This window comes from Ahaetulla prasina, chromosome 15 (genome assembly GCF_028640845.1).
Source record: "Ahaetulla prasina isolate Xishuangbanna chromosome 15, ASM2864084v1, whole genome shotgun sequence".
NCBI lineage: Eukaryota > Metazoa > Chordata > Lepidosauria > Squamata > Colubridae > Ahaetulla > Ahaetulla prasina.
Window position 1 is genome coordinate 2652492 of NC_080553.1, and position 121012 is coordinate 2773503.

The window sequence follows — 121012 nt, forward strand, 5'->3', positions numbered from 1 at the left end:
CGGGCAGCCGGTCCGGAGCTGCGGCTCTTCATCTGGCCCGGTAAGAAGCGGGGAAGGAGGTGTGTGGGGGGGGTCGGCTGGTCCTTGGTGTTTTCTGCAGCCCGCCCGGTGCAATTGCAGCAGCCCTTCGGGGCAGCAGAGCCGGCTGCTGGCATCTGCGGAGGGATCCGGCCGTCGCCCGGCGAGGTTGGGCCAGTGCTGCAGATCCTCCCCGCCCGGGGCTGCATTGCCCCCACCCCACCCCCGGGCTCCATCCTGCCAGCGGCTCTGCCGAAGAGTTGCGGTCTCCGCGAAGCCCTCTTCGGTCTTCTCCCCCCACCTCACACCCCCGGCCCACTCTGCTCTTTCGGTGCGGCTTGGCTGGGGGCCCCGACTGATCAGCGCTGCCCCCCACAGAGGAAGCGACTGCAGGAGGGGGCAAAGTTGCATGCGGGAGGGGCGGGGGTGGTGGTAAAAGTGGTTTTTCAAATGCCCCCCTGCTTGCCCCTCTTGACGATTGGGAGCGCATCGCGCGTCCTGCGGGCAGCCCCAGAATCTGGCGCTTCTTCTGGGAAGGGCCATCGGTGCCCTCCTGGGCTTCCAAGCCCCAGCGTGCGACTGGCAGCCTAGAAGCCCTTCTTGTGCCAGCGCAGGAGAAAAGGGCTCATTAAAATCGGGGTAATGCTTTCCTCGTCTCGCCCCGTTGGAGAAATGAGGGAACCCTTGGGGGGAAAAATTGGGGAAAACGCAGCTCGGGCCCTGAGTTCGAGTTCTACTGCCGCCGCCGCCGCCCCCAGCAGGCACTCAGGAAAGCCTCTTCTGGCCTCCAGCTAACAAAACCGAAATATATTTTGCAGCCCGTTTTCAGATTCTGGGAATTCTGTCGGGTGATCCAAGTGCTTTCTCGAAGGAAAACAGTTTTAAATGTTGAACTGTTTTCTTCTCGAGTCCTCTAAAAGAGCAACGGTGTGTGTGTGTGTGTGTTGTTCCATTTCTTTTCAGCTACTTTACCCGTTGTCAATCAGGTGCGCAAAATTTGCAGGGCCAAGGGCGGAGGGCACGTGCGGCGCTCTCCATCTCCCAAGGTTTCCATTTTGGAAGTAAAAAAATCCCCTGAGGTCTGGTAGCCTCTTTTCAGATTTAAAAGTTTTTCGAACTAAATTCATTTTAAATGTGCTTCCTGTTTTTGGCTACCAGGGACTAAAACAATGTCTACATTTTGGAAGGAGAAAATGGCAAACAACAACGATACTATTAATTGGGCTTATTTTAGTTGGAGCAAGATGTAGATGAAATAAAAATAAATGAAGTGAAGTGAAACCAAAGTCATAATTGCAAACCCCCAAATAAACCCTTCACTACTTTTTCTGTCCTACATCCCACTCCAGATATCTTTGCATGAGGTTGAATGAAACTTTGAACCACTTAGAGGTGGCACTGAAGTTTTGGTACTGGGGAAAGGGGCTACTGCTTTTCTTCTTTTTCGCCTCTTAATATCTTTAACGGCAAAACCTGCCCTTCTTCTCCTGCCCTTCTTCTCCCCAGGTTCAGGCTGAAAATCCCAGGGGGTCCCAGTCAGCCAGCCAAAGACCCTCAGCCCCCCCCCCTCCATGATCCGTAACCTTTGCTAGCGGGTGAGACAGGGGAGGCGAGGAAGAGGACAGCCCAACTGTGGGAAGGCAGGCTCAGAGCAAACCTGCAGAAGAAACGGAAAGAGAACGGAAGAATAGAATACTGGAAAAGTTACTTGACAAGGGAACTCTTCCAACTGCAACAGCCTTTAGCTACTTTCACAGCTTACAACATACTTTCTTTCCAGGAAAACCCTGGAGATCATTCACACAACTCACTGGATTAGGTAAAAATTGTGGTTGAGTGCATTTGTGAGGATCTTAGCATATGGGGTAAAATTGGCAATGCTCTTCCAAGCATTGTAGAGCTTATTGATTGACGCAAGCTCACCCCCCCCACCATAAAAATATCTTTTGCTATTTCAGGTTCAGAGTGGTCATCAGGGCCCGGTGGGGGGGAAAAACCCCTCAGATGGTTTCCCATTCAATTTCTAATTAGGTTAACCAACCTTCCTTAAATTCAGCCAAGGCTGAATGTATTTTTCATCTTTTCTACAGCAGTGGGAAATCGGGCCGCTCAAACGAGGCTCATGCATATTTTGAAGCTGTTTCTTATATAATGTTTGTGCCGCAACACATTTTAGCTCAATAAGTCTCTCTCCCCACCCCCAAAGATACAGAACTCGCAGTTCCAGCTTTCAAAAGTCTTGCAATGTCTCAGCAATTATTTGCTTTGTAAATTCATTTTCATTCAGCGGAGAGGCATTAACATACTGGCTTCCAGACATCCTACTAAGCGGGTTGAAGCTGCACATTTTAAATTGACAGGGTTGTGAGCTGATGTAGAAGAAGCCTGAATCATGGGCATCTGAATACATTGAAATGATGTGGCAGTTTTGTGCCCTGCCAGGGCTGATTGTGCGCTGGCTCAGGGAAGCTCATTTCCCAGAGAGCAGCGGGCAACTTGGCTGTTGCCCCTTCCTAGGGGGGGCTCCTGATCTGCCCTCTTAAAAGCAGCCCACTTCTGGCAATATTGATCTCAGCAGGGAGCAGACTCTCCTGGCCTTGTTTGGGCTCCCCTCTCTCCAGAACTTCATCCCCTCAGAGATTAGACTGGCCCCCCCACTCTAGCACTCTTCCAGAAGGCACTGAAGACCTGGTTCTGCCAGTGAGCCTGGGGAACCCTGAGCGGGATGGAGCCCATTTAATGGCTCGTGTGATCTGCTGTCACTGGGGTGGATGGGTGATTTTATTATATTAATTTATTATGTGACTCTTCTTTTATTATTTTTCTTGTATTTATATGGGGTTTTATGTTCTGTAAGCTGCCTGGAGTCGTCATGTGTGAATAGGAGGCAATATAAATTCCATTAATTAATTAATTCAATAAATAAAATAAAATAATAAATAAATAAAATAATAAACAAATAAATAAAATAAATAAAATAAATAAACAAGCAAGCAAGCTGGGTTGGGTCTGCTAAAGATGGGCTAGGATGGGAGACCAACTCAGGGAAGTGCAGAAAGAAATGCTGGAAGAAAACGGGGCAAATCCTTTTGTGTCCCTAAATCAAGAATACTATCTGGACGTATCTCTGAAGCAGGTCACAGGGGTAGCAAGGGGGTCAGGCTGATGGAAGGAGTGTGAAGTGTTCCCCTTCTTGTTTATGTGTGCGCAATGGCACCCGCACTCTCAAAGGAGCAGAGATGCTGTTTGATGCTCAGATGCTGTTTCCCTCACCCGGAGGGGAGCTTTGCTCTTGACTTGTGGGCAGACTGGTCGTCGGGGAGTCCCCACATATGAACCCCCCCCCACTTCTGTTGGGTGGCTGAGCAGGACGGCCTCTGGATTGTGGAAAAGGCCAGGCTCCCAGGCATCATCTCGGAGGTGGGGGGAACTGCAGTGGGGAGCCTCCCTATGTATTCCCGCGTGCCTCCCCTGGGGAGTCGGCCCTTTGAAGCACACGGAAGAGTCAAGAGCATTGAATTATTGAATTGTTTTTGGCAAAGCAGCTCTTCTCCGGAGGTCGGGGGGGGTTGGAGGGGCTCCTGGGAACAATGGACGCAGATTGGATGGCAAAACACCCTGAGAGACTGTGTGGCAATGATCCGTGGGATGATGTCTAACATTGAAGTGTCTAGGGAGACTCTCAGTCCTCCAGCTCATGGGTGTCCCAAAGGTGCTTTTTTCAGGAGGCAACTGGACTTTCTTGGTTTTTCTTTGAAGATGTTTTGCTTCTCATCCAAGAAGCTTCTTCACCTTCTTCAGAGCTGAAGAAGTTTATTGGATAAGAAGCAAAATGTCTTTCAAGAAAAAACAAGGCAGTCCAGCTGCCTCTTGAAAAAGCACCTTTGGGACAAGATGGAAGTGAAGTGAAGGGCAGGGAGCACCAGACCTTGAGAAGCCTTTGGTTGGCTGCCCTGCGAGGGACCCAGGGATAGCTTCCCATCCATAGGGGCTGCAACTGTAAAGGCTCTGCATTTGGCATGGGGGGAGCAGAGGAACCTCCGGGCAGGAGGTGCTTCCCAACAAGAAGGCAATTTGAGGAGGGGTCCCTGCCAAGGAGAGGAGAGAGGCATCTAAGCAGAGGGAAAGATCTGGATGGAGAGGCCAGAGATGTTTTGCTGCAATTCTGGGGAGGGGATATTCTCAGGGCAGCTAAATGATCTCTGGGTTCCTCCTTGTCTGAGATCAGCTGAGCCATAGAAGCAGTGGTGGGATTCAGCCAGTTCGCACCACTTCGGGAGAACCGGTTGTTAACTTTCTGAGCAGTTTGGCAAACAGGTTGTTGGAAGAAATCATTAGGGCAGAGAACCGGTTGTTAAATTACTTGAATCTCACCACTGCATAGAAGTTTATGAACATTTGTAGGGCCTCTGATTGCTTCCTGCATGCACAGGCATTTGGGCAAGAGGAGCCCTTGGTTTCCCCCCCCCCTCACATGGTCACTGGGGATGATGAGAGTTTGTACCCAACATTATATCTGGAGGGTAATAGCTGTGGAAAGGACAATTTACTTTGTATTGACTGTAGTTAGTGCCTTTGGTAGAAATCTGAATTTTGGTATATGGAGAGAAAAACATTCTCACCTCCATCTTTGCTTTTTATAAGTCTTTTGTCATGGTTTCCTTCCTCCCTTTCTCCTCCTTCCTTCCTTCCTTCCTTCCTCCCTCCCTCCCTCCCTCCCTCCCTCTCCTTCCTTCCTTCTCTTCCTCCCTCCCTCCCTCCCTCCGTTCCTTCTCTTCCTCCCCCTCAGCTGAGAAATTTTCTCAGCCCTTGAGGAATTAATCAGCATTTTATTGATGCACCTTTGAAATCTTCATTGCACCTCTTGCTTAATGATTAATTTGGGACGTCTGTCGGTCTTCCCCTCAGAAAGAGCACATTCAGGAGTTCCCCTGCCAGGCTTCCCGTTCAGCATAATCTGGAGACCAATTTGCTGAAGCAGCAGCCAGGAGCAGCAGGAGCAGCAGCAGTGGCAGCGAGAAGGCAGCCCTGGGCTGGAGGGCAAGGGTTGTTCCCGGGCCCTTCTGGCAGCTGGTCTTGAGTCTGCGGAGGAAGGAAAGCTTAAATTGGTGGCCCTTCCTCCTCTGGGGGTGGGGGGTGGGGGGAAGCGCTTCTCACCTGAAGGGGCAGCTGTGCAGGAGAACTTCTGATGGGCCTGAGCTTGTAACCTACCCTTCCTTACTTCAATCTCCCAACACCCCCCAAAATGTATTTCTAGCTAATTTGACTGAACTTTCCCTCCCCATCTTTGTGGCTTCATCTGATGGCCAGGACACAACTATCTTCTCTTCATTTGTCATGGAGGACCTATTTCCCAGAGCTAGATCTAGTTTTGGGGTGGTCAATGGCCCTCCTCCTGCTCTTGGCTGGGACCACCCCCACTGCTGGCTCTCCCCAGCCTGAGGAGAAACTCTCTCTGAGCTGACCACCAACAGAAACACAAACTCACTTCCGGACAAAACCCACAGATTAGTGGCTTGTCGTATTGCGGGATCTTGGCCTATTGAGTTTAATGCAACCAGTTCTGGCTAAATGAAACAACGTTTTGCCTGATCGACCAACCGAGCTTTGGCCTCTTCCAGCCTGGACTTGGTCTTCCCTGGGTTTGTCAGGAAAAGTCAGGGAGAACTTCACAATTCTATCTGGAAGCCTTTGCAGTGCCTTTCCCTAGCTGGGAAGCCGCCTTAATCCAGGGAATTCCTCTTAGCAACTGGACGAGAGGCACAGTGGTTAGAATCGATGTCCAGCGAGGATTAGAGGTTCATTGGACCTGAGCCCCACTTCATTTTCATGAACCTGGAGCACAAGCGGCCATCCAGAATTCGTGCGGAATCTTTGAAGGGCGAAACTGGATTTTCCTGAGGATCTCCAGGGAAAGGAGCCATGTGCCAACTGTTCTTCAAAGACGAGCTTTTTCCCGAGAAGTGGCAGCTACTCAACTTCCACCTTCCCAGGAGGGTCCCTCTTTGGCGTCTTCCCTGGGATTGAGCAAAAGGGCACAAAGGCTGCCAAGAGAGAGGGAGAACCGGGCACCAAAATGAAGACTCTTCACGTCATGCTTTAGTGCTGTGGTTTCCCAATCTTGTCAACTTGAACATGTGTGGACTTCAGCTCCCAGCATTCTTTGCTGGCTGGGGATTTCTGGGAGTTGAAGTCCAAGATGGTTAGGGGACTGGAGGCTAACACATATGAAGAAGAACGGTTGCAGGAACTGGGCCTGGCTAGTCTAGTGAAGAGAAGGACCAGGGGAGACATGAGAGCTGTCTTCCAATACTTGGAGGGGCTGCCACAGAGAGGAGGAAGGGGGTCAGTCTGTTTTCCAAAGCGCTTGAAGGCCAGATAAGAAAGAATGGATGGAAACTGATCAAGGAGAGATTCAACCTGGAAATAAGGAGGAATTTTCTGACAGTGAGAACAATCAACCCATGGAACAGAAGTTGCCTTTGGAAGTTGTGGGAGCTTCATCCCTGGAGGCTTTCAAGAAGAGACTGGACTGCCATCTGTCAGAAATGGTGTAGGGCCATGATGGTGAACCCATGGCACACGGGCCAGAGGTGGCACGCAGAGCCCTCTCTGTGGGCACGTGCACCATCGCTAGTTGACCTTCTGGTTTCTTCACACATGCCGGAATGCCAGAAACCCAAAGACCAGCAAGCACATGTGCACGCATTCCAGTTTGGGCACTCGGTGCTGAAAAGGTTTACCATCACTGGTGTAGGGTCTCCTGTTTGGGCGGGGGGGTGGGTTGGACTAGATGACCTCCAAGGTCCCTTCCGACTCTGTTGATCTGTAAAACCTTGACCAGGTTGAGAAAGACTTCTAGGGACCTTAGCAGCAAAGTGGATGCCTTGGAGAAAAAGCAGAGAGGCCCAAGCACAGCTGCTTAAAAACATGTTGCTCTAGTCTAGGGTGGGTGTCTTCAACCTTGGCAACTTTAAGCCTGGAGGACTTCACCTCCCAAAATTCCCCAGCCAGCAAAACTCCTAGAATTCTGGGAGTTGAAGTCCTCCAGACTTAAAGTTACCAAGGTTGGAGACCCCGGTCTATGGGAAAGGCAGGTCTACCCATCTCATAAACTGTTTCAACTCCTACCATCAAAACGACACTATAGAGCATTGCACACCAGAACAATTAGACACAAGAACAGTTTTTTCCCGAAGGCCATCACCTTGCTAAACAAATAATTCCCTCAACACTGTCAAACTATTTACTAAATCTACACTACTATTAATCTTCTCATCGTTTTCATCACCAATCTCTTTCCACTTATGACTGTATGACGGTAACTTTTTGTTGCTATCATTAGGTTGAATTGCAAACTATGACCATCATTTGTGTTGTAAATGTTGTATCTTTGATGAAGGTATTTTTTTTTTTGTATGTACAATGAGAGCATATGCACCAAAACAAATTCCTTGTGTGTCCAATCACACTTGGCCAATAAATTCTATTCTATTATTATTCTCATCAAAGGACTGCAGTACACTTTCCCAGACTGTTCCTTTCCTCCAGCTCGGTTGGAGATGGATGCATGTAACCTGACTAGTCAAAACGGGTGTTAGCTTTTGCCCTACGAAGGCTGGGTCAATGACATGGCAAACCTCGCAGCCCTCCCCTCCCCCCTTCCTTTCCTGCTCAAGGTTTATATTACCTTTTCCATTTGCTTCTTGTAAAGATAAGGAAGGAAATGAGGTACATCGGAAGATTGCTGAGGGTGGAATGACCAGGGCTTAGCCAAGCATGTACCAATCGGCCCAAAGGCCTCGGAAGGGCAATTTCGGGGAAGAGTCAGGCCCAGCAGTGCTTCAGGGCTGCTCCTTTTATCTGTTTTAGAATACAATAGAATTCTTTATTGGCCAAGTGTGATTGGATACACAAGGGATTTGTTTTTGGTGCTCTCAGTATATATAAAGAAAAGATACATTCGTTAAGAATCATAAGGTACAACACTTAATGATAGTCATAGGGTACAAATAAGCAATCAGGAAACAATATCAATATAAATCATAAGGATACAAGCAACAAAGTTACAGTCATACAGTCATAAGTGGAAGGAGATTGGTGATGGGAACGATGAGAAGATTAATAGTAGTGCAGACTTAGTAAATAGTTTGACAGTGTTTAGGGAATTATTTCTTTAGCAGAGTGATGGCGTTCGGGAAGAAACTGTTCTTGTGTCTAGTTGTTCTGGTGTGCAGTGCTCTATAGCATCGTTTTGAGGGTAGAAGTTGAAACAGTTTATGTCCAGGGTGCGAGGGGTCTATAAATATTTTCACAGCCCTCTTTTTGACTCATGCAGTATACAGGTCCTCAATGGAAGGCAGGTTGGCAGCTGTTAAGTTCGGGCAATGAAGAGGCAGGAGACCAGTGAGTGACAACAGCTCTTTAGTTTATAGTGAACCCAGCGAAAAACCACAGGCAAAACCCCCTCTTTAAATACTATTTTGGCTGAGGCTTCAACCAATCAGCAACGTGCTAGTTCCCGCCCAAATTTCCCTCCTAAAGTTTAAATACATTACACTCCTTCCCTCCCAGAACGCATTGTACCCATATTTACATAAAATTTGCAAGTTATTTCTCCACGTAGTCACGCAGGTAGACAGGGCGTCTCCTAACTCTTTCTGACCTGCGCAATTCATTCTCTGGGAGTGAGTCGAGCTGGCCAGAGGGACTGTTTGTTCCTCCCAGCTCCTCCTCTGGGCCGTCCGGCCCTGGATTATTGGCAGAGTCGTCCCTGTTGTTTTCAGGAGGAACCGGTTGGCGTCGCTGGACTTCATCGGATTCATCAAACTCGCCTCGGGTTTGAGTCAGCTGTAGATTCAAACATTTGGTAGTCAGGGTCTGGCTGTTTGGTTTCTGTATTATTTGGTATTCGTTTTCTTAATTGGTCTATGTGGCGTCTCCAAACCCTGCCATCCTCCATGTCTACTATGTATGATTTTGGCCCGGTTATGCCTAGAATTGTCCCTTTTAACCATGTTGGGCCTTCGCTATAGTTGTGTGCCCATACTGGGTCACCTGCTGTCATCTCCCTAGTTTTTTCTTGGATACTCTTGTACCCATCTGGGGTGTAGGTTGGGTTTAGTCGGTCTAATGGGCACCTGAGTTTCCTGCCCATCAATAGTTCCGTTGGGCTGCGGCCAGTTGTCACACAGGGGGTTCTATGTTGGACTGCTAGGAAAGTATCGATTTTGGTTTGCCAATCTCCTGGACATCCTAGATAGCGCTTCCTTGGTGCTCCGAACGAAACGTTCTGCAAGTCCGTTCGTCGCCGGGTGGAAAGGCGCCGAGAGGACATGTCTGATGCCCTCTTCCGCTAAGTACCCTTCGAACTGGTTTGCCGTGAATTGCGGGCTGTTGTCGGAGACTAGGGTGTCGGGCAGGCCGTGTGTTACGAATAGATGCCTCAGGACTGTGATTACTGCTTCGGCCGTGGTGGTTTTCATGAGGATGATTTCTAACCATTTTGAGTAGGCATCTACTACAATTAAAAAGGTCTGCCCATGGAATGGCCCAGCAAAATCTATGTGAATCCTGGACCATGGCCCCTGGGGTTTCTCCCACTCTCTAATTGGGGCTGTAGGGGGTAGTGGCCTTGACTCTTGGCAGGATTGGCATTTCCCTACCCTGTCACTAATGTCCTTATCCATTAGGGGCCACCATACATAACTTCTCACCAAACTCTTCATTCTCACAATCCCCGGGTGGCCGCATGCAACAGTTCTAACACATTTCCGCGTAATTTTTCCGGGATAACCACTCTATCCCCCCATAACAGACACCCCCCTTGAACCGACAGTTCCGATCGTTTTTTCGCATAGTCTTTGAAACGCTCGCCCGGCGCAGCGGGCCATCCCCTTTGCACCCAACCGATTACAGTCCTTATTGTAATGTCCCTGTACGATGCCCTAGCCACTTCCTTAGATGTGACTGGGCCTGAGTCCAAAGAGTCAATGAGCAAGACGGGTGTCCCCGGGGTCGGGTCTTCGATAGTCTCTGGTAAAGGGCACCTGCTAAGAGCGTCCGCATGCCCTAAGTCTTTTCCCGGGCGATGGAGCAGTTTGTAAGAGTATGCTGCCAGGAAGATAGTCCATCGGGTCAGCCTGGGTGAAAGTGCAACGGGCGTTGGGCGGTCGCCCGCTAGGAGTCCCAGTAGGGGTCTATGGTCCGTGACAATCTCGAAATCTCGCCCAAATAAGTATTCGTGGAATTTCTTCACCCCGGAGACTATAGCCAATGCCTCCCTATCTAGCTGGCTGTAATTCCTTTCAGCTGAGGACATTGTTCGGGAATAATACGCTATAGGGGCTTCTGTTCCATTCGGTAACCTATGGCTGAGCACAGCCCCCACTCCGTAGGGAGAAGCATCGCAAACTAGTACTAGTGGCAACGTGCCATTGTACTGGATGAGGAGGCTATCGCTGGACAAAAGGTTTTTTACCCCGTCAAATGCCTTAGCCTCCACTCTGCCCCAGGACCAAACAGCTTTCTTTGCTAGTAATTTATGTAGCGGTTCGGCTATTGTTGCCTTATTCCTTAAAAATACCGCATAGAAATTAACAAGCCCTAAGAATGCTTGTAATTCCGTTTTATTTTTGGGAGCTGGAGCCTTCCTGATGGCCCTTACCTTGCTCTCGGTGGGGTGGATCCCTTTCCTGTCTATTCGGTATCCCAGGAACTCTACTGACTCTACCCCAATTTGGCATTTGTTAAGCTTAACCTTAAGTCCAGCAGACCTGAAAATGCCCAATACCTTCCTTAGTTTTACCCCTAGTTCATCTAAGTTTTCTGCCGATACCAATACATTGTCGAAGTATGGTACCACCCCGGGTAGACCCTGTAACAGTCGTTCGGTTTTGGAACAGCCCTGGAGCCACACTAACTCCGAACTGGAGTTGTGTGCATTTGAAAGCACCGCGATGCGTGACAATTGTCTGTGCCTCAGCTGTGCTGCTATCTACAGGTAGTTGCTGGTAGGCTTGAGCCAAATCGAGTTTGGTGAAAACCTGCCCTTGTCCTAACGAGTGCAGCAAGTGTTGCACTACCGGAACGGGGTATGCGCTTTTCTGCAATGCTTTGTTAAGCGTTGCCTTATAGTCAGCACAAATCCGGACCGATCCGTCCGGTTTGACTGGGGAAACTATGGGTGTCTCCCATTTTGCATGGTCGACGGGGACTAGTATTCCCTGGCTTACTAGTTTGTCTAACTCCCGGTCAATCTTGGGCTTTAGGGCGAATGGGACCCTCCTAGCCTTTAACCAGATAGGGGCAACTTGTGGGTCTAAGTTGAAAGAAATAGGGGTCCCCACGTACTTGTCTAGGCAGTCCTTGAAGACGTCCTCGAACTCCTTCAGTAGTTCATCCTTGAGGTTGACGTCGTTTCTGTAGACCCCGGTCACTCCCATGCCCAAAGCTCGGAACCAGTCCAGCCCTAGCAAACTCGGTAGAGTTCCATCTACTACGGTGATTGGCAGGGTCTTCTTGTGCTGTCCATACTTGACTTGGACGGACATGACCCCTTGAACAGGGATCCGATTTCCCTGGTAGTCTTGCACTCTTAGCTTCTAGGTTTGTAGCTGGCGCTTAGCGATGGCTGGCAAGTCTCTCATGATGGTGTCCCAGGACATAATTGTGATTGATGAGCCGGTGTCTACTTCCATTTGGCACGGTTACCCCTTCAATGTAAGTTTTGGTAAAAATCTTCTTTTCTAGTCGTGTCGATGCGTGGCCCACTCTCACAGTGGTCTGATTTAACTTCGCGCCCTTTTTGAATGGACCAATCCCGGGCCGCTTCGCTGCTCCGGCGCTCTGATTGGTCGGTTTGAATTTTTGGCGGGAAGGTAGGGGGGCTCGACAGGCCTGAGCTATGTGTCCTTTCTTTTCGCACCGCCAACAAACCGCGTCTTTGAACCTACAGTTTTGTCGTTGGTGTTGGCCCCCACAACTCACGCACTCATCCCGGTCACCTCTCTCCGGCCTCCCGGTGTGGAAAACCTCTTTCTCTTCCTCACCTTCCGATTCGGCCTGGGCTTCCTCGCTGTGGACCGGTGTTGTTTTCGCTCCGGCACCCTGCGCGTTCGGCTTTTGCAAGGTTTCCGCCGCTTTGGTGGACATCTCGTGAGCCCTGGGCTCGTCCAAGGCTATTGCCAAAGTCAGGTTGCTCTTAGACAGCAGCCGCCTTTGCAGTCGGATGTCCCTGACCCCACAAATGAGTTGTTCGAGTAAGGAGTCCTCCAAATCTCTACTCACAGTGGTTCGCGGCTTTCCTCAACGCGGCCATGTACACGCTTATCGATTCGCCCTCTCGCTGTACCCGTTGCCTCAACTCGAACCGTTGGACGAACTTTGAGGGTACCGGTGCGTAGTGCGCTCGAAGTGTTGTTTGTAGTGTTTGCCACGGTACCGATTGTACCGGCGTTGGCTCTGAAAGTGACTCCGCGGTATCGAAAACCTCTGGACCACAGTGGCTTAGGAAGTACGCTCGCTTCCGATTGTCCGAGACTCCTTGGAGTTCAAGGAAACACTCGAAACGAGCCATGTACGACCCCCATTTCTCCTTGGCTGGATCAAATGGCGCTGGCGGCGTGTAGCTGGACATCGCTAACTATCCGCCCTTGAAACTGGCTGGGTTCGCGAATTCCTTTGTTCCTTCAGCTCTTTTCCCGATCTCACTGCCTCAAAATCCCATCCTCGTCGCCAATGTTAAGTTCGGGCAATGAAGAGGCAGGAGACCAGTGAGTGACAACAGCTGTCTGTCTTGTTGGGTTGCAGAGCCAAACCAGACAGTTATGGAGGTGCAGTTGACGGACTCAGTAATTCCTCTCTAGAACTGTATCAGCAGCTCTTTGGGAAGTTTGAGCTTTCTGAGTTGGCACAAGAAGAACATTCTTTGTTGTGCTTTTTTGATGACTTTTTTGATGTTAGGTGTCCATTTTAGGTGTTGAGATATGATAGAACCTAAAATTTTGAAGGTCTTTACTGTTGATACTGTGTTGTCTAGTATTGTAAGAGGTGGTAGTATGGGAGGGTTTCTCCTAAAGTCTAGCACCATTTCTACGGTTTTGAGTGTGTTTAGTTCAAGATTGTTCTGGTCGCACCACGAGGCTAGATATCTTCATGTTCTTTAGATATCTAGATGACTTCTTGGAAGGTGGGGAGGTTTCCTCCCTCCTTCCCTCTCTGCCTCTTCTTGGTTCTGGTTGCAATAGCAGAGATAGAAACAAACAAGGACTCAGCCCAGTTCAGAAGGACAGGACCAAGCATCAGGCAGCCAAACATGAGTTGCTTAATGGTGAAATGGGCGGCGTATACATGTAATAAGTAAACAAACAATGGTTTGTAAACCACTGGGTTATGTGAAGGTAGCAAAGAAAATAGTTTGCCCTGTTAAATTCAGGGGTTATCTCAGGATACGGTCGAAAATGCCAAGATGACATCCGGAGTTACTCTGGGTGGTAAGATCGGTGGCATGTCAATTAAATAAATAAATAAGTTGAAGCTCTGACCATTTTTGTGTGCATAACAATGCCCTTAAAATGGAAAAAGAATAGAATAGAATAGAATAATAGATTTGGAAGGGACCTCGGAGGTCTTCTAGTCCAACCCCACTTAGGCAGGAAACCCTTCACCACTTCAGACAAATGATTGTCCAATCTCTTCTTAAAAACTTCCAGTGTTGAAGCATTCACAATTCACAATTGTTCCACTGGTTAATTGTTGTCAGGAAATTTCTCCTTAGTTCTGGATTGCTTCCCTCCTTGCTTAGTTTCCATCCATTGCTTCTTGTCCTGCCTTCAAGGGCTTTGGAGAATAGTTTGACTCCCTCTTCTTTGTGGCAGCCCCTGAGATATTGGAAGACTGCTATCATGTCACCCCTAGAAAGTCCTTCTTTTCATCAAACTAGACATACTCAGTTCCTGCAAACCGTTCATCCTGTTTTAGCCCCCAGTTCCCTAAAAGAAAAAGGGGAAAGCTTTCCTTATGCTATGGTGGGTCGCCATCTTGACTTATTGGATCCCGTGGTAACATTCAACTCTGGAGTGGGAGGGAATGAGGTCTAATGATACTTACGTTATTAGCCGTCGGATGGCTTTTTTCTTTGATGTGTGGCATCAACCTCAAAGGAGGGTGAGGGTGTGTCTGTGAGGAGAGTGGGAAGCAGAGCTTAGCCCTCGCCCTGGCTGAGGTTTCTTTCTGGATTGCATTTCCCCATAGAAGTTTGTGGGGAGAAAAGCTCTCCCAGAACCAAGCTCTGAATTGGGATGTGTGTTACATTGATTCCTTCCCTGAGAAGAGATGGAAGTTCAGAATAACAGAGTTAGAAAGGTCCTTGGAGGTCATCTAGTCCAGGGGTCTCCAACCTTGGTCCCTTTAAGACTTGTGGACTTCAACTCCCAGAGTCCCTCAGCCAGCAAAGCTGGCTGAGGGAACTCTGGGAGTTGAAGTCCACAAGTCTTAAAGGGACCAAGGTTGGAGACCCCTGATCTAGTCCAACCTAGGCTGGTCTTCTCCTTGATTAGTTTCCATCCATTGTTTTTTTATCCTGCTTTCAGGTGCTTTGGGGAATAGGTTGACTCCCTCTTCTTTGTGGCAGCCCCTCAGATATTGGAAGACTGCCATCATGTCGCCCCGAATCCTTCTCTTTGTTAGACTAAAAGTACCCAGTTCTTGCAACTCCTCATTATATGGTTTTGCCTCCAGTCTCCAAATCATCTTTGTTGCTTTTCTCTGCACACTTCCTGGTGTCTCGGCGTCTTTTTTGTATTGCGGTGACCAAATTGGGCTGGTTTAGCTCAGGCTGGTAAGGCCTGTTATTAAGAACACAAAGCCTGCAATTACTGCAGGTTCGAGCCCGGCCCAAGGTTGACTCAGCCTTCCATCCTTTATAAGGTAGGTAAAATGAGGACCCAGATTGTTGGGGGGGCAATAAGTTGACTTTGTAAAAATATACAAATAGAATGAGACTATTGCCTTATACACTGTAAGCCGCCCTGAGTCTTCGGAGAAGGGCGGGGTATAAATGTAAACAAAAAATAAATAAAATTACAAGCATGAACTTACCTTACACTGGATGAGTCGATCTCTCTCTCTCTCTCTCTCTTTCTTTTCCCTTTTGCAAGACAGCTATTTTTACCGGAATCTATAAATAAGGCCACGACTGAAAAATAATTGACAATGTCTTGCATTCTTTTCGGGTGGGACTTCCTGAGCTCCCTGCTGGTCTTAGGGAACAAAATGGATATCTGGGGTTTAAATGGCTTAGGGCCAGGGTACTTACGGGACCGCCTGCTGTTACCGAATACCTCCCACCGACCTGTACGCTCGCACAGAGAGGGACTCCTTAGGGTGCCGTCCGCCAAGCAATGTCAGCTGGCAGCCCCCAGGGGGAGGGCCTTCTCTGTGGGGGCTCCCACCCTTTGGAACAAACTTCCCCCTGGACTTCGGCAACTGCCGGACCTTCGGACTTTCCGCCGAGAGCTGAAGACCTATTTGTTTGTTCGCGCAGAACTGGCATAGGATTTTATTAGGATTTTAATTAGTTTTAATGTTTTAACATTCTATAATTCGGGGTTTTATTTTAAATGTTTTCATTCGGCCATTTGTATAATAAGTTTTTTAATTATGGTTTTATGTGTATATTGCTGTTGTTTTTTATTATGGCTGTAAACCGCCCTGAGTCCTTCGGGAGAAGGGCGGTATAAAAATTTAATAAATAGATAAATAAATAAATAAATATCACGGGCATTGTGCAAGCTGTGGCCATCATTTTACCTTTGGTGTCTCCCCCCCCACCCCCACCCCCCATCCACAAACACTCCACGAGCAATATGTTTTCTAATAACTTTCTCCAGCCTGGGTCTTTCTTGATGGTCTCAAAGTCAGAGTCAACCTCTCTTCCCCAAGTGGGGGCATCTTGGAAGTGCCCATCCCTGGCCATGTCTCGAGGGTGACTTCCCAATCTAGCCTCCAGCCCTGATGGTCTCCCGAATCCTAAGGAGGACGGTCCCTATCTTGGGACACGGTTGCCCAGCTGTTGCCCTTGACTGCAGGACAGAGGCACTGCCTTCCCTCTACACTCTGGGAGCCTGGCCAGTGGCTGAGATGGCATTTGGGCAAGGCTGGCAGGTTACGGAGACTGGCATTCGGAGTTTCTGTAGAACTACAGTGTGACAGTTCTTCAGGCCCCAAATCCTGGTTGTGCGAGAAAGGGTCTGTCAGACCTGCCCCAGTCTGATCGCCTCTTGACTCCATTTGGTTGCAGTGAAAATGCACTTTTACTAAGAGATGCTGATCGCAGGAGAATCAGGTGGAATCTGAAGTTCCCATGCATCAATACGCAACTATCCCCTCGGTTCCCCCGAGCCCTCCCCCCACAGTCCCTCTGTGTGCAACCAATCCGGCACTGCCGAGATGTTTTGGAAAACACTGAGGTGTTTAGGTGGGTGACATCCCACGCTCAGGGCAAACGGACTTGAAGATGCCAGCATGAATCAGATTCCAAACCACTCTGATCTTCCTCAACCGATAGAACAGAAGTTGCCTTCGGAAGTTGTGGGAGCTTCATCACTGGAAGCTTTCAAGAAGAGACTGGACTGCCATCGGTCAGAAATGCTGTAGGGTCTCCTGCTTGGATGGGGGGTTGGACTAGACGACCTACAAGGTCCCTTCCAACTCTGTTAATCTGTTTAAAACTGTCAATTCCAATTCCCCATCATAAAGGTATGCAGCTTTATTGGCCATTTGTCCCCCCTACCTTCCCCAGTTGATAGCGGAATGCCAGCAAGGCTCCAAGCCGAAGGTGGTGAATCTGACTGGGTCAAGATTTCAAATTGACCTTATTTGGTGCTTACAACATATTGCATTTTTTTATCCTACGCAGGTCACCCAAGAAGCCACATGACGACCAAAGTAGCAAGAAGAAGCCCAGTTTTGTGGAAAGCCATTCAGCAGCGGCCACCATGGTGACTTTCCCTGGCTCCTGTTGCTCGTTGACTGGCTTGGAGGTCCCCACCGCCCAGAGGCTGGGCTGAAGGTGCTGCTTCCTCCCTCAGTCCTTCCCTGGCCGGACGGCTTCTGTTGCTTGACTCGCCATGGGAGGATGCTTCTCCAAACCCAAACCAGGTGAGCTTCTTCTCAGCAAAACTTTCTGGCTCCATGGCCCAAACGTGGCCTCTTTTGTGCAGAGCTATGATTAAACTAGGTCAGGCATGCCGGAGGCCTTTCTGCCAAGAGAGTCAGTGGAGAATTTCAACGTGGCAGGATTGCTAAAGCAATTGGCTAATCCCTTGGAAACTTCATTTCATGCAAGCATAATTCTTTAATAGAAGATTAAGAACCCTTCCTGGAAGACTGTGGGGGGCAAAGTGGGGGGGGCGTCTTTCTGGAGGAGCAGTCGGAGATCAAGTCTCTTGAGAAAGAGAGGCCAAAGCTGGGGGAAAGTAAAGCCCTTGTAAAGTTGGCACTTGGGCATCAATTAGGGCTGAATGTCAGTGCAGGAAAACCTTTAGACCAAAGCAGGTGGCACTTCCCAAACAAAGACAGTGGGATTAGGCAAAGGAATTCTTCTGCAAATCTGTTGCACGTCGAGTGAACCATAAAATGTGAATTTTAAGAGCCCACTCAACTATTAAAACCAGGCCCTGAGTGATGGTTCTCCAATCTTCCACTTGTCTATGGAGATTCTCGGTCATTCAGGTCACAGTTGTCTCAAAGGGGCTTTTTGAAAAGACAATTGGACTTTCTTGTTTTTCCTTGAAGACATTTCGCTTCTCATCCAAGAAGCTTCTTCTGTTCCACTTGAACTCCTCACTCTTCCCACTATTGGTCCTGCTGACCAACTAATCTAGCCTTCAAACATAAGATACCCTTTTAGCATTCAGCTGGAACATGTTTTCCTGTATCTTAAATAACAGATAACAGATTAACAGAGTTGGAAGGGTCTAGTCCAACCCCTTCCCCAAGCAGGAGACCCTACACCACTTCTGACAGATGGGACTCCAGTCTTTCTTGAAAGCTTCCAGGGATGAAGCTCCCACAACTTCCGAAGGCAACTTCTATTCCATCGGTTGATTGTTCTCAGTGTCAGAAAAGTTCTCCTTATTTCCAGGTTGAATCACTCTTTGTTCAGTTTCCATCCATTATTCCTTGTCTGGCCTTCGGGTGCTTTGCAAAATAGCTTGATCCCCTCCTCTCTGTGGCAGCCCCTCAAATATTAGAAGATGCTATCTTGTCTCCTTCTCTTCACTAGACTAGCCATGCCCAGTTCCTGCAGCAGTTCTTCTTTGTATGTTTTAGTCTCCAGTCCCCTCATCATCCTGGTTGCTCTGTGATTCCTTGTCCTAAACTCTAGAGGGGGAGGGGAGTCATTGGGTGACCCCCTGCCAAGTATTCGAAGAGGACCGCCCAGTCCTTCCTCAGTCTCCTCAGGGCTCCTCAGTCCCAACTCTTGCAGGGCAGCCATTTTGGAGTCCTGACCATCTTTTTTGTCCTTCACTGAATTGTTCCAGGTTCTGCTAAGGTTATTTAGCAGTTAGATATTTGTACGTGTCTTGGATTGTTGTGTAAATTCAGTTAATTTAGTTAATTTTTTTTATCATACTACTTATTTGCTAACACTTATATCTTACCCAATTACAAATGTTCCTGATGGCTAACATCAGTTTTAACATATTAAGTGAAAATAATCATCATAATATAAAAATACCTGTAAATGACAGCATCAAATACGAAATAGCAGAGTATAAGCATTTTACTTATTTTAAGTTTACTTTAGATATTTTAAACGATGGGAGGGATGGAACGTATGAATTTCAAAGGGAAAAAGGATCCACCCTGGTTGGGAAGTGGAGCTCAGAGCATCTCATGAACAGGAAAGGTAGATCACCTTGGCAGGAGATCTTGTCAGTTGCTTGTAGCTAAACCACGTAAGGTTTTACAGGTAATAACTAGCACTTTAAACCCCACCTGGAAACAAATCGGTAACCAATAAAGCTGGGCTTGGCACCCTCCAAATATTCTTCAAGAGCAGTGCCCCAAAGAACATATTGCAAGAGTCCAGCTGTGAAGTAATAAAAGCATAAGTGATTCTTGCTAAGGTCTCCTGTTTTAAAAATGACTGCAGCTTGGGAGTATACTATCCTGAGTTGGACAAGGGCTTAAATCAGCTGGATCCATGCACTTAGGAAGGAGATCCTTGGAGACCAGGCAGAAGGTGTTTAGTCTGGTTGCACTGATAGCATCCCTCTACCCTTTCTCACTCTCCCAAACTCTTCACCCCTATTCTGGCTCCCGGAAGAAGCCAGGTGGAGCAAGCATCTACCGCACACATGCCTGGCTTCACCCTGTGAGGAACCCTGTCTTTTTCACCTGAGTCCACCAGCTTCCAAGAATCTCAGGTCCTTTCTCAAGACCCTCAACACATGGCTTCCAGTTTATTTACACTGCATCATGGGACCGTATAAACTCAGTGCATTTGATTTGAGGCTCTATGTATCATCCCAACCCTGAAAATGGATTTCTTCAGTGACCAGGTTAGGAGAGTTGAACAAAGTTATGTCCTGGGAAATCCAGTTAACTCTTGTTTATGGCCGAGTTATTCAGGCTAGAGTGGGGGAGGACTTAAGAGAAGAGTTAGAACAGGGATCTCCAAACTTGGCAAATTTAAGACCTGTGGCCTTCAACTCCCAGAATTCCTCAACTAGCCATCTCATTCCCAAGCCAAACAACTCATCTCAGGAATTCTAGGAGTTGAAGTCCATAGGGCGTAAACCGTAAAGGACCATCGTTGCCCATTCTTGCTCTATTGCCTACTAATTGACGTGAAGAAGAGCAACTAAGATGATCAAAGGCCTGGAGAGTAAGAACATGTGAAGAACAGCTGCAGGACTTGGGTACGGCCAGTCTAGAGAAAAGAAGGACTAGCGGGGACATGATACTAGTGTTCCAGTATCTGAGGGGCTGCCACAAAGAAGAAGGGGGTCAACATACTCTCCAAAGCACCAGAAAACAAGACAAGAAACAATAGTTGGAAACTAACCAAGGAATTAAGGAGAAACTTCCTAACAGTGAGGACAATTAACCAGTGGAACAGCAGAAATCATGGGTGCTCCATCAATGGAGGTTTTTAAGAAGACACTGGACCTCCACCTGACTGTGATATAGGCTCTCCTGCTTGAGCAGGGGGCTGGACTAGAAGACCTCCATGGTCCTTTCCAGCTTATTCTCTTCTGTTCTGTTCTGTTCTATTCTCTGTTCTATTAATTCTTTTTAATATTTTAATAACTGTATTTGAGCACAGTACAGGTAGTCCTCGACTTACAACAGTTCATTTAGTGACCAAAGTTACAACGGCACTTGGGATCTAAATGCCATCTATAAAACATTTTATAACAATTTTCCCTTAAATTCTGTGCCTGCGTGAATTTAACATTTCTAACCCAAATTTTTTCCCAAGTTTCCAATAATATTGGCTCCTGAAAATTTTGTGCCCACTTTATCATACAGTCTTTTACCAAGTTCCTTTCAGAATCAATTTCAAGTAACACATTATACAATCTCTTTATATGCTCCTGAGACTAATTTCTAATTTGCTTTACCAAATTTTCCTCATTCTGCACTATACCAATTTTCTGATCTTCCTTCCATCTGGCAGGTAGTTGCCCGTATTGAAACCAAGTATAATTTTTCCCTTCTTCTTTTAATACGTGCAAAGATTTTAATTGCAAACTACCTCTTTCATTATATAAAAGATCTTTATATGTAATCATTTCCTGGTCCTGTTCTAAATTTATATTCTCTATTGTATGTCTAGGACTTGCCCACAGAGGAACCTTGTAATTTAATTTATAAAAATATTTCTTCCAGACACGCAACAGGTAGACATACTACAGGTAGTCCTCGACTTACAACAGTTCATTTAGTGACCATTCAAAGTTACAACGGCACTGAAAAAAGTGACTTATGACCGTTTTTCACACTTACAATCCTTGTAGCATCCCCGTGGTCACATGATCAAAATTCAGACGCTTGGCAGCTGGTTCATATTTACGACGGGCGCAGTGTCCAGGGGTCACGTGATCCCCTTTACAATCTTCGGACAAGCAAAGTCTGTGGAGAAGCCAGTTTCACCTGTGTTGCTAACTTCACAACTGCAGCGCCTCCCTTAACCACCGTGGCAAGAGGACTTCCGGTGGCTCCACCTCTTCGCTGAGCCCCTAATTAAAGGGGCTCCGCACTGAACATCGTAAAGCCAGGAAAAGCCGGCTTTAATCTTTTTCCCTGGATGAAAGGGAAAAGATAAGAGTAGCAGGGAAGTGTTGGTAGACCTCCCCAGAGGCTTTGTTTTAATTAAGCAGAGCCCCGAAGGGTCGACGGGTCCCATAAATATTCCTGCCATACTCCGACTTCAGTGCGTGCCTGCAAAAGCAGGAAAAGAAGAAAGTGTCCATCTCTGCTAATTGTCTTATCTTCATGGATTTCTTTAAGCAGACGGAATGAGTGCCAGCGGACAATTACTGGATTGCAAGTATTTTTGATTTCCTGACTTCTACCTTCTAAAAAGAACCACCATGGCAAGAAAGGTCGTAAGATGGGACAAAACTCACTTAAATGTTTCGCTTAGCAACGGAAATTTGGGGCTCAATTGTGGTCATAAGTCGAGGACTCCCTGTAGCTGAAGGAAGGAATTCCAAGAAGGAATTGAGGTTGAGACCCAGATTGGGAAGATGCACCAACATCTGGGTTGGGGGGGAAGCAGCGTGAAACCCTGTTTTGATGTGGTCAGGAAAACAACCTGAGTTTGGTTGGCACACTTTCTGCTTGATGGTTCCTAGTGTACCAGGCTGAGGCTGGCATTGGGCGGCCCTTTGAGGAGGCAAACCGTCCGCCCGGTTTCGCCTCTGTCAGATCCTCCTGGCAGCCAGGCTGAATCTGCTATTTTGAGCCAATGGCTCTGTTCTGGTGCTGCCAGTCTTCAAAGATAAGAAAACGAAGAGTAAGACGAGAGGTCGTAAAGTTGCTTACTTCATGGGACTAATGGAAAAGTTCCCGGAGAGAATTCATGGGAATTGCTTTTCCTACTCCAAAGTTGTCATTTAAATGCTAATCATTACAGCCTTACGGTGCAGTAATCATTCCTGTGGCAAAGGGCCGTGCAGTGTTGTTTAGAAACGATTAGAAAGCCCTCATGTTTATTAAATTCCTTGCGGAGGAAAATCTGCCGACTCAGCGAGACTTCGGGAAGGTATGAAATCTCCCTCCTTTCCCAGCTTTTCGTTCTGCCAACGCAGCTCTTGTGGGTCTTCTGATCTTGACTGGTCTGGGGTGGGCAGGGCTGTTTGGGAGGGAGGGACGGGACAGGAGGAAAACCTGCCAAGAAGGTATCCAAGTCTAATCAGAGGGTGAGGAAATTTGCTCTCTTTGGTCCTGCTGAAAGGGCTAAAGTAGCCCTTCTGAGCCAACTCCAGCTCCACCGGCTGAGCAGTTTCCATTCTTGCCAAGAATGGTGCAAAAGCCAACAGCAATAGCAATAGCACTTAGTGGATAAGGGAAACACTGTGGACATAGTTTACTTAGACTTCAGTAAGGCATTCGACAAAGTAGACCACAGCCCACTTCTTGATAAGATAGAAGAATGTAGGATAGAGGAATCAGATGGATTCACCACTGGCTGACCAACTACACTCAATATGTAGTCCTCAATAGAACTACACCAACCTGGAGGAAAGCATGCAGTGGGGTACCCCACAGTTCTGTCTTAGCCCCAGTACTTTTCAACATCTTCATAAATTATCTAGATGATGGGGTAGAAGAGGTATTCATTACATTTGCAGATGACAACAAGCTGAGTGGGACTTGTCGTGTCCCACTCCTCCGCTGACGGCCGGGTCAGGGAAATCCGAATCAGGCGTGCCTCTGCAGCTCTGCCCAAAGTCCTAGCAAAGTCCTCAGAGCAGGCAGGAGACCAGAAAGTGACTTCAGCAAGATATGTTTAGACTTTGCCTGACTCAGAGAATGCCAGAAAGCAGATCCTTTATATAGGCCATGGGGTGTGGCTCCATGACTCAGCACTTATCCAGGCCTGCCCCTCCCTTCCTTCTGTTGCCTCCGTCTATCAAGTCTTCTGACGCGAGGGTTACTCCAGTCTGCAGCTGTTGGCAATTGACCTCCCTCAGGCTCACATGCTGTGGAGGAGGGGGAGGGGTCTAGTTGCTCCGTTTGCCTGGGCATGGAGCCAGAGCTGGGGGCTGGAGGTATTTCCTCCTCTTCAGCCTGTCTGGGCATGGAACCAGGGCTGGGGCCGGGAGGCATACTAGGACATTCCTGTGTGTTCGGAAGCAGATAAGAAGGCCCCAGCTGTGGTGAGATCGGACGAGACACAACAGGACTGTCAACCCACAAGTTGAAGTTGTGGGTGCTCCATCACCGGAGATTTTCAATACACTGGTGAGCCGTTTGTCTGGGATGGCATAGGTTGTCCTACTCAAGCAGCGGGTTGGACTAGAAGACCTCTGAGGTACCTTCCAGCCCAACAATTCTAAGTTCCTTAAGACAGACTCTTTGCATAGTTGGAAATATTTCTCTCCATCTGGGCTCAGCTGGTATTGTAGGGTAAATTGCCAACTGATCCTCCTTCTGTCTTTATTATTGGGGTCTGCTGTCCCTTCCATTCTTTTCCTGGCCCCCCACCCCATCTCTCCCCACTCCTGTTGGGAAGTCACCTTTGGAACCACATAAATCAGTGGGCCTCAGCTGTGGATGTGGCTAAAAGAAAAGTGCTTTGGTGGTGATACCCTACAGGTATGGTTAGTGAAGCTACTTCAGGAGAAAACGTGGGATGGGGGGACGACACCTGAGGAAGTGCCCTAAATTCTCTCAGAATAGGGTTAGGCAATTTGCATCTCACCTAGCATTGCAGGAACCAGCCTGGTAGGTTTGTGGGCCAGAATGTGGTTTGTTTGAACATAGGAGGAGCTGCGTAATTGTAGTTGTTGGCCTTGGCTTAAGATCTCCAGCCAACCGGTATTTTCCTGTTAACTGAAATGGACTTTCCCCCCCTCCACTTCTCTCTCTTCCTTTCCCTCCCCCCCCTCCTCCCCCACTTCCTCCTTCCCCCCCTCCTTGTCCTCTTAGTCTTATGGTGCATCACACAATCAGCCAGATGTTCAGACTGGATTTGGCCTTTTTATCCACCTATCGGGTCCTTTCCATGGACCTGGGATAGGGAGATCTGGATGTTTGATGCTGTTAAAGATATCTTTGCGGGATGTAAGCTGTTCCAGTAAAGCTGCCTTCTGCAATTGACTGATGGTGAATTTGTCATTGCTGATGGTGTTCAAGTGGTGCTTCAGTTGTTTTGGGATTGTACCCAAGGTGCCTCTTACGATAGGTACCACCTTTGCTTCCTTAACCTTAACCTTAATCCTTACCCTTACCCCTAGCCCTAGTCCTAACATCCTTATCCTTATTCAAAATAAACAGAGCAGAAAAAAGTTGTGGCTACTTGCCAGAAGAGGCACAGGGTGAGTGATGACAAATGTGTTGCAAGTCACAACTGAAACATCACCTCTTCAGTACTTCACTGATTGACACCTGCTATGCAAATACAGGAGGGCAGAGCTGCCATTGGGGGTCAGAACGAGCCTTTGGCCTTTTTGATACCAATGTGGTTCAGAAGAGCCCCCTGGTGGCCGTGTCCAGAAGTGCTGAAGCCTGGAGGGCAGCAAAGTTGCAGGTGGGTTGAATTGACACAGGCTTCAAAAGGCTCATCTCAGCCTTTGGGCTCCCTGCCTGTTCCTGATGGCATCGGGAGCTGCAAACGAAGAACGGTTGCAGGAACCGGGTATGTCTAGTCTGATGAAAAAAAGGACCTTCTAGGGGAGACACGAATAGCAGTCTTCCAATATCTCAGGAGTTGCCACAAAGAAGAGGGAGTCGGGCTGTTCTCCAAAGCACCTGAGGGTAGAACAAGAAGCAATGGGTGGAAACTGATCAAAGAAAGAAGCAACTTAGAACTAAGGAGAAATTTCCTGACAGTTAGAACAATTAATCAGTGGAACAATTTGCCTGCAGAAGTTGTGAATGCTCCAACACTGGAAATTTTAAAGAAAATGTTGGACAACCATCTGTCTGAAATGGTGTAGGGTATCCTGCCTAAGCAGGGGGCTGGACTAGAAGACCTCCAAGGTCTCTTTCAACTCTGTTATTCTATTAAATGATACTTGACACTGATGGAGGCCTGACGGGGGCGGGGGAGGGAGGGAGAGAGACAGCATGAACAGGGCCTCCTATGGCTCTGACCAGGAACACGGGCACAGGAGGGCATCAGAATCAACCAGATGCGACACAGGTAGTCCTCGACTTATGACCACAAACGGGATCAGAAGTCCATTGCTAAGAGCCGGGATAGCTCAGGCAATAGAGAAGCCTGTTATTAGAACACAAAGCCTGCAATTACTGCAGGTTCGAGCCCGGCCCAAAGTTGACTCAGCCTTCCATCCTTTATAAGGTAGGTAAAATGAGGACCCAGATTGTTGGGGGGGCAATAAGTTGACTTTGTAAAAATATACAAATAGAATGAGACTATTGCCTTATACATTGTAAGCCGCCCTGAGTCTTCGGAGAAGGGCGGGGTATAAATGTAAACAAAAAAACAAAAAAAAGCAAGGTGGTTGTTAAACGAGACATACCTTATGACCTTTTTGTGACAGTTTTTAAATAAAACACAATAGCTGTTTAAGCCAGGGTTCTCCAACCTTGGCAACTTTAAGCCTGGGAACTTTAACTCCCAGAATTCCCGAGCCAGCTTTGGTTGGTCGATTGTCAATGAATGATTGCTCTCACAGTCAAAAAATTCCTCCATATTTCCAGGTTGTTGTTTCCATCCCTTGTCTGGCCTTCAGGTGCTTTGGAAAACAGCTTTGATCCCCTTCCTCCTCTCTGTGGTAGCCTCTCAAATATTGGAAGACTGCTATCCTGTCTCCCCTGGTCCTTCTCTTCACTAGACTAGCCAGGCCCAATTCCTGCAACTGTTCATTGTATGTTTTATACTCCAGCCCCCTAATCATCTTGGTTGCTCTTCTCTGCACTCTTTCTAGAGTCTCAGCATCTTTTTTACATCGTGGTGACCAAAACTGGATGCAGGACTCTAGGTGTGGCCTTACTCAGGCTTTATAGAGTGGTGTTAGTACCTCCCTTGGTCTTGATTGTATCCCTCTGTTGATGCAATTTAGGATGGCATTGGCTTGTTTGGCTGCCGTCACACACGGCTGGCTCATATTTAATTGGCTGTCCCCTAATTATTTATTATTTATCCACTAAGACTATTTACTTGGTTGTGCTTGAACCCAGGGTGCCGAAGATACTCCCCTGTCCTTCTCACCTCCCTCCCTTTGCTCTCTTGGCTCCTGCAGTGGAAGTGAAGATCGAGGTGGTGTTGCCAGAGAAGGAGCGCATCAAAGAGGAGACCTCGCCCAACGGGAAGGCCAGCCCCATCGTTTACAAGGCCAATGGCACATCACGGCATTACCAGCTGGAGGAGCACCCTGTCGCCCCCAACCCCTACCGGAACGTGAAGGACGTGGTGGAGGCCTCCGTTTGCCATGTGAAAGACCTGGACAATGGACAGTCAGTGGGGGCCCAGGGCTTTTTCTTGGGTTTTAAAACTGTCTCTCAACTTCAGCTGCTTGAAGATGTGCAGACTTCAGCTCCCAGAATCCCCCAGCCAGCAGAGCTTCTGGGAGTTGAAGTCCACATATCTTCAAGTGGCTGAAACGCTGCTTTAGTCAAAATGAGGGGGGGGGGAGGCCTGCTCTCTGCAAACTCTGCCTGTCTCGCAAAAGATGTCAAAAGGAGCCCAAGGGTCCAAAACTCCAGGCCCCTAAGAGTGGGAGAGCTACACACTGTCCTAATTCCACTTTTCTTCTGGGAAAACCTGCAGGATATTCCCCCTGCCTGCAGCAACCCTGGGAGGTAGGTTTAGCTGGAGACGGTTGAAGCCCAGAAAGGGAACCCTGAGGCTGTGTCAGGAATCAAGCCGAGAGCCCCTTCCTCACATCTCCCTCCTGCACTCAACACACAGATGATACTCGAGCATCACTTCCCCAGAGGGGCAGCGTTCTGAGTTTGGGCATTTTAACACTTTTAACTTTTAAATATGGTTACTAGGTGAGTCGAGTTAATCAGTGGCTTGACAGAGTTCCTGAAATATGCTGACAATTGCAAGAGGGGTGAGGTGGGGTGCAGGTAAAAATATGACCCTTTGAGGAACATGATAAACTGCCCCCTCCTGTATTATTGGGCTGTAAATAGGTAGTGATTTCTTTGTTGCTTGCAAGAGAGCCAGAAGACACATTAAGGCACAGGTCTCCAATCTTGGTCCCTTTAAGACTTGTGGACTTCAACTCCCAGAGTTCCTCAGCCAGCTTTTCTGGCTGAGGGACTCTGGGAGTTGAAGTCCACAAGTCTTAAAGGGACCAAGGTTGGAGACCCCTGCATTAAGGTAACTTCCTTAAGGACATCTTCAGGTCTCCTTGATGCTCTGCGAGTTTGGTTATTTTCTTGCAGATGTTTCGTTCTCAAACTAGGTAACATCATCAATGCTAGAAGGGAGTGGGGTTTGCAGAGAGGAGGAGGAGGGACTGCAAAGTCCTTGGTGCTCTCTGAGCTGCCCTGTTTACTTACAGACATTTCATTATCCAATTAGGTAACATCATCAATGCTAGACAGGCACTGATGATGTTACCTAGTTTGGTAATGAAGCGTCTACAAGAAAACTACTGTTGTGTCTGCGCCCCCCGAGCCGGGCCTCCTGCCAGAAAGTAACTTGGAAAAGTGAGGGGGAAGGGCCGTCAGGACTTACCTCGGGAGCACCGGCTTCCCTGGCTCAGCTCCAGGAGCCAGAGGCAGGCCAGGTGGAGGAGATAACGAGGCCTCCATCCCCTGACTCTTTACCCCCCCAGGCCACGCCTCCAGATCCGGCTGATGGCAATCAGGCCTGGCTGGACCCTAGGTTTCGTAGGCAGGAGAGGCGGGAACAACAGAAGCAGGGGTGGGGCAGGCCTAGGAAGTGTTGAGTCATGGAGCCACACCCCACAGGATATAAAAGCAGCAAGGGCTGCTATACCACTTCGTGGCGAGCAAATCAACTGCTTAGAGGGAGAATTAGAGCTGAAGTCCTGTTTGTTCCTGGTTTCCTGGCTGACTCATCCGCATCAAGAGAGATAACAGAGACACTTGCAGACACTCGCTAGTTTGCTGCCAGAGCTGATAGTTGCCAGCTAATTAAGTCATCACTCGTGTCTCCCGGACTGCGGAGGGGGACAGAACAACTACCAAGCTCAGAGAGCACCAAGGGCCCCACAGTTCAAGCTTAAGTGACAAATATTCTCTTCTATCTGTACATTGATTATTTCTGACCAGTAAACTTGCATAATGTCATTCTGGCTATTAATTTTTACCTCTGCTTTGAAAGACTTGCTGGTCAAAACAGGATCCAGTTTTTGTGATTTCCAGGACACCCGTGTAGCTCATCCAGAGGAAAGTTTGCTGAGAGCTGGCCGGACAGTTCTGGCCTCTCACTCAAGGCCTGTCGTGTCCCACTCCTCCGCTGACGGCCGGGTCAGGGAAATCCGAATCAGGCTTGCCTCTGCAGCTCTGCCCAAAGTCCTAGCAAAGTCCTCAGAGCAGGCAGGAGACCAGAAAGTGACTTCAGCAAGATAAGTTCGACTTTGCCTGACTCAGAGACTGCCAGAAAGCAGATCCTTTATATAGGCCATGGGGTGTGGCTCCATGACTCAGCACTCATTAAGGCCTGCCCCTCCCTTCCTTCTGTTGCCTCCGCCTATCCAATCTTCTGATGCGAGGGTCACTCCAATCAGCAGCTGTTGGAAATAAACTTTCCTCAGGCTCACATGCTGTGGAGGAGGGGGAGGGGTCTAGCTGCTCCGTTTGCCTGGGCATGGAGCCAGGGCTGGGGCCGGGGGGTGCTCCCTCCTCTGCAGCCTGCTTGGGCATGGAGCCAGGGCTGGGACCGGGAGGTGCCCCCTCCTCTTCAGCTTGTCTGGGCATGGAGCCAGGACTGGGACCGGGAGGCATACATTCCTCCGTGTTCGGGAGCAGATAAGCAGACCCCGGCTGCGGTGAGAGCGGACAAGACACAACAAGCCCACTTCCTTCCATGCGGGTCCCATCACGGGCTTTTCTTGTTCTGCCGGGCTTCTGGCAAGCTCAGGTCTGCGTGGAAAAGATGTTTATCAACTAACGATGCTCCTTCTTGTTCTCCCTAGGATGCGAGAAGTTGATCTGGGCTGTGGGAAGGCTCTGCTGGTGAAAGAAAACGGGGAGTTTTACGCCATGGGTCACAAGTGCCCTCACTACGGCGCCCCACTGGTGAAAGGTGTGTTTTATCCCACCTGCCCCAGAGTGTTAGCTAGAAAAGCAGTCACCAACTGGTTGGTCCGCGATAAAATTTTGGTGGTCTGCAGAAAAATTATTTGCATTTTTTATATTGCAATCAATCAGGGGTCCTCAAACTGCGGCCCCTGGGTTGCAGTGAACATGCAATGAACATCTGTGTTGCTGCAGAGAGTCTCCTCCTTCAAGGTCTTTTTGTGCAGTTCGGAGGGGGGCAGAAATTCTGACTTGGGGTCTCCTTGCGGGGCTTTGGGCGAAGGCTGGAGGGAAGTGCTGCTGGTAGTGAAGAGCCAGAGGGCCTCGTTCCAGTGGGACTGCATCATGGCCTGGAACTGGCTGACCATCTCAGCCCGCTGAGCCTCCAGGTGCCAGTACCTGGCCTTGTACTCCCACAGGCCTTCCCTCTGCTTGGAAAGCCTATGCTCCTAGTCCTCAGTGAGGTGCTTCTGCTGAGCTTCCTTCTTGGTCAGATCCAATTTGAACTGAGCTGTTTTGCCAACTCTTTTTTTTTTGTGGTGGCTGCTTAGCTCCAACAACTGCTTCCTGTTGGGGCCTTAAGGAGCCCAGGTGGGCAGGCAAGGAGGAGCTGGGAGGGGAAGGGCGAGTAGAGGCTGGCGAAGCGCCCCTGACATTGAGTTGACCACGCCCACCCAACCTGACCACCTAGCCACACCCATTAGACAGATTATATTAGTGGTCTGCGGGATTTAAAATTATGAATTTAGTGGTCCCTAAGGTCCGAAAGGTTGGTGACCCCTGAGGTAGAAGATCTCTGTGCAAGACCGGCTTGAAAAGGCTGAGGGAAGTTCTGAAAATTGTTTGCCCAAAGAAGGAGCCTGCAAGGCTCTGAAAATAGTAAACTCTTAATGGCAGCTGACACTGACGCCAGAAGATCCTGTCACTCTTGGTTTGATCCCATTTTGGTTTCTCTGCTTCTCAGTCACCCCATGTTTTAAACCTTTCTTGTGGTCACTGCAAAAGGACCGTTTTTTTTCTTCATCAATCCACACCAGAGCCCTGGTTTCTAGGTTTTATTCCTCTCCTTCCCCCTTTCAGATGGGTGAGCAAAACCGCTCTAGATTGTAATTGTTCCTTGGTGGATTCCTGGTGAGAGGTCTACAAGGACCTTGAAAAATTATCTCCCCCACATGAAGGCTGTCCATTTTTATCGTTAGCATATGATAAAGATACAGATTATCTGAAGGGACCTTGTACGTCATCTAGTCCATGGGTCTCCAACCTTAGCAACTTTAAGACTTGTGGACTTCAACTCCCAGAATTCTGGAAGTTGAAGTCCACAAGTCTTAAAGTTGCCAAGGTTGGAGACCCCTGATCTAGCCCAACCCCCCACCCAAGCAGGAGACCCTACACTATTTCTGAAGATGGCAGTCCAGTCTCTTCTTGAAAGCTTCCAGTGATGAAGGGCTGTTCCGTTTTGACACAGATGGCTTCTTTGACCCCTTTTTCAAACCAGTGGTCTTCTGTATCCAAAGTTCACACAGGACTTGAAGAGCCCTCCCTCAACAGAGTGGGGGAGGGATACGACATTATCTATCTCAGCAGTTCCAAGAAGGCTCCACATCCATTTGCACCACTCAAGTGACCCTGATGATAGATAAACCTCCAGGTAGCCTTAGCTAAAAAAATGCAAATGACCAGCTGTCTGCAAGGAGTATAAATCCTTCCATTCCCCACCATCCAGTCAGAGCTGAAGAAGCTTCTTGGAAGAGAAGTGAAATGTCTTCAAGGAAAAACCAGAAAGTGCAGTTATGCCTCTTGAAAAAAGAGTTTAGCGGAGGAGTTGCTTGCGGTCAGCCACTCCAAAAATGAAATTACCGTTTTCTCTTCCGGTGCCTTAAGCATCAATAATAACACTGAACACGTTCCAGCCTTTAAATACCTTGATGTCATTTTTCCAAGCTCCCCAAAACTTTGGCAGCTCCGTCTCTGCCAAAGTTAGCAATCATGCCAAGGTAATTCTGAGTTCACCACATTAAAGAGGATGGCTGCTCACCTGCCACCATCAAAAAATTTTAAGTGTATGTCAGCAGTGCTCAGACAAGGTCCTGGGTGTGATTGAAAGACCTTAGATATTGTTCAAGTGTGTGTTCTACATCCACAAGCACACTTGTTCTGTTCTCCTTCTGCCTCTCAAATAGCTTAATTTGCACAGAAGCCAGAATGATTCCTTTGCAGAACAGAGCTCTGTTTGCTCATCTTTTGGTTCTCCAGTGCAGGGGTCTCCAACCTTGGCAACTTTAAGACTTGTGGACTTCAACTCCCAGAATTAAAATCTTGCAAGTATTGAAGTTGCCAAGATTGGAGACCCCTGCCCTGCTCCAGTGGATCCCACTGTTAAATCAGAAGAGCTGAAATCTTAACCCACCTTTATTTTTGCAGTCTCTCCTTTCTCTACTTCATTTACAGCAGTGTTTGTAAAGTTTGGCAATTTTAAGATATATGGACTTCAACTCCCCGAGTTTGCCAGGAATCCACGCATGCTGGTTGGGGAATTTTGGGAAGTCCTGACATCTGGACAAAGATTAGATTAGATTAGGGTTAGTAAGATTAGATTAGATTGTTGGGGGCAATAAATTGACTTGGTATATAAATATACAAATGGATGAAGACTATTGCTTGACATAGTGTAAGCCGCCCTGAGTCTTTGGAGAAGGGCGGGATATAAATGCAAATAATTTTTTTTAAAAAAAATTTAAATTAGATTAACAGAGTTGGAAGGGACCTTTCGGTCATCTAATCCAACCCTCTGCCCAAGCAGGAGACCCTATACTATTTTTGACAGATGGCAATCCAGTTTCTTCTTGAAAGCCTCCAGGGATGAAGCTCCCACAACTTCCGAAGGCAACTTCTGTTCCATTGGTTGATTGCTCTCACTGTCAGAAAATTTCTCCTTATTTCCAGGTGGAATCTCTCCTTGATCAGTTTCCATCCATTATTCCTTGTCTGGCCTTCGGGTGCCTTGGAAAACAGGTTGACACCCCCCACCCTTTTGTGGCAGCCCCTCAAATATTGGAAGACTGCTATCCTGTCTCCCCTGGTCCTTCTCTTCACTAGACTGGCCAGGCCCAATTCTTAAAGTTGCTAAGGTTGAGAGACACTGCTATAGAATTAACCCAGCTCCTCTCCTGCAGAGTTTAACTCATGGCAAACCTTACTTTCTGTTCAGCCACCTCTTTTTGTTTCAAAGCAGCAGAATTTAAAGGTTTGACTGCTTCCAACCAATTTTGCTGTTGCTTTCTTGGGGCTCTCCTGCAGGCGTCTTGTCCAAAGGCCGGGTCCGCTGCCCCTGGCACGGGGCTTGCTTCAACATCAGCACTGGCGACATCGAAGACTTCCCAGGGCTGGATAGTCTCCCCAAATTCCAGGTGAGAGGTCTGCAGTTTAACAGCAAGCCAGCAGCCGGTCATTCGAGGAAACACCCTGTGATCTCCACCCAGACGGTGCCACTGGGAATCTGCAGCAGTCCACCCTCTTCCCCTTCCCCTCTGCATGACTTCAGACAAATTGCCTCCTTCAGTCTATTGACCTGGCAAACATCCCAGCAAGCCACTCCCTTGAATCCCTAGACCAGTATTTCTCAGCCTTGGCCACTTGAAGATATATGGACTTCAATTCCCAGAATTCCCAAGGCAGCATGAAGACCATACATCTTCAAGCGGCCAAGATAGAGAAACCTTGAAAAGTTTACAGACTGGGACTCTTTGAACTGGGGGCTGTCAAAGACCTTTGGGGGGGGGGTTTCCCCTGACACACCTGGCCAGGTCAACTGAAGTTCCAAGGTGAAGACAGAATGAGCGAGAAGGGCATTTGGGACCCAAACAGTATCTCAATAGCCCAGCTCTGTCCTGTCAGTCCTCCAGGTCATAGAGAGGAATTATAGAGGGGTTGAAAGGAGATGGCAGTCTACACAAAACACACACGCAGACACACACTCCTTGTCAGTGGCCATGGACATAATGGTGCATAAGGAACGCTGTCTGGAATAGCAGCCGATGCTGTCCCACAAATGCCTAACCAATTCTTGGTTCTGAGATCCTTTCTTTGGTCTTACTCATACAATTCTAGGGTTGGAAGGGAGCTTAGAGGTCATGTAGCCAAACCTGGGCAGGATCCCTTGGAGCAGCTCTGACAGGTGATGATCCAGTACCTGTTAAAGATTTCCAAGGGAAGCTGACGTCACCGTGTGTTCAGAGGTGGTATTCAGCCGGTTCTGACCAGTTCTGGCAAACTGGTAGCGGAAATTTTGAGTAGTTCAGAGAACCGGCAAATACCACCTCTGGCTGTACCTGCCCCCATCTATTCGTTGCCTCCCGAGTCCCAGCTGATTGGCTGGGTCTTCTTTTGTTGCCCTGCATAGGAGAACGGAGCTGGAAAGCAGGTTAGTGGGGTGGGGAGGGAATGGAGATTTTGCAGTATCCTTCCCCTGCCACACCCACCAAGCCACACCCAGGAACCAGTAATAAAAATTTTTGAATCCCACCACTACATGTGTTGGGGATGACCTTGGATCCATGGTCTAGGAGTGTTGTGTCTTGTCCGCTTTCCCCGCAGCCGGGGCCTTCTTATCTGCTTCCGAACGCTGAGGAATGTCCTAGTATGCCTCCCGGCCCCAGTCCTGGCTCCATGCCCAGACAAACTGCAGAAGAAGGAGCACCTCCCTGCCCCAGCCCTGACTCCATGCCCAGGCAAACGGAGCAGCTAGACCCCTCCCCCTCCTCCACAGCATGTGAGCCTGAGGAAGGTTTATTTCGAACAGCTGCTGATTGGAGTGACCCTCGCATCAGAAGATTGGATAGGCGGAGGCAACAGAAGGAAGGGAGGGGCAGGCCTGGATAAGTGCTGAGTCATGGAGCCACACCCCATGGCCTATATAAAGGATCTGCTTTCTGGCATTCTCTGAGTCAGGCAAAGTCGAACTTATCTTGCTGAAGTCACTTACTGGTCTCCTGCCTGCCTTGAGAACTTTGCTAGGACTTTGGCAGAGCTGCAGAGGCAAGCCTGATTCGGATTTCCCTGACCCGGCCGTCAGCGGAGGAGTGGGACACGACAAGGAGGACTTTGGAGGTGATCTGAGCCTCTGCTCCGTCAGGCTGGGCTTTCTACTCTACCTAATCTGCTTGATGCCGTTTCCCCCTGAAGACAGCTTGTTTTTCATTGGTGGGGGTGTGCGGGAGCAGCCAGGTTAGGCTTATATAACAAGGCTGAAAGTTGCATTCTTTCCCATTCCAGGTGAAAATTGAGAAGGAAAAAGTGTACATCCGGGCAAGCAAACAGGTGAGTTGTAAGGTCTACCATCCCACCTCACCCCGCTCGAACCCCTGGCCATTGATTCTTCAGGGCAGCTTCCAGGGGTGAAATGCTACCGGTTCGGGCCGGTTCACCTTAACCGGTGGTAAAAAATAAATAAATCTGAAATTCAGCTGAGTGATGCGCGATCATTGGAGCTTTTTTAAAAAAACTTTTAAAAGTATTTTTAACTACCACTTCCAGAGAACTGGTAGTAAAAAAAATGCTTAAAAAGTAAAAAAAAAAGTTCCGACGATTGTGCATCGCTCAGCTGATATTCGGAACTTTTTTTTACTACCGGTTCTCTGGAACCAGTAGTTAAAAATGCTTTAAAAAAGTTTTTTAAAAAGGTTCCGATGGTCGCGCACCACAGCTATGATCGTCAGAACCTTTTTTTTTTTTTTACCTTTTTAAAGCAGTTTTTACTACCGGTTCCGGAGAATTCTGGTTCCTTGGCAACTTTAAGTCTGGAGGACTTCAACACCCAGAATTCCCCAGCCAGCAAAGCTGGGAGTTGAAGTCCTCCAGGCTTAAAGTTGCCAAGGTTGGAGACCCCTGGTTTAGGGTGCTGCAGTGATTAATCTGCATTTTGTTATCCTCCTGTCCTATTGAACTGGCAGGAGGGGCATGCTCCAGGTACCTAAGAGAGCCTATTCTGCCATGGCAACCACCCTTTGAAGCATCATCCCCTCTAAGATTAGACCTGACCCATCCCAGTTGGCTTTTTGCAAGGCCTTGAAAACTTAGCGTTGTGCCTCCAAAGGCATGGGATAGAGCCCATCTCCTGGCTCTTTGAGTGACTGGTTAGTTAATGCCCGGGTGCTATTTAATTTTTACTTTCTTTTTTTTCTGTCATGTATTTTAATTAGTTGATTGTAAGCCACCTACAGTCACATAAAAGGGACATGGGTAGCCATGTAACACTAACTAACTAACTAATTAACTAACGGCAGCCGTGGTGGCACAGTGGTTAGAATGCAGTACTGCAGTCTAACTCACTGCTGACTCCAGGAGTTCGATCTTAACCATCTCAAGGTTGACTCAGCCTTCTGTCCTTCCAAAGTCAATAAAATGAGGACCTAGACTGTTGAGGGCAAGAGGCTGACTCTGTAAACCGAGAGGGCTATAAAGTACTGTGAAGTTGTAAATAAGTCTATTGCTCTTCCTTCCTTCCTTCCTTCCTTCCTTCCTTCCTTCCTTCCTTCCTTCCTTCCTTCCTTCCTTCCTTCCTTCCTTCCTTCCTTCTTCCTTCCTTCCTTCCTTCCTCCCTCCCTTCCTCCCTTCCATGGTGCGCAGTGGTTAGAATGCAGTATTGCAGGCAAACTCTGCCCACTACCAGGAGTTCAATACTGACTGGTTCAAGGTTAACTCAGCCTTCCATCCTTCTGAGGTCCGTAAAATGAGGACCCAGATTATTGGGGGGCAAGATGCTGACACTGTAAACCGCTTAGAGAGGGCTGTAAAGCACTGTGAAGAGGTATATAAGTCTAACTGCTGTTGCTAACTAACTAAACAACTAACTAACTAACTAACTAACTAACTAACTAACTAACTAACTAACTGACTGACTGTGTGTAGAGCAGCCTTTCCCAGCCTGAGTGCCTTCAAATTCCAGATTTCCCCCACTAGCATGAGAATTCTGGGTGTTGAAGTCCACCTCTCTGGTTGGGTCCTGGTTGGAGGAGAATTGGGATTGGGGATGTTGTAGGGATTGAGATGCTCCATGCTTCAGTTCGGGACTGAGTTGACATGACCCCTTCTCGCACCCCAGGCTCTTCAAGCCCAGAAGCGGACGAAGGTGATGGCGAAATGCATCTCGCTGAGCAACTACAGCATCAGTAGCACCAACGTGCTCATCATTGGGGCAGGTACCGACTGATGGAGAGAGGCGGTACCCAAGGGTGGAAGTCTCAGCTTGGGGAGGGATGGTCAGAGCTCTGTTTGGATGGGTGTCCTCCTGGAGAAGCCACTGCGGGGTTCAAGGAGCAGGGATGCCCACCCATCCCTTCAGATGCCCAAAATGAAACTGGTTTTGCCCAGACTGTCAGAGAATTGTGGGGGAAAACTCACAAGGACATCCCATCGTGGAAGCCCCTATTTGGTTATTCAGATCGGCTTTCTCGTTTGTTCTGGAGAGTCCATTTGGTCTGGGGTTTCTGTAGAAGTGTTTTTGGATCAAACCTCCAAATCAAATAGTTGTCCTGCCCAATTGGTACCTCTGTGCTGCACCCTTCCCGCTTCCTGGCAGCCTCGGGTGAATTTGGCAGTTCGAATCTCCCCAGGCTCAAGGTTGACTCAGCCTTCCATCCTTCCGAGGTCGGTAAAATGAGGACCCAGATTGTTGGGGGTCTATAGACTGATTCTGTAAGCTGCTTAGAAAGGGCTATAAAGCAGGGGTCTCCAACCTTGGCAACTTTAAGCCTGGCGGACTTCAACTCCCAGAATCCCTCAGCCAGGCTTAAAGTTGCCAAGGTTGGAGACCCTGCTATAAAGCAGGGTCTCCAACCTTGGCAACTTTAAGCCTGGCGGACTTCAACTCCCAGAATCCCTCAGCCAGGCTTAAAGTTGCCAAGGTTGGAGACCCCTGCTGTAAAGCACTGTGTAGCAGTATATAAGTCTAAGAGGTATTGCTACTCTGGGAGGAAGATGGAGAAGACCTAATCGGGAATTCTCAGCCGCAAAAAGACCAACAGTCACTTCTTCTGGCAGGTCCTGCTGGGCTGGTGTGTGCAGAGACTCTCCGCCAAGAGGGCTTCTCGGACAGGATTGTGATGTGCACAATCGATATACATTTGCCCTACGACAGGCCCAAGCTGAGCAAGGTTGGTGCCTACCCAGGAATTTCTCCAAGACTTCCTTGAGGGTGATGGGTGGGATGGTCCACTTTTCCATCCTATCCCTGAGAGTTGTGATCCTGTCTTTGAAATGAAACATAATTCCTTTTCATGCAATTCATGGGTGTCCGTGTAACTTGCCAATCATGGATTTAAGGGCAGGGTTAATACTGAACCTCCACTCTTTCTCCTAAAAGTGACTCAAATTAATATAGAGGCTACCTCCATCTCTAGTGGTTCTGGCTTAGGCCAAGCAGCCCAGATGGTGCTCCCTCCAGAGCTAAACTGACATAGCTCTGTCTCTCTGCAAGCCTCACTTGGCTCCAGGAAGACTGAAGAAGTCTCTCAGGTTGTCCTCAAGCAATCTTCCCAATGGTAGGATGGGATGTCCTTGGGAGACAGGAAGAAGAGCCGCAGACTAGACAACAATCAGTTAAGAGGCAGCTGAACCCGCAGAAGAAATGAGGGCATGGGAATCATCTCAGAAGGGACCCTCCCAAGTTTCTTGGGCTGTAAAAGTGAGGGGGGAGAGATACACTTTATCAGATTCTGTTAATGCAGCCTTAGAATAAAGTTAGAGCTAATACTTCTGGTTGTGCTTCTTGCCTGGATTACCTCACAAGGCTGAAAACCATTTTACAAGCCTGAAAGCACATCTCAGCCCAGAGATTAGGGGCCCCTGGGAAATGAGACAGTGGGAATTACGTGTTCAGCAGAGTGATGGAGGGAAAAACTACCTTTATGTCTAACTATTTTGGTGTGCAGTGCCCTATAGCTGCACCCTGAGGGAAGAAATAGTAGCTGAAATAGTTTATGTCCAGGATGTGAGGGGTCTGCAGCCCTCTTACCTGATTGTTCCCTACTCTGTGGCTCTTCCACCTGTCTCCAAAGGTCATTCTCATAGACCAGGGGTGTCAATCTTGCGTCATCACAGTATCGTCACTTGACGTATCACAAGTTTTCCCCCTTCGCTAAACTGGGCGTGGCCAGCACGTGACGCATGCAGCCCACGGGCTACGAGTTTGACAGCCCTGTCATAGACCATTACACCTCCTTAGTGAAACCCTCCAGGTATATGTGGGATTACAACTCCTGGCACACCTCTGGAAGGCTTTTAAGGAGTATCTAAGAACAAAATTGACTTCTACTTTCAGTCAATGGATTCCCACGCTGACCAGATCGCTTTGCGTCCGAAAGAATTCTTCCGCACGAACGACATTGAGGTCCTGACTGAAATGCAGGTGAGGGTCTGTCTCTGTGGGGGGTGCGGGGTGCGGGCTTCAAAGAAGGTCTGGCTCTCTTTGTGGGATGTGTGAAGGGAGAGTCCGTGTGGACTGAAAAAAAGGACTTTGTTATTAATCCCGAGGTGGTTTGGTTTAACCTATCCTTTCGAGAGCTGCTGCATCAAACCAGCACCTGTGGAGGGAGGTCACATCACCCGGCCTGGTTTCATCTCCTAAAATGGTGGGAGATGGGTGTGGTTGACTCCCTGAAGCATGTCCCCAGTGTGGACTCTTGTTCTGACCCAGAACACGACAAACCCTCTGAAGTGAACTCAAAGATTCCTTTATTAGGAGCACCAGCAGCCCCGGCAAAAAGTTCCTCTCTCACCACAGGCCAACAAGTCCGCCTGGCAGGGAGATGAATAATTGTCTGCCATATCTATTCATCTCTGCCCCCTGCCTTTTATCCCCAGAGCTAGGGTGGGGCTTTGCTAGCAGCGCTGGCTCTTCCATCCCAAGGACCGGCCCACAGATTTCCACTACTCTCCTCTCCTCTGCCTTCTGCGCATCTGTGCATCAGGCACTGGACCCAGATGTTCCTCCTCTTCCTCATCAGCCACCTCCAGACCTGGGGGATGTTGACTCTCCATCTGAGGGATGATGGATGGCCCAGGCTCCACCTCTCTCTCTCTCTCTCTCTCTCTCTCTCTCTTTGCCAGCTCCATTCTTTCTTCCCCCTCTGAGCTCTCAGGTTGCCTTGATTCTGACCCTGAGTCCCACACCTCCTCTTCCTCCTCCTCTGATTCAGCTGCTGAAGAGGCTGGCAACTGACAGGCCACAACTCTGTAGGTGTGTGTTGCTCTGATGGAAAAAAAAAAGAACAGCTAAGAAATTACTGTTAATGACCTGTCCATACCGTTTCAGGTGGTGGTGGTGGACGTGAAGAACAAGACGGCCATTTTCAAGGATGGGTTTAAGATGGAGTACAATAAGTTGCTGCTGGCAACAGGAAACACGTAAGTGGCCCTAAAAGGTTTTACATCAAGTGTTGAGGTCTTGTTTTCCAGATGGGGGAAGTGTTTTTTTTTTTTGCACCCCAGATGTGTCGGAGAGAGACTGGCTGAGCCAGGGGGAGGAGTCAAGTGGGGAATTAGTCAGGAATCCTCAAGCATGCACAGGATGGCAAGGTCCAACCCCCATTGAACGCCACTGAACCTTCTCTAGTCTGTCCTGGGTGCAAAATCTGAGAAGATTCGTCTGTAATAGGCATGAGCAATAAAGGAGCTAATTGGACTCTTCACAGGTGGATCTGGTTGATTGGGTCCGGCAAATGGACTGAGAATGTAGTGGTATCTTCAAGATGAATCAGTGGGTTGCAGCCTAAGCTTTCATGGCTTAGAAATTGAAATTAGTTTCATGGAATTTGGTGAAATTCCATGAAATGAAGGAGACACTTCCTAACAGTGAGAACAAGAAACCAGTGCAACAGCTGGTCTTCCTCATTCATTTTAGACCAGGGGTCTCCAACCTTGGCAAGTTTGAGCCTGGTGGACATCAACTCCCAGAATTCGCCAGCCAGCTTTGCTGGCTGGGGAATTCTGGGAGTTGAAGTCCACCAGGCTCAAACTTGCCAAGGTTGGAGACCCCTGTTTTAGACCATGTAGGATGAGAGCAGTGTATGCTGGCCAAAACACAGGAGAAGACTGAATAATTTTAGTTATTCTTTTTTGATTTTTTTATCCCACATTTTTATAAATAACTCAAGGCGGCAAACGTATCTAATAATAAAAGGGATGAAAATAAAAGGCAGGAGCTGCGGTTCTCTTTCTCAGATCACCAAAGGATTTGACTCAAATTGGGTAGCCAGGATTCTAGTCTTTTTCTAATCTAACTCGGCCTCCGGCCTTTTGGAAGGCGGGCCAGGAATAAGGAGGCTTCCTCCCTGGTCGTCCCACCTGCCCTTCTTTGACCTTTGGAGGATCCCTCGGCCTGACCTCTCCTATCTCTCCTTCCAGACCCAAAACACTCAGCTGCAAAGGCAAGGAAGTGGAGAACGTCTTCACCATCCGTGCTGTGGAAGATGCCAACCGGGTGGTCAAAGTGGCCACTGGCAAAAACGCCGTCGTGGTGGGAGCCTCTTTCCTGGGTGAGCAAAGGCTGCCTAGACGGCCTCGGAAGCTGAGCTGATCCATAATGTGGTTTCTTTCATCTGAGTTTAGCATGGTTTACGACCGTGTTTCCCCCCAAAAAAAACACACCCTGAAAATAAGCCCTAGCCTGACTTTTTTGGGGTGGGCCTCCCCCAAAATAAGCTCGGTGGGGGATAGGCATGGGCAGCACAAGAGGCGCCAAGCGTATGGGGGCCATCAGTGTCTGGCAGCAGCCGCAGCTCACCGGCCCTTTGTCACAGCGCAGATAAGTCCGAGTGTGGAGGCAGGTGGGGGGAGAGGTTGTGCTGCGTGGCTGCCTGGCTCACGGGAGGCTTGTGGGAGGTTTGCGCAGCGGCACCGGCAGCAGGCAGAGGCACAGGGGAGGGAGGAGGCAGGCCATCCCAACGCACCATGCAGGTGCTTGCTTGGCATGGCTGCAGGCAAGCCGAGAGAGGGTGGGACGGAGCGAGCCGCGTTGTTGGGATCGCCTGCCTCCTCCTGTCCCGACCCTCTGCCTCTGCCTGGCTCCGCCATGCACTTTTCGCCCAGAGGGAGACGAAGCTTCATCTGCTTGCAAATGGGACGCTTTCAAATGGAGCTAATTGCTCCATTTCAAAGTGTCCCATTTGCAAGCAGATGAAGCTTCAAGTCTCCGTCATTTCTCTGTCCAGGTGAAAAGTGTGTCTGCCCTGGGAAGCCCTGGAAGCCGTTGAGGCTGTGGGAAAGTAGATGGTGGGAGGGAGCAGGTGGGCGCTTTCAAATAAGACATTCCCCGAAAATAAGACCTAATAGGACTTTCGGTCCAAAAAAAATAAGACCTGGCCCTATCAAGCCTATCTATGGTTTACAGCTTAGCATGCAAAGCAAATCCTGCTGTTAGTAGTTTATTGTACAAACCGTGATTAAGGAAACTATGGTTTAGTACAGTGTGTGGATACAAGCTAAATATGCCTTGAAAATTAAACTCTGTGTCCAAGTTGGATATTTGGGGGGGGGGGGGCTTCTCCCTCTGTTTTTAGCTGTTGTTTTTTCCTCGTTTCGCAACTTGACCCAACTTGGCTGGAACATCTGCCTTTGCGCTGCACCAACCTGCAGGCTCTCAGCTTGTCCTGGGTCTTTCTTGCGGTGGCTTCCTAACCTCCTGCTCTCTCTGGTTTTGCAGGGATGGAGGTGGCTGCCTACCTTTCGGAGAAGGCTCACTCGGTCTCGGTGGTGGAGCTGGAAGAAGTGCCCTTCAAGAAAGCCTTTGGGGAGAAGCTTGGGCGAGCCATCATGAAGGCAAGGCAGCTCCCCAGAGGGGACATTTGGGGAGGGTCAAACCTTATTTTGACAGGAAAGTTTTTCAACCTTCTCTCTCCCCTTCCTCTCCTCTCCTCTCCTCTTGGACAGATGTTTGAAAACAACCGAGTGAAATTCTACATGCAGACCGAAGTGTCGGAACTGCGGGAACAGGAGGGCAAGGTAGAGTTGGAGGGATGGAATGGATGGAAACCAACCAAGGAGAGATTAAGGAGAAACTTCCCAATAGTGAGGACAATGAATCAGTGGAAGGGAAGTTGTCTCCAGAGGTTGTAGGTGCTTCTTCACTGGAGGTTTTTAAGAAGAGATCGGACAGCCACCTGTCTGCAATGGCATAGGGCAGGGGTCCCCAACCTGTGGGCCGCAGCCTTGGCCTAATCGACACTGGATCGCATCTGCACACATGCCCGGCCCCACTCAGGTGAATGCTTCCACGAGCATCCCGGAGGATCTGGCCCCACTCGCAGGAGCCTTGTTGCTGGTCCTTGTGGCCCCACTTGCACGAGCATCGCTGTGAATATTGCAGGTGCCTGCACGTTCACATACACACATGCACCTGCCCCTCTTATAAAATCATCCCTCTTTCCGTCCTCCCCCTGCTCTGTCTGGGCCGTCAACCCGGAAAGGTTTGGGAACTCTGATATAGGGTCTCCTGCTTGAACAGTGGGTTGGACTAGAAGACCTCCAAGGTCCCTTCTGATTGAATTGAATTGAGTTTAGCGAGGCTTTGGGGCCCCTCAAGCCCCTCCGTTGAGCCTCTGGTTGGAGGAGGCAAGCCGTGGTGGGGGGTGGGCAGTCTCTTTGCAAGCTTTGGAACTAATAGCTGAGTGAAAAAAAAATGTTTATTTTTGCAAGGATGGGAAGCCTGGGGAGAGGCTGGCTGTGTAGACAAGATGCCTGGTTCATCATCTCTGCAGCCTCCTGTTTCTTTGGGAGGGGGCCTGATGGGAGGAACTAGAAAATAAAAATGTGAATGCCAAGAAGGGTCCTTCCTCATCTGTCTCCTAGCACTTGCCCCTTCAGGACATGACTGCCTCCCCCATCAGCCACAGCCCTTGCAGCCAAGATCCGGAAGTCCTCCAGCCCTCCGCTGGACTCATTTTGAGAGTTTAGAATTCTGCCCATGTACAGAGTGAGGAAGTCCACAGTTGTGGAGGCAGTTTGCAAGACAGCTGGTGACTTTCTTGGACCCGGGCAGGCGTGGAAGAGAGGCACAGCCCCTCTGGGGAGGCTGAACAACCATAGAACAATAAAATGAATGAGCTGGAAGGGAACTTGGAGATCTTCTAGTCCAGCTCCTGGCTCAAGCAGGAGAACCTATCATATTTCAGATAAGTGACTGTTTTCAGTTGGCCAGAGCTTGCAAGGTGGCCAGGATATTTCTGTTTGAAACAGCCCGGCCACATCCACCCCCTCAAGGAGAGGTGGGGAGCCTCTCCCACCCAGCAGTGTCTTGCTTTCTGGCTCCACATACGAGCAGGGCTGTGTCAAAGAAATCGATCTGATTTTTTAAAATTGGTTGCATTTTTCCTTTCCCCAAAGCTGAAGGAAGTAGTGCTGAAGAGTGGCAAAGTACTCCGGGCAGACGTCTGCGTGATTGGCATAGGTAAGTCACTGGAGTAATTTTCGGAGCGTTTTCTGGGGGGACTCAAGAGGGTCATGATGGCACCAGGACTGCACAAACTTAGCTCACTCTCTACGTGGGTCACATGCTGTGCTTCCCCACTCATTCACACACACACACACACACACAAGTGTGGTTAATTTTTATTTTATTTATTTATTTATTTTATTAAATTTTTATACCGCCCTTCTCCCGAAGGACTCAGGGCGGTGTACAGCCGAAATAAAATACAGAGTATATACAATTAAAAGAAATTAAAATAAACTATTACTAAATGGCCGATAATTAAAAGATTTAAAAATTTAAAATATTATTAAAACCCCAATTTAAAAACCACTATTTATGCCAGTCCTGCTTGAATGAATAATAATAGAGAGTTTTATTGATGTTCCCCAGTGGTTCCCTTCACCTGGCCTCAGAACTGTCCCAAATCAATCCAGCCACAAGCAGGCCAAGATTAGTCCACCAGGCCATGGCCAATAGTCCATAAAACAGTGGAGAGTTGCTCCAACAAGTAAGTCCATCAAACTAACTTAAATCCACCAGGCAAAACTGAAAGTATATCCACAAGAGCTCATTTGGCAAGAGAAGTTCCCCCCCGGTTTGCGCCAATTATCTGACCTTCGGACCTTTCGCCGGGAATTAAAAACTTATTTATTTATCCAAGTGGGACTGGCTTGATTTTTAAATTTCCAAATTTTAATTTTTTAATTTTATATGGGGTATTTTTAGGTTGGGTCAATTGACGGTTTTAATTTGGCCATTATTGAATATGTATTTTAAATTGATATTTTAATTGTGTATATTTTAATTGTTTTAACTTTGGCTGTACACCGCCCTGAGTCCTTCGGGAGAAGGGCAGTATAAAAATTTAAATAAATAAATAAGTAAATAAATAAAGTTCAGAGTCTCCAAGGCACAAAGTCAAGCAGGAAGCACGAGGAATAAGCACACACAACCATAAACCCAACACATTGTTCCCAGCAACACCTCCCTCTGCCTGCCGTGATAAATAGCTTTCCGGTGCAGCCCATCAAGACGGGCGGGGCCTCCTCCCGAATAATCTGGCAGATCTCTGTGGCTCTTGTCTTTTCTCTGCCCTGAGTGCTTTCGGATCCATTACGGAAGGCGGCTCCTCCTTCTCTTCACTGACCGTCCACCCCTGCAAGCCGTCCACAGCTGAAGCCTCCTGTAAATCTCTTTCGGCCAGCCATTCAGAGTCATTAATTAACTCAGTTGCTGACATGCCAGGGAGGACTTCTGAGGAAGAAGCTGAGGAATCGTCCAAGGGAGACCATCACACGTGCTTTGATCAGTTGCTCTTGGCCATCTTGAGCTTTTGCACAATCACCTGGGGATGTCCCTGAGTGCTCCTGTGTTTTGGGGACCCTTGAGGCAATAGACTAGATGGGGAGACCAGAGATGAAGAGAGAGGCAAAACACCATCTTGATGTCAAGAAAACTACATGGAATACCCACGTTGTTTGAAGAACACTGTAGAAAAAATAAGAAAAAATGAGAAAGCAAAGTTTTATCTATGACAGAGAAATCCTTGCATCATCATCTTTTTTTGACGATCCCATAATCTGTTGTAAGGTGGAGTCTGGGCAACTGAATGGAGCTGAGTGATTACTGTCCGGATGCCCTTCCTGTTGCCAATGCGGAGTTTTGTTCAGCAGATATATTCTCCTTGTGCCCAAAGAGAGAAATATCTGCCTCTACCTAGGATCAAACTCACAGCCCTCTGATTGAGAGGCAAGAGCTCCACCTCTAGGCCACCACACCACTCAGAGAAATCTTTGCATAGCCATAGGATAATTATTTCATACGACAGAACCCGGGCCTTCTAAAACCATGAGAAAGTGTGAGAAGGAAGTGAGGACATGATGGGAGCTCAAAAAGTGTTTGACTTTGGCAGCAAGGCAGCCTCAGCAACAGGGCAGAAAGATGCTATATTTTATCTTTTTTAATTTTAATAATAATAACAGAGTTGGAAGGGACCTTGGAGGTCTTCTAGTCCAACCCCCTGCTCAGGCAGGAAACCCTACACCATTTCAGACAAATGGTTATCCAACATTTTCTTAAAAATTTCCAGTGTTGGAGCATTCAACAAATTTAATTCACTTTCCCCCCCAAAAAAACAGATTATTCTACAGGCCACTAAAGAACAACCACCTCCTAAAGATAATTACAAGCTAAAAAATTGTAGCATGGAAGGAAAATGGGAGAAGGAGGGAAGAGTTTAAAAAACCTGATAACAAAGCACCAGTTGGTAACGGGGACTTAAACTTGTATTATCTCCAGTTTATATGGATGGTCTACTGTATCCTTCTATAATTCATAAAGCAGGTGGAATTGTCAAGAGCAATTAGCATTTGGTAATGGCCTTTTCCACAGTTCAAATAAATGGGGTTGGGGGTCAGGAGTCCCTCTGACTGCTAATGCCCCTCTTCTCTTTGGTGCAGGGGCCACTCCAGCCACTGGCTTTCTGAAGCAGAGCGGGGTCCATCTGGACTCCAAAGGTTACATCGTGGTGAATAAGGTACCGTAGAAGCAGCCAAACAAGCCAGCCAGGGAAGAGGTGGGTTGAGGGGTGTTGGCCAAGCACTGAACCAACCATCCATCCATCCATCCATCCATCCATCCATCCTTCCATTCAGTTCATCCATCCATTCAATTCATCCATCCATCCATCCATCCATCCATCCATCCATCCATCCAATTCATTCATTCATTCATTCATTCATTCATTCATTCATTCATTCATTCATTTAAATTTATATAGCCGCCTACTCGCTCCCAGTGACTCTAGGCACTTTCAACTAGGGAACCTCATCAGTGCAAGGGAGGCTGGGATCCACAGTTCCACCCTGTGGAAGTTTTTTCAGCCAAGATGTGTAGCCATCCCTCCCTCCCTCCCAAATTTTAAAGTAAAATATAGTCCCTGATTATTTCCTGAGTCAAATCTTGAAGTGGTTTTGTTCTGTCTGGATCTCTCTTCTCTTCATTTGAAATTATCTGAGTAGAAGTGTGTGGGTGTGTTTGTGTTTGTGTGTGTGTAGTACTGGTGTCGTGTCCCACTCCTCCGCTGACAGCTGGGTCAGGGAAATCCGAATCAGGCTTGCCTCTGCAGCTCTGCCCAAAGTCCTAGCAAAGTCCTCAGAGCAGGCAGGAGACCAGAAAGTGACTTCAGCAAGATATGTTTAGACTTTGCCTGACTCAGAGACTGCCAGAAAGCAGATCCTTTATATAGGCCATGGGGTGTGGCTCCATGACTCAGCACTCATTAAGGCCTGCCCCTCCCTTCCCTCTGTTGCCTCCGCCTATCCAGTCTTCTGATGCGAGGGTCACTCCAATCAGCAGCTGTTGGAAATAAACCCTCCTCAGGCTCACATACTGTGGAGGAGGGGGAGGGGTCTAGCTGCTCCGTTTGCCTGGGCATGGAGTCAGGGCTGGGGCAGGGAGATGCTCCTTCTTCTGCAGTTTGTGTGGGCATGGAGCCAGGACTTGGGCCGGGAGGCATACATTCCTCAGTGTTCGGGAGCAGGTAAGAAGGCCCCGGCTGCTCTGAGGGCGGGCAAGACACAACAACTGGGAGAAGACTGCACCCTCCAACTCAGCTGGGAGGACTGAAAGGGGGCCCTTCTTCAGAATTCTTGGGGCAGCAGCTGTGTGATCGAAGCCTCAACCTTTTTTAAAAAAAAACAAAAAACACGATCTTATTTGGGGATCTACTAGAGAAGGGATCTCCAGCCTGGCCAACTTTACGACCAGTGGACTTCAACTCCCAGAATTCCCCAGCCAGTGCGTGCTCTGCTTGAAAACTCCAACACAGGATAATTCACCCATCATGTAGCAGCTTCTTCCACTGTAGGACTTGTAGAGCCAGGAAGATCCTCTTGATGTCTAATGGCTGCCCAATCTTTTCTCACTGGACGATTTTGAGAAAAGATTGGACATTTCTCCGGGATGCAATAAGGCCCCCTCCCTTGAGCAGGGGGTTGGACTGGAAGACCTCCAAAGTCCCTTCCAGGCCTAGGATTCTATGATTCTAACCTGGTCACTCATCTATCGGTATGAATGTTATTTCCTAACTCAGCCTTTGACCACTGATAAAACTATATTGTTGTGTGAATATTCACTTCCTGGCCTGTGTATTGTGCAGAAATTAATATCACTAAGCTTCCCAAAGACTCCACTGCCGCTGAGTTTCGGTTTATGCCTGGCTTCAGTTCCACTTCAGAGTTTTTCTAGCTGTGTCCTGGTATCTTAATAGATTAACAAGAGTTGGAAGGGACCTTGTAGGACATCTAGTCCAACCCCCTGCCTAAGTAGGAGATCCTATACCATTTCTGAGAAATGGCAGTCCAGTCTCTTCTTGAAAGCTTCCAGTGATGAAGCTCCCACAACCTCTGAAGGCAACTTCTGTTCCATTGGTTGATTGTTCTCACCGTCAGAAAATTCCTCATTATTTCCAGGCTGAATCTCTCCTTGTTTCTTGCCTGGATGCTACAGAACTTGACCAAGTTGATTGGTACGGGTGGGAATCCTGCCTCTTCTTTACTCTATTTAGCTGCTCCGGTGGTTTGTGACCCAATAACCAGGATTGCCCTCAGTAATTGCTTTTGGAGTGCTTCCATCTCCCCCTGGTATCTTCAGTGAGAATATCTGCTTCTCATCAATCAAATCTTGCAGATCTTCTAGTCCAGCCCTCTGCTCAAGCAGGAGACCCTACAGCATTTCAGACAAGTGGTAGTCCAGACTTCTTAAAAATCTCCAGTAATGGAGTGCCCACAACTTCTGGTGGCAAACTGTTCCACCGATTAATTGTTCTCACTGTCAGGAAGTTTCTCCATAATTCCAAGTTGCTTCTCTCCTTGTTTATCCCAAAGGTGCTTTTTTTCAGGAGGCAAATGAACTTTTTCGTTTTTTTCTTTGAAGACATTTTGCTTCTCATCCAAGAAGCTTCTTCAGCTCTGACTGGATGGTGAGGAATGAAAGGATTTATATTCCTTGCAGACAGAGCTGGACATTTGCATCCTTTTAGAGGGTCGTTGGAGGTTTCTCTGTGTCCTCAGGGTCACCTGAGTGGTGAAAATGGTTCCTGTAGGCTGCAATTTTTCCTCTGGAAATCCGTTCTTACTCCCACACCATTTAAAGGGTCTTCATCCCAAATCGCATAGCTAAAAGTCTGTAGAGATTCTCAGTCCTCCAAGTCATGATTGTCCCAAAGGTGCTTTTTCAGGAGGCAACTGGACTTCCTTGTTTTTTCTTTTGAAGATGTTTCGCTTCTCATCCAAATTTGGTTTCTCCTTGGTTAGGTTGATTCTCCCTTCCTCTTTCCTTCCTTCGTTCCTTCCTTCCTTCCCTCCCTCCTTCCCTCCCTCTTTCCTCATGCAATGGACCATTCCCTGTCCCATCCTTGCAAGGCGCCCCCTCCAACAGAGCTCTCCTCTCCCTTTCAGATGATGCAGACCAACATTCCAGGAGTTTTTGCTGCGGGCGATGCCGTGGCCTTTCCTTTGGCACTGAGGAACCACAAAAAGACCAATGTTCCACACTGGCAGATGGCTCACATGCACGGTGGGTATGGTTGCGGCCTTCTTTCGTGGAAGAGAAGTCTACATTTCCCCCTTGGAAGTCCTTAGCAAACGGTGCAGGTAGCTGCAGCCTTTGTCTTGGTTTTTTAGTTTAGTTAGTTTAGTTTTATTAGATTTTTATACCGCCCTTCTCCCGAAGGACTCAGGGCGGTGTACAGCCGAACTAAAATACAGAGTATATACAATTAAAAGAAATTAAAAGAAACTATTAATAAATGGCAGATAATTTAAAAATTTAAAAAATTTACAAATGTTTAAAATCTCTAAAACCCCAATTTAAAATCACTATTTATGCCAGTCCTGCTTGAATAAATAAATATGTTTTTAGCTCACGACGGAAGGTCCGAAGATCAGGAACTTGACGTAAGCCAGGGGGGAGTTCGTTCCAGAGCGTCGGTGCTCCCACAGAGAAGGCCCTACCCCTGGGAGCCGCCAGCCGACATTGTTTGGCGGGCGGCACCCTGAGAAGGCCCTCTCTGTGAGGCGTCTGGTCGATGGGAGGCATACGGTAACAGCAGGCGGTCTCGTAAGTACCGGGTCCTAAGCCATGGGCGCTTTAAAGGTGGTAACCAGGATCTTGAAGCGCACCGAAGACCACAGGAAGCCAGTGCAAACTACGGAGCAGAGGTGTTACGTGGGAGCCTCGGCGGCTCCCATTACCACTCGCGCAGCTGCATTCTGGACTAACTGCAGCCTCCGGGTGCACCTCAAGGGCAGCCCCATGTAGAGAGCATTGCAATAATCCAGCCGAGACGTAACCAGAGCGTGAGTGACCGTGCATAAGGCATCCCGGTCAAGGAAGGGACGCAACTGGCGAACCAGTTTTCCACGTAGTTTAGGGCAGGCAAGATATCCAGGGGGCAGATGGGGGGGGGGGGCCAGGCAGGGGCCTGAATTCAATGATGCTGATTCTCCCCCCCCCCACCTTCTGAGCAGAAGGAGCAGTGGGGGTATATAGAGAGAGGGGATTTTGCATCTCCTCCATCTCGGTCACCTGCCTGCTCTTGCAGGACCTCTTCTGTGGTCCCTTCCCAGGCCCAGAACCTTCCTAGGCCTAGTTGGGTGTTCAGCTTCGCCTATCCCAATCCTATTTTCCCTATAAATAAACCGCCCTTCTGTTCTTGCTTTAAAGCTTGCTTCGCTCCTCCTTGTTCAGGGCAGATTCATCGCATGCACACACAAAGCCCGACTAGGTGGCTCAGCGGCTAAGACCCTGAGCTTGCCGATCAGAAAGGTCGGCAGTTCGGCGGTTCGAATCCCTAGTACAGGTCTCCTGCGTGAGCAGGGGGTTGGACTAGATGACCTCCAAGGTCCCTACCAACTCTGTTGTTGTTGATGTTGTTGTTATGCCACACACATCCACCTCCAGCAACAGCAGAGCAGGGTGAGGTGTAAAAAAAGAGAAGGCCGCCATTACAACCATCTGTTCAAGTTTTCCTGATCTTGCATCTCTCTTGATGCCCCCTAAGATTGCGTCTCTCTTGTTTGCAGCTGCTCATGTTCAAAATCGGGATCCACTGGGATCCCCAGAGACTTTTCCCATGTCCTGCTGTCCTCTAAAGTTCCTCCCATCCAAGGTACCCATCTTTAGATTTTCCCTGCTGGAGTCTTAAGACTTGGCATTTGTGAAGAAGCGTGCAGCTGGTCTTGGCGATAAGGAAGGTAGGAGAGGAAAGCAGGAAAAAGACCCTCCAAATGGCCACGGTTTTGTATATGGGACAGGGAGAAAGTTGGACAGGCTCCCAAGGTGCTGTTTCTTTACCTTGCAGTGTTCTTGTCTCAGAAGATGGATTTGTTGAATGCAGTGTGTGAGAGCCAATAAACATAAGTCTGCTTTTTGACCTAGGCAACCTCCAAGGGCTTACTTACACCAGTGTTTCTCAACTTTAAGGTGGGTGGACTTCAACTCCCAGAATTCCCTAGCCAGGCTGGGCAATTCTGGGAGTTGAAGTCCACCCATCTTAAAGTTGCTAAAGTTGAGAAACAATGGCTTACACAAATGGTCGGCAACTTTAAATACTCAAAGAGCCGCAAAAGTCCTAACCGGAAGACTACCTTTCAATTCTGGAGCCGACCGGAAGTCCGGTTCCCGCACTATAGAATCTCCTCCTAGCATAGCATCCTTTTTCCTCTACCTGTCCTAACCAAAAGCCCTATCAATTGTGGAGCCGACCAGTGACAGGAGCCGCCAGAGAGGGATGAAAGAGCCACATGCGGCTCCAGAGCTGCGGGTTGCCAACTCCTGGCTTACACCATTCAAATAATGAACAAATGCTCTAATGATGTGCTCTAAGGGTCCTGACTCATATGCCCGATTGACTTCTCTATTACATTCTCTATTACATTGCTTCTCTATTGCATCCCAGGGCGCATAGCAGCACTGAACATGCTGGCCTACGGGACCGAAATCAGCACCGTCCCTTACCTGTGGACTGCCATGTTTGGCAAGAGCATTCGCTATGCAGGTGAGGGAAGAAAAGTTTAGGATTAGAGAGCGTGCTTAGACCTCCTTTCTGGTTTTTGGGAGGTGGAGGGCTGCTTGCTGTTCTCGGGTACTTTGTATTTTAACTCTTGTAACGTTTGTTATTGTTTTTATTTCATTCTATTTGCTGCCCAGAGTCACTCATTAAAGTGGAGGGGCCATATGTATATTGGATAAATAAAATAAAAAAAGAATACATTGCATAAGCAATGTGTAATATATATAATGTATGCAATATATAATGTATGCAATATATAATGCAATATATAATGTATGGGCGTGCATAAGCGCACAAAAGTGCCTACTGTTCCTGTCCTATTGTTTTTCTTTTCTTCTTCCTATATACATATATACCTCCTTATATTTACTCATATATGTGTTTATATATTATATAATCTTTTTGTATGATACCTACATATATTGTTATGAGAAATAAATAAATAAATAAATACACTCAGACAGATTGGCAAAATCCACAGTTATCACGTTTCTTCCTTACAACGCTCGGAAGAAATGTAGAAATCTTATATCTGTGTGCGATTCGTGCTATGGAATTAAGCTCAGATTTGAAAGGCTGGAGAAAGCATCTAATTTAGGGTGCCTTAACATGTCAACTTCTCCACTCTTGACCAAAAGGGAGCTAATTCTGCACCTTGTCGGCTCACCTGCACTTTGCAGCAAAATTCTCCTTGTTTTCTCCACGTTGCAATGCAGTGTTCCATAAAAATGTGGTGAAACACATTTTAAAAATGCATATTTGTTTCAAAATGGGCTAAATGTATTTATGCATGTGTAGTATTAATTAGTTTCTTATAACATATATTTTTATGCTTTTTTAAAGAAACAAAATGGCAGATTAAAATAAGAAAAAGAAATTTAGTGCTTCCTACATATGCATATTGCTTTGCTTTTCTAGGTCATGGAGAAGGATTTGATGATGTGATTATTCGGGGAGACCTAGACGAACTTAAATTTGTAGCCTTTTACACTAAGTAAGTGCCCATGAAAAGCTTTAATTTACAAGCTACCATGATGTGTGTTGCAAAATTATATTGTTTGTTTATAGTAAGCAAATACAGCTGCTCGTGTATTGCTTGTTGATGTCACAGAAGCTGGGTGAATCTGTGCAATCAATTTTAGCTACAAAGAATAGAAACTTTTATTTTATTTTATTTTATTACCTTGGCCATGAAACTCCAGATTTACAGTTTCTCAACTTTGCAACTTTAAGATGGGTGGATTTCAACTCCCAGAATTCTCCAGCCTGCATAGCTGGTTGAGAGATTCTAAGATTGAAGATCCCCCATTTTCAAAGTTGAGAAACACAGTACTAAATAAAACATTTTTGAAGAAGCACACCAAGGCCCATTCTAGGCTTCCAAAGTTCAAAATAATTTTGATCGACTTGAATACTGGGCTGCATCCAGTTCAGTGTCCATGTTCAGTGGTGAGAAATGTCAGGTTTCAAAAGTCTGTAGAGATTCTCAGTCATCCAGGTCATGGAAGTAACTGGACTTTCTGGTTTTTTCTTCATGTGCATCATGTGGAACCATTTGCACTACTCAGGTGATGCTGAGGACACAGATAAACCTCCAAGGGCTTCAACAACCCTCTAAAAGGATGCAAATGACCAGCTGTCTGCAAGGAATCTAAATCCTTCCATTCCCCACCATCCAGTCAGAGCTGAAGAAGCTTCTTGGATGAGAAGCGAAACGTCTTCAAAAGAAAAAACCAGAAAGACCAGTTGCCTCCTGAAAAAGCCCCTTTGAGACAGGTTCCAAAGTTAAATACAAACAAGATAGGCAGTTCCTGGCTTAGTAGTTGTACTGGCAAGAAGAATCTAGGTGTCTTGGTAGACCCAAGACCCAGCAGATTTCAAATAAGCCAACAATGCACAGCAGCTGCACCTAGCTGTTGCTGCCGGACAGCAGCATCTGCAGAAGGGAGTTTGAAAGGCCATCTTCTCTTTTTTTTTTTGACCGTCCCTGAGAGATGCCACCAATGCTAGCTTGTTCTGTGAGCCAATGAAGTGGGGCATGCGGATATAATTAGTTAGCATTTGTGTTCCATTCGTCTCACCCCATTGCTGATCCCTTCAGTTCGTTGGGTCAACTCAGCAGACCTGGGTGCAAAAGAAGCAAAACGCCTGGGGAAAACTCTCTTGGGATCCACCGGAACCTCCTGCCTTGTGTGAAATGCACCCTGGCCCGGTGGCAGCGGCTCTTAACCTCCACCTCTGAGCCTTTGGTCTTTTCTTCCAGGAGCGACGAAGTGCTGGCTGTGGCCAGCATGAACTACGACCCACTGGTCTCCAAGGTGGCCGACGTCATGGGCTCTGGCAGGGCCATCCGCAAGCGAGACGTGGAGTAAGTCACTTTGAGTAGCTGCCGCCTTCCTCCTCCTTCACAGAGAGGTTAACTCTGAGCATATATTCCAGCCCCGCCACTCCCACTCCCGGTGGAGCAAACATGTTGGAGAGACAGCCTCCGGCAAACACGAGTGTGAGCTTCCTGTGGCTCTCCCTCATCTCATCATTTTCTTTTAACGACCCCATAATCCCTTGTGGGGTACAGTCTGGGCAACTGAAGGGAGCTAGCAGAGTGTTTTAACGGCCGGATGCCCTTCCTGTGGCCAATGCACAGTTTTGTTCGGCAGATATATTCTCATTGTGCCCAGAGAGAGAAATATCTGCCTCTACCTAGGATCGAACTCATAGCCTCCTGATTGTGAGGGGAGAACTCCACCTCTAGGCCACTGCACCACTCTTCCTGTGGCTCTCCCTGACCATCTGAAACACATCATTCTTGCAACTTTAAACTGGGCTTTTTAGATTTTTCTGCCTGCCTGACAAAGGACTCTCCACTTGTCTCTTCTGCCCAGAGGGGAGAACCTGTCCCTGCAGGTTGGGAGGAGGGAGATTTGAAAGATTTGGATAGAATAGAGCTGGAAGGGACCTTGGAGGTCTTCTAGTCCAGCCCCCTGCTCAAGCAGGAGAACCTATATAGCATCTCAGACAAGTGACTGTCCAGACCAGTGGTAGTCAACCTGGTCCCTACCGCCCACTAGTGGGCGTTCCAGCTTTCATGGTGGGCAGTAGGGGTTTTGTCCGATACTGAAGCACTTTCCTTTTTTTTATTTAATTGACTTTTTTAAAAAAAATCATAGCATTATTTAAAAACATTTTCATTTAGGTTTTCATAAAATTCCCTGTGACAATTTAAATTTCTGAAAATATACTATTTGTATCACCCGCCCATAAGTTTAGTTCATGTTATGTAAGTGAAACTAAACGGCGCTATAGTGTGATCGCAAACAAAGGAGCCTCGTCCCAGAATAGCTTGCGCATCTCCCCCCGAACTGGTGGGCGGTTAGAAAATTTTACTACTAACAGAGATACAAAAGTGGGTGGTAGGTATAAAAAGATTGACTACCCCTGGTCCAGACTCTTCTTAAAAACGTTCTTTGTTCTGAATTCTGAATTGGGGGTGTTGGGGGAGATCTATGACAATTTGCAGTGGCCAGCTGACTGCAGGACAACTCGCTGCGGAACAAGAGTTACACTAGCATCAAAGAAACGGTGGCACAGAATCGTTAAAGAAAGGACGCAAAAGGAGGGACAGAATGAAATGGGAACGACAAAAATTAAAATAATCTTTTATTCATTTAAAATAATTGCATTGAATTGTTAAATTGTCCCAAGGCGAATTATCCCGCAGCCAGTTGGTCGTGGTGCGTTGGCTGCAGCGAGTTGTCCCATTCCATGTCGGAGGGGAGGGTGGTGGGAGCACCAAGCCAGGAGGGTGGTCGTTCAATTAACCCCATGTGTACAACGAAAGGGGGGAGGGCTTTGGCTGCACAGTCACGGCGGCCATCTTGACTTATTTGACAGCCCTGGGGGATGCCTTGTTCTGAATCTGGGCATAAGCTGTTCTAACGAGCAGAACTGACAAGAGACCAATGAACTCTACTTTTGGGATCTCAGAGAGAGTTCCCCCCCAGTTTAGAAAGTGAATGATCATATTCAGTGTTAGGTTGGAGTGGAATTTAGATTTTTTTCCCCCAGCACCCAGGAAAGTGGCCCTGACTTACTCTCCTTTCCTCCCTCTTTCTCTTTTTACTGCTACAATTTAAGACTCTTCATCCGGTACGTATGTACATTTGTATGTTTGCATTAGTATTATCACGGCCCGGCTGAGGGCATTGGAGGGGCTCCTTCAGCTGAGAAGTTATTCCGGCTTTTTAATTAGGAAAAAGAGGGAAATGGTGGCACAGAACTGCTCCATTATTAAATGATTATTAAAAGAGCCCAGAGGCTCCTTTGGTGCAGAGTTCTGGGTCCTTCAGTGGTCAGCTGGGGAACAGAGAGACACTATGCCACTGTGCCCTCTCTCCTACCTTCTTTCTATCTATCTATCTATCTATCTATCTATCTATCATCTATCTATCTATCTATCTATCATCTATTGTCTGTTTGTCTCTGTCTGTCTGTCTCTGTCTCTCTCATCTATGTATCTATCACTTCCTGGGGTGTCCACAGGGAAGAATAAACAACAGTATGATTAAAGGTGTGATGCCTATAAAAAAAAGATGGCTGTTGCCACCATCTTGACTTTTTTGACCCTGCCCAGGGGACACCCTGCCTGTGATTCTGGAGCCAGCAAACAGCCCTGTAGGCTGGGCATTATAAAGGGACATCAAGACGACTCTATGGGAGGGAAGGATGAGCCATTAAGGGAGGGGGAAACAGCCCCTCCCTCCATCCTGGGCAGATGGAAAACGTCGGGAGGAGTCTCAAAATAACCCCATCTTGATTCTCTTTGGTGCAAGAGGGGACACAAGAAACTCCCGGGAGTTTTGAAGATTGAGGGAAGCCCTTCAGGAAATGGCAGAAATGCCAGAAATTCTCTCTTTCTTAAGTTATTTCTCTTGTAACAGTTTTGCTCTTGATTGACACAGAGTTAATCACAGAAACTTGAATGCCTGGCCAAGTTTCTCTCTTCACCATGGAAACTTATTATGGTTTTGGGCCGGTGGTTCACTTTCAGCTCCACAGGAGAGATTAGAGGACCAAACGCACCACTGCTGCCTTTGGTTCCCAGGGGCAGAAAGACCGGCTGCTGATCAGATGGATCTTCTCTTTTGGCCCTGCCGGTGCACCCCTCCCCCCACCAAGCAACACTCCTCCTGTGACCCCCTTTCTGGTCAAGAATGTCCCAGGTTCCCTGAAGGGTCTTCAGCCGAGCCAGGGAACAAACGTGGCCCAAAGTGAGGAAGCTACAGTGGGTGCAAAATGCAGCGGCCGGCATGGTTTTGTGCAGACCCCGGTGTGCACATATATCACCTCGTCTGCGGGAGTTGCATTGGCTGCCGATTTGCTTCTGGGTGCAGTTCAAGGTGCTGGTTGTCACCTTTAAAGCCCTTCATGCAGTGATGAAATCCAATTTTTTTTACTACTGATTCTGTGGGCATGGCTTAGTGGGTGTGGCAGTGGAAGGATACTGCAAAATCTCCATTCCCTCCCCACTCCAGGGGAAGGATTCTTCAAAATCCCCATTCCCTCCCCACTCTGGGGCCAGCCAAAGGTGGTATTTGCCAGTTCTACGAACGACTCAAAATTTCCGCTACCGGTTCTCCAGAACCTGTCAGAACCTGCTGGATTTCACCCCTGCCTTCATGGCTTGGGACCAGGAGATCTGAGGGACCGTCTCTTGCTGTCTCTATCATCTATCCAATCTATCATCTATCCGACCCATCAGAGCAGGGAGGCAGGGAGTTGCTGCGGGTCCCATCCCCAAGGGAGACACACCTGGTGGGACCCAGAAGAAGAGCCTTCTCCATGGTGGCTCCCTCTCTCTGGAACATCATCCCCCCAGATATCAGGATGGCCCCCACTCTAGCACTCTTCCAGAAGACGCTGAAGACCTGGTTCTGCCAGTGGGCCTGGGGAACCCAGGGTGGGATGGAGCAACCAAGCTACTGGCGGGTCCAACTGCACCCCTGGGCCAGGCCTTTTGCCCAGCATTGCCCGTTTTGTGCTGATCTTCAGGGGGCCACCATAACCCAGCCGCCATTTTGTCTTTTCTGCAGAACTGGAGACATGTCCTGGCTGACGGGGAAAGGCTCCTAAGAACTGGGAATCCTGCTTGGTTTGGCTCCCTTTTGGGGACCTCTGCAAAGCCGCCTCCCTCCAGGCTTGGCGAGCCCAACCTTCCCCTGTGACTCTTCTCCTGTGACTCTTCCCCTCGTCTCAAGGATCTCTCTGGAGCTCATCGGAGGTGGACTTGCCCTTCAGCTGCTGTGAGATGGTTGGAGCTGAAGGAAGGAACCATGGAGCCGCCAGACTGGAAAGCTGTCCACGGAGCGGGCAGGAGAAGGAAGAGATATACAAACGTGGGGGGCACCTTTTGCAGGCTGGCACAAGCTGCTGAGGCTGCTTGGGGAGGGGGCGCATCTTCCTCAGAGTGCCGCCTGGTGCCACCCTTCCCTTCTCCGAGGGCAAGCCCTTGCCCGCTTCCCCCACAGTGCCATGTGCCAAAATGTCTTCTTGCGTCATGTGGATGGAGGCAGAAGACTGGAAGGTCCTTTGGACAGCTGGGAAACCAAAATGTGGCCTGAGCAGCTTCCGTTTCTTGCTCCTCTGTGGCTGAACCACCCTTTATGTACTGGGATGACTGGAATCTGCACGTCCTTCCCTGGTTCCATCTCCCCACCCCCACTTTTTTTTTTTTTTTTGGGGGGGCAATGCACTTTATAGATTCCGGACCAAGTTTCTCCTGCAGGAATGCCGAAGCAGTGCAGAATTCCGCTCTCGGATCAGGGTGGTTTTTTACTGGATAACTAGGGAAGGATTGTCTTGGCTATTAATTAAAAGTACATTGGCCTTTTAATTAAATCAAGCTTAACTTTTGTTCTTTCCAGCTTAATTTTTGTTCTGTTCCTGCCCCTTTTGCCGGAATGCAGCCTCTTTGTCTGGAAAGGCCAAAACCAACCCCAGGCAGAAAATGTTCTCCTCTCCCCCTCCCCCCCACCCCCCCAGTGTGACTGATTCATAAATCTACACGGGGGGGGGGGAACTGAGTCATCATGATCCTGCTCACACTAATGAAATCGTCATGATGTAATTGAGGCTCTGGCTGTGATGCACAGAGCTTGGATTGCACCCTTGGGGCCAAGATCTTTATTTTTTTATGCTATGTTTAATCCTCAACTTACAACCATTCATTTAGTGACTGTTCGAATGGCCCTGAAAAAAGTAACTTACAACAAGTCCTCGCACTTAAGGACCATCGCAGCATTCCTATAGTCATTGGATTCAAAACCGCATGCTTAGTAACTGGCATGGATTCTCGAGGGTTGCATGTGGTCGCCACTTGTGACTTTCCCAGCCAGCTTCCAATACCCAAAGTCAATGGGGAAAACCAGTTACACTTAATGACCGCATGATTCACTTAACTGCAGTGATTCACTTAATGACTGTGGGGAAAAAAAGGTCATAAAAGTGGGTGCGACTCAGGGTAGCAACAGAAATTCTGGTCCCAACAGTGGTCGTAATTTGAGGACTGCCTGTACACCCTTTGGACCCCCCTCCCCCCATGGCTCCCCATCCCAGGTGCTCGAGTAAGAGGATGGTTGGGCTGGCCTAACCTGGTCTCTTCCTGCATCATGTGGGCATTCCCCATCTCTCCATTTTTAAAAAAATGTTCTTAATAAACTGAGTATATGCCCTGCATCTATGTTATGTCAGTCTCCAGTGCTGCTCTTTTGGTGGAAGAAACGTGGCAGCCACCCGTGGTCTAAAGCGGGCAGGAAATTGAGAAGGGAAAGAGGAGCCACCTGCAGGCCAGCAACACTCACCTGGGCCTTAGGCAGGTGCCTGCCTGCTCTGTGGAGAAAAACTTTTAACACCCAGGAAGAGGAGGGAGGGAGGCGTCTTCCACTCCTGTTGGACTACAGCTTCCATCATGTCTTGCATTTATGGCTGAAAATGTGTTAGGTTGGGAAATGGGAAGTGTAGTCCAAGTGTTCCAGACTGAACTTCCTCCTTGCTTCCGGCTGCATCCCAGCTGGTGGATACTCTAGCAATAGCAATAGCCCTTAGACTTATATACTGCTTCACAGTGCTTTACTGCCCTCTCTAAGTGGTTTACAGAGTCAGCTTATTGCCCCCAACAATCTGGGTCCTCATTTGAACTACCTTGGAAGGATAGGAGGAGGATCGAACTCCTGACTGTGGGCAGAGTTAGCCTGCAATACTGCATTCTAACCACAGGGAGGGAGGGAGGAAGGAAGGAAGGAAGGGAGGGAGGAAAGAAGGAAGGAAGGAAGGAAGGAAGGAAGGAAGGAAGGAAGGAAGGAAGGAAGGAAGGAATAAATAGCCCTTAGACTTTACAGCCTTCTCTGAGCAGTTTACAGAGTCAGCCTATTGCCCTCATCGATTTGGGTCCTCATTTTACCAACCTCGGAAGGATGGAAGGCTGAGTCAACCTTGAGCCTGGTGAGATTCGAACTGCCAAACTGCAGGCAACCAGCAATCAGCAGAAATAGCCTGCAGTACTGCACTCTAACCACTGCGCCACCACGGCTCTAAGAAACACTTGGCTGAAGGAGGAGTGGATCTCGTCGAAGGTGATGGAGACACTGTGGCACAAGCAAGAGGTGCCCACTCCAATGGCTGCAGCCTCTGTCCCCCTCCCGTCCCTCCCCCACAAGAGTGGTGCTGCTGAACTCTGGAGGAGGAGCAGCTGCAGAAAGACCCCTTGGCAGTGGGGGTCTTGTTCTTTTAAAAATGTGTTTGCCTCTATTAATTTTACTAAACAGAGAAAAGAAAACATTAGGAAAAAAAGGGGAGGGACCCACAGAAATGAGGGCTTCTCGCACATGTACACAGCATGTAAAGTTTTATACACATTTTTCATGGTGACGGTACATCAGTGGTCTGCCACCTGCGCATGAAACAGAGGGAGAACCCTTGCATTTTGGAAACTTGGTACAAACGTGGCCACCATCCTGATGGTGGAGTTTTCTGTGTCTCATGCATAAATTGCCAGTGACGTCTTCAAACTGGTGAATAACTGGGAGCCATCCATGTGGCTTTCCGACCAGAAAGTCTCCAACCCTAATCTTCACCTGAACTCTACTGATGGCTAAAAGGTTTCTCTTTCACCATTGGAAAGCACGATGTATTTTCAAGAGTGCTGTCCGAAAACAGAAGAGGAATGGCAGAAGCCAGGCTGCTCCCAGGACGGAGACTGATTGATTGATTGATTGATTGATTGATTTTTAATTTGAATTTATATCGCGCCCTTCTCCGAAGACTCAGGGCGGCTTACACTATGTCAAGCAATAGTCTTCATCCATTTGTATATTATATACAAAGTCAACTTATTGCCCCCAACAATCTGGGTCCTCATTTTACCTACCTTATAAAGGATGGAAGGCTGAGTCAACCTTGGGCCTGGTGGAACTTGAACTTGCAGTAATTGCAAGCAGCTGTGTTAATAATAGACTGCTTAGTCTGTTGAGCCACCAGAGGCCCTTTGTCACACAGTATATATAAGCATAAGCATGAAATAACTATACAATATATAAGCATATATGTAAGTATGAGTATGTAATAACTATATTAATTGGATATAACGAAAGGAAACATTAGGACAGGAACGGTAGGCACGCTGGTGCTCTTATGCATGCCCCTTACAGACCTCTTAGGAATGGGGTGAGGTCAATAGTAAACAGTTTTTGGTTGAAGCTTTGGGGATTTTGGGAAGAGACCACAGAGTCAGGTAGTTTATTCCAAGCATTAACAACTCTGTTACTGAAGTCATATTTTCTGCAATCAAGATTGGAGCGGTTAACATTAACCTTAAATCTATTGTGTGCTCGTATATTGTTGCAATTGAAGCTGAAATAGTCTTTGACAGGAAGGACATTGTAATAGATGATTCTATGAGTTAAACTCAGGTCATGTCGAAGGCGGCGTAGTTCTAAATTTTCTAAACCCAGGATTTCAAGTCTGGTGGCATAAGGTATTTTGTTGTATTCAGAGGAGTGGAGAACTCTTCTTGTAAAATATTTCTGGACACGTTCAATTGTATTGATGTCAGAAATGTGGTATGGGTTCCAGACAGTCGAGCTGTATTCAAGAATTGGTCTAGCAAATGTTTTATATGCTCTGGTTAGTAGTGTAGTGTTTTTGGAGAAGAAGCTACGCAAGATTAGGTTTACATTAGATTAGGATAGATTAGGATAGCAGGCATCGAAATGCAGCAGTTCATGCAGCCGCATTAAATGGCTTCACTGCCAAGGCAGGTGAGAGGGAAGGACAGCGCATGTGATGCTGGGAAGCCCTTTTGCACATCGCAGCCCTGCATGCACTAAGCACTTAGGACATCAGCCTAAGACTGAAAATCAGGCTTGTCAGATGCTACATCTTTTCTATCCTGTTCTATGGAGTGGAGAGTTGGTCTCTTGACAGAAAACCCCTTGAAGAGACTAGAAGCATTTGAAATGTGGATTTACAGGCAGCTGTTATGTATTAGCTGGGTTGACAAAATCAGAAATGAGGAGGTGATAAGCTGCCTGGGAAAAGCCCAGGGAAATCATCAAAATCATAAAAAAAGCAAAAGTTAGAATATTTTGGACATGTGATGCGACACCCAGAAAAATACGGCATCCTTCATTTAATCCTCCAGGGAAAGATCGAAGGCAAAAGAGGTCCAGGCAGAAGAAGAACATCATGGCTTCACAATCTAAGGGGCCGATTTGGACAAAACTCAGCAGCACTTTTTTGTGAGGCTGTTGATAAAAATAGGATCGCCAACGTCCGATGACGGATATGGCACAAGAAGAATTGCTGCAAGCACAGGCTGGGGAATTCTGGGCGTTGAGTCTTAAAAGTTGCCAAGTTTGGAAGCATAGACTGATGATTGCTAGGACCACTTTTCAGTGCTCTAAATCAGGGGTCTCCAACCTTGGTCCCTTTAAGCCTTTAAGCTTTGCTGGCTGAGTGACTCTGGGAGTTGAAGTCCACAAGTCTTAAAGGGACCAAGGTTGGAGACCCCTGATCTAGAGTGCTGGCTGAGGAACTCTGGGAGTTGAAGTCCACAAGTCTTAAAGGGACCAAGGTTGGGAGTTGAAGTCCACAAGTCTGGGAGTTGAAGTCCACAAGTCTTAAAGGGACCAAGATTGGAGACCCCTGCTCTAAATGAAGGGTTGCAAATGGAGCATAGAGATGGGGGCTTTGTAATCTGGCAACTCGTCCTTCCTATGTTCTATTTTGAGTAGCACCAGATTAGCCCTGAGCCCTGGCTTGAAGGACAGTTGGGACAGCCTGGCCTGGTAATGCGATTAAGCAAAACTACCATCACATCTCATGTGATCCAGCTGGGGGTGGGGGTGGGGGAGAGGAGAGGAGAGGATGATCCTGGGTCATGTGGGCTGCAACTTCCCTCTGGCTCTCTGGAAGGCTTGGTGACTTTTGGTCTCTCTCTCTCTCTCTCCAGCAGCCGCCAGACCTAGGACAGCAGCATGGCTGAGGTCTACCAGCTAGGTACCTGGGATGGAGGGTGGGAGTGGGCTGCCATACAGCACAGGAGGTTCTCACACCAGGGGTGAAATGCTCCCGGTTCGGATTGGATTGGATCACCTGATCCAGTAGCAATGGCGGGTGGCTGTTCGGAGAACCGGTAGCAAAAATCCCTGCCCCCCTGCATGCCCAGCTGAGCCGCGTGATCATCAGAGGGGTTTTTTTTTTACTTTTAAAACCATTTTTTCTTTGGCCAAAAAAATGCTTTTAAAAGTAAAAAAAAAAAGCCTCTGATGATTGCATGGCTCAGCTGGGATCATCAGAACCCTTTAAACCCTCTTCAGCCGAAGAAGTGGTAAAAAAAGGCTTTTAAAAGGTTCTGGTGATCAGACAACTCAGCTGGGATTGTCAGAACCCTTTAAAAGCTTTTTTTTTCCTCTGGCGATCCCAGCTGAGTTGCCTGATCATCAGAGGCTTTTGAAAGCATTTTTTTCAGCCGAAGAGGTTGTAGAAAAAATGCTTTTAAAAGTTTTTTTTTAAAAAAGTTGGCCACGCCCACCCAGTCACATTTCCCTCCCCACCAAGCCACACCCACAGAACCGGTAGTTATCAAATTTTACGTTTCACCCCTGTCTCACACTCCCCCCCCCACATTGCAAGGAGGGCTGAAGCCCTCCTGGGTTCCAGTGTGCCATCCCTGCCCAAAGCTGAAGGCAGCAACGTCAAAAAGGCTGGGTGGTTGGGTGATGGTTCAAGGGTGGGGAACCTTGGTTTTTTATGGCGTGTGGACTTCAACTCCCAGAATTCCTGAGCCAGCAAGGTTCCCCAACCCTGCTGTAGGGACATCCAAACCATGAGTGGCCTTAAAGGGGGGTCCCTCCTGTCCGAGATGGTGGGCAGGCTGGCAAAGGAGTCGAGCGACGGAAGGAAAGTCAGCTACCAGCTTCTGCCTCAATGCCAGCTCAGCCCAGGAGGGGAGAAACCTAGGAAGAAGCATTTCTAATCACGTGAAGAGCCCTTGGCCTCCAAGGGGCTGGGAAATTCACACTTACGACCGTTGCAACATCGCCGCAGTCTCATGATCAAATTTTGGGTGCTTGGCAACTGACATGCATTTGTGACCGTTGCTGGGTCACGCGATCCCCTTCTGCAACCTTCTGGCGGGCAAAATCCCTCTGGAACGAACTCCCCCCAGGACTCCGTCAACTTCCGGACCTCCGAACCTTCCGTCGCGAGCTTAAGACATATTTATTCATCTGTGCAGGACTGGACTAGATTTTAAATTCATAGGGGTTTTAACTGGTTTTAATATTTATATTATTTTTTAAGAATCTGGCTTTAGAATAAGTTTTTTAATGGTTATTTTAATTTGTACATAAATGTTTTATTTGCCTGTGAACCGCCCTGAGTCCTTCGGGAGATAGGGCGGTATACAAATACGAATAAATAAATAAATAATAAATAAATAAATAAAATCAACGGGGAAGCCAGATCCGCTTAACAACAGAGGCAAGAAAGGCCGTAAAATGTGGCAACACCCACTCAACAGCTGCCTCGCTCAGCGATAGAAATTTGGGGCTCAATTGGGGTTGTTTATTCCAGGCTGCCTCAAAAGGCCCCTTCCTGAAATGTACGCAGAGTTGGCCCAGCTGAGGGAGGTTTCCTACTTGCCTGGCCTGGCCGTGGGGAGACAGAGGACAGGACGACCACATCTGGAGCACGGCCAGACACACAACGGTGAGTGGGGCGAAAAAGTCAAGGTGGTGACCACAACTGGGTCCTTCGTTTTTAGAGGCATCATCTTGCATGCCCTGAAAAGCCCAGCAACGGCACGGGGCCAAATAGAACAGGGTCAAGGGCTACCGTGGCCTCCTGCTCAAAGGTGGGTTTCACATAATTTTACCACCGGTTCGCCCCGTACCAAAAATGTGAGTGTGCATGTACACAGGCTCGCTTCGCTCTCACGCCTTCCACACATCCATGCACAGGGCTTGCACGCATGCGCACAGCTTAGAAAATGTGGCTAAATAGGAGGCTAAATAGGACCCACTCGCAGGTCACTGCTACTGGTTCGTCCAAACTGGTTTGAACCGGCTGAATCCCACCACTGTTCCTGCTATTTTTGAACTCTTTAGTTGCTAGTTGGCCTCCCTTGCAAGGCTGCTGGGGAGACTTAATTCCAGCAGAATTATTGAAGTGGATTATGGGTATCGATATTGGCTAACCTGCTTAGCATAGACTCCCACAGCACTGGAAGGGGCCTTGGGGGTCTTCTAGTCCAACCCCCTCCCCAATATCATCCTGCACTAATGTTTTTCCAATCCTTTCTTGAAAACCACCAGTGACGGAGCCCCCATTAAGACTAAGCCTTATAACTGTTAAGAAAACAATATACCAGCCAGTTATGTTTTATTCTCTTTTTCTTCCTCAATGCCCAGAATTACTCAGATGCTCTCTTTATTTCAGGGCCCATCAGGCAGCAGCACAGCTCTCCTTCTTCCGTGCGGTTTAGGCATTGGCTGAATTTACCTCTTACCTTTTTCAGGAGCTCAGATGATGTTCAAAAGGTTCCTTCCTCCCATTCGCCCCCCCCCCAAAAAAAACACTTGGGCAATCTAAGACAGGGGTCTCCAACCTTGGTCCCTTTAAGACTTGTGGACTTCAACTCCAAGAGTTGAAGCTAAGGCGAAGCGCCCATCGACGTGAGTGACGTTGAGTTGGCCACGCCCACACATGACCACCGAGCTACACCTAACCAGTTGGTCATTAGGGCAGAGAACCGGTTGTTAAAATTATCTGAATCTCACTAGTGACCAAAATCATTTCCTGAACCCAAATCTCCAACCTTCCAAAACCCCTGAACTCAAAACCTCCTTAATAACTTGCTTAGGAATTTGGCAAGTTGGCTCATGAGTTACTTTAAATTGACACTTGTGTTTTTAAATAGGAACTAGGAAGTACCCATAACTAACCACAAAACCTGACTAGTGCCAACCTCCATTTTATTATCTGGGCATAGGCTGACAGTAATAAGGGTTAACCAGAGAGGCAGTTTCTGTAAGCAGGGCTATAAAGATGAGGCTAGAAACAACACCAGAATGTTTCCTTTCTGCCTTCCTTACAGGATTAGCCCTGTAAAAATGAAAAAACAAAAACAAAATAGGATTTCTTCCAAAAACCGGTTCTCCCGAATAGGTGTGAACTGGCTGAATCCCACCACTGATTTTGGTCCTTCAAAATCCCATTATGTCATGCGACTCTTATAAAACTGGTGGCATTTGCATCAGCCGAGCTGAATCATCTTGGCATCTTTTTAAAAACTTCGACATTCTGGAAAAATACATTGCTAATTTCTATTCCCAATCAGCCTGAGAGAGCAGCAGAATGCAATTTTCTGGCAGTTATATTTCAAATTAGGATCCACAGAAAAAGATGTATAATTGCAATTTACCATTCAGTGAAAATTTTGCACCATGTGATGACTTGGGAGTGCCCTTATTTGCCAGTCAAAAGGTGGCACATCTGCTGGTCCCCAAGGCCTCAATGGTGGGTCTGGATCAAAGGGTGTGAAGAGAAGCCCTTTTGGCTTGGAACTGATTGCACGTGTGGGTCCTAAGAGGGAAACCCACTTGGGACACCTGTTTTGTGTACTGTAAAGGTAAAGGTTCCCCTTGCACATACGTGCTAGTCGTTGCCGACTCTAGGGGGCGGTGCTCATCTCCATTTCAGAGCCGAAGAGCCAGCGCTGTCCGAAGACGTCTCCGTGGTCATGTGGCCGGCATGACTCAACGCCAAAGGCGCATGGAACGCTGTTCCCTTCCCACCAAAGGTGGTCCCTATTTTTCTACTTGCATTTTTACGTGCTTTTGAAACTGCTAGGTTGACAGAAGCTGGGACAGGTAACAGGAGCTCACTCCGTTACACGGCAGCACTAGGGATTCAAACTGCCGAGCTGTCGATCTTTTGATTGACAAGCTCAACGTCCCACCAAATGCTCAAAAACATATTCAACCCCACCTATGCCAAGGTGGCGCAGTTAGGGTGCAATACTGCAGGCTACTTCTGCTGCCTGCCAGCTGCCTGCAATTTGGTCTCATCAGGTTCAAGGTTGACTTAGCCTTCCCACCTTCCGAGGTGGGTAAAATGAGGACCCAGACTCTTGGGGGCAGTAGGCTGACTCTGTAAAACTGCTTAGAGAGGGCTATTAAAGCACTACGAAGCGGTATATAAGTCTAAGGGCTATTGCTATGCATTTTATAGAATTTGAGATGATATTGCGGCCCAAAATGACAGAACATCAGGAAAAACTAGCCAAGCGTAAAAGCAGCTTGACGGTGGCTCAGACCCCAAAAAGGGGCTATTTCCTTGGTGTCCCAAGGGTGCTTTTTCAGGAGGCAACTGGACTTTCTTGTTTTTTCTTTTGAAGACATTTCGCTTCTCATCCAAAAAGCTTCTTCAGCTGTGACAGGATATAGTGGGGAATGGAATGGAAGGATTTATAAAGAAAATTCAAAAATTCTGTCTTCAAAAGTACTGTTCTGTCTCCTTCCCCACTTCGGAGCAACGAGCTGGCCTTCAGCCAGTGGATTCACGGCTCTTATCAGTCCTGGCAGAGAAATCGCAGCTGCCCGCCAAAGTTCAAACAAATGACTCACAGAGTAAGACTTTCAGCTCTCTTTGAAACGGTTCAGCTAATTTTTGCTTCCCGTGGAGTGAGAGCAGTCCCAAAGCTCCTTATATATCCTGTGGGGTGGGACTCCTGCCCCACCCTTCCCTTTGATGACGCCGCCTCTCTAATCTTCTGAAGCGCGGGTCGATCCAAGCTTGATTATTATTATTATCAGCTGGGTCTGAAGGCGTAGCCTGGGGAAGGGAGGAATCAGGGGATGACGGCTTCATTACATCCTCTGACTGGTCTGGTTCTGGCTCCTGGAGCTGAGCCAAAGGAATCGGTGCTCCCGAGGTAAGGCTTACCAGCCCTTCCCCCTCACTCTCAGAGTCATTTTGGGCATGGGACCAGGTTTGGGGGCTGGAGTCACAACAAGCACAAACCAGAAAGTCCAGTTGCCTCCTGAAAGTCCAGTTGCCCCTTTGGGGCAACCGTGACCTGGATGAAGGAGAATCTCTACAGACTTCCTGGGGTGTGTTCAGCAGAGGCTTCCCTGGGGGGGCTTTAATTCGGATCCTTGTCCTGAACCAGGGCTTAGAACTCAAGGCTTCTTCCGTTCTAGGATTCTAGGATTTAAAGGTCCATTACAAAACCAAAGACAACAAGGAAACAGGTTTTTTTCACTGTGCTTTCTTCTGTTCCTGAAGGCCACACGGTGCTCTCCAGCCTGCCCCTTCAGATGCTACTCTATTTCAACGTCTTCTTTCTCCCCTTTTGGGGTCTGTCGGAGGCTATTATGCTGGAGCTGAAGGTAAGGGGCCCCCGGGACAGCTGCTGAGGGTAACTGTCTTCCCCTGCTTGGGAAGGTTGGACTAGATGACCTACAAGGTCCCGTCCAACTCTGTTACTCTGTTAAAAGGTGGAAGGGAGGTTTTCCAGTCCATGGCATGACTGGAGCCTGCAAACAGGGCTTATAGTTGGAGGAATCCTGCAGCTGGAGCAGGACAAGGGAGGGAGGCTCCTCAAATACTTCTGCATGACTCCCTTTAATTGCAACCTGTGGTCTTTAACATGCAGAATTTTAGAGACCTTGGAGGTCCTAGTCCAGGGGTGTCATACTCGCGGGGAAGGATACTGCAAAATCTCCATTCCCACCCCAATCCAGGGGAAGGTTACTGCAAAATCTCCAATCCCTCCCCAATCCAGGGGAAGAATACTGTAAAATCTCCAATCCCTCCCCAATCCAGGGGAAGGTTACTGCAAAATCCCCATTTCCTCCTGATCAGCTGGGACTTGGGAGGCAGAGAATAGATGGGGGAGGGGCCAGTCAGAATTTTTACTACCGGTTCTCTGAATTACTCAAAATTTCTGCTACCGGTTCTCCAGAACTGGTCAGAACCTGCTGAAATCCTGCTCTGGTTTAGCCTCTAGTCCCTTAATCGTCACCAATCTGAATCATGAATCATGAGCCCACCATGCCATCATACTGAAAGCTTTAGGACCCTCAAAAGTCTTGTGTTCTCCCTACACTTTTATCTGGATTGAGGGAAAAGTGTCTCATATGAGCAGGCAAAAGTCAGCAGGAGGCTTCTCTTCAAACCTCCCCTGTAGCCTGGAAGAGAGAGTTAACTGAGAGCTCAGATTAGATGCAGCGGAAACTACATCTGCCTACAACACAACTCTGGGTAGCTCCATACGCTATTTTATTTTCTTCTGAATGTAAAGGTAAATTATTTTAAGAGGTGGCCAGTCCAGAAAGTTTGGCTGCGTCCGATATAATAAGGGAAGCTTTCATCATTACGGTACCAGAAAGGAGGGAAGCATCACCTGGCTGAATCAAGTCTGTTGTGAGAATGCAGCCAATGAATCTATCCTGGTTTGCTGTTGAATTGCGGCAGGGGTGGGCTTCAAAAATTTTACCAAGGGGTTCTCTGCCCAGTTGCTGGGTGGGCGTGGCTATGGTGGGTGTGGCCTAGTTGGCCTCCTGCACTATGGTGGAGGGATGCTTTTCCCCTCCCCGGGCTCCGGAGGCCCTTTGGAGGCTGGAAACCTTTTCTGAACTTCTGATAGGCCCATCCCCAAGCTTCCGCGTGCACCCTACACTTACCGGCATCCAAAACGGGCTGTGTGAGGACTCCTGGGAGTGGTAGGGTGGGGTGGGCGGGGCCAGCCAGGAGTGGGATTTGGGGGTTCTCCAAACTGTACAGAATCTTAGCTAGAGGTTCTCCCGAACCCCTGCAAACCCCCAGCAGCCCACCTCTGAATTGCAGCCAGATGACCCTGGAGCTCTAAAGAGGCGGCTTTCTCAGCCTCTTTTCGAGGTGCAGGCATTGGAGCTGGGGTGCACCGTGTGTGTGGACTACTCTCCTTTTCTGGCAGGGAGGACTTCCTTCCCAGTAACATCTCAAGCCGGGCTTTCCACGCTTCCTTTATGCTGAACAAGGCTCTGGAGGGGGACAGGAGTAGCTTGGCAGGAGGGGCCCATTGGCAGATACCCCACCCCCCCTCTCTTTTTATCTCCCCACAGTTTAGCTTGCTACCCCTTTATTACCAATGTTTGCTGGTTGCTGCATACCTGACAATTGTCGGAGTGGAATCCGCCCGCCTCTTCCTTGGATACGTTGGGAATTTGCAAGAAAAGGTAAGGAATGACAAGACAGTGAGATGCTGCTCTTAGATTTCTTTTTAAACACGAGACTCTCATGGCTGGCACGACTCATGCATTTTGTCATGAGATGCCATGGATCCTGTGGTGGTGGAGGGGGAGGGGAGGAAGGCAAAAGTTCAGAGGGCGCCTAAAACCACGCCATTTTCTATGGCACGTAAAAAAGAGCAAGGCCGCCATCTTGGCCTTTTTGACTCCCTTCCTATGACGATTGCTGATGGACGTCATTCCTTTAGATCTACAGAATGAGATCTGGGCTTCTACAGTGATCATTTGCTTAAATTACTTTCCAAAACTTGAAATATGGGGGGTGGGGGTGGGATGGAGGAGAGATTTATCAAGATATGGGGTCCCTTTCTACCCTGTTTCCCTTAAAATAAGACATCCCCTGATAATAAGCTCAATCAGGCTTTTGAGTGTATGGCAATAAGGCCAAGCGCTTATTTCAGGGTTCCAAAAAATATAAGACAGGGTCTTATTTTCGGGGAAACACGGTAGAATGTATTATCCAAAAGAAATATCTTGCCACGGAGAGCCGAAAGAAACTTCTCTAAAGGTGCATCTGGATAGCAATAGCCCTTAGACTTCTATACCGCTTCAGTGTTTACAGAGTCAGCCTCTTGCCCCCAACAATCTGGGTCCTCATTTTACTGACCTCAGAAGGATGGAAGGTTCAGTCAACTTGAGCCGGTCAGGATTGAACTGCTGGCAGTTGGCAGAATGAGCTTGTGATGCTTCATTCTAACTACGGCACCACCAGAATGCTCTCTGGACCTGCTCAAGGAAGGGCATCTGCAGAGCATGGCCAAAAATGCTGAAGAGGACAACTGCAGTGATGTGATTGAAGCTGTTTTTTGTGTGCATCACTCATGTGACATACACGCACACAAAATCCAAATGGAACTCTGACTGCATTCATGGAGCCCATCTTGATATTTTTTATTGCACTTTTTCTCTTTACATATCTCTGTTACTTATTTAGCAGATCTGTGACACTATTCATACAACTAGAAGATAGAGAAGATAGAGATTTCCCCAAATACATGGGCAGACCATAACCTCCTTGAAATAACATGGAGAGGCCAAAGGAAAAAGAGGAGAAGATGGACATTAAGCCCCCAGATTTTAAAGGAGAAGGAATATACTGAAAGGATCACAAAAGAATTGACACTATTTTTTAAAGAAAATAAAAAACAACATACCCCTCAGAAGGCAAGTGTAACATTAAATGGGGACATCACAAAAGCATTCCAAATGACAAAGAGAGTATGTCAGGGATGTCCATTGTCACCTCTACTCTTTATCCTGACATTAGAAATATTATTAATCAGAATTAGAGCGAACCAAGAAATAAAAGGAAGGAGAATCAAAAAGGAAGAGTATAAAGTACAGGCCTTCGCCAATGACTTGGTATTTTTTATCGAGGAACTATTGGAAACTGCCCCTATCTTACTACAAGAAATAGAAAAATATGGAGAAGTATCGGGCCTCAAAATTAACAAAGAAAAGACCAAAATGTTAATTAAAAATTTAACAATGAATCAGAAAAGAGAATTAGAGAGGGAAATGTGATTAAAAATCGCTAAGAAGATTAAATATTTAGGAATCTGGTTAATGGCGAGGTGCTCTTCAATAAAAGATGACAATTATATAGGATTATTTCAACAAATAAAGAAGGATCTGAAAAGGTGGGATGAATAGCAACTATTAAAATGAATATTTTACCTAAATTACTTTATCTATTCCAAACAATCCCTATAAAATTGAGTAAGAAGCTTTTCACAGATCTAAACAAAACAATTATAAAATTTGTCTGGTCAGGTAGGAAGGCACGGATAAAATTAGTTTCACTTCAGGATAGTAGAAGTAGAGGTGGCTTTGGACTCCCTGCGTGGGAACTCTATTATAAGGCAGCGATATTAGTATGGATTAGAGATTGGATAAATTTAAAAAGTAGAAGAATCTTAACATTGGAAGGGCAGGACTTACAAAAGGGGTGGCACGTTTTTCTGTGGGACGGGGAAATAAGGCACATTCGTATTTTTACAGACATAAAATAAGGGATGCGCTGTTACATACGTGGGAAGACATAAAGAAAAAACACTGTATGAAGATCCCTCATGGAGGCAATGATCCACCCCAATACATTAGATTAGGTAAAATGCTCAGATATAATGAAATTTTAGATAATCAAGGAAACTCAAAAACAACCAGGAGTTAAAGGAACAGGGAATATTTATGGATTGGTGGCCATACCTACAATTACAATCTCGATATAAAAAGGACGCAGAAAAATATGGATTCTATATTGAACCACAACAATTAAACTGTTAGTAGGTCCAGAGGGAAAACTAATAACCAAAATATATAACTATTCACTAAAATTTGATAGGGCGGAGGAGGTGGTGAAAGAACCCACGATTGCCTGGGTCAAAAATTTAGGATACAACATAAGAATTAGAAGACTGGGAAAAAATCAGGAATAAAAACTATACAATAACTAAATCCGTGGCCTATAAGGAAAACCAATATAAGATGTTTTATCTTTGGCATTTAGCGCCAGTCAGGCTGGCCAAGATGTATCCAAATTTAAATCCAAAATGTTGGAAATGTGTAAACAGGGACAAGGTACCTTCTTTCACTCACTGTGGTCCTGCCCCGAAGCGAAAAGATATTGGATGAAGATACAGGAATGGCCAACCAAGTGTCAGATAGAACTTAAACCGTAATTGTTTCTCCTGGGGATATTTAGGGCGAAATATAATAGAAAGATAGAATATTTGATGTTACATATATTAACGGCGGCAAGGATTGCCTTTGCACAGTATTGGAAGAAAGATAGTATACCGCTAGAGGGAATAGTAATTCAAAAAATATTTGATTGCGCAGAAATGGTCAAACTGACATTAAAAGGAAAGGATAATTCAGAATATTATGCAGTATGGGAGAAATGGTATGAATGGATAGATAATAGAAATAAGGAATGGACATGTATATAAAGGAATAGAACATTTAGAAACAGAACGTATACAATGTATTGAATATTGATTCCATCTTGATTTTTTTAACCATCTACCCAATTCCAGAGCAGATAAAATCGGAATTGGAAAGGATGTCTAGCAGCATCCTTTGTGGGGAGGCAGCAAACAGTGTGGAGGCCTTGGTGGCTAAGGGGAGAAGAGAAAGGACCTCCCTCAACCGAACGGCTTCCCTTCTTTTGCAGGCTTTTTGTGAAAGATTAGGAGGGGGTGTAGATATTTCTATCAGGGTTTTCACTCATTTATAAATGTCGGAAGTGATGCAACATTCCACATTTGCCAGTGGATGTTTCCAGGGCAACCCCCCAAACCCCAATTTGCTGTTTTGAGTATCAATTTTGATCTCAGAAGACCAGTCCTTGGAGAGAGCAGGCGCCCCTTGATTATGATATTCTGTCTCGCTCTCTCTAGGAGAGCTTCCCAGCCTTGAATGCAAGGCGCTGCTCTATTTATTCTGTTGTGGATATACTGTATTTAGACATTATTGCTAAATATCTTCCACTGAAATCAAAGAGTCTGGGGTCTCTGTAGCTGCAGCCCTGAAAGAGAAGTTGTTGCAGGCCTCTCCTATGGGGTGGTTTCAACTGTCCGGGCAAGACTGCCCTCTGACCTTTTCAGACACCCCCCCCCCCGTGGATACACCTGAGCAGGTGTCAAATATCCGGTGAGCTTTCAAAAACACATTCAATTAATCTTAAATATTGAGGCAGAGAAGAACATTAAGAGGAGCAGATTTGGTTTCAAGGGTGCCCAGAAGCTTCTGAAATTTGGCTGAAATTCGGGATGAATTTAGGGGACAGGTGTCAGAGTTCCAAGTAATACACCTATGGCAAACAAAACTCCGAGGCAGGAAGATTCCTCAAAGAATACTTTTATTTGGATATATCATATTGGCACAGTTCTGGGGAAAACTGACTCTGAAGGTTCCTGCGGGTTTCACCTAATTAAAAGTTTTCCCCCTCCCCCTACCAATCACATGGACCAATCAAGGGGCTGCCTGGTTGCCTGGTGACATCACTCCACCTCTCTCTGACCAGGTGCGAGAATGTCCTTGGTTCCCAAGAGAAAATATTTTGTTTTGGCTACAAAATCCCAAGTATCTCTATTCCCCCCTCCCTATCCCTCACCTCCAGTGTGGCAACACTGAAGCTCCAAGATGGCTTCGGTCAGGTCAGCTTCAGGGTTGACACCTGGTTAGTCTCTTGCATGGAATCATTCCCCTCACTGGCTCCCACAGGTTCCACAGCTGGCTGGATTCCTCCTCCTGTCTTTCGTCATTGAGATGCCCGTCTTGCTGTTCATCCTGACGGACCATCAGGTGATCCGGATGCCTCTGGAAATGGCGGTGCACGGCGTCCTCCTCTGCTTCCTCACCTCGGAAATTGTGGCCGCTTCCTTTGCCCTCAAAGACATGGCCAAGCACCTGGCCAGGCAGTTCTACCTGATGCAGTTTGAAGGGCGTCCGGGCAGAGTAAGGCACCAGGAGTTCTGTGAGGGGAACCAACAGCTCTGAACATGCCCCAGTTTAAGTGCAGGGGCACTAACCGTCCACTTCCTTCAAGAAAGAGGAGTCTCTGCCAGAATTAAAAGCGACTTTGGACCAGGGATGGGGTGGACTCTGGGAACGTCGGTTCCTCTCAGTTTCTTTTCTGGTAAAGTCTGTTCGTTTTGGTTTTACTAGTTTTTCATTTCTGCAAATCCAACATTCTGCAAGTCTAACAAAATGAAATTCAATGTAGAGAAAAATAAAGTCTTACATTTAGGCAAGAAAAACCAAAAATGCCCATATAGACTGAGTGAAACCAGGCTTAATAGCAATAACTGTGAGATCTTGGGAGTCTTAGTGGACAATCAGTTAAACATGAGCCAACAGTGTGCAGCAGCAGCCAAAACAGCCAATGCAATCCTAAACTCCATTAACAGAGGGATTCAATCAAGATCAAGTGAAGCACTAATATCACTCTATAAAGCCTTGGTAAAGACCACACCTAGAATACTGCATCCATTCTATTGGTCAGTGTAATTTGTATAATAACACACTGGAGAAGTCTCTCTGTCCTAAGATATGCCCTTGCCTGCAGCCAATGGAACTATTATCTTCCACTGCTGTGAAAAGAATCACAATGACCTAGAAATGCAGATGACTTGCAATGTCCCTCTTTCCTTGGCCCAAAATATAGCCAAGGGTTCCATGTTGGGTTGGGCAGTGCAAGATCCCAATTTTTTATGTTCCTGATCATTGCAAATTTCTGTTTTGTAATCCGAAAGGCCAAAGCAAGCACTGATTCAGGGATTCTCCAGTCCTGAAAACCACCACCAGGAGCAGCAGCAGACAACAAACACATCCTGCTCAACTGCCAGCTGGTGCTTAAAACATTTGCTAGGCCAATTTTTGAATACAGCTCGCCTGTCTGGAACCCATTCCACATTTCTGACATCGAACGTGTCCAGAAATATTTTACAAGAAGAGTTCTCCATTCCTCTGAAAACAACAAAATATCTTATCCCACCAGACTTGAAACCCTAGGTTTAGAAAACTTAGAACTCCGCTGCCTTCAACAAGACCCAAGTTTAACTCATAGAATCATCTATTGTAACGTCCTTCCTGTTAAAGACTACTTCAGCTTCAATTGCAATAACACAACAGCAACCAATAGATTCAAACTTAATGTTAACCGCTTCAAACTTGATTGCAGAAAATATGACTTCTGTAACAGAATCATCAGTGCTTGGAATATTTTACCTGACTCTGTGGTCTCTTCTCATAATCCCAAAAGCTTTAACCAAAAACTCTCTACTATTGACCTCACCCCATTCCTAAGAGAACCATAAGGGGCGTGCATAAGAGCATAAAAGTGCTACCGTTCCTGTCCTATTGTTTTTTTTAATTCTTATACATATATGCTTATACTTCCTCATATTTCCTCATATATACGTTTATATACTATACAATCATTTTGTGTGATGCTTGTGTATATTGTTGTAACAAAAATAAACAAATAATAATGATAAAAAAGGCAAAGATGCCTCAGGCACTTTCCCTGGGCTGTGGACAAATGCCTGTCCAACCAGCGATGGCCCTTGGAATGCTGGGAGTTGAAGTCCAGGATACTGGCAGGCCATATATTGGACCAGGTTGGTCTGAGACAATAAAAACTGCCACCATTCTCTTCTTCCAGTGCAAGAAGGAAAAGCTGCAAGGACTATTAGCCTGCTAAAATTGGGGCAGCTGAGGCAAGCAGCTACACTTGCAGGGGTCTCCAACCTTGGTCCCTTTAAGACTTGTGGACTTCAACTCCCAGAGTTCCTCAGCCAACACTCTAGATCAGGGGTCTCCAGCCTTGGTCCCTTTAAGACTTGTGGACTTCAACTCCCAGAGTTCCTCAGCCAGCACTCTAGATCAGGGGTCTCCAGCCTTGGTCCCTTTAAGACTTGTGGACTTCAACTCCCAGAGTCCCTCAGCCAGCACTCTAGATGAGGGGTCTCCAGCCTTGGTCCCTTTAAGACTTGCGGACTTCAACTCCCAGAGTCCCTCAGCCAGCACTCTAGATGAGGGGTCTCCAGCCTTGGTCCCTTTAAGACTTGCGGACTTCAACTCCCAGAGTCCCTCAGCCAGCACTCTAGATGAGGGGTCTCCAGCCTTGGTCCCTTTAAGACTTGCGGACTTCAACTCCCAGAGGACTTGGGAGTTGAAGTCCACAAGTCTTAAAGGGACCAAGGTTGGAGACCCCTGTTCTAGTCCAAGTCCCTGCTCAAGCAGGAGACTCGGCCTAGACCAAGGGTCTGCAAACTTGGCTCTTTTAAGACTTGTGGACTTCAACTCCCAGAGTTCCTCAGCCAGCACTCTAGATCAGGGGTCTCCAGCCTTGGTCCCTTTAAGACTTGTGGACTTCAACTCCCAGAGTTCCTCAGCCAGCACTCTAACATAACATATAACATAACATAACATAACATAACATAACATAACATAACATAACATAACATAACATTAGAGTTGGAAGGGACCTTGGAGGCCTTCTAGTCCAACCCCCTGCCCAGGCAGGAAACCCTACACCATCTCAGTCAGATGGTTATCCAACATTTTCTTAAAAATTTCCAGTGTTGGAGCATTCACAACTTCTGAAGGCAAGTCGTTCCACTTATTAATTGTTCTAACTGTCAGGAAATTTCTCCTTAGTTCTAAGTTGCTTCTTTCCTTGATCAGTTTCCACCCATTGCTTCTTGTTCTACCCTCAGGTGCTCTGGAGAACAGCCCAACTCCCACTTCTCTGTGGCAGCCCCTGAGATATTGGAACACTGCTATCATGTCTCCCCTAGTCCTTCTTTTTGTTAAACTAGACATACCCAGTTCCTGCAACCGTTCTTCATATGTTTTATCCTCCAGTCCCCTAATCATCTTTGTTGCTCTTCTCTGCACTCTTTCTAGAGTCTCAACATCTTTTTTACATCGTGGCGACCAAAACTGGATGCAATATTCCAAGTGTGGCCTTACCAAGGCATTATAAAGTGGTACTAGCACTTCACGTGATCTTGATTCTATCCCTCTGTTTATGCAGCCCAGAACTGTGTTGGCTTTTTTAACAGCTGCTGCACACTGCTGGCTCATATCTAGATGGTTATCCACTAGGACTCCAAGATCCCTCTCACAGGTACTACTATTGAGCAAGGTACCACATATACGGTACTGGTGCATTTTGTTTTTTTGGCCTAAATGTAGAACCTTACTTTTTTCACTGTTGAATTTCATTTTGTTAGATAGCGCCCAATGTTCAAGTCTGTCAAGATCTTTCTGTAACTTGAGCCTATCTTCTGGAGTGTTGGCTATTCCTGCCAGCTTGGTGTCATCTGCAAATTTGATGAGTTCCCCATCTATCCCCTCGTCCAAGTCATTGATGAAGATGTTGAAGAGTACTGGGCCTAAAACAGAGCCTTGGGGTACTCCACTGCATACTTCCCTCCATGTGGATGTAGTTCCGTTGAGGACTACACGTTGAGTGCGGTTGGTCAGCCAGTTACGAATCCATCTGGTGGTGGTGCTGTCTAACCCACATTTTCTACTTTATCTAGTAGTAGGTTATGGTCTACTTTATCAAATGCTTTACTGAAGTCCAAGTAAATTATATCAACAGCATTCCTCTGGTCTACTAATTTTATCATTTTGTCAAAGAATGCGATAAGATTAGTCTGGCATGATCTGTTTTGACAAACCCATGTTGGCTTTTGGTTATTACTTTGTTTGCTTCTAGGTGTTCGGTGATTCGTTGCTTGATTATCTTTTCCAGAATCTTCCCCGGTATTGAGGTCAGACTGATAGGTCTGTAGTTTCCTGGATCTGTTTTTTCCTTTTTGAAGATGGGAACTACATCAGCTCTTTTCCAGTCCTCTGGCAGCTCCCTGTGCTCCAGGATCTTTGAAAGATATAGTTCAGTGGTTCTGAGATCACGTCTGCCAGTTCCTTCAGAACCTTGGGGTGTAATCCATCCGGTCCTGGTGATTTGAACTCGTCTAGGGTAGACAGGTGTTCACTTACCATTTTCTTCCCTATTTTAACTTGTGTTTCTAATCTGTTTTTGTAGTGCTGTTTTGATAGGTTGGATTGTTTTTCCTTTTGTGTAAAGACAGATGCAAAATATGAGTTAAGTAGATCTGCTTTCTCCTGTTGCTTGTCATCTTCTTGCCACTTTCTCCCAGCAATGGGCCAATTGTTTCCTTGACTTTTTTCTTGTTTTTAACATGTTGGAAGAAGCTTTTTTTATTATTTTTTACTTTTGTCGCTAGCCTTTGTTCATTGTGAGCCTTAGCTTTCCTCACTTCATCTTTACAGGCTCGGGCTATTTGCTGATATTCTGCCTTAGTTATTTGCCCCTCTTTCCACTTTTTATATTTGTCCTTTTTGTCTTTCAATTTGTCAGATAGTTCTTTATGCATCCATGCTGGTTTCTTTTGTGATCTACTATTTTTCTTCTCTGGGAGTTGAAGTCCACAAGTCTTAAAGGGACCAAGGTTGGAGACCCCTGTTCTAGTCCAAGTCCCTGCTCAAGCAGGAGACTCGGCCTAGACCAAGGGTCTGCAAACTTGGCTCTTTTAAGACTTGTGGACTTCAACCCCAGAGTTCCTCAGCCAGCACTCTAGATCAGGGTCTCCAACCTTGGTCCATTTAAGACTTGTGGACTTCAACTCCCAGAATTCCTCAGCCAGCTTTGCTTGGCAGTAACTTCTTCACCTTTTGAGGTCAGTGGCAGCCAAGGTCAGCTTGCATTCAACCTCTCTTGCTTATGAAATAAGCCAGAAATGTCCGGATTCTCTCAACACCCTGAGCCGAAAGCAATGAAAACCACATGATGGGCATAACATGATCTGTGAATCCAGCTTTCTTCTCCCTGCCCTAGGGCCACCCATGTTGTGTATCATCTGCTTTCTTCTTCCATTGGCTGTGCTACGGCTTTGGGACGCTGTTCACAGTCAGGATCAGAACAGAGCTGGAAGGGACCTTGGAGGTCTTCTAGTCCAGCCCCCGGCAGGGCCACAGTCTGAGGCTCCCGACTCCCAAGGCGGCCTCTCTCTCTCTCTCTGTCGCAGGGCTCTTGTGGCCGCGTCAGTTTGTCTTGCACGACGCCGGCGCCCGCTTGCGCCTGGAAGGATGGGGCATCGAGGCCTGGCGAGGCTTCAGCTTCGCGTTGGTTCCTCCTCGGCGCGAAGGCGCTGCGGGATGGAGCCGGCAATGTCTGCCCTGGAGACCGCAAACAACAGGCTTTCCCTTCAATCAGGGCTGACGGGGCCCCGGGAGGTCGCTGCTTGCCCGGTTTGCGGCCAAGCTTGGCCGCCAGAGGGATCCAGCAGCTCGAGGCCTGTGAGGCAAGGCCGGCCTACTCGAGGCTCCAGAAGGCCCGGCACATGGGTTGCCAAGGCAACGCGGGCGGGAGATCGATAGGTGCCGGTTCTCCATCCTCCTCCAATGGTCACGCGCGATTTCCGGATGCGCCCGCCCCTTCCGCTGGCCGGCCGCCTTCCTCCGTCCCCTGCGCGGCGGCGCCGTTGCCATGGCAGCAGAGCAGGCCGAGGCCCAGCCGCGCCGATGCCCAAGTTGCCGCTCTCGCCGGTGCCCGAGCAGGCGGGCGAGCGGCTCTCCGGAGGAGCGTCCTCTGCGTCCCTCGCTCCGAGCGCCTCCAGCTCGCGGAACTTAGAGGCAAGGAGGAAAGAGCCTCACCAGCCGATGTCGGACCTCAACTCCCATTACTCCCGAGGCTGGGGATCATGGGAATTGTAGTCCAGCGGGGACAAACTGACGGGATGGGCCGAGTCAAACTGATAAAAGAAAAAAAAGGAGGGGGGGAGGGGGAAGTACCCGGCCGGGATGGTAGACCTCGGCAGGACGCCTGCTGCGGATGAGGGCGGTTGTAGTCCAAGTAAGGCTGAAAGGCTGTGAGGAGCAGTGCCTTCTGGGGATGAGGGCAGTTGTCCAATACATCTGGTAGTCCGCGGGGAGCTTTGTCGGGGGTGGGTGGGTGGTGGTGTTGGACTAGAACAGGGGTCTCCAACCTTGGTCCCTTTAAGACTTGTGGACTTCAACTCCCAGAATTCCTCAGCCAGCTTTGCTGGGAGTTGAAGTCCACAAGTCTTAAAGGGACCAAGGTTGGAGACCCCTGAGCTACAGTAGTATTATTGCTGGCACGGCCCAGTTTGGCAGTAACTTCTTCACCTTTTGAGGCGCTGCTCTTTTCAGTGGCAGCCAAGGTCAGCTTGCATTCAACCTCTCTTGCTTATGAAATAAGCCAGAAATGTCCGGATTCTCTCAACACCCTGAGCAGAAAGCAATGAAAACCACATGATGGGCATAACATGATCTGAGAATCCAGCTTTCTTCTCCCTGCCCTAGGGCCACCCATGTTGTGTATCATCTGCTTTCTTCTTCCATTGGCTGTGCTACGGCTTTGGGACGCTGTTCACAGTCAGGATCAGAACAGAGCTGGAAGGGACCTTGGAGGTCTTCTAGTCCAGCCCTCGGCAGGGCCACAGTCTGAGGCTCCCGACTCCCAAGGCGGCCTCTCTCTCTCTCTCTCTCGCAGGGCTCTTGCGGCCGCGTCAGTTTGTCTTGCACGACGCCGGCGCCCGCTTGCGCCTGGAAGGACGGGGCATCGAGGCCTGGCGAGGCTTCAGCTTCGCGTTGGTTCCTCCTCGGCGCGAAGGCGCTGCGGGATGGAGCCGGCAATGTCTGCCCTGGAGACCGCAAACAACAGGCTTTCCCTTCAATCAGGGCTGACGGGGCCCCGGGAGGTCGCTGCTTGCCCGGTTTGCGGCCAAGCTTGGCCGCCAAAGGGATCCAGCAGCTCGAGGCCTGTGAGGCAAGGCCGGCCTACTCGAGGCTCCAGAAGGCTCGGCACATGGGTTGCCAAGGCAACGCGGGCGGGAGATCGATAGGTGCCGGTTCTCCATCCTCCTCCAATGGTCACGCGCGATTTCCGGATGCGCCCGCCCCTTCCGCTGGCCGGCCGCCTTCCTCCGTCCCCTGCGCGGTGGCGCCGTTGCCATGGCAGCAGGGCAGGCCGAGGCCCAGCCGCGCCGATGCCCAAGTTGCCGCTCTCGCCGGTGCCCGAGCAGGCGGGCGAGCGGCTCTCCGGAGGAGCGTCCTCTGCGTCCCTCGCTCCGAGCGCCTCCAGCTCGCGGAACTTAGAGGCAAGGAGGACAGAGCCCCACCAGCCGATGTCGGACCTCAAATCCCATTACTCCCGAGGCTGGGGATCATGGGAATTGTAGTCCAGCGGGGACAAACTGACGGGATGGGCCGAGTCAAACTGATAAAAGAAGAAAAAAAAAAAGGAGGGGGGGAGGGGGAAGTACCCGGCCGGGATGGTAGACCTCGGCAGGACGCCTGCTGCGGATGAGGGCGGTTGTAGTCCAAGTAAGGCTGAAAGGCTGTGAGGAGCAGTGCCTTCTGGGGATGAGGGCAGTTGTCCAATACATCTGGTAGTCCGCGGGGAGCTTTGTCGGGGGTGGGTGGGTGGTGGTGTTGGACTAGAACAGGGGTCTCCAACCTTGGTCCATTTAAGACTTGTGGACTTCAACTCCCAGAGCTTTGCTGGCTGAGGGACTCTGGGAGTTGAAGTCCACAAGTCTTAAAGGGACCAGCTTTGCTGGCTGAGGGACTCTGGGAGTTGAAGTCCACAAGTCTTAAAGGGACCAGCTTTGCTGGCTGAGGGACTCTGGGAGTTGAAGTCCACAAGTCTTAAAGGGACCAGCTTTGCTGGCTGAGGGACTCTGGGAGTTGAAGTCCACAAGTCTTAAAGGGACCAGCTTTGCTGGCTGAGGGACTCTGGGAGTTGAAGTCCACAAGTCTTAAAGGGACCAGCTTTGCTGGCTGAGGGACTCTGGGAGTTGAAGTCCACAAGTCTTAAAGGGACCAGCTTTGCTGGCTGAGGGACTCTGGGAGTTGAAGCCCACAAGTCTTAAAGGGACCAAGGTTGGAAACCCATGGACTAGATGACCTACAAGGTCCCTTCCATCTCTGTTAATCTGCCTGACTGAGCAGGGTTGGCTGGGGATGATGGTGGCTACAGTCCAAAAGAGAGAATGCTGCTTTGGGTTTTTTTTTTTTAATTGATGCAGATTGTCCTCGACCTATGACCACAATTGAGACCAAAATTTATGTTGTTAAAGTGAGAAATTTTGTTAAGTGAGTTTTGCCCCGTTTTATGATTTTTCTTTCCGATTTGTTAAGTGAATCAGTACAGTTATTAAATGAATAACCCGGTTGTTAAGTGAATCTGGCTTCCCCATTGACTTTGCCTGTCAGAAGGTCGCAAAAGGGGATCACGTGCCCCCAGGACACTGTAACCGTCATAAATATGAGCCACTTGCCAAGCATCGGAATCTTGACCCTGGAGATGCTGCAACGGTCATAAGTATGAAAAATGATCATAGAAGTTGTTAGTTGCGAAGTCGTGTCCGACCCATCGCGATCATAGAATAGAATAGAATTTATTGGCCAAGTATGATTGGATACACAAGGAATTTGTTTTGGTGCATATGCTCTCATTGTACATAAAAGAAAAAGAAAAAAAAGCCCTTCATCAAAGGTACAACATTTACAACACAAATGATGGTCATAGGTTGCAATTTCACCCTTAATGATAGCAACAAAAATTTACAATCATACACATAAGTGGAAGGAGATGGATGATGGGAACGATGAGAAGATTAATAGTAGTGCAGATTTAGTAAATAGTTTGACAGTGTTGAGGGAATTATTTGTTTAGCAGAATGATGGCCTTCAGGGGGAAAAAATGTTCTTGTGTCTAGTTGTTCTGATGTGCAATGCTCTATAGCGATGTAACTTGGAACCACCCTAAATGAGCTATTGTAAGTTGAGGATTACCTCTATTGTCATTCATATTTGATGACATAGCACCTTAGCTAGGGGGTGGCCTGGTGCCCCCAGGGTGGAAGGAGAGCACAGGGTTTCCATAAAGACACCTGTCTCCAGTCTAATTTGTGCAAATTCGTAGCAAAATAAATGTTTTTCAATAAAGATGGCCTAGCCAGTTTTAATGATGGTTTCTCCTGACAAAACAAGAACAAGGTGACCATAGAGGAGAATATTTGTAGCTCAGGCTTAAGAGGAGGGGGCCTTGGTGCTGTCTGAACTTGGTCAACCTCAAAATAAGGTTAAGAGTAAGCTCTCAGCGATCGGAACCTGGCTTGTTCCTGGCTCTGAAAAGCAGGGGGATGTGCGTGGAATTACATCGGTAGTCGAATGAAATTAAAAAGTCTGGTGTTGATCAGGATTATGATGATTAAGAATCCTGCACTGAAACGGCTGAATTAAAAAGAATACATGAGTTGTAATAATATGTAACTGTCCATAGCTCAGGAGATGCATGACAGGAAACCACAAATATAGGCAATTGGGTTTGCTAAATATGTTTTCTTTCTAAATATGCTTCTGAAATAATACTGGGCAAGCCACAATATTGCAGCAATTTCTGCTTTTTATCTATTTTTATCTATTTTCATGCAAACGGCAGTTTTCTTGCCTATGTAACCATATAAACCACATAAAGTATAAAACCATGTCGAATAGTCATTTGGAGTTCTTCCAGCTTTATAAGTTCTTCTTATACACTTTTATACAGATCTAAGTAAACATGACTCAGAATGAAATTTTGCCTCTTTGCTTGTGCCAGGCCAGGCCTAGATTTCCTGCTTGACTGGTGCAAATTTCTTAGCTTAGTATCCATTTTGGTGCTTTGTTTTTGTTGGGAGGTGAAAGCATGCTTCGGAAAGTTACTGTATTGTTTACCACTCCATGAGATAAAGTTAGTTAAAGTCACATAATTACAAAATGAGCTGCTTCTTAATCATATTATCAATAGAGAGAGGGGAACCCTTGAATATTACCAATGTAGTTGGTATATCTATTGAGAGTCTATTTTAATTTATTCTACAGCCTAAATTTTTCCCAGCCTGCTTGACAGAAACCATGTTTTTATTCAGATTTTTAAGGCTGCTGATTTTCCTGATTGGTTGCTATTCCTAGTTTGAATTTTTTCCCCCAAGGGTTTTGTTAGCTGGACCTCTGTATCATTCTTTTTTTTGGCTAGAGTTTGGTATGTTTGTATGTTTCTGTATCTTGACACGGTATTTTATCAGACTTTTTTGAGGTCCCCTGATGTATCAGAACCCATCTGCCGGGACAAAAGCGCCTGCTTCTTGGAGAAAGCATTAAACTATTCTGAAGAGGAAGCCGAGGAAGAAGAAGAATCAGAAGACGATCAAGAGGAAGAGTGGGACACAGACCTTGAAATAGAAAGTATGGATTAGACAAGTTGCCAAGCTGCTTACAATTGCCGAGGTTGGGAAACATGGAACTAGAGCCCAGGGAGACCCAAGAGCCTTTAGTTCATCTTTAACTGTGGAAGCTCCCTGGGTGACTTTGGGCCAGTCGGTCTCTCTCAGACCAACTTACATCACAAGATCGTTATGGGAAAAATAGAGTGAGCACTATGGAAGCCACCTTGAGCAATTGATATAAAGGCAGGATATACATGTGTCAAAGAGGTAAACCAATAAAGAGCTGCCAAGGATAAGTTGGCAACTAAGCAAACATCAGGTATTCCTTCCCCATCTACCTAATATAAATCTTAGACAATCTCATGAGAATTTGGCCACTCTTTAATTAACATGTGTAACCTTTCATTCTTGTAATTTTTAATTCTGAACATCTGATGCCCTGGTGCAGAATGTTAGGACCTGCAATGCTTTGAGTGGCCAACTCAACTGCAGTCTGAGCGATGAATATTATGCCTCTGAAATGAAAGCCTGGCTTCCACAAATGTGTCCATTTCTTTTTAAGCCAAGTAATGGTCGGTAGCCATTTTCAAAGCATTGTGGCTTCGGTGCAGCTCTTGTAAGTTTCAAAACAAAGACACCAAACTCTTTTGTGAATTGCTTTGAGAAAGTCATTATCCCCTCTGTACTTTTTGCGTACAAGACCTCTGAATGAGTTTCAGGCATGCCTCACTGGGGTTGGTGGTGGGACTCGGGTTGGTGCTACAGTTTTTAAAGTCATCTTGATCTTGCACTGCCAGAAACTACAGATGCCTCCTGGGTCTGGTTGTTTTACAGAAAGCCAAGGATGACCATTGCTTTCATTTCCCCCTTTGTCTTGGCCTAGACTCTACAATATGCTATGATCCTGCCGGGAAAGCCAGATACCTTGCGATCTGTCAAGCGTATGGCGTGGTTCCTATCTCTTATTTTTTACGGCATATGAAAGATTCTGAACTGACTCTGAACCATCGTGGCCTTAACCCTAAGGTAATTGCTGCCAGGTGTCCTCTTCGTTTGGTCCGGCCACTTCAGGACTTGCTTTGCACTAAGTATGAATCTCCTCACTGCCTTTAAATATTCTCTCTTCCCCCTCTCCTTTTTTCCATCTGCATTGTATTCCATTTCCATCTGGGAATACTCAAGGAACATTATGGTACCAACACTACACTGTTGCAGAAATATGTAGGTGCCTGATTAAATTTTACCTTCAAAACTAAAAATGTTCAAGGTGTCTTATGGAGGAAAAAGAGTTAAACACACCTAAAGACAATACAATTGTTAGTAGCAAAGTATAAGCCACCAATTTGGTCAATTGGATGCTACCAGAGGATGGTAGAGAAACAAAATAGACCAGTTGAAATGACAAAGTGGTAAAGAGATCCTTGCCTGGCACTGATAAGATGGCAGAGCAGGCTCAGGGGACAGAGCTGCTACCCACGAAGCCTTTTATGAGGAGAGCCAGAGGGCTGCCTGATGGAGCATGCAGAGGAGAAGAGGGGTCCAATCCTTTATTCTATATCTTTCGGCAGGCATCTGTTTCAGTCTGTGACCATTTGTCTCCCGGGAGGATGGTTCTGTACTTTAAACAAGGTCTAAAGTTACTGGGCCAGTTCCTGGCAAAGCAGCCTGCAGGGCCTTAGCCATCTCAGCTAAATGGGACTTATGGAGTCAAAAGCAGCAGGTGGCATATGGTGGAGCCCCCCCCCGCCCCCTTCCCAAGGCCTGTGCTTGATCTATATGGGAAACGAGAGGCCAGATGCGCTCCTGTGGCAGTAGAGCTTTGCTGCCCACTTCCAGGCTGCAGATCAAGAGAGGTGACCTCATTTTCTTTTCATGGCTGCTGAAATAATCCACCAGGATCTGCAGTGCATGTCACTGGGAGGTGAGCCTGAAGGCAAAGCTGGGTGCAGGGTGTCTTCATCCAGGACCTTTTCTCACACTTCATTTCCTTCTCTCTTCCTTATCACAGGTGTTGCTTGGCTGGAGGTTTAAAAAGGCCCCTCACTGATGGCTTTTCAGTTTTGGCAGAGCCTTTGGTGAAGGCCACGCCAGCTCCCTCCCAGGCCCCCAAACCTTGACCACTGCCAGAGGACTGGGCTAGATCCCAGCATTCTGCCCTCATAGCTCTTCCCTCCTCCGGCTCTTCTTTTAGGCGGTCAAGGCTCTCGCTCTTTCCCTGACCAGCAACACGTCCATTGTGAAGCTGAACCTGAGTGACAACGGGCTGGATGGAAACGGAGCAATTGCGATGGCGGAGATGTTAAAGGAAAATTGCTACATTTCAGGTGCACGTCTTCATTGGGAGATTCTGAAAATTGTTTCAGGAGGCAAAATGGAGAGCCCATGTAATCCATAGCCTTGAAGTGCATTTGGGTTGACTGTTAAACCATTGTCAGAGCCCCTCTAAAATTTCCACTTTTAAAAAACAAAGACTTACTCTTTTCATATAATGTAGCAGTAAAGCTTGAAGTTGTATTGAAACTGTTCATAAGAATGTAGACCTCTTAACTTTTACACCAGGCAACCCAAGCATAAGGATTCCTAATGAAATGGTGGCTTGTAAATGTGTTTATTTGCTTTACAACATTTCTGTGCTGCCCGCAAATAAAGACTGCCGTGTTTGTTGGGTTGAGATGAGTGTCTTTGTCCAAGGGATTCTCCACGAAACCACTTGTGGCCTTTGTCCAGCTTTCATTCCTGGTCAAAGGAGGGATTGAGGAACAAAGACATGTTGGGGGATTTTGCATGGTGAGCCAGCTAGAGACCAACCTTCTTTTCTTTCAGAACTTGATTTGTCAGAGAACAGAGTCGGGATCAAAGGGGCAGAAGCTCTGTCCACAGTGCTTCGGGAAAGTCCATTTCTTGTGACCGTGAAACTTTCAGGAAATGAATTAAACGACAGGGCAGCCAAATACCTGGTAGATGCTTTAGTGACCAATCAGAAAGTGGAGCACCTTGATCTGAGTCATAACATGCTCGGAGAACCAGCAGGTGAATGTCATAGAAATTTGGCTGTGTGGGGGAGCGCTGTGTAGCACATGTGAGAAAGACACACATCTACGTAGACATGCAGTTTGTGTGTTCATGGCCCTTTGGTTCCTAGAGCACCACATACCTTTAAAGGAATATAAATTGTTAAATTAAGGACCAGCTGTGGTTTTCATAAGCTAAGAAGTAATCATTAAGGTTTATTGTTGTTGGGGGGAAAGAATTGCTGGGCCCTGACTCCTGCCCATCTTCCCTCCCTCCCTCCCTCCCTTCCCCCTTCCCTTGTTACCTGCTGTGGCTTGGAATCTCCTTCTTTGCCTCACCCCATGAGAGGTTTTGACTTCCCACCAGCCCCACCTCTTTCTTCTCCTTATGTTTTGAAGAAGACTTTGTGATTTGATGGAGAACAGGCGGGGACAAAAGGAAGAGAGAGAGAGAGTATGCAGAAAATAGGGACGAGCTACCAAAGTTGAGAAAGCGAAAAAGAAAATTAAGGTAGGGATTAGAAAATTGGGCTCACTTAAGTTTCTGTCTGCCCTTTAAAATATGTAAAATGATATGTAAAACTAAAATTGTGTAGGAGTAATTAAAAGCAATATAAAAGGATTATCAAAATAATTTGTTTAGCATATGGCATATCACACATGGACTAGCAACATAAATTAACAAGTCAAAATAATATGAATAATAGAGAGAGAGAGAGAGACAAAGCCAGAACTTGGGAAAATAAAAAGGACACACGTATTGCTGAAAAGCATTACGATTAGCTTCTGATAAAATTTTCTGAGGGGAGTTGTCCAGAAAAAGTATAAAAAGCCAAGTCGAATCTTTGATTTGGCTTCGGTTAACTACTGACATTGTGTTCTTGGAAAAAACAAATACAAAGGAGGCTGCTAATGTTTTCTTGTAGGACATGTGGTCAACTTACAGTGTGAGATTTTCAGAGAAAATTTGGAAATGTGTCTTCCTAGTGCTGGCCAAAGTTTCCCTTATATGACAGCAAGGTCAGCCAGAAGCTGCAACCTGTTGGGGCAAAGTAAAGGTTATGACTCCTCCAAATTGGTTACAAAACCCACCAAAAACTTTCTCTTAGAAGTTCAGTCCAATTTGTGGAAATCTTAAAGTGCCTGAGGAGAATTGGGCTTCCACATCACACAGTTTGAGCAACTCTGCTGTAAACTTTGTGGTGGGAGCAGCTAGGATGACCCGAAGGAGGAGAATAAAACCTCTCCATGTCCTGAGGTTGAACACCAGAAAACCGTTTCTGGAACACTCTGGTGATTCCCACAAGCAGGTGCTCCTCAGAGTTCCTGGCTCTGTGGGAACCTCCTCTTTCCACTGCTTGCAGATCCTACTATCCTTCCCTTCTTCCTCTGTGAGCTGAAAACTCTGCTGTGGTGAGACGAATTGCTTTGCGAAAATTCAGCAGAAAAAGCCACATTAGGTTGGATGGCAATAGACTTATATAGTTTCACAGTGCTCTACAGCCTTCCCTAATGATTTACAGAGTCAGCATGTTGCCCCCAACAATCTGGGTCCTCATTTTATCACCCTGGGAAGGATGGAAGGCTGAGTCAATCTTGAGCCGATCAGGATCAAACTGCTGACAGTCGGCAGAATTAGCCTGCAATACTCATTCTCGCCACTTCTGTCTGGGGGGAGGCTGCTACTGTAAACGTGGGGTGGGATCCAAGAGGGTGTCATTCTTTTGCAGAATCTCCCACAATTTGACATTTCAGGCCTCTTTCCCATTTCTTGTGTTTCCATCTACATTGAACCAGGAGAAGCTCTTGGAGTGGCCATGGCGGAAAATGTGGGGCTGAAGGAACTCAACCTCAGCTGGAACAACTTTCGGGGCCAAGGAGCAGTGGCTGTGGCCAAAGGCTTGGCGGTAGGAAAGGGGATTTGGCTCGAGAGTTTTCCTGACGGATAAAGTTGTAAGGCATAAGATGTTATTTCACCCTTCCGTCCTCTAAAGTACAAACAAGTTTGAAATAATTTGGCCTTGCTTGGTCTAGTTTATAGTGCAGAGGTAAGCAACTGTGGCAGCTAATGGTTTTTATTGTTTTAATGGTTTTTGCTGTGTTTATTGTTTTAAAATGTTTTTAATATTTTAATTGTAATATATGTTTCTGAATTGTGAGCTGCCCAGTGGTGTTTGCCGAGATAGGTGACTCTAGAAGTCAAATGAATAAATAAACTTTTAAACCTGTGGACCAACACCCAGAATTCCTGGGAATTGAAGTCAGCAGATCTTAAACTTGCCATAGTTGCCCACTCCTAGTCTAGTGGCATCACAATATCACAGGCCACATTTCCTCCATCTCCCAGCAGAGGATAAGGGAAAGTGTGAAATGTGCAGCTGCCACCAAAAAAGCTAATACAGTCCTGGGTTGCATAGAATAGAAGGCACAGAATCAAGATCACGTGAAGTATTCGTGCCGCTTTATAAAACTCTAGTAAGGCCACACCTGGAACACTGCAACCAATTTTGGTCACCATACTGCAAAAAAGATGTTGAGACTTTGGAAAAAGTTCAGAGAAGAGCAACTAAGATGGAGACTAAAACATACGAAGAATGGCTGCAGGATTTGGGTTTGGCTAGCCTAGAGAAAAGAAGAATTAGGGGTGACATGATAGCAGTATTCCACTATATTTGAGAGGCTGCCACAAAGAAGAGGGGGGCAAATTATTCTTCGAAGCACCGGAGGGCAGGACAAGAAACAACGGTTGGAAACTAATCAAAGAGATTAGAGGGCCAGATCCTGAAGATGAAACTGAAATACTTTGGCCACCTAATGAGAAGGAAAGACTCAGTGGAGAAGAGCCTCATGCCAGAAAAGATTGAGGGCAAAAGAAGAAGGGGACGACAGAGAATGAGGTGGATGGATGGATGGATGGAGGACAGGAAGGCCTGGAAGAAAGTTATCCATGGGTTGCAATAGGCAACTAACAACAACAATCAAAGAGAGAAGCAACCTGGAATTAAGGAGAAATTTCCTAACAGTGAGGATCTTGGAGAGTGTTGGTGCTGATAAACAGACAGAATCCTACATTCCTCCTTGTTGGTCTGTGTGTGTGTGTGTGTCTGGAGACTATGATCAAAAACATCAAGAGGGTGACCCTGGTGAAGCAAGTGAAGAAGCTCTGCCTGCTATTTACATGGACCAGATAAAAAATAGGTGGAGCTTCAGTGGTATCCATCTTAATTGTTTTTGACTGTACCTTCTGGAGCATTCTGAATTCCTTTTCATTATTCCCTGGGTTTGAAAGAATAAAAGCAACATATTTAGCGGGACGTAGCTTTTGAAGCCAAGACGGTTGCCACCTAAATCGGTGGCAGCTTTAAGATGGGTGGACTTCAACCCCCAGAATTCCCCAGCCAGTGGAAGAGGTACCCTGTTTGGAAAGAACCCGCAAGCAAAGCTGGAGTGGCTGAAGGCCCGGGAACTCTGTCAGGTTGTGGCTTGTGATTAGAAGCTGTAGATGGCAAGCTCTGGTCTCCTGTGGACACTCTACCTTGGACCTTCTCCAAGCTCTGCTAACTCTCTCTTGTTCCACAGGCGAATATATTCCTTCGAGTCCTTGATCTGTCGTATAACGGCTTTGGCAACAGTGGTGCAGCTGCTCTGGGGGCAGCCCTGAAAAGCAACGATGTGCTGGAAGAACTCCACATCGGGTAAGGAGGCCTAGGTGTGTGCGTATGCCTGTGTGCCCACACTTCCTGAGTGCCGAGAGCCGTTTCTTAGTCATCTTTGGCACAAGCCAGGAAAGTGAATAGTTTCTAGGATCTCCATATTGCCATCAGGTGAGTTTCTGGCAAAGGTTGGATTTCACCTGCTAGGGGGGAGAGGAGAAACTGACGGCTCTTCTCTCCCATCTTTCCCTCTGCCCAGGCTGTCAACCAGAACAGAACAGACTTAACAAGAGTTGGAAGGAACCTTAGAGATCTTCTAGTGCAACCCCCTTCTTAAGCAAGAGACCCCATACCATTCCGGACAAGTGGCTGTCCAGCCTCCTCTTAAAAGCCTCCAGCGATGGAGCGCCCTCCACTTCTGAAGTTGTGGGTGCTCCATCATTGACACCCGCAATCAGTCTTCCTCTGGGGTAACGTTTAGGGCACTCAGGGAAAAATTGTTTGATGGGCAACATGCTAGTGTTGAGAATTAAACAAGTAGATTGCTTCCCTTTTACGCTCAGCACAGGTGCTATATGTCAGCAGGCTGAGCTGCATTTGTGGCCTCCTGCCAATCAGAGAGGGAGGGGCTGAGCCCGGTTCACCCAGCGCTGTAAGGCAAACCAAGCATTATCTCCTTGTTGCTGGGGTGATGTGTGACCCTGGTGATTGCAAACCATGGCTTAGCTTGAAATGCCGACCCAGCCAATTAAGCAACTTGGGGCTTACCATGAGACTCCATGTTCCATCTTACAGAAGAAGAATTATAAACCTGGAGTTAGCGACAAAATGCTGTTTCTTAAGAAGCCATTTTCCTTTTCTGTCTTGGTGAAATAAAATATTAAATAACCCTTTTTTAAAAAAAAAAAAAAAGGCAAAGTGCAGCATCTGAGGATAATCTCAGAAGCTAGACTAAGATTTTCTGTAACCAGAAAGTGAATTTTTGTGAACTGAGTGGTTCTTCATATTTTTTGGGAACCCCCAGTGCAGAAGCAGTGCACCATGGACTGCCGAACCTCCTTTGCGAGGGTGTCTGGAACCACCCAATGTTCCTTGGATCGGGATCAGGAGGCCCACGCACATGCATGGCGGAGCTGAACTGGGGTGACAGCTTGCATGCCCACAGAGAGGGATCTGTGTGCCACCTCTGGCATGCATGCCATAGGTTTGCCACCACATGAGCAAGAACTCATGCGATTATGGGAACAAACTGAGCGAAATGAAAATGTGGGCAGCCATTCAGCAGTGTTTTCCTCAGAAGGGAATGTTTGCTGAAGTTAGTTCCTTTCCTGCTTCCCTAATTGGGGTCTTTAGTCCCGAACCAAGCTCTAAAATGTTTAAATGTATTGAGTAAGAGGGAAGATTTGATCTTTTGTCATAGCTAGTAGATCCTGTAACATCTCTCTCTCTCTCTCTCTCTTTCTTTCTCTCTCTCTCAATTTACTTCCAATAGCAAGCTAGTTTGGGCCAGTATAGATGGGCATGAAGGAAGAGAGAAAGTGGGGGGACTTTTGAGTGCCTTCTCTCTTTATTCTCAGGAATAATCGCATTGCCTTGGAAGGGGCCCTCGCGCTGGCTTTGGGCCTGAAAGGAAACAAGAACCTGAGGACACTCAAGGTGAGCCGCTTTTGGGAAGGAGACCCCGAGATCCAAATAGCCCTGCCAGGTAGCTGACGCAGAGAGCGTGTGTGTGTCTGTTCTTTCCTGTATCCTGCAGATGTCCAGGAACCCCATCCAGAACGAAGGCTGCCTCGGGATCCTCAAAGCCATCCGAGCAAATCCTGGAGCTGCAATGGAACTTCTGGATTTTTCAGTAAGTGTTGGTCAAAGAGTGAAAAGTGGCTGTCTGAAATGATGATGCAGAAATGGCTATTGTTAAAATGGCTGGGGAACAGAACACACTTCACTGTGAGTTCCCAAAGGATGGTGATTTGTGGGCAGTGAAGTTGTGAGTGGCACACAAAGTAAAGGGAAATCCAGATAAGAAATGCTGTGTGGATGTAATGCTGGGTTGTGCTGTGAGCAGGTGAGCCTGTAGGCAGGAGGAGCAGGTGGGATAAAGGGAAGAATGAATTGGTGAGATTACTGCAACTGTGGGGCCTCTGTGGCTCAGACTGCTAATGCAGCCTATTATTAACAGCAGCTGCCTGCAATTACTGCAGGTTCTAGTTCCACCAGGCCCAAGGTTGACTCAGCCTTCCATCCTTTATAAGGTAGGTAAAATGAGGACCCAGATTGTTCGGGGCAATAAGTTGACTTTGTATATAGATATACAAATAGAATGAAGACTATTGCTAACATAGTGTAAGCCACCCTGAGTCTTCGGAGAAGGCCGGGATATAAATGCAAATAAAAAAAAACCTGCACAGAGCCATGGCTCGGAAGTAGTTTTTCATTTCTTCCGTCCAGGATGCCTGCTTGCATTCCTAATTTCCTTCTGGTCCCCCATCCGAGTATCAACCAGACCTGCCCCTGCTTTGCTTCCAAGCCTAGAGAAGGTTGCAAAGTTAAGTTAAGGTTAGGTTAATGCATTAAGGAAGGTAAAGCTGGAATACAGCAGGGCCGGGTGTGGGGAGAATAGCTCCATATGGCACAGCACCAACTGGGCCTTGGTCTGATCCAAGAAGGATCATTTTCTGTCCTTCTCAGGTAGAAGAGGCTGCAGCTGGTGCAGTCCCTGTCTTCAGGTGAACCTGCCTCACCTGGCTGCCTCCCTCCCTCCCTCCCCTGGCCAGAAGCAGCTTTGCTTTGTGGCTGTTCGTTGGGCTGCAGGGGAACCTTGTATTGTTTTAATCTGGCCTGAGACTGCGGCAGCTTCAGCTGTGACCTGCTCACTGCCCGGAATTCCTCTTTTCAGGCAATTGTGGTGAAGCAGGACTTTGTCCGGGCATGTGAGGCTGTCCAAGAACTTTTCCCAAGCCTTCTGATCCACCATGATGGAACCACTCGCTTGTTCAGAAGAAAACTTTCCAAGGTGCAGCAAGTAACTTCGCTTCTCTGGGAAACAGGCTTGGCTTCCCTTGACTAGATGCCCTAAATGCAGGCATCCCCATCCTTGGCAACTTTAAGACTTGTGGGCGTCAACTCCTAGGATTCCATGCCAGCTGAGAAATTCTAGAAGCTGAAGTCCAAAGTCTTTAAAGGTTGCCAAGGTTGGAGACCTCTGCCCTGATGCCCTGTTCCTTCCTACCACTCTCTCAGCTCAGGCAGGCCCAGCAGTGCATGGGGGTGGGGTGGGGTGGGGTGGGCTGCTAATGGTTGGGGTGGGGTGTCAGTGTAATGGCCAATGTGCCATGTTGTCAAACCACCAGCATCCCAACGCTGCACACAAAGCTAAACGGGGCAGAGCTGGCAGCACAAGGCCGCAAAGCCACTTCGGTTCTTCTGCCCAAAGCAGGAAGTCCCTGCTGAGCAGACTTTGCAGGTTTTGCAGCCCCGGAACCCATCGGCTCTTGAGGATTCCCTGACTGTCCATGCCTGCAGCATCTGGGTTTCCCGATATCCAGGGGAATCCCTTTGCGGGGAAACAATACAAAAGCCTTATGAGATATTTAGGCGACTTCAGTTACTGGCTCTGACCCCGATCCAAGGAACTTTGGGTGGTTCTAGACACCCTCGGAAAGGAGGTTCCGCAGCCCATGGTGCTCTGCTTCTGCACAGCAGCACTGGGGGTGTCCAGCCAGACCAAATATGATTTCTTCTACTAGATCAGGGTTGTCAAATTCAAGGCCAGTGGGACGGATCCAGCCCGAGGGGTGTTTAGATGTGGCCCATGGGACCGCCCTGGAAATAATGAAGGACTGGCCCGCAGTGTCTGTTAGTGAAAATGGAATTTGGGAAGGCCCTTCTGATCTTTCTTTCCAACTGCAACCCTCTGCCAATGAAAATGGAGCTTGGGAGGCCCCCACCCACCCACCCCCAAGGTCAGACACAACTCTGATGAAGCCCTCAGTGAAATCAAGTTTGATATCCCTGCCCTAGATCCTTTCCTGTCCAGATGGAGGATTCCAGCTCTGCATGCCCATCGCTGTGGTGTCTAGTTAGCAAGCCTGATTCTGACGCTTGGTAACACACCTGTTCCCAAAGAGCCTTTCTTAGTACCTGAGGCTTGGATGCAAGCCCAGTCAAGCTTCTAGCTGTAGTTGCTTTCCAAAGGCTGTAATTTGCATCAAGAACTGGAGAAATCCGAAAACAGTGTCATTGACTCCTTGATGAACTTACACAGATTAACAGAGTTGGAAGGGACCTTGTAGGTCATCTAGTCCAACCCCCATCCAAGCAGGAGACCCTACACCATTTCTGACAGATGGCAGTCCAATCTCTTCTTGAAAGCCTCCAGTAATGAAGCTCCCACAACTTCCAAAGGCAACTTCTGTTCCATGGGTTGATTGTTCTCGCTCTCCTTGTTCAGTTTCCATCCATTGTTCTTTGTCTGGACTTGTGCATCTTCTCAAATTTGCAGGTTTCCTAAAGAGATTCCTGGTGGCCCTGGAAGATCCGCCTTTTCTTGTGGACGTCCTGGATGGGAGCACCCCATGAAAGGTCTGGCAATGCTTGATAGAGGTTCAGGCCTTGTAATCCCCTCCCCACCTCCGTGCTTCTCTTTGTGCTAGAACCAGCATGTTGAGTGAAATGCTGCCTTTTCAGATGCTGAATGATTGCTGCAGGGGTCTCCTTCCAGGGATTTTGGTACCCTGCTCCTAGCAATAGGAGGGAATCCATTGGCAGGAGAGGTGGCAAGCAGTCCTAGCAATTTTCCCTTCGAGGCAAAACCCTCCAGTAATTGTCCAAGCCAACCTCAATTGAGGCTAACAGGAAGCTGATAAAAATCTGGGAAGGAACTTTGGATGCATTTATTCCCTCTCATTCTACAGAGTTTGGGAACTGCTCTACTAGCCAAAACTCTGTCCCGGTACTTTTAGCCAAATTGTTCTGTGTGCCATCAACCTTTCCTCTTGCACAATCTGCGCAAACGTTTCCAGTTGCCAGGAACGTACAGCAGGCTTCCGGGCTGGACATCATCCCAGGGGAAGTAATCCCACCCCCCACACCTCAGGCAGCCCAGTCCTGATGGCCAGAGGAGGTGAAGGTGACCTCACCCCTGCTGGACAGCTTCTGCTTGGGGAGGCCATCCATAATCCCCCCCTCCCCCCATGTTAAGGGATCTTCACAAGGCTCTAGTGAAATTCAGGGGTGGATTGGCTGAGGGGGTCCAGGGCCACAGTTTTCCGGGTGCATGTGGTCAGCTCCAAGCCATATTGAAGGGTGGGGCTGAGAGAAAGCTGAAGGCAGCAAGGGTTGAGGAAAGAAGAAGGGTACCCTCGCCCCCCAAAAAACGTGTGGGTCAAATAGTGGATTACTTCCATGCTGTTTGCTCGATATGGGGCCATTTGTAGTAAATAATGTATCTCACTCCAGCTCTCTTTATTTGTTTTATTTTTGTAAACTTCAGTTTTGCCAATCTTGTCAGAGAAATATTGTATTGTTGCTAAGTTTGATGTATTCTGCCCTGAATCACTTTGTGTGCAAGATGGGCAGCCAGATAAAGTTAATAAATAAATAAATCTAAATCTATACACCCCTAAAACTCTGGTGTCTGTAACCTTTAGCTGGGTGAAAAGATACATCATAAGCCAAAACTTTTTCAGCCAGTATCCCTCAGATGGGCTAATTTACAGAATGTGTCTCCAAAATCTAGGACTTACAGCTTTTGTAGAACTGAAATTTGGCAAATTTCATACAAATATTTTATGACATAAAAACCAGCATTTTATGTAATAATAAAAAATATCAAACCTTTCCTGTGGTACATTGTTTGACTATGCTATACAATTCAACACGGGCTACTTCCAAGACATAAATCTCTGACTGTCATCCTGAATTTTAAGAACTTTTCAAGTACTTTAGAACAGGGGTCTCCAACCTTGGGAACTTTTAAGACTTGTGGACTTCTACTCCCAGAATTCCTCAGCCAGCAAAGCTGGGATTCTGGGAGTTGAAGTCCACAAGTCACTAAGGTTGGAGACCCTTGCTTTAGAACCTCTGCCATTCTTAAAGATATGGAGGAATCTGGCAAGGAAATATTTCTAAAACCACGACCCAACCGGGCACGGGTTGTCTAGTAAATAAATAAAATTCACTGGGTGAATTAACATAAGGGTCTTTATATGCTTCAACAGAAAAAACGGGCCAGAGGGGAAAGATTAATATTCTTTCTTTCTATGCCATGAATCTGCTCTAGAAGAGACACACCTCAGAAAGCAGGGTTTTTTTAAAAAATGGCAAGAAATCTAGTAATTCTTTAAAGATCTGCTATTCCATAAGCTTTTGTAGATCACAAAGTATCTTTGTTTTGATGCAGAAGTTAATACAGCTACTGGGCATGGGTTCGAAACCAGCCTCAAATGCATCATATAGTTAGTAGTTCCTAACTAGGAAGATTGGAATCAGAAAGTGACTTCTATCTGGCATTGCGAGGACGGAAGTTCACATACCAATTTAAAAGTATTAGCAAGATCTTTGGGGTTTCATTGAGAATGAAGTAACCAGAGCTTTACACTGATGTTGCCATTAACTGATCAGGCCATTTAACCAGCTAGTCCCCTACAGTTTTTTTTTTTTTAAATTTCCTGGGGTTTGAAGGCCGACGGACCACATGGGAGAAATGTGTTTGATGCTCAGTGTGCTACAGTCCTTTGAATGCCACCAGTTGGGTGCGATAGCTCTGCAAGAAAAAAAAAACTTATGGAAAGGTTTTATTAGAAGCCACTATTTTATAGAAAGGATGATGTGATCTTCTTTTTTTTTTAAAAAAGCCTATTCTATTCATGCCTTTTAATTTTATGCACAAGCGGGATTCTTTAAGAAGTTTTCTACTGAAACACAACCTGGTTAAACTTCTTGCGATGAGTGTTGTGGGGTAATCCGAGTGGGAAGGAATGGAGAACCACATTGTCGTGGCAAAGCTCAGCCTTGAGGCACCTCTGTGCAAGGGGGCTCAAGGTGAGCAGGGTGGGTGGGTGGGTGGGCCCAAGGCCTTGCCTCTGTCTTTGGAGTGATGTGCAAAAGGCGCGCTCCCGAAAAAGCTAGAGCTCGGGCAAGCCACACCTTTGCTGTAAGAAACCTGACATGTATATTAAAACTTGAGACAGTTGCTCCTCCTGTATTTAAGACCATTCCCTTTTTGTCGCTTACAACAACGGGTGTGGATTTAGGATTTCTACATTACACTACATTGCTGGCTGAAATAATCTGCACCACAACATCACTTGAAGAACTCACCGCCCAGCAGAAACAAGTCTTTATCGTTGGTTGGCTGGCTTCTTGTCCAAATGCCATTGCACAAAAGTCGCCACGCAAAACAAAGAGGAGGAGGAGGATGTGGCCAGGGCAGAGAGAGAGACACACACACACACACACAACCAGCACACAGTTAAGCAGGAAGCGGAGGAAGTGCGCAGTGGGAAAGGAGATGGGGCTGCCAGGCTGGACAAACCCTGAACAGCCCCTCCCCAGCGAGGAAAGCTGCAAAAAAGGAAAGCAAGATCCTCCTCTACATTATTGTCCCAAAATGAAATTTGACTTCTGTCTCCCCCCCCCCCCACATTACTTCAGATGTCCTAGCAGGCATTTCCTCTTTCCCCAAATATTGCTTCCATCCTGCTCTGGCCCCTCCTTCATGGACCTAGAGGCAGCCCCTTCTCACGGGCCCACCACTCCTATGTGCTCTGTGCACCCTCCAGGGGGCACATGCTGTTGCCCCCTTGGATGAGGGTCTGTGCGGGAGAGCAGCCCCCTTGCAACCCTGCAGCCCAGGCTGGTTCCAAGCACCTTTCCTGTAGGGCTTTCCAACCAACAGAGCTCCATGGGCCAGAAAGGGCCTCGTTGGGAAGAATAGAGCCCCCCCCACCCCCAGAGGCCGGGTTCACACTGCTGTAAAGGCAATTACAGCTGGGAGAATTTTAGCATGGCGGTCTCTCTGTGTGCTTGTGTGTCTGTGTGTTGGTTGTGTGTGATTTAGCATGTTGAACTAACCTACAATTGGGTCGTTCGGGGTATTTGGCAAAGCAAAGATCCTTCGGTAAGGGCATTGTGTGAACTCAGCCGTTCTCCTTTTCCCAGGCACCCACTGTAATCTTTGCCAGCTGTTTCTGGGGAAGTCCAGCCTTGGCCTTCTTGCCCATCCATTCTCCCTTTCTCTCACATCTGGGGCTTGCTTTGCTCTAGGGCAGGGGTCTCCAACCTTGGCAACTTTCAGACCTGTGGACTTCAACTTTCAGAATTCCTCAGCCAGCTTTGCTGGAAGTTGAAGTCCACAGGTCTGAAAGTTGCCAAGGTTGGAGATCCCTGCCCTAGGGTTGTCCAGGGGGAGAAGAGAAGAGTCCAAAGAAAATCAAGGTGGCCGCCATCATAGAGTTGAAGGAAGTATTGCTTTGTCAAGGCTTCCCTGACCAGCCTTGGATTGCTCCTGCCGTGGCCAACAGGCAGGCAGGCAGGCAATGCCTTGTTGCAATTGGTGAATTGGTGGGCTCCACTGGCTCCCCTGTTCTCTTCCTCTCTCTCTTTCTCTCTCTCTGTCGCTGGTGCTACACACCCCCCCCCCCGCCAGGTTGTCCCCCTCACATCTTGAGAAGCATCCCAGGGCCAGACTTGGGCAGGAGGAAGTGTGCTTACCACCCTTATTAATGCCTGCTCTTGTCCCAGCCCTGAACTGCTGGGTCAGCTGGCTGGCTGCGATCACCACATCCCAGGGTCTGCGCAAGAGAGAGATGCTCGGGCTCTCAGATGTGCCAGGGTCACCTTTGGTACCCTGTTTGAGACAGAAACTGGAAAATCAAGCTCGTCTCAGAATTAGTCCATCATTCTGACAGCCCTGTCCCTGCCCTGCAGGAGCCCATCAAACGGGCAACGTCCTGGCGTACGTAACACACCCTGCCTTCCTCCACTGATTTATCAAGACCCCAAAATGGCAGGCCAGGCACTGCCTCTTGGAGGGCAGGTCAGAGAGGGAGGGGAGGGGAGCAAGTGGACGGCACAAAGGAGGCATGGGACCCCTTTGCTGGAAGGGGGCGGCTTAGCTGGGCTGCAAACATGGGGCACAAGCGAAGGAGCCGTTTCTCAAGGGCGTCCGGCAAATGGATGAGTCCAGTCTTCTGGTCAGAGAAGTGAGGCCAGGTAAGAGAGGAGTAGTGGTGACCGCCCCCCTCTTGGCAGTAGAAGCTTGGTTTCTCCCCAGACTTTCCTGCCTGTGCTCTTCTCTGCCCAGACTGGAGAGCAACGGGTGGGACGGGGGAGAGATGAGGGAAGCGTGGCCTCTGCTGGATCTTCCCAGGTCATCTCTTGGCTTCTTCGCTACTCTCCTGGGCATCCGGCAGGCCCTGGGCAGGCTCCGTCCTGGGCTGCACTGTCTGCACCGTCTCCTCCAGGCTGCTGCTAGGGAAGACCACGTAGCGGGCTCGGACGTCCTGTGTCGGGGAGTCCCGCAGGTTCTCTTTGCTGTGCCAGATGCCGTAGCTGAAGTAGACCAGCAGGCCTGGAAGAACAATGAAGAAGAGCCAGATCAACCTCCATCCCAAACCCAGAAAGGGGCTGCATCCCTCGGGTCTGGGCAGCCTAGCAGAGACCAGCTTCAAGGCGCCCCACGGAAGCTGCCGGAGCCCCCTTCAATCTCACCTTGCAGGACCATCTTTCCTGCCTAGCCCATAATTTTGCTGAGGTTCTTTCTTATCAAAAGAGTTATCTCGTGTGGGGGATCTCGAGTGCAGGTAGTCCTTGACTTAACCGTTCCTTTAGTGAGCAAATTTACAACAGCACGGAACAGAGTGAGGCATGACCATTTTTCACACATATGACCATTGCAGCATCCTCATGGTCACGTGATTTACATTCGGAAGCTTTTTTTTTGTTTGTTTGTTTACATTTATACCCCGCCCTTCTCCGAAGACTCAGGGCGGCTTACAATGTATAGGGCAATAGTCTCATTCTATTTGTATATATTTACAAAGTCAACTTATTGCCCCCCCAACAATCTGGGTCCTCATTTTACCTACCTTATAAAGGGTGGAAGGCTGAGTCAACCTTGGGCCGGGCTCGAACCTGCAGTAACTGCAGGCTTTGTGTTCTTAATAACAGGCCTTACCAGGCAGAGCTAAACCGGCCCTTGACAGCTTGTTCATATTTATGACGGTTGCTGTGTCCCAGGGTCCCATAATCTTCGGACAAGCAAAGTCACTGGGGGAACTAGATTCACTTAAGATTAGTAATACTTGGTATTACTAATCTAACCATGGCAGCAATTCACCTAACAAGCATGGCAAGAAAAGTCCTAAAATGGGGGAGAACTCACCTAACAAATTTTCTGCTTAGCAACATAAATTCTGGGCTCAATTATGATCGTCAGGTGAGGACTACCAGTGCTGAAGATGCTCCAAGCTTTCGGAGGTTGGCCATATAGAGGGAGGCCCTCCTGTGGCAGCCAGGATTCTGAACTGATCAAGAGGAAAGGGGCCTGAGCCTGAAGACGACTCAATATCTACACAACAATCTTCCCTGCAGCTAATTACTGCCTAAAATAGCAATAGCCCTTAGACTTATATACCGCTTCACACTGCTTTACAGCCCTCTCTCTAAGCGGTTTAGAGAGTCAGCCTCTTGCCCCCAACAATCTCGGTCCTCATTTTACTGACCTCAGAAGGGGGAATAGAAGGCTGAGTCAATCTTGAGCCTGGTGAGATTCTAATTGCCAAATTGCAGGCAGCCGGCAGGCAGCAGAAATAGCCTGCAGTACTGCATTCTATAACCACTGCGCCACCGCAGCTCATTAAAATGATTAAACCGGGGGTGAAATCTAAACATTTTCCCTACCGGTTCTGTGGGCGTGGCTTAATTGGTGGGCGTGGCTTGGTGGTCAGATGGCTTGGTGGGCGTGGCCAATAACAATAAATAATAAAAATAATAAACAAAGTATAAAAAACCAATAAGGTACCAAAAACCAACTTTCACACTTTACACACACACAACGCAACACAACTGACTCACACACAATGTAAAAGCAGCTGCACTTCACACTTCACACAGCCACAAAAAGCTCAAAAACCAACTTTCACACTTTACACACACAACACACACACACAATATGCCACATACAGCTTTCTGAGATTTTGTGTGTTTGTGTAGTTAGAGTGAAACACTACAGAAACACACCAAATCTCAGAAAGCTGCAAAAATATTTTATTTTATTTTATTTTATTTATTTTATTATTTATTTTATTTTATTTTATTTTATTTTATTTTATTATTTATTTTATTTTTTTTTTTTATTTTATTTTATTATTTTATTTTATTATTTTATTTTATTTTATTTTATTATTTTATTTTATTTTATTTTATTTATTTTATTTTATTTTATTTTATTTTATTTTATTTTTTATTTTATTTTATTATTTTATTTTATTTTATTTTATTTTATTTTATTATTTTATTTTATTTTATTTTATTATTTTATTTTAGACTTCAAATCCCAGAGCTCCTCAGTCAGCAAAGCCAGCCAGTTGATCACCGAGGAAATAGATTAGCTGAGCGATTGATTCTGTCTGGCTGAAAGTGAAACTGGGGCTTTCAGGCTGGAAAAAGAGCCATGCGTTCATCAGTAATCAGGTAAGTGCCTTAGAATCTCTACTCTTACTTGTAGAAAACATGTTTTCTACAAGTAAGAGTACAAGTAAGGTTCTGCTGTTTTTTACTTTTAAAGGCCTGTTTCGGCTGAAGCAAAACCGGCTTTTAAAAGTAAAAAAAAACACCAAACCTCTGCAGATGGTGAGGCTCAGCAGAGGCAGGGAGGGCGGGGCCAGGGATTTTTGCTACCGGTCCTCCGAACCAGCAGCTGCTATCGCTACCGGATCACGCGATCCCGTCCGATCCGGGAGCATTTCACCCCTGGATTAAACCTATTTATGGTAAGTGATATTCTGAGAATCTGTCGTGTCCCACTCCTCCTCTGATGGCCGGGTCTGGGAAGTCTGTATCAAGCGTGGCCACGAAGCCTCTGCAGCTTTGCCAAATTCCTGTCAGAGTTCTCAGGGCAGGCAGGAATCCAAAGTGTGACTTCAGCAACCAGATGAGACTTTGCTTGACTCAAGGAATGCCAGAAAGCAGACCCTTTATATAGGCCATGGGGTGTGGGTCCATGACTCAGCACTTATCCAGGCCTGCCCCTCCCTTCCTTTTGCTGACATCACCTCTCCATTCTCCGGAGTCTTCTTGCTCAGCTGCTGGCAATTCTAGCTCGTGGCTGGCTTCAGGCACATATGCTATAGGAGGGAGGTTTGTTTGCTCAGTCTGTCCGGGCATGGTGCCAGGGCTGGGGGCTGGAGGCATGCCAGGCCATTCTTCTTCACTATCAGCCTCTGGCTGAGATAGCAGGAGATGGGAGGGGCCCGGCTGCGGTGAAGGGGGCGGGCGAGGCACAACAGAATCTGAATCGTCATGCAGCAGATGAAAATGTTTCCCAGCTTTGGAGAGATAGAAATACTTTCATGGCATTTTACGTTTCGGTCTAAAGGTTTGCTTTACACTACAATAATTTAAATCAGGAGTCTCCAACCTTGTCAACTTTAAGCCTGGCGGACTTCAACTCCCAGAATCCCCCAGCCAGCAAAGCTAGCTGGGGAATTCTGGGAGTTGAAGTCCGCCAGGCTTAAAGTTGACAAGGTTGGAGATCCCTGATTTAAATAGATGTTTCCAGGGATGTTAAACCAGCTTCAATTTATTATATGGAATTTTATCCTCATTTTATAATCTTTTGCATTTGCAACGGTTCAGTAATATTGTTTTTGGGCAGGTTCCAAGTAAGGACAGCTCCCTGCTTCCTTTCTCTCAAAACAGCCAACCTGTCAACTCTTGGAGAGAATAGAGAATAGAATAGAATAACAGAGTTGGAAGGGACCTTGTAGGTCATCTAGTCAAACCCCCTGCCCAAGCAGGAGACCCTACACCATTTCTGACAAATGGCAGTCCAGTCTCTTCTTGAAAGCCTCCAGTGATGAAGCTCCCACAACTTCCAAAGGCAACTTCTGTTCCATTGGTTGATTGTTCTCACTGTCAGAAAATTCCTCCTTATTTCCAGGTTGAATCTCTCCTTGGTCAGTTTCCATCCATTATTCCTTGTCTGGCTTTCGGGTGCTTTGCAAAACAGCTTGATCCCCTCCTCTCTGTGGCAGCCCCTCAAATATTGGAAGATGCTATCTTGTCTCCTTCTCTTCACTAGACTAGCCAGGCCCAGTTTCTGCAACTATTCATTGTATGTTTTAGCCTCCAGCCCCCGAATCATCTTGGTTGCTCTTCTCTGCACTCTTTCCAGAGTCTCAACATCTTTTTTATAGTGTGGTGGAGGAACAGGCTCCAACTCAACCCTTCCAAGACAGAGTGGCTGTGGGTACCAGCGTCCCGGTACAGTCAGCTTACACCATCGCTGACTGTGGGGGAGGAAGTACTGACCCCCAGGGAGGGAGTGCGCAACTTAGGCGTCCTCCTGGACGATTGGCTGTCCTTAGAGAATCATTTGACAGCCGTCGCCAGGGGAGCATTTTATCAGGTCCACCTGATTCGCCAGTTGCGCCCCTTCCTTGACCGGGACGCCTTGCGCACAGTCACTCACGCCCCCGTCACTTCCCGCCTGGACTATTGCAATGCTCTCTACATGGGGCTCCCCTTGAAGAGCACCCGGAGGCCCCAGTTAGTTCAGAATGCGGCCGCGTGGGTGATAGAGGGAGCACCGCGTTGCTCCCATATAACACCTATCCTGCGCGGCCTGCACTGGCTACCAGTAGTCTTTCGGGTGCAATTCAAGGTCTTGGTTACCACCTTTAAAGCGCTCCATGGCTTAGGACCGGGATACCTTCGAGACCGCCTTCTGCCGCCGATTGCCTCCCAACGACCTGTGCGCTCCCACAGAGTGGCCCTCCTCAGGGTGCCGTCGACCAAACAATGTAGGTTGGCGACCCCCAGGGGGAGGGCCTTCTCTGTGGCGGCACCAGCTTTATGGAACGAGCTACCTCCGGGCCTTCAAGTGTGAACTGAAGACTCTATTATTTCAGCGCGCAGGACTAGCCTAAGATAAAATGTTTTAGCATATTTTAATGGGGTTTTTATTGGTTTTTACTGTTTTAGTGACCAGGCCATGATAATATTTAGTTTTAACTGGGTCTTAATGTTTATTTATTATATTGTTTTAATATGCCTGTGAACCGCCCTGAGTCCTACGGGAGATGGTGCGGTATATAAGTTTGATTAATAAATAAATAAATAAATAAAATATGGTTGAGTTGAATAAAAGATTGAACCCATGTTCAGGGGCATCTGTGTGACAAAAAAGTCAAGATGGCAGCCAAGACTGGGTGACCAGGCCCTGCCTTTCTAATGTGGCTTCTACAGGAAGTCCTCAATTTACAACAGTGACCTTTCAAAGTGATCACGGCACTGGAAAAAAGTGACATGACCATTTTTCACACTTAGGACCTTTGTAGGGTTCCCCCATGTGATCAGATGCTTTGGCAGCTCAGACTTATGACCATTGCTGTGTTCCAAGGTCATGTGATCCCCTTTTGCGACCATCTGTCAAGCAAAGTCGATGGGAAAGCCAGATTCAACTGTTTCAACTCCTACCCTCAAAACGACGCTATAGAGCACTGCACACCAGAACAACTAGACACAAGAACAGTTTTTTCCCGAAGGCCATCACTCTGCTAAACAAATAATTCCCTCAACACTGTCAGACTATTTACTGAATCTGCACTACTATTAATCTTCTCATAGTTCCCATCACCCATCTCTTTCCACTTATGACTGTATGACTGTAACTTGTTGCTGGCAATCCTTATGATTTATATTGATATATTGATCATCAATTGTGTTGTAAATGTTGTACCTTGATGAACGTATCTTTTCTTTTATGTACACTGAGAGCATCTGCACCAAGACAAATTCCTTGTGTGTCCAATCACACTTGGCCAATAAAATTCTATTCTATTCTATTCTATTCTATTCTATTCTATTCTATTCTATTCTATTCTATTCTATTCTATTCTATTCTATTCTATTCACTTAACAACCGGGTGACTAACTTAACAACTTCGGCAATTCACTTAACCGTGGCAAAAAAAGTCATAAAATGGGGCAAAACTCACTTAACAAGTGTCTCACTTAACAAGATAAATTTTGGGGCCCATTGTGGTCATAAGTCGAGGACTACCTGCATTATATGGTCTGTATTATGACTGTCCCTTAACCTTCCTGGCCTCCTTGCCAATGTCTCTGCCAGGCCTTGCTTTGGATGCAACCCCCTGTTCCAATCCGCATCCCAGCTTTGTTCCGCCTTCCTGTGTTTCTTCCAACCCCCATTCCAGGTGCGCCTTTTTGCACTTACCTGCCACCAACCAGATGGAGAAACGCAGCCAGGTCAAGTAGCTGAGCTTCAGCATGAGGAAGAGGTTGATGAAAATACTCAGGGCAGGCGTCAGTGGCACCAGAGGAAGCTGGAAAGGAAAGAGGGCAGGGATCATAGAATCCTAGGCCTTGAAGGGACCTGGAGGTCTTCTAGTCAACACCCCCCCCTCCACCCAAGGTAAGAATTCTTATTCCTTCCCAGACAAATGGTTGTCCAATCTTTTCTTAAAAACCTCCAGTAGCGGAGCACCTAAAACTTCTGGAGATAAGATGTCAACGGGACCAGAAGTTTTGTCTTCTGAACTTTCGGACTCATGCTGGAACCTATCCTCAGGGAACTTCTCCTTGTACATGAAGAAGTTTCCCCAAAATTGGCTCCAGCACAAGCCCAAAAGCTTGGATGACAAACCTCTGGTCCCGGTGACTGACCCAGATTGGATCCTGCAACATTATCCTGGGACATGTATATTCTCCTTCATTCATGATACTTAATACTCTTAGCCATTCGTCATATGGTTTATCCTTATTTGTTGCTCTTCTGTTCTGACCTGGCTCCCAAACACGACAAACTCTCCGTCGTTAAATAAATGTTCCCTTTATTAGGAGCACCAGCAGCCCCCAACAAAGAGTCTCTCTCTCACACACACAACAGGCTAATAAATCCGTCCAGCAGGGAGATGATTAGTTGTCTGCCACATCTATCCATCTCCGCCCACTGCCTTTTATCCCCAGAGCTAGGGTGGGGCTTCACGAGCAGTGCTGGCTCTTCCATCCCAAGGACCGGCCCATAGATTTCCACTGCTCTCCTCTCCTCTGCCTTCTACACATCCATGCATCTGGCACTGGATCCAGCTGTTCCTCCTCTTCCTCATCAGCCACCTCCAGACCTGGGGCTGTTGACTCTCTATCTGAGGGCTGATGGATGGCCCAAGCTCTGCCTCTCTCTCTCTCTCTGCCAACTCTATTCCCTCTTCCCTCTCGGAGGTCTCAGGCTGCCTTGACTCCCACACCTCCTCTTCCTCCTCCTCTGATTCGGCTGCTGGAGTGGGCAGCTGGAGGGGCTGGCAGCTGACAGGCCACAACATCTCTACATTCTTTCCAGGGCCCCAGTGTCTGTTTTGTATTGTGCTGATCCGAACTGGATGCAGTGTCCCAAGCGTAGTCTTACCAGTGCAGCATAAAATGTCAACTTCATATCATCCTGAGGCCCACTTTCTATTGATCAGTCTAGGACTGCATTGGCTCTTTTGGCAGCCGCAGCACATTGCTGGCAGAAGACCAGAAGGCTAGTTAGGGCTGTCTGGGAGACATGAACATCCTTGGAACTGCTGCTCAGCTCCCAACAGATGAGCAAAAGGGCTGTGGTGCCTGAAGGCCTCTTGGCACAGGATTTGGCCCATCGTGGTCTGACAAACAAGGGGGTTCTGTCTCCCGAAAGAGAAATAAGGTTTTTATTTGCAGAAAACAGCAGCGAGGAGTTCCAAAGGAGGTGTTGAAGGACCTTGGAGTCTTCATATCAAATGATCTAAGTGCCAAAGCCCACTGCAACTACATCACAAAAAAGGCTTTAAGAGTTGTAAACTTAATCCTGCGTAGCTTCTTCTCCAGAAACACTACACTACTAACCAGAGCATATAAAACATTTGCTAGACCAATTCTTGAATACAGCTCGCCTGTCTGGAACCCATACCTCATTTCAGACATCAATACAATTGAACGTGTCCAGAAATATTTTACAAGAAGAGTTCTTCATTCCTCTGATTACAACAAAATACCTTATGCCACCAGACTTGAAATCCTGGGTTTAGAAAATTTAGAACTCTGCCGCCTTCGACATGACCTGAGTTTAACTCACAGAATCATCTGTTACAATGTCCTTCCTGTTGAAGACTACTTCATCTTCAATCACAACAATACATGAGCACACAATAGATTTAAGCTTAATGTGAACCGCTCCAAACTTGATTGCAGAAAATATGACTTCAGTAACAGAGTTGTTAATACCTGGAATGCACTACCAGACTCTGTGGTCTCTTCCCAAAATCCCCAAAGCTTTAACCAGAAACTATCTACTATTGACCTCACCCCATTCCTAAGAGGTCTGTAAGGGGCGTGCATAAGAGCACCAGTGTCCCTACCATTCCTGTCCTAATGTTCCCTTGATTGTATCCAATTTGTATAGTTATTACATACTTATGCTTATATATATGATTATAAATATCATATAATTATTTCATGCTTATGCCTATATATACTGTTGTGACAAATAAATAAAATTAAAAAAATACTTTGGGGAAAACCGAAGCTGTGGATACAGTGTTCGCACAACATGCTCTCCTAAAATGTAACCGCGTTAGTCATTTTTGTGGAGAAAACCCATCTATGTGGTCACAGAATCATTTGGTAGCACCTAATGGCTCAATGGCTCAATGCAGGGTTAGAACCAATCCAGAAGCCCTGGGGCATCATCAGCCAGGAAACCCTCCCAATCTCCGCTGGCTGGATTGAAGGGCTTGTCCCCCAGCCCTGCCAGGTGGCCGCAGCCCAATTTGAGATCAGATTTCCTTGCAGAGTGTCAACTTGGTCAACCCTCAGGGCAGCCTGCTCTGGCCCAGCTGGGCTTGAGGAAGGTGATGCGTTTTCAACCCCAGTTCATACCAACCCCCTCTTGCATCAGAGCAGGGCAACAGAGCAGGGCCTCCCTCACCTGGAACGTCTGGGTGGTTGGTTTCTGCTCATGGATGCCGATGAGGACAAGGCTGCCCGTGAAAGCCAGGCTGGAGAGCAGGAGGAGCAAGGCGTAACTCCAGGTGGGCAGGTGGAGCTGCGTCTTTCCAAAGACCAGGATGGATGCCAAGCAGAGGGCCGACACCATCAGGACCACCACGGCCACGGTGACCACTTCGCCAGGGTAGAAATCACTGAGGAACTCCAAGTAGGGTTCGAAGGCTGCCTTCAGCTGCCCTGGTTCGCGCAAGCTCCCCACCTTCTCTTTGTCCACCAGCTGTAGCTTATCTGAGAAAGACTCGTATTCCTTGGGTTCGGTGGCGCCCGCAGGCTCAGCCGGTGCCGGGGCGGCCTCGCTCCTCCCGGCAGCCTCCTGAGCTTCAGTCTTGGCTTGCTGGAAGCGCAGGATGATCACGCTGGCTGCGACAAAGGTGTAGGCCAGGAGTGTGCCAATGGAGAGGAACTGGACCAGGGCCTCCAGGTCAAAGATGAGCGAGAGGACAGACATGAGGAAGCCGAACACCACGATAGCCACCACGGGCACCTTTGTGCGGGGATGAACGCGGGAAAACACCTGGAAAAAGAGGCCGTCCTCGGCCATGGCGTAGACAATCCGAGGCAGGGAGAAGAGGTTACTGAGGAGAACGGTGTTCATGGCTGAGGAGGAGAGACAAGCTTGTGGTCACAATGAGCCTCCGAGAGGATTGGGGAGTGTTGCAGAAGGTGTGGTGCCTGCAGGAAATGGGACTACTTACCGCAGTCAACTCGCCGCAGCCAACTCACCACGGGTTCCTTGGCGCAGGACAACTCGCCATGGCCAACTCACTGCGAGACAACTTGTCACAGAACAATTTAACAATTCTATTTAATTATTTAAAATAAATAAAAATTATTTTAATTTTTGGAATGGTGCGGTGGCCTAGAGGTGGAGCTCTCGCCTCACTCTCAGGAGGCTGTGAGTTCGATCCTAGGTAGAGGCAGATATTTCTCTCTTGGGCACAATGAGAATATATCTGCTGAACAGAACTCTGCGTTGGTGACAGGAAGGGCATCCGGCCATTAAAATGCTCAGCTAGCTGCGTTCAGTTGCCCAGGCTCCACCCCGCAAGGGATTATGGGGTCGTTAAAAGGAGATGATGATGATTTTAATTTTTGCCACTCATATTTCATTCTGTCCCTCCTTTTGCACCCTTTCTTTAATGACTCTAGTCCAGGGGTCTCCAACCTTGGTCCCTTTAAGACTTGTGGACTTCAACTCCCAGAGTTGAAGTCTGGCTGAGGAACTCTGGGAGTTGAAGTCCACAAGTCTTAAAGGGACCAAGGTTGGAGACCTCTGCTCTAGTCCACCATTTCCTGGGTATTGGTGTAACTCTTGTCCTGCACTGAATTGTCCTGTGGCGAGATAGCTGTGGCGAATGTCCTAGACCCCTGCCTGCAGCTCAGCTCCTTTCCTGCAGAAGACCAGCCTGCAGGTCAGCGAGTCTTGTTGCAGCTGTCTTGTTTGGAAGGGTGTGCAGCACCCTCCTTCTACACCACTGGTCACTGGGAGGACAGCAGGAGAAGAGAAAGCTAGGAAAGCTAGCATGAAAAAAAGAGCCCCCACCAAGAGGGGACCTGACCAGGGACTCATCCAGCCAGTATTCTGGGTTCTTCAGTGGCCACCCAACAGGCCTCGCAAGTTATGGAAGCAAGGAGGGACGGCTTCTCCCTGCCAGCCAAGATTGCTGTTGATGCTTCCGGAGGACCAAGCAGCCATCGAAACGAAGAGCTGCTGAGACCCGGATCCCTTCCGAATTTATCTCCCTCCTCTCGCCCACCGAATATAGAATAATGGATTTGGAAGGAGCTTTGGAGGTCTTCTAGTTCAATCTCCTGCTCCAACAGGAGAGCCTATACCCGTGATGGCTAACCTCTGGCACATGTGGCGCCCGGAGTCCTCTCTATGGGCACGCTGTCATCAGCTGCTCTCCTGGTTTCTGGCATGCACATGGGTGCCGGCCAGCTGGTCTTCACGGGTGCTGGAGCACCGGAAAATGGCCTGAAAAATGGCCAAAAAACAGGCAGATTCCTGCCCTATACCTACTACCTACACTTCCCACACTGTCATGGCTGCCTCTCTCCTATCCAAGATTCATGAGCAGACAGACTGACATTAGCATGGAGGGGGGGGGGATTGGAAGAAGAAAGGGGAGGGGATGGAAGCACAGCTGAGCCTTGTGAGAAACTCCAGCCAGCCAAGGTCAACTATGAGCTGTGGTGGCGCAGTGGTTAGAGTGCAGTACTGCAGGCTACTTCTGCTGACTGTCAGCTGACTGCAATTTGGCAGTTCAAATCTCACCAGGCTCAAGGTTGACTCGGCATTCCATCCTTCCGTGGTGGGTAAAATGAGGACCCAGATTGTTGGGGGCAAGAGGCTGACTCTGTAAACCGCTTAGAGAGGGCTGTAAAGCACTGTGAAGCGGTATGTAAGTCTAAGGGCTATTGCTATCGATATGCAGAGCTGGGAACCGAGAACCTGTTTCCTGAACAATATACAAGCACCTGATTGGACAATTGCAGATACCTGGGGGATGGCAGGTGGGTGGAGGTGGGAGAGGAACATTTACATTGTATTGTTTGCACAGGAAAATCTCAGATTCAGCTTCGCTACTTCTATAAGCACATAAGCTTCAGTAAAGTATACTCTTGGCAAGAACAACTAGCCAGCACTCTGTCTTTGCTAGATGACTTGAGGGGGAGAGTTGACACACATTCTACTTCCTTTTTTAAACCCGGATGCTCCAATCTCTAACCAGGGCAATTCTGAATGCTAACTTGACAGAGAGGGACAGAAACATCTTTTCGCACAAGCATAGAACCCTTGTTAAGTTTTACCTTTCCTGTTTTCTGTAGTTTTTAAGTGGACTAGCACAGGGGTCTCCAATCTTGGCAACTTTAAGACTTGTGGACTTCAACTCCCAGAATTCCAGCTTTGCTGGCTGAGGAATTCTGGGAGCTGAAGTCCACAAGTCTTAAAGTTGCCAAGGTTGGAGACCCCTAGCCTAGCATACAGGCAGCATTCTCTAACCTGGTGCCCTTCTGTTATGTTTAATCACAGGTCCCAACCTACTCATGTAGGATTAGGCATAGTTATTTTAGGATTAGACATAGTTATATTGCATCTTTGCATAACCGCTTATGTGCTCATTCCTGGTCCTAGAAGGGGACCATGTCCTGGTCTCTCCTACCAGCCCCTGAGTTCTGTGCCAGCCTACCTAGAGGAGCCCACTTTGGTAAGACCCCATTAGGAGAAAGGCTAGAGAAAAGGGAAGGGGCAGCAATGGCACTCAGGGTGCAGAACGTATCTGTGACCCAGGCATAAGGCAACTTACCACAAATGGAACCGGCAGCCACAATGAAACCTGCCCAGGAATAACCCCTCTTGTAGAAGGCGTCGGCCAAGGCGGAATCGGGATCCAGAGAATGCCAGGGCACCATCAGCGTCAACACCATGGACACAAGAATATATGCTCCGGTGGCAAGGCTCAGTGAGATGGCGATGGCCCTCGGAATGGCCTTTTCCGGGTTCCGGGCCTCCTCGCTGGACGTGGCAATAACATCAAAGCCCACGAAGGCGTAGAAGCAGGTGGCTGAGCCGGCCATGATCCCAGAAATGCCATAAGGGGCAAATCCTCCTTCACTGGCACCCCAGTTCTGGGCCCTGGCCAGGATGAATCCCATCACCAGGATGAAGATAATGACTCCCATGCTGATGGCCGAGAAGACGTGGTTGAGCCAAGAGGAGAACCGGGCACCGAAGGAAATGAAGGCTGTGGCGATGAGCACAATGCCGGAGGCCAAGAAGTCCGGATAGTGGGCCAAGAAGGGCACCTGCCAAGTGCCAGCATGGGACTCTGTGAAGTTCTTGATCCTGTGGTCAAAAATGGAATCCAGGTAGCCACTCCAGGCTCTGGCAACAGCTGCCCCACCAATCATGTACTCCAGAATGACATTCCAACCTATGAGAAAGGCCCAGATCTCGCCCACCGAGACATAGGTGAACATGTATGCAGAGCCCGTCTTGGGCACCTGAGCACCAAACTCAGCATAGCAGAGGGCGGCCAGCAGAGAGGCGATGCCAGCAATGATGAAGGACACCACGATGGCCGGCCCAGCGGTCTCTTTAGCGACAGTGCCGGTGAGCACGTAGAGGCCAGAGCCCACCATCCCGCCAATGCCCAGCAGCGTCAGATCGACTGTGCTCAAGCAACGGTTGAAGGAGGTCTCCATGAGGTCATCTTGCAGAGTCTTCACTCGGTTGAGCTTTTGGCAAAAGCGGGCCAGGTCTCCAGAACGAAGCCGCCTGGTTGCCATCTTCACCCACCGAGAGGCAGAGGAGCCAAACGTTATTCTCCTGGCCCAGAAGGTAGAAAGAAATTTGGTCACAGCAGGATCAGGAACAGATGAAATCACTGCTAGAGGCACCCCCCCCCAAAAAAAAGCCCAAGAAGGAGAAAAAAAGCAAAGTTCACACACCCCCTCCCCCAGTCTTCCTCTGGGCATGAAGCTGGCAAATGAAGGCTGCCTGTGAACATCAGAGCAACCCTGTGAGGTTCTCTAAATCAGGACTCTCCAACCTTGGTCCCTTTAAGACTTGTGGACTTCAATTCCCAGAGTCCCTCAGCCAGCAAAGCTTTAAGCAAAGCCTTAAAGTGGCCAAGGTTGGAGAGCCCTGCTCTAAATAGCTGCTGCTCGCTCTGTCCTGAAAGTGTCAAGGAGACCATGGCCAGCACCTGTCGCTGGAAACAGGCTGGAAACACGGATATTCTTCCGCCAGGCTTTGTGTTATTAGAGAGCACCCCCCACCCCGCCTGAAGCAACGCCCCTTTCAGGAGGCACAATATATACCCTTCCAAAGGTGAGCCTTTCTGGAGAGTTAGCAATGTTCTCTCCTCCCCCTCCCCCTCCCAGATGGCTTCCTGCAACAGAGGAGGTCTAACCAGTTTCCAGAAAAACAGCTTCCAGAACAGAAAGGGGGTCTCCGGAGCAATGCCAGTGCCTGCAGGAGACCCAGCCCTGTTTGACCCTGGTGAATTGGGTTGTGTGAATCCAGACCCAGGACTCCCTTTGCCCTCTCTCCCTGCGCGCATGGATGGCATCTCTTCATGCCTAAGCAGGAGACGAGGGTCTCGCTCTGCCTTCTGCATTTCACCAGTTTTAGAGGCAACCCAAACCAGCACAGCCTCTAAGCAGACGGGATGGTCCGTAATCCAGGAGAAAGTTTGTCTGCCCAAGATTTCCCGAGAGACTCTAGAGCAGGGGTGTCAAACTCGATTTTATTGAGGGCCGCATCAGGGTTGTGCCTGACCTTGGGTGGGGGGTGGGCTGTGTGTGTGGGCAGCTCAACTTCACTCGTGTCAGGGGCACCTGTGGAGGCCAAGTGCTAAGGCAGGACTTCCCTCAGACTCTCCTTCCCACTCATTATAATCTCCTTCCTTCCCCTCTTCCTTCTCCTTTCTCCTTTCTCTTCCCCTCTTTTTCCTTGCTTTCTTTTTCTTTCTTTTTCTTCTTTCCCTTCCTCCTTTCCTGTCTTTTCTTGGATGCTCAAATGCAAAAGGGGAAACATTTCTCCTTTTCTTTTCTTTTTAGTTTCTTTTGATAGCCCTCTGGCAGCGAAAACGGGGTCCGGGGCGGGGCTGCGCACGGCCCTCCTGAGCTCTGTGTTTGCTGGCAGAGGCACCGTGGGCTGGTCCCCTGGGCAAATCTTAGCACCCTGCGGGCTGGATCTGGCCCTCAGTCCTTGAGTTTGATACCCCTGCTCTAGGGCAACTCTCTGCCTGCGTCACTGACGGCCGTTCCTTGCAAAGACTGGGAAAGCGTGCAAATCTGGGAGCTTCCTGTCCCATCCTTGCCTTTTGATCTGGTAAATGGGCACAACAACTTCAGGATATTCTGCACTGCGAGTCCATCTTTGGCAGCTCTTGCGAAGGAGGATTCAGACATACAGGTAGCCCTTGACTTACGACCAATTGTTTAGTGACTGTTTAAAGTTCAGTGGCACTCTAATAAAAGACTTACATCAGGCCCTCACCCTTACAAACCCACAACCATGGGACCAAAATTTGGGTGCTTGGCAACTGACATGTACTCATGACTGTTGAACCGTCACAAGACTGCCGTTTGCAACCTTTCCAGCTAGCTTCCAACGAGCAATGTCAATGGGGGGAAGAAACCACATTCACTTCATGACCACATGTTTCATTTAAGAACTGCCAGGATTCGCTTAACAACTGTGGCAAAAAAGGTCATTGTACCGGGAATGAATTAATAACTGCCTTGCTTAACAACAGACATTTTGGTTCCAGTTGTAGTCGTAAGTTGAGGACGGGAACAGGAGAGAATGGCCAGGAGACAGGGAAATTAACTTTCAGGAAGGGGCTGGGACCAGCCTTAAGGGAAGACATCTAAAGCAGGGGTCTCCAACCTCGGCAACTTCCCCAGTTGGCTGCCAGGCTTAAAGTTAAGTTAAAGTTAAAGTTAAAGGGCCTCTGTGGCTCAGACTGCTAAGACAGTCTGTTATTAACAGCAGCTTGCTTGCAATTACTGCAGGTTCCAGTCCCACCAGGCCCAAGGTTGACTCAGCCTTCCATCCTTTATAAGGTAGGTAAAATGAGGACCCAGATTGTTGGGGGCAATAAGTTGACTTTGTATATAAATATACAAATAGGATGAAGACTATTGCTTAACACAGTGTAAGCCGCCCTGAGTCTTCCGAGAAGGGCAGGATATAAATTCAAATAAAAAAAAAAAGTTGCCAAGGTTGGAGACCCCTGATCTTTTAAAGGGGGATGAGGCTGCTCGCATGGAAACAGGTGAAGACTTCTCCTCTCCTGCTCCAGATGGCAGATTGTGGAACTGTGGATTTAGGAAGAGTTTAGGAAACCAACCAACTAACCAACCCAACCACCCAAGGGCTGAACAGGCCTTCTTAGCACAGGCCTTCTAAGTGCAGTCCTTAAATGGCACCTGTCTTGAACTCCTGGAAGCAGCTGCATCTTTGACAGGAATAGCCTGGCTGTCCTTCTGCACTGCCTTTGGTCCCCAGAAAATGACACACCTGCTATAAGAGGCACCGGCTGGGATGGGCGCCTCTTGCCCATCAAAGCACCAAGTACAGTTAATCCTCAATTTAACACCACAATTGAACAACAAGTTTCCGTTTTTAAGCGAGACATTTGCTAAGTGAGTTTTGCCCCGTCTTTCTCTCCACAGTCGTTAAGCAAATCTCTACAAGTTGATAAGTTGGGTAACCCGGTTGTTAAGTGAATCTGGCTTCCCCTTGGACTTTGCGAGTCCGAGGGGTTAAAACCACATGACCTTGGGACCCAGCAGTGGTCATAAATACGAGTCAGTTGCCAAACCTCTGAATTTTAATCACGTATGTATCACCGGGATTCTGCAAAGGTCGGAACTGGGGAAAAACGGTCCCGAGGGCCTTTGTAATTTTGAACGGTCACTATGCGAACCTTGTAAGTTGAGGACTGCCTATATCAGGGGTCTCCAACCTTGACAACTTTAAGCCTGGAGGATTTCAACTCCTCTGCAAAGCTGGCTGGGGCATTCTGGGAGTTGAAGTCCTCCAGGCTTAAAGTTGCCAAGGTTGGAGACCCCTGGCCTATATTGCAGAGCCCCTTTATTGGGATCAGTTACCCAAAGACCGGGAGGGGGGGGGCTCCCAGGGCTCGGCTGTGCAGGGCCCTGGCTGGGATGCTCCCAAAGAGATCCCGGGATGAGCAGCAGATGGGACCCTCGGAATTTGAGGACATCCCCCCACCCCAGCCCGTATTAGAAAGAGACCTGCTGGTTTCCAGCGGGTGGGCCGTGGCCCTTCTGCCCTCCCCCCCCCAGCCCTTGGGAAGCGAACTCGCAAATGGGGAGGGGGCTGGCGGGGGAGCGCCTCTCCATCCCTCTCGCCCCTAAGCCCCGCGGCTCCGCCAGCGCCTGGACAGCTCCGGCCGCCTGGCAGAAGCGGAGAGCGCGGGGTCCGCCCTGCAGCCGCCAGCCCGCCAAGGAGGGGAGCTCCAGGCCCTCCCCGTCCCTCAGTCCCCGCGGGCAGCGCCCGGCTGCCGCCTTACCTGTCCGGCGCCGCTGGCAGCTCCACGCCCGGCCGCCGCCGCTGCTGCGTCACCGCTTTGCGAGGATCCGGGCGGGGAGGAAGAGGCGGCGAGGCCGCGGGCGCAGCTGATGCCCGGGGAGGAGGGGGGCGCTCCGGAGACGCCGCCTGCCCGCCCTGCCTGCCAGCCAGCAGGTAGATGGAGGGGGGGGGTTAAGGATCCGCTAAGCCGCGCCTTGTCCGATGGTGGCCCGTAGACGAGCCGGCCGGGCAAAAGCCACGCAACAGGCTGAGTCCCGCCGAGGCCCCCGCTAAGCCGGCCTTCCCGGGCGGAGGGCGCCGCTGGCCACGCCCGAAACGCCACGGCAGGTGCTCCGCTCCCTGCGGGCTGGAGCACAGTTTGGGGAGGGGAGCGGGGTCCCGCCGGGCGAGCTCTGGTGCAAAAGGGGGCTGGCTCGGGGCTCCCGGTGCACGGAGAGAGCCCTGCACGTCTGAATGGGGCGTTTTCCGTTTGGGCGATGGATGGAGCGCAAGGGGCAATAGGTCTACACTGCTGTAATATTATATATTGCTCCCAGAGGCACGAAGCTGAAGCCTGAGGATGACGAATGAGACTTGGTCGAAACGTTGCCAAGACACTTCCAATTTTACCCGGGAGAAAACCCGAATAACCAAAGATCGATCGATCTATCTATCTATCTATCTATCTATCTATCTATCTATCTATCTATCTATCTATCTATCTATCTATCTATCTATCTATACACGCACATATACGTATAAAGGATCGCGTGTCTGTTAGTGGGGCTTTTTTCGTCTTTTTTTCACTTTATTGGGATGTGTTTTTTGCGGGGGGGGGGGCTGCACGAAGGGAGGTTCGCTCATCCAATCTCATTGAACGCATGTTGTGCATTGACAAGAAAGGTTGGAATTGAACTGGAGTCCCGGTTGGGAAGCAGCCCAGCCGGCTCTTCCTCTCCAGGTATCGGAAGTGATGGGGGGGATCCAGGCCCTTTTCCGGAGGCTGATTTAGGCGAGATTCTTCCCCAGAGGAAAAGGTTGGAAGGGATGCCAATTGCCCCCCCTCTCCCCACTGAGCTCCCTTCCCCCAGCACATTTTACCTTTCTTTGAAAAAATTCTGCAATTTCTTTGAGCTCTGCTATAGAAAACTCTACAGGTAGTCCTTGACTTATGACCAAAATTGAGCCCAAAAATTATTTTGCTAAGTGAGACACTTGGTAAGTGAGGATTTTTTGACCCATTCTATGACTTTTCTTGCCACCGCTGTTAAGTGAACCATTGCAGTTGTTAACTTAGTAACCTGGTCGTTAAATGAATCTGGCTTCCCCATGGACTTTGCTTGTCACCAAAGGGGATCACATGACCCCAGGACACTGCAACCGTCATAAATGTGAGTCAGCTGCCAAGCGGCTGAATTTTGATCATGTGACCATGGAGATGATGGGTCGTTAAGCGTGAAAAATGGTCATGAGTCACTTTTTTCAGTGCCCTTGTAACTTCGAACGGTCACTAAATGAACTGTTGTAATTTGAGGACTACCTGTATGATGTTATTTTCCCCAGCATAGGATTATTTTATTCATTGTATTTTATTGCTTATTGCTTATTTTTCTCTCTTGTAAGATAACTAATTTTAAATAAGCAGATAGAAATTGGACACAAAACTTACACACTACATTTTAACCGTAATGTGCCAAAAGAAACTGTTTCTGTCCCTGTTTAAGGACAGAAACCAGTAGATCCAGTCCTGCATTAGGCACAGAGCCAGTTAGGTGACCTTGGATCCCTCATTCTGTCGGAAGAAGGCAACAGGACAGATTCCTTCGGAAAATGTTAGCAAGAAAATTTCAGTTGTCAGGAGTCAACATTTGACTCAAGAGACACAGTAACGTGCTAAACAAGTTATTTTACTTTGTTCCAAAATAATTTACAGATTAACAGAGTTGGAAGGGACCTTGTAGTCATCTAGTCCAGGGGTCTCCAACCTTGGTCCCAGCTTTGCTGGCTGAGGGACTCTGGGAGTTGAAGTCCACAAGTCTTAAAGGGACCAAGGGTGGAGACCCCTGATCTAGTCCAATCCCCCACCCAAGCACACCCTGGCCTACACTATTTTTGATAGCTATAGCAGTCCAGTCTCTTTTTGAAAGCCTCCAATGATGAAGCTCCCACAACTTCTGAAGACAATTTCTGTTCCATCGATTGTTCTCACTGTCAGAAAATTCCTCCTTGTTTCTAGGCTGAATTTCTTCTTGCTCAGTTTCCATCCATTGTTCGTTGTCTGGCCTTCAGGTGCTTTGGAGAATAGCTTGACCCCCTCCTCTCTGTGACAGCCCCTCAAATATTGGAAGATAGTATAATGTCCCCTGGTCCTTCTCTTCACTAGACTAGCCATGCCCAGTTCCTGCAACTGTTCATCGTCT

The 121012-nt window shown here is 47.8% G+C and overlaps 4 protein-coding genes across 5 annotated transcripts; 3 read left to right on the forward strand and 1 right to left on the reverse strand.

The window, feature by feature from the left end:
• The first annotated feature begins 1637 nt into the window (after window positions 1-1637).
• Window positions 1638-58886, forward strand: AIFM3 (apoptosis inducing factor mitochondria associated 3). Its single transcript, XM_058158430.1, has 20 exons — window positions 1638-1837; window positions 16937-17178; window positions 26466-26679; window positions 29340-29449; window positions 32743-32852; window positions 34717-34761; window positions 36545-36641; window positions 37483-37595; window positions 38762-38848; window positions 39755-39846; window positions 40846-40976; window positions 42143-42258; window positions 42370-42441; window positions 43822-43885; window positions 46369-46445; window positions 49369-49486; window positions 51870-51968; window positions 52902-52977; window positions 54247-54351; window positions 58073-58886. Exons 2-20 carry the CDS (start codon window positions 17148-17150, stop codon window positions 58110-58112), a joined length of 1797 nt encoding a protein of 598 aa, XP_058014413.1. The 5' UTR covers window positions 1638-1837; window positions 16937-17147; the 3' UTR covers window positions 58113-58886.
• A 4538-nt stretch (window positions 58887-63424) lies between these two features.
• On the forward strand, window positions 63425-78376 carry LOC131185498 (transmembrane protein 17A-like). Its single transcript, XM_058157990.1, has 5 exons — window positions 63425-63533; window positions 65112-65246; window positions 68826-68929; window positions 70646-70759; window positions 75059-78376. The coding sequence occupies exons 1-5, from the start codon at window positions 63512-63514 to the stop codon at window positions 75332-75334; spliced, it is 651 nt and encodes a 216-aa protein (XP_058013973.1). The 5' UTR covers window positions 63425-63511; the 3' UTR covers window positions 75335-78376.
• Window positions 78377-82305: 3929 nt separating this feature from the next.
• Window positions 82306-97885, forward strand: LRRC74B (leucine rich repeat containing 74B). Of its 2 annotated transcripts, none has more exons than XM_058157988.1 (11): window positions 82306-82494; window positions 85468-85627; window positions 86492-86634; window positions 87800-87932; window positions 88432-88638; window positions 90420-90526; window positions 92199-92314; window positions 93850-93928; window positions 94029-94124; window positions 95169-95285; window positions 96774-97885. In XM_058157988.1, exons 1-11 carry the CDS (start codon window positions 82384-82386, stop codon window positions 96780-96782), a joined length of 1278 nt encoding a protein of 425 aa, XP_058013971.1. In that variant the 5' UTR covers window positions 82306-82383; the 3' UTR covers window positions 96783-97885. The 2 variants fall into 2 exon arrangements, with proteins under 2 accessions (XP_058013971.1, XP_058013970.1); XM_058157987.1 differs by having other exon boundaries at window positions 82307-82494; window positions 90417-90526.
• A 147-nt stretch (window positions 97886-98032) lies between these two features.
• On the reverse strand, window positions 98033-118927 carry SLC7A4 (solute carrier family 7 member 4). The gene is made up of 5 exons (XM_058157986.1): window positions 118594-118927; window positions 113851-114872; window positions 110460-111136; window positions 107733-107841; window positions 98033-101843 (listed from the first exon to the last, which is right to left on the reverse strand). Exons 2-5 carry the CDS (start codon window positions 114830-114832, stop codon window positions 101644-101646), a joined length of 1968 nt encoding a protein of 655 aa, XP_058013969.1. The 5' UTR covers window positions 114833-114872; window positions 118594-118927; the 3' UTR covers window positions 98033-101643.
• Between the last annotated feature and the right edge of the window lie 2085 nt (window positions 118928-121012).

Bases quoted from the DNA above. Each gene is read 5' to 3' on its own strand.
- AIFM3 (XM_058158430.1), top strand. From the start codon at position 17,148: ATGGGAGGATGCTTCTCCAAACCCAAACCAG. The intron at 42,259-42,369 runs GCAAGGCAGCTC...CCTCTTGGACAG, and splicing joins TTGGGCGAGCCATCATGAAG to ATGTTTGAAAACAACCGAGT. The intron at 52,978-54,246 runs GTAAGTGCCCAT...CTTTTCTTCCAG, and splicing joins TTTGTAGCCTTTTACACTAA to GAGCGACGAAGTGCTGGCTG.
- LRRC74B (XM_058157987.1), top strand. From the start codon at position 82,384: ATGCCCAAGTTGCCGCTCTCGCCGGTGCCCGAGCAGGCGGGCGAGCGG. The intron at 82,495-85,467 runs GCAAGGAGGACA...GTATTTTATCAG, and splicing joins CCAGCTCGCGGAACTTAGAG to ACTTTTTTGAGGTCCCCTGA. The intron at 88,639-90,416 runs GTGAATGTCATA...ACATTGAACCAG, and splicing joins CATGCTCGGAGAACCAGCAG to GAGAAGCTCTTGGAGTGGCC.
- LOC131185498 (XM_058157990.1), top strand. From the start codon at position 63,512: ATGGCTGAGGTCTACCAGCTAG. The intron at 68,930-70,645 runs GTAAGGGGCCCC...ATCTCCCCACAG, and splicing joins CTATTATGCTGGAGCTGAAG to TTTAGCTTGCTACCCCTTTA. The intron at 70,760-75,058 runs GTAAGGAATGAC...TGGCTCCCACAG, and splicing joins TTGGGAATTTGCAAGAAAAG to GTTCCACAGCTGGCTGGATT.
- SLC7A4 (XM_058157986.1), bottom strand. From the start codon at position 114,832: ATGGCAACCAGGCGGCTTCGTTCTGGAGACCTGGCCCGCTTTTGCCAA. The intron at 107,842-110,459 runs GTGAGGGAGGCC...TTTCCTTTCCAG, and splicing joins CAACCACCCAGACGTTCCAG to CTTCCTCTGGTGCCACTGAC. The intron at 101,844-107,732 runs GTAAGTGCAAAA...TTGTTCTTCCAG, and splicing joins CTCCATCTGGTTGGTGGCAG to GCCTGCTGGTCTACTTCAGC.